Source organism: Myxocyprinus asiaticus, chromosome 6, assembly GCF_019703515.2.
Source record: "Myxocyprinus asiaticus isolate MX2 ecotype Aquarium Trade chromosome 6, UBuf_Myxa_2, whole genome shotgun sequence".
Taxonomy (NCBI): Eukaryota; Metazoa; Chordata; class Actinopteri; order Cypriniformes; family Catostomidae; genus Myxocyprinus; species Myxocyprinus asiaticus.
In genome coordinates this window covers 8515730-8659908 of record NC_059349.1, presented here as the reverse complement: position 1 = coordinate 8659908, position 144179 = coordinate 8515730, and the positions used below count along the sequence as shown (strand labels likewise).

At 38.4% G+C, this 144179-nt stretch overlaps 2 protein-coding genes and 1 long non-coding RNA gene across 17 annotated transcripts; 2 read left to right on the top strand and 1 right to left on the bottom strand.

Annotated features, from left to right (window-relative positions):
• The first annotated feature begins 27487 nt into the window (after positions 1 to 27487).
• LOC127442568 (uncharacterized) lies at positions 27488 to 30756 on the top strand. Its single transcript, XR_007897495.1, has 3 exons — positions 27488 to 28345; positions 30200 to 30310; positions 30586 to 30756. It is a non-coding gene; the product is annotated as an uncharacterized LOC127442568 (long non-coding RNA).
• Positions 30757 to 73927: 43171 nt separating this feature from the next.
• On the top strand, positions 73928 to 109480 carry LOC127442986 (cAMP-dependent protein kinase catalytic subunit beta-like). The gene is made up of 10 exons (XM_051701460.1): positions 73928 to 74258; positions 81077 to 81138; positions 83481 to 83609; positions 83949 to 84047; positions 84152 to 84234; positions 92429 to 92555; positions 96006 to 96101; positions 96370 to 96492; positions 96593 to 96757; positions 107947 to 109480. Exons 1-10 carry the CDS (start codon positions 74213 to 74215, stop codon positions 108070 to 108072), a joined length of 1056 nt encoding a protein of 351 aa, XP_051557420.1. The 5' UTR covers positions 73928 to 74212; the 3' UTR covers positions 108073 to 109480.
• A 144-nt stretch (positions 109481 to 109624) lies between these two features.
• LOC127442859 (NACHT, LRR and PYD domains-containing protein 3-like) lies at positions 109625 to 135627 on the bottom strand. 15 transcript variants are annotated; one of them, XM_051701120.1, is made up of 13 exons: positions 135475 to 135625; positions 135207 to 135296; positions 134812 to 134916; positions 134539 to 134596; positions 133210 to 133414; positions 127523 to 129290; positions 126283 to 126456; positions 123042 to 123215; positions 120006 to 120179; positions 116977 to 117150; positions 113907 to 114080; positions 110829 to 111002; positions 109625 to 110670 (listed from the first exon to the last, which is right to left on the bottom strand). In XM_051701120.1, the coding sequence occupies exons 1-13, from the start codon at positions 135501 to 135503 to the stop codon at positions 110661 to 110663; spliced, it is 3309 nt and encodes a 1102-aa protein (XP_051557080.1). In that variant the 5' UTR covers positions 135504 to 135625; the 3' UTR covers positions 109625 to 110660. The 15 variants fall into 15 exon arrangements, with proteins under 15 accessions (XP_051557080.1, XP_051557085.1, XP_051557083.1 ...); XM_051701125.1 differs by lacking the exon at positions 113907 to 114080 and having other exon boundaries at positions 135475 to 135627; XM_051701123.1 differs by lacking the exon at positions 120006 to 120179.
• Between the last annotated feature and the right edge of the window lie 8552 nt (positions 135628 to 144179).

Below are 144179 nucleotides of genomic sequence, written 5' to 3'. Positions count from 1 at the left end.
ACATTGTGGGTTATGGCGGGAACCCCATGCCTCCACGTCTCCTTGCTCCACGCCTTCCACGGTCAACGAGCCAGTGCCCACGCCTTCCACGGTCAACGAGCCAGTGCCCACGCCTGCCGCGGTCAACAATCCAGAGCCTATGCCTATAGCCTCAACCGTCCCAGTGCCTGTAGCCTCGACCGTCTTCTGTCCCAGAGCCTGCTCTCAGAGTTTATTGATCTTGATTCCATTCCCACCCGTATGCCCACCTAGTGTACTCTTCCTCAGCTGGCTCTGCCCAACATCATGGACACCCTAGTTCCGTCCTGTACCCTGGTCCTTCCTCCTCTGCTGGCTCCACTCGGGACACTTCCTCCTCCTCCTCCTCTTCCTCCTGGTCAGCCGGCTCCTTCCATGTCACTGGCTTGACCTTCGCTCCCTATGAAACCATGGTCAGGGGGAACCTCAAACCCCCCGACTCCGCCTAGACCCTCCGAGCCCTGGACTCCACCTTGGCCTTTCGTTCCCTCTGTCCCACCTTGGCTCTATGTCCCTTTGGCTCCACCGTGGTCCTTCAGCCAATCGGTTTCTCTGGGTTCCCTCGTCCCTCCAGCTCCACCTTGGTCAGTTGGTCACCTGGCTCTGCCTCGGCTCTCCGATCCTCCAGCTACGCTTAGTCACTGTGAGCCTCCGGCTTCACCAGGGACCTCCTTCCCTATGGCTCCTCCTCAGTCCCACCGGCTCTGCCTCTGTCCTCAGATTCCCCCAGCTCCACCTTGGTCCTCCGAGCCTTCTGCGCTACCTCGGTCCTCCGAACCTTCGGCTCCACCCTGGCCCTTCGAGCCGTCAGCTACTCTCCGGGCACCAAGTTCCCCTCCACGGCTCTGTCTGCTTCCCCAGAGTCTCCTCCTCCAGTGGTTCGGCCTTCTGACCCAATCCCTGCCCTGTGGCCACCTCCCAGGCCTCCTGACCCAGTCCCTGCCCTGTGGCCACCTCCCAGGCCTCCGGCTCCATTCCCAGCCCCGAAGCCACCCCCCCAGGCCTCCTGATCATCCTCCTTGGATCCTTCCTCTCCTTCTGCATCACCCTACCCTCCTAATCCGCCTTTGGGCACCAGGAGTTGCCCTTTGAAGGGGGGTAATATCACAGTCAGTCTCCCTCTTGTTTTTCAAGGACTCTTATTTTGAAGTTTTCCCCTGGACTACATCTCCCAGAATCCACTGCCCTCATCACTTCCATCTGTTTCCAATCCTCCTCACCTGTCCTCCATTGTTTGTATAAATACCTTCCTGTTTTGTTCATTCCTTTGTCAGTCGTTGAAGTGTTACATTGAGTTATGTTATGATGTCTAGCTTTATTGTTTGTTCCACTCCAGCGTTTGTTATTTAAAGTATTTATTCCTGTGTCTCCTCTCTTCCACTCAAAGAACCCAGCGTTACACAACATTATTTAATTTTATTACATTTTATTTTAACCAAATACATTTCTAGGTTACAAGGTTTGATCAAGTGAATATTAATAATTTGAACAAAAATAGTATAATTGAACGTATACAAAAAGTCACTTTATATTTTATTGAAGTTTATCATGGTCACATGGTTTATTGAGTGAATATTAATAATTGCAACTAAAATAATTGAACATAAAAAGGAGTCACATTTTATTTTAAGGTTTGATCAAGTGAATATACTGAATAAAAAGTCAGTTAATTTTTATTTTATTAAGTAATAAAGTTGTATCGTGGTCACATGGTTTTATTAAGCAATTAAGAAATGTTACATTTCATTCCAGTGTAATTCACATTGACTTCAGTCGTGTTAAAGGCGCTGCACATCTCTGGGGGTCTTTGTGTTGGGAAGAACACCACTTAGTGAACAGATGCCACTTAAAGGCATACAGGCGCCTCATAGAGTCTATACTGAGAGGTGCCTCGGTCAGGGCGTACCAGAGTGGGCAGTGGGAGGATTCTTGGGAGGCAAACAGGTCTACCTGTGCCTGCCCGAATTGACTCCAAATCAGCTGGTCCACCTGAGGGTGGAGTTTCCACTCTCCCTTGCGGGTAACCTGCCGTGACAGCACGTCCACTGCAGTGTTGAGGTCGCCCGTGATGTGAGTGGCTCGCAGTGACTGGAGGAGCTGCTGACTCCAGAGGAGGAGACGGTGGGTGAGTTGTGACATACAACGGGAGCGCAGACCGCCTTGACAGTTGACATATGCTACCGTTGCCGTGTTGTCTGTTCAAACTAACACATGCTTGCCCTGGATCAATGGCCGAAAACTCCGCAGGGCAACTCAAGGTAGTTGATGTGCCAACGCAGCCACGGGCCTGTCCATGAGCCAGCTGCTGCATGCCCGTTGCATACAGCGCCCCAGCCCATTTTGGAGGCGTCTGTCGTAACCACGATGCGCCTGGAGACCTGCTCTAGGGGAACGCCTGCCCGTAGAAACGTGAGGTCGGTCCAAGGGCTGAAGAGGCGGTGACAGATCAGCGTGATGGCCACACGATGTGTCCCGTGGCGCCATGTCCATCTCAGGACTCAAGTCTGAAGCCAGTGCTGAAGTGGTCTCATATGCATCAACCCAAATGGAGTGGCCACCGCTGAGGATGCCATATGCCCCAGGAGTCTCTGAAACAGTTTCAGTGGAACTGCTGTCTTCTGTCTGAACGCCTTCAAACAGGTCAGCATCGACTGTGCGCGCTCATTCGTGAGGCGCGCCATCAGCAAGACTGAGTCCAACTCCAAGCCGAGAAAAGAGATGCTCTGAACCGGGAGGAGCTTGCTCTTTTCCTAGTTGACCCGAAGCCCTAGTCGGCTGAGGTGCGAGAGCACCAGATCCCTGTGTGCACACAACACATCCCAATAGTGAGCTAGGATTAGCCAATCATCGAGATAGTTGAGGATGCGAATGCCCACTTCCCTTAGCGGGGCAAGGGCTGCCTCTGTGACCTTCGTGAAGACACGAGGGGACAAGGACAGGTCGAAAGGGAGGACCTTGTACTGATACGCCCGACCCTCGAATGCAAACCGCAGGAAGGGTCTGTGTCGAGGTAGAATCGAGAAGTGGAAGTACGTGTCCTTCAGGTCTACCGCTGCGAACCAATCTTGATGCCGGATGCTCGCTAGAATGCATTTTTGCGTCAGCATCTTGAACAGGAGTCTGTGTACAGCCTGGTTCAGTACTCGCAGGTCCAAGATTGGCCGCAACCCACCACCTTTTTTCGGTACAATGAAGTAGGGGCTGTAAAACCCCTTCTTCATCTCGGCCGGAGGGACAGGCTCTATCGCATCCTTCCGTAGGAGGGTAGCGATCTCCGCACGCAAGGTAGCAGCGTTCTTGCCCTTCACCGAGGTGAAGTGGATACCACTGAACCTGGGCGGACGCCTGGCGAACTGAATCGCGTAGCCAAGTCGGATGGTCCGGATCAGCCATCGCGACGGGTTGGAAAGTGCAAGCCACTCGTCCAAGCTCCGGGCGAGGGGGACCAAGGGGACAATCTCGTCGGACGTACCGGCGGGTGGGGCCTCGCTGCGGGGCGGAGCCTGAGGTGCCACGCCGTGTTATGACCGTGCTGAGTTCAGGGACATCGAAGCACTTACCAGGCTCCTTGTGACCACCCCTGGAACAGCCTGGGACAGGGGAGGAAGAGGCCTGTCCTCATGACCCGTGGAGACTGTCACATTGGGGGCGGATCTGTGCCACAGCTGGGTGCACAGGGGTGGGGAGACCGCCGCTGGAGCGCCAAACCTGCCAAAATGGAATGGTGGACGGTGGTCGTGATGACGGCCATGCACAACGGATATGTGACCCAGGGAACAAGGAAACTGCTCTTTTGCTGAACTCTTGGGTACCGCAGCCACTTGAGCATGCGTGAAATTAAATGAAAAGGCAACAAAAGATTCTCCTCCCGGCCCTCCACCGGGGGATGGAGTGGTCTGTTACCAGCTCCAAAGCAGTGGGTTTCGTCGTCCCTGGGTCGCCCGTCTAAGGGGCACTTCGAAGCCTTTTGCGGGTTCTTGGCAGACAGCCGTGAGACGGGTGGTGTCTGCTTCCTGCGGTGGGCTCCACACCGGGGCTGGGCCGAAGGGGCGGGCTGCGGCAGAGCCGGTGCAGTCACCGCAGGGGGACGCCCTTGGCGACTAGCAGGCGGGGTGCGGGATCTTGAGCCATGCTGGGGCAGGATGTGCTGGATAGCCTCCGTCTGCTGCTTCACCGTCGAGAACTGCTGGGCAAAGTCCTCGACGGTGTCGCCGAATAGGCCAACCTGGCAAATGGAGGCAGCAAGAAACCGTGCCTTGTCGGCCTCTCCCATCTTGACCAGGTTGAGCCAAAGGTGGCACTCCTGGACCACCAAGGTGGACATCGTCCGCCCGAGAGACCGTGCCATGACCTTCGTCACCCGGAGAGCGAGGTCGGTTGCCGAGCGCAGCTCCTGCATCAGCCCCGGGGCAGAACTACCCTTGTACATTTCCTTTAGTGCCTTGGCTTGGTGGACTTGCAGGAGAGCCATGGTGTGCAGGGCGGAGACGGCTTGTCCAGCGGCACTGTAGGTTTTGGCCGTCAAGGACGACGTAAACCTATAGGCCTTGGATGGGAGCTTTGGGCGCCCATGCCAGGTGGTGGCGCTCTGCGGGCATAGGTGCACCACAAGCGCCTTATCCACTGGGGGAATCGCCGAATAGCCCCTGGCCGCCCCACCATCGAGGGTAGTGAGGGCGGGGGAGCTGAAAGATCGGGACTGGGCAGTAAAAGGTGCCTCCCACGACCTTGTCAGCTCCTCGTGCACTTCTGGGAAGAAAGAAACTGGAGCGGGGTGTGGCTGTGAGCGGTGCCGCGAGCCCAGGAACCAATCATCGAGCCGCGAGGCTTCAGGGGAGAGCGGAGGGTTCCACTCTAGCCCGACGCTTGCGGCTGCCCAGAAAAGCATGTCCGTCATTTCTTACGAAAGCAAGCTGCGACCGCAACGTTGCCATGGTCATGTTCTCGCAGTGAGTACATGATCCATCCACGAACGCTGTCTCCGCGTGGGTCGCGCCCAGACACGAAAGACAGCGATCGTGACCATCAGAAGTTGAGAGGTAACGACCGTAACCAGGAATAACACACAAACTGAAAGGCATTTTTAAAAAGACGCGTCTTTAAAAAGACGTTCCGTGTGTGCCACTCTTTTAGAGAAATATACTCTTTTAGAGAAATATACTCTCTTATTTCTGCCAAAGCGCCCAGGGGCATTCTCTGCAGTGCACCAGTGCAGAGGAGGGAGAAGCCGCTGAAATGCGCTGTCAGATCCAGCAGAGGTGAACGAACAGTCAGCTTAGTAAACATCGACCGTTGGCTCTGAAAAGAAAATCTGAATGAGTTGTTGTATACCAGCTCCTTTTATTTTCATTGGCCTTTTATCAAAGACCAAAGGTGTCTCAGGCTCCCAAGAGTGAACCCTAGTGTCACTACATCGACACGACGTTGAATGAGTGACAGATAGGGAACTACAAATCTCCTGCCCAAATCCCCTTGGCCATGTTGTTGAACATACTTGATTGGTTCACATTCACCCTATACAATGTAATCTAGTAGAGTGCATACTTTAGAGAACTACATTAAACCTATGGTATATTGAAAAATGGTACCTCCCTTTGGTATTTGCGGTCATTTTTGACCAGAAAGGTCAGATGTGTAACCCTTTTTCTTTTTTGATGATGATGATAATGATACCATTTCTTCTTCCCTGAAGAACAATAAGATTATGCATTTCTTTTGGGATTGTATGCTATTTTATTAACACATAAATGTATAAACTTTACCATTAATTGGCATATACAAATAAGCAGTTTTTTTATTTTTTATTATTATTATTATTTAAAATTCAGAACCTACACTTCTATAAGTTGAAACATGAAAAAAATATGAGAATGTGACATAAATTGGAGGCAGATTGCTGTCATCTGCTGGAAAATAACAGATGACTTGTAATGTCAACAATGACCAAAAGATGGCTGTAGAGCTCCACTTATTGATGCCCTGGCTCTGCGTGTGTGTGTGGTGTGTGTGTGTGTGTGTGTGTGTGTGTGTGGGCAGGTTTAATTGGTTTACAAGGACTCTTTTTTAGGTTACAAACTGGTAATTACAAGGGTATTATGATATAAATGTGGTTTATGAGGACATTTCTAGTGTCCCCATAATTCAAATCGCTTTAAAAAACATACTAAATGATTTTTTATTGAAAATGTAAAAATGCAGAACGTTTTTTGTGAGGGTTAGGTTTAGGGGTAGGGTTAGGGTTAGAGGATAGAATCTATAGTTTGTACAGAATAAAAATCATTATGTCTATGGATAGTCCTCATAATGATAGCTGCACCAACGTGTGTGTGTGTGTGTGTGTGTGTGTGTGTGTTCTGCATTGTGAGTGTGTTATTGTCTCACCCCTTCATTTCTGAGAGTTTGATTAAGACTTATTTATTTATTTATGTATTTATGTATTTTATTTATTTTTTTTTTTTTTGCAAATGTAAAATAAAGCTCTTTCTTATAGTCTCACCAGTTAATTTTGTGTGTTTGTGTAAGTGTGTGTGTGTGAGAGTGGGTGTGTATGTTTTGCACTGAGGATGTTTTAGAATCTCACTCTGTAATTTCTGTCAGTTCTTTTCTGCATTGTGGCTGATTTATTGATTGTATTTGACAGATAAATAATAAAATTGCTCTGTTTTTTTTTGTTGTTGTTGTTGTTGTGTTTCCCATTCATTTTCAATGGTCGGTCAATTTTGACCACGAAAACCAAAGGTGTTGCTTTATTTGCAATCACTTAGACTTAGCGAATTTTATTCTTCTTTATTTATTTTTTCAGATGTTCAGATGGCAAATGCCGGAAAAGTCACCAAGTCTTGTACTGCTCAGATAAAGTAAACCATTTTTATTAAATGAATGAAAATGTATTAAGTAAAATTGACCAAATACCACAGGAGGGTTAATTGAAAGCAAAGAAAACAAGTTTAGAAGAGGACCACAATTTTGTTGTGTAGATCACAAATAATATGACTAAGTAAATCATACAGCCTGTGTTTTCCCATTTTTTCAGTGTAGATTTACTTGCACATTCGTAGTCTGTTATATTTAGAAAGTAGCCCTTAGCCAAAACTGCATTATTTCCTAACAATGTCAAACTTAAAATTAAAAATGTCCATATCTGAGTGCACATCGTGTAACTCCAGTCTGAAGATATCATAATTTGATCATCACATCTTTGATTAAATAAGCTGAAATAATCAGACTTAATTCAATTAATAGCTATGTATGGTTAGTCATTGGGTAACAGGCCAGTTGTGTTTTCTATATTGCTGCTAAATGTTTAGTAAATTAGCTTTAAATGATCTCATAACAGATGATTACAGCTTGATTAGAGAACACAAGGGACCTTTTCAGTATTAAATTGATCAAATGCACCACTCTTACCCTTTGTTTATACAGAACTGGCACATCTTATATGTAAGAACAAACTATCATCATTGTTTGTATCTCAAGAGCCCATTTAAATAATTAAAAATAGAAGATTTTTTCAAACATTCATTTATAGCTATCAAGTGCCCAATTGTCTTTAGTGACAACATAAAAAAAATATATATATAAAAAAAGCACACTGGAAATACATTTCAGAATATCTAGGCTTCTCTCAAAGGGCTTTAGTATATTGTACAAAACATCAGATAATTAAAATGCTTTTCTTTTATTCACAGACATATATCGGATTGGATTGGAATGGAATGCTGTGCGTTCTTTTTTCAGTATGTTAATTCAACCAGTTCAATCGGTTAATGTTCCCAAGAGAGAGAAAAAATAGCATTCAATATATAATTAGCGTCACTTCTCACAGCTGATGAATTCATATAATGATTCATAGATGGATTTCGCATTGGTAGAAATCCCTTTCATTTTCCTTTTGTTGAGCAGTGGTGTCCGTGTTAGCGTAAACAAATCCTCCAACAAGCACAACTGTATTATATATAAAGTGTTCTCGCTACGAAGGGCATTGTAGTATTAATTTACATACAGACATGAGGACTATTGGCGCAAAATCAAATTCTTTTTATATCTAATCTGTATTAAGCCCAGGCACCTCTTTACATATTCACATGGGAGATGTGATATTGTACAGTTCATCAGAACATCACTTTTTCCCCAGAGTCATGCACACATGAATTTCAGCCACATTTAAAAGCAGAGCAATTCATTCTAAGTGTGATGGTGAAATACTAATATCGCTTGCCACAATTTATTTCGGCATCATAATATTCCGAGAAATCACTGTCAGAGATCGCAACGAGAATTTGTGGTGTGTATCAATTTCAGGACGGTGATGTTCCTCATGCATTAAATTACAGGGCACATACACGCACATTTTTGTTGTAGATTATAGTTCTTCCTTTATGGAGACATAGTGGAATTGAAAAACAAAGAAATAAAAGGAAAACAAGTTTTGTTTATTATAGTCATAAAATTAACAAAATAAAACTGTCTGCTTGACAGAATGTTGCAGAGTAGTTTCACTTTCTCTCTTTCTCCCTGTAAAAGGTCACACAGAGGACAGGAAAACATCCAATGGAAAAATTATTTCAATGAATTATCATATAGTGTTATTGTATTGTGACTGAAAGAATTATATTACATGTATTCAATCAACAAGCGCTCTGTGGTTGTAGTGATGATCCATATGGTGGAGGCAGGAATTTCATATATATCTCATTGCTTAAATGTATAATCTATATTTGGTGTTATTTATATTTGCTATACTTGTAACAATAAGCAATTAGATGTGAGAAGCTGTACTATATTGTGAACATAGTCACGGTGAAGCATGATGTACAGCGTCAACCTAGTCTCAGTGAACGTTACTATAACTACATTTTTGCATTGCTATAACAGATTTTTAGGTGCCATGTTCCTGGTGAAATTACCACTAGAGGTGCTACAACATCTGTGAGTTTTATTCTTTCTCAAAAATCATGAGTACAACAGCAGATTATGACTTCAGAAATACGATTATGACACCATTTCACTTGCTTTTGGCGCCCCCTCTGGACATTTCACTGGGAAACTGCAGGAAATGTGTAATGAAGCATGTAATTTTGTTTCGAACTAGCTTTTGTACGGTAACAATGGATTCGGATGGCACTATTCAAACAGAGTCTGACAAATCGTCCTCCGACAATCTTACGTTTTTTTGTATTTTTTATGGAGAGTGTTCCGATTTGTTTTTTCTTTGGATTGCAATGAAACATTTTTATTTTTCCAGAGTCGCTGTATCTGCTGAATTCAGCGTGATGGTGCCGCTAATCAACTGCCAAACACCGGCACTGGACATGCAGCTGATACACACCCCTGAAAATGATATACTTAAAAATAAATAGTTGCAGTTCATGAACCTTTGGTACTGCAAACATAAACCCAGTCTGTTTTTGAAGGTCTACTTATGGTGTTTTGTGTTAATGTACATATGTATATTACTGTACCTGATATATTCTCATGGCATTAAAAATAGCAGCGATGTGCAGCAATTTGTTTGCACTAAGGTTGTAGTAAAATCCCATAAAAAGATTTGTTGCATGCAATGTTTTAGACAAACAAATTGCATAATATAACATATATAAATTGTGTTATATTATCCAGGCATTATAAACAGAGAAGTTGGGTTCTGGAGTCTGTTTGGAAGATACTCATAGATAAATACATGTGCAAATATAAATGGGTCATATATTTATGCAACTGCGCTCTTTACTCATCTCTCTCACATTAAAAAACAGATTATATACTCCTCAAAATGCATCAACACCATGGAAAGAACATAATGAAATAGTTATGGCGATAAATAAATACTTTAACAGCATTCATTATATTAATCCCTAACAGCTGAAGGTGCGGGCAGGAAACTGGTATACAGGTTTAGCACAGGAGTGAAATAGTTTTTAATTTCATGTTTTACAGACTCTGTGTGAATAGACCTTCTGTCAGACGTTCATCTCGCAAAATCGTCACGAATTTGGTGTGAACAGGCCTTTACTCACACACTGCTATGTTATGATTTCGAAACACTTTTACTCTAATGCATCATTTGAAAAAATATACATTTTAACTAGTGCCGTCAGTCGATTAATTTTTTTAATCGCGATTAATCGCATCATTTTTTTTATTTTTTATTAATCACATATTTTGAAAGTTCTGACATTTGACACTATACAGCATATACTTATTTTCTTGTCGAAAAGCATTTATTTCTATCTTAGGAAAGAAAAGAAAACAATATGTAACAATATAATGCTTTATTAACATTTTCCAAACAAAGCCTTCAGCAGTGTAAAGTATGAAGAAATGCAATCAAATAGCACCAGTTCAAGTAACATTAAATGTTTCCCAAAATCTAAGTGGGAGTTTGACTAATTGAAATAACTAGTTTCCCCATTGGTTGCATATTCATTGCAATGGGCATTAAATCTCTTAAACTAACATCCTCCACAATATTAATCTGTCGGTAGACTGTAGCTATACATTTTCCTACAGCAATCGTGAAGCTGCATTCATGATTCACGTCAGAGCACTTGCAGACAAAAGCGCTTGCAGACAAAAACATATCATTCAGCATTTTGGTGATAGTTATGATTTGGTGTGCTTCTGTGATAATTAAAATGCACCTTACATTGGCTGAACAATACATGATTTCTATCAGAAGTCCAGTCTGGGCTTGTTTTGTAGCCTACATCAAATAGCGCTAAGAGCTCCTTTCTCCATCATTTTATCACTGACAGAGCCATGCTGTCAGAGATTCTTTTATCTACTGAGATAACCTCCATGGCTTTATCATAGGAGAGTGTTACAACAGTGGACCGCCACATTATGCCATATAATGCTTAACTTGTAGGCTGGTAGAAGGGCTCTGGTAGAAACAAAGACAATTGTTTGTTGCGTGTGCATCAGTGTAATGACTCCAAGCGGTCACATTACAAAGGTTCCGCCCTTCACACCAGTGTTTTTGCTGTATGAAAGGTAAATGCGGTAATCGCGATTAAGAAAAATGTACGTGTTAAACTTTTTTAATTGTATGCGTTAACACGTTAATTCTGACAGCTCTCATTTTAACGCTTGTATTACAGACTCACCTACATATACACAAGTTGTCAAAAGTGATTAGCTTATATGGTAGCTCACCTGATAGAGTGTTGGACTGTAGACTCAGAGGACTCAGGCTCTAGCCCTGCCAAACACGCAAGCCTACACGTGAGACGAAAGTGTCATAGAAGCTACACGAAATTACATAGTTACTTCAGAAAATGTGCTTTTCATGTCGCATTTGCTTTTACGACACTAACGGTTAGGTTTAGACTTTGGTTTAGGGTAAGGAAGTCTGGGTTTTTTTACCTCTCATTTGCTTTATGGACACAGTTGGATAGGTTTAGGTTAGAGTTTGAGGTAAAGGAGTTATGTTTTACTCATTAAGACCTCCATTTAACATTCACCTTAAAAACCTTGTCTAATTATGACACCATTTCACGCTTTCGCTTTTGGAGCTCCCTGCTGGACATTTCACTTGGAAACTGCAGTGAAACATTTAATGAAGCACATAATTTCGTTTTGCAAAAATGTTGTCATGGTCACGTAATTTTCATGAGATGAGGCTGTACAGTATAGTGCAACCTGTCTCATGATAATAATTTGTTTGTACCACAGATAAAATAAATATTGGAATTTGGAACAAGATGACAGAAGTGTATATGATTGGTTGGTTTAAAAGTACAAACTAAGTCATACAATATCTTCGTAATGAAAATATTAAGAACACACATGGTCATTCAACTGTATACTGTATTAACTAAGCAAATTAAGTTGCATCCTTCCACTAGAACAGTGGTTCTCAACCAGGGGGTCGGGATCCACTAGGGGGCCTCAGCACACTTCCAAGGGGCCCTCAAGTTGACTTAAAATTGATTTAAAGAAATATAAAAATAATTAAACTTAATAAAAATGCTAAAAAATACTTTAAGATGTATGCCTACAATTATAAATAGACTCTTTCTGAAACTTCTAGAATCAATAATTATCCATGATTAATTATTTAAACAGACACGTCTAGTTTCAGGCGAGGGGGCCTTCAAATATTGTCTTGGACAGTGGGGGCCTTGGAGTCAAAAAGGTTGAGAACCATTGCACTAGAAGATATAATCACTGACACATAGGCCTCTATGGATACTGTGCAGTGGAATACACAGTAGCTAGTAAACAAGTGTTTTATAGCTGTTTCTATATTGCCTGTTTTAGCACAGCTGGAGCATTGTATTTATCAATCAGCATTCAAGACCGCAACTTTTTGAAAGAACCTGTAAAGTCTGCCCTATCTATGCAGCCAAAGAACCTCATAGAAATGTTCAATAACCAGAAAATGTGAAAAATGCAAATATTGTTTATGCCTCCTCTTCTCAAACTTTATACGTTCAAAAAGTGTTTCAGTGTATTTTAACCTAAAGTGATAAAAGTGGTGTCATCTATATAAATTCAGCTTGATAAAAACATGTGGGTAATTGCATTACAGTAGCTGATATTGCATTAACATCCAAAGCTCTCTGACTACCCTTGAACTCTCTTTTACCAATGTTAAATTCAGTAGAGCAATGCTTTTCACGAAAGTCTACCATTCACAGTCCTTTCAAAGATTCTGACCTTTTTAATGGATGTGCTTTATATTCATTCTGCATAAACGTTTTTACAGTGCTTGCAAGGCAGCACTGTATTGATTTTTCTTAAACATTCTGGTTTGGGTTTGTTTTAAACCCCAAACCCAATGTACTGAACTGCAAATAATACAGTCCGTAATGCTTAAATGTGCTATGAGCGACATATAAGCGATACCATACATTAAATGTTCATATGTCCTGTCAGATACCACTTATATAGGAATTGTGAGAAATCTCTGTGGAAGCTAGCTAGCTTGTGTGTTTTGCATTGCTGTATTGTATGTCATTTGTGGTGCTCCCTTACGACACAACCCTGCTTTTAGCGATAAAAACTGCCGACATCTATAAATGATTTCAGCATAATCAAAAAGCTTAGTAGTTGACATTACATTAACATCCAATATGCTCAGACTTCCCTTGAACTCTCTTTTGCCAATGAAACATTACAATATTTACATTAGAACTGCTTCTGCTGCCTTGCAAGCACTGGTATTTCTGTCAGGAAATGGAAATCTAGTTATATTCTTAATGTGTATCTAAAGTGCATTTCATATAGCAACATATCACTGAGAGCATGTGTGCATGCTGCTTCCTCCCCATCATGTCTGTATTTCATATGATTCTTCAGCTCTAAAGAGGCCAGCAATGATGAACAGCTGATTTTTTTTTTAACTGCTGAATTCAGAAGATGCCAACAATTTATATAAACACATGAATAATTCTGGCCTGAGAGATGTTTCCCAGAGAGTCACAGCTGTGGCCTTTAAAGCACACTATACTGTATGTGCTTATTTATGTGAAGAGACCCCGCATCCACTACCACATATGAAACATCCAAAGTGCAAGAATGTTATTTTGGACTGTCACTAAATGCTGATGAATAAATTCAAATGATGTCAGTTTATCTGAGCAAGGAAACGTGTTTTGGAATTGGATATGACAGTAATTCTCAACTGGTTTTGCTTCAGGACCTAGATTTTACATTGGACTTCAAGTGGAGACCCAACACAGAACTTAAATTGTTTATTGTATAAAAAAGTCGACCATTTAAATGAATTAAAATTATAATTTTTTAGGAATAGGCCGTGTCATGCAACCTGTCCATGTTGGCATGTGGGTAGTAGATATAAAACATTTTCAGGAAGTTATGGTAAGAAATTCTATACTCCATCTAAAACTATTTAACCCCTTATACTGTGGTGCATTTTTGGGCTGCCGCATACAATTTTTTAGACTAAAATTTAAAAGTTCGCCATTTTCACATACTGTGGACTAATTGCAGAAAATGTTTTTCTCTATTACATTCCATCACAATATACAGATCTGAAATGTAGGTGGCGCTCTAATGCATTTTAGCCCTCAAAGATGATCTTGTCCATAGACATTCAGTCTAATTTTCAGTTCAAGCACCACCCTTGTTGTCTCGGCCTCTGAGTGGACTACAAGCTCAATCTAGATGTCATTAGAAAGCAGAGATCCTCCCCTTTGCGATGATATATACATATTTCATCATCAATAGTCAAAAACATATTTTTCTGATGATTTGTTTTGCATGCATCTCCTTCTGGATGGCAGATTTTGTTCTGGATATCTAAGATATAACATTGGATTATTCAGCCAAGCAAGCTCACGACAAGTAAAAAACATTTTTTTTTTTTTTTTTAGAAAACTCCCTAAGGTAAAATCACATATAAAGGTTTTGGCTCCTTGGGGCTTACAGCAGAATTTATCGGAGCATAAATGAGATGTTTGTATTTGATGACTTACTGAAATAATATTTCACTTTGTGAAATTTTGAAAAAAAATTCAAACTGTGGTATTAGGGCAACAAAATTAACTCTACAGTCACATTCCTGAGAATGAGAGCTTACATTTTATATATGATTTGCCCATTTAGGTGCTATGTAAAGGACTTTTATTTTCATATAAATATTTCTACCCCATTACCTCTAGGAGGCGCTAATTTTGAACATGAATGTTTTGAGGCCTTATTTTGTGCAGAAGTGATGGTTATCTCTGCAAATTTCAGATTTGAAGCTTTCAAATGATACCTCATATGCCTCACTTATGTATACGGAGACTTTAACGTTTTAAGCGTAAACTTTTTTTCGTGATATAGTGCCCCCTTTTGAACCCGCTGGAGGGTATTTCGCAAATTATTTTATAATTACTATGCATGCAGTTTTATGACCTCATATTAATTTAGAGGAATAGGAATATTTGTACTTTTTTAAATTAATTTGCAGTGATGGGTCAGTGAAATTCACTACTAATTACTAATTAATTATCTAAAATTGTAATCAGATTACTTGACTAATTACTTTAAGAACAAGTAATCACATTACCAGTTGCTTTACATTTAAGTTACATTCTAAAACACTTTTCACAGAACAATCTGTTTTTCCACTCGACGATTTCAAGACAATGTTTCTATGTAATGCAAACAGACGAACATATGAACATAATTCATATTTTGAATGTATTCTACATAAATAATAGTATTTTATAAATATATGTAACCCAAGTAATGTACATAAAAATAATTAACTAAATTGAGTCAGTAACTGTAATCTGATAAATTTTAACTGTAATGTGTTACACTACAAATGTAATCAGATTACACCTAACACTGTTCATTTGATATGTTGGAGGACCATTTAAAATGAATTAATAAAGACAACAAGGTGTTTAAAATGGTGAAAAACTGTTATGCATTAACCATATCTTAGCTTCATACAAGTGACAGATACATTTGCACCCAAACACTGTAGTTTTATTGGATGCACATCAACAATAAAAGATAAGCCTATGTATTGTGCTATCCTAACTATGCAAGATTATATGGCATTATTATATGCATTTAGAAAATAATGCAAATAGATTCACTTGTGTGTGTGTGTGTGTGTGTGTGTGTGTGTGTGTGTGTGTGTGTGTGTGTGTGTGTGTGTGTGTGTTTGTTTAAATATTTGAATTAAGGCATAAATGGCTTGAAATGCTATATTCAGCTGACACTGCCGTTTGAGATGTAAAACCTTTTAAATTGGAATAGAATGGAAAAAACAACAACCTCGCAATATGATTAAATCATCATACACTGACCAGCATACATGATAATTCATTTAAAATGCATGCTATACATATTTTGCTAAATATTACAGGCAGGCTCCAGTTTTAGTCTATCTTTAAATCCATGAATGTAGCTACACAGTATGTTTGCATGGGTACATGTGTGTCAGACTGAGGAATAAATACATGGTTTTCTCTTGTATGTGGGCTGTAAGTGGTTTTGATGTATATGCTGTACATTTATGCAAGAGTAAGTTGATGTATTTGTAATTCAGTATGGCTCCATCAGTATCATGGCCTCTGTGGGAGCTATTATCACCATTCACTGTAATGAGCAGAAGCCGATAGGCCACAGAAAGCGTCCAGGACATGATGTCAGCAGTCAAAGACTAACACTTCCCCCAACTGGCTCAAACTAAAACTACAGCACATATTTCCCTTTTAGAGGTTTCAAGCCTTTTTCCCATTCTTTTTTTTTATTTATTTTTTTATTTTTTATTTTTTCAGAAGAGAAAACTGTACGTGAAAGCATGCATGAAGTACAAAATAATTTGTTCATTTTGGAATGTAACCGCTTTTGGATATTAATTTACTTGTTTATTGTTTTCTTTCCTTATCTCACTGCTCAGCAGTGCTTGAGTTGGATGAGTTTTGAGTTGAAGTTTCTGCTGTTTTAGGGAAGTATGAAAAATTAGGATGTCAGTACTAACAAAAAGTTAAAAGATAAAAAAAATATAAAACTGCCTATTCTGTTTTGAGACTTTTATGGTATGAATTAGTACAGAAAAAAAAAAAAAAACATTTATGAATAATACAATATGTAGGAAATGAAAAACATGTGGACAACAAAATAAAAATAAATAGTGCTGCAAATGATAGCTTAAACACTTAGCTGTGTTGTAATATGTTAAAAAACAATAAAGAATTAATACGGCTAAAAAAGAGAGAAATACAAAAATACAAAAACAAATAACTATTTTGTGTTTTCAAGTGTTTTAAAGCAGAGCTTAACTTCCTAATTAACCCTCCCTGTGAGGTTTAGGTCATTTTGACCCATATAGGAGTTGTTAAAAAGCTAATCTTAAAACAGTGGAATACTAATATTTTTTTATTTGTATTTGATGAGACAGTACATACAGGTATCTCAAGGAAAGAAACAATGAATATCAGTTCATCAAATGGCAGTACAATATATTTGTGTCACACACACAAAAAAAGATTGATTATTGAATATTGAATTGAATATTTACTCTGAAATGTCTCTCCATTTTATGTTGTTTTTATAAACTGGCCAACAATTCACTACTGTTATCAGCTGTTGTGTTTATCTTTTTTTACAAAGCCAAACATATCAAATGAATTAAATTACAAAATACTGGTGTGTTTTATGAAAATTGTCCACAAAATGATCCTCAAGATATGTCTGGGCCATGATAAGCCATGTCTATTTGTCAGACATAACCTGACAATCAGCCACTGATGTCTGTGTGTAATGCTGCAATTCAGACAGCACTTTAAAAAAGCTGTTTTAAAGAGAAAAATGGTTCTTCTACTGTAGTAATAAATATTGTGCAAAATAAGAGTCCTTTATTGCCTGATAATGTTTTAGTGTCTTTCTCAAAAAGGCTTTATGAAACTAGATGTTACAGCTGACCCTGTAAAGTTATAACTGACACTGCAATTTGAATAAATTTTAAAATGTCACTTGCTTGACTTTATCTAGAATGTCTTCAAATATTTGCATGGTAGAATTTTTTGGTCAGTATGAGTACTTAACAGACAAATGTACCTCTTTGTGATAGACATTTGGTGCTGTAGCTTGTTTTGTTCCTGAAATTTACCCCAAAATGTTACAAAAAATTAACAACTGACCCCAGTCTTCCTTAAATAAATAATAATAATCTATGCTATTTATTTATATTTATTCGATGTCACGGTGTTTTGGATTGTTACTGATGTTGCTAGGGTCTTGCTGCGTGATTACTATGGCATTTTTAAAGAACCTATGAAATCAGCATTAAAGTTTTGCTGCTTTTATTCCATATCTATTAGCTTTAAGGCTATATATATATATATATATATATATATATATATATATATATATATATATATATATATATGCTTGTATACTTCTAAATGTTGACAAATTTGTTTTACAGAGGAATAAGCATTTAAAATCTGCAGTTGCTCTCTTCCGGCTAAAAAGACTCAGGAACAACCATGACGTCACATTGAGGTTGAGAAACCTTGTCCAATCAAATGCTTTCTAGATGAGAACGCACCCTCCCTCTGCAACTGGTCAGCGCATTTGGCTGTGTTCAAACTGGCGCTGATCACGCCTTCGCAGGGCACTTCGAGGGGGGCACAATCGATGCTATAGGGTCGTTCCAAACAGAATTTCCAAAACAAATCACTTAAAAAGTACATTCTGACTGACCGTTATCACCTATCAGTCTTCTGAAGCTCTCGCAATAAAGGTAATTGTCTTCAAAGGGAATAGGGCATAGGGATGATCACTTCTGATTGGCATGTGCCAACGTGGGAGCTGGACGTGAGGAAAATTGCTGAAGTTTATTAATAATTTTTGTGCAGGTTTTTTGGGATCGAGTAAGTGTTCTTTATTCTTTATGCTTAGTGTAGTGATTCAAAACATGGATGTACGCTTGTTTCTTATTCATCTGTATTGGACTTGTACAGTGGTTCCAGTCTTGTCGTAAACAAAGTCAGAGATGTGCTGTGTGTGTTTGCGGGCTGGTTATGAATTAATGTTGTCAGTAAGATTGTTTGGTTCTTGTATTTAGAAAAGCTGGCCAGTACTGAGATCAGTTCTCAGGTTTCCCCAGTAAGCGGCTCTAACATGAGCAGCATGGTGGAAATGTGTATGTGTGTGTGTGTGGCTGTAAGCCTATAGGCTATTTTTTAAATGAGTAATTCGACATGTCCTGCCCCCACTTCCTGTTTCAGTAGGAAATACGTCAAAACACCAAATCGAACAGCGCTCGTCAAGGTACTTCACGAAGACTTTAATGGTGAATTACTAGATGAAGTAAAAAGAGACCATCCTAGTGAAAATCTTGTATTCTGATCCATAAATATGTGTGGGGACCTTTTCAATAGAAGTCAATGGGTTTTTTGCCCATTTTATTTCTGCAGGGCGGACATTTATATTCTAAAATATAAATCTTTTCAGATGTAAACTATGATTTGTTTCAAACAGACAAAATGTGCTCCAATTATCAGTTTTTCACTCAAAGAGAAGGGTTTATTGTATATCTACTGTAAAAGAATAGTACCACCACTGGCATACAGGTGTGCAGTAATGTACTCTACTGCATTTTTTTACCCAAATGGAACAGCTGTCTGGAATATTCTGCAAAACACAAAGTGAGTTCAAAAGTTTAGAATTATAAAGATGAAACTGTGATGAGGAGGAGGGCGTGCGCCTGGTGCTGAGTTGGCCAGTCAGTGGAAGAGGGATAAAGGGGAGCCAGAGACCCCAGTTCAAGAGAGAGAGAGAGAGAGAGAGAGAGAGAGAAGCATGAGGAGTTGTGTGTGTGCGTCAGTGTTTTATGTTGTGTTTCAGTTGGAAGTGTCTGTGGTGTAATTAAAGTTCATTGAATCGCCTCCTTTTACAGTAACATAACAAAATCATGTCTTTCACATATGGTATTTTCAGAAGGTTAGTATTTGCTGATCATTAGTAACGTATTGGAAAATATATGAGATATTAATTTAAATAAGTTGTAGGGAATTTATTGTTATAGTATTACAAAAATCTATTCTAAATGCATAAAAAGCTAGTTTTTCTGCATCAGCCCGGGACAAAATGGAATCTGTTTAGTCTGTAAACATTTATGCACTAAATTTATTAGTGAATATAGGCCTACTGGTTATGAACATGTCAACAAAAAGCTGCAATGCCTTAAAATTATCTAATAAGTAAACAAGCAACAAAGCAATTTTATCTTCAAGTATCACATCATTCAGAGTAAGATATTCATTGAAATTTACTGTGAAACAATATGTCATGGTCTTTTGATTGAAGGAATAACTTGGTTTCAAGCATCTCTTTAAACACTAAATTTAACTGATAGATTCAATTACTGACAATTATTTGTATTGTTTTTCATTGTAGTGTTAAAAATGGAAAATTTGTCAGAAATGTTCTGTAAACACTTTACGTTTATAAAGGGGTTTATTAATGACTAATAGGTCATTTATAAATGCATTATAAATCATAGATATGCGGTTATAAAAACATGAATAAAAAGGGTGACTTTCATGCAATACTTGCCAAATACTGAGCAGTTTAACTTAATTGTTATAAATGCTTAATAAACACATTTATTCATACTTATATTAATCAAAAACAAAAAATGTCCTAATTCATTATTTCTGTCACAGTGCAGCAAGAATAGACTGTTATAATGAGATTAAAAGGAAGGATTATTCATTTTGTGTTTATATTCATTACTATAATGTCTTAACTCACTTGTGTTGTCACTTTCCTTTTCACATGAATTGATTAAAGTCCACAGCAAAAGTCCTCTTCATGCTAATTCCAAGCATATATCATAATAAAGCCTGATGACCATTAAACCATACTAAACTTTCTGTACATAGTACATAAATGCTTAAATAATTCATATGTGTTCACTTTACATTAAGGTACATTTTCATACATTACTAATGTCAGATATTTGTTAGGAAGCATTTTCAGTATAACGTGAGGTAAAATGGCTCACTATTTGGCAAGTATTGCATGACAGTCTCCCTTGTTATTTGTATAGTTATAACCATATATTAATAATGCATAATGCATTTGTTAATGATTTATTGAACATTAATGAACCCCTTTATAAACCCTTAACAAAAAGTACATGGTAACAAGTGTTACCAATATTCTAATTTAAAGTTATTCAACATGAACTATTCCAAATCCTCTGAAAATGACATACATAATTCTTTAGAGATCTTGAGGTCTTCTCTCCCAAATTTAACCATGACTCTAAAAGAAAAAAGAGTGAACATATTACAGATTGCAAAATGTTATCCCTGTCACTGAGGTAATATATTAAAATCATTTGATTGAAAATGCACTTTTTTATGATTAAAAATCACAGCATTTAAAGGACACTGATGTTAGCAGGTCTGCAACTCTGAATCATTCAAAAGCAGCCCTTCAGTTTGACATCTGTTAAAAACATCCACTTGAGTAAGAGTTGACTGAAGCAACGAAATCCCTGTGGGAATGTTCACATCGGTCTTTTCCTTTCTTTCCTTCCTTTGAGTCTAGACTGGTTTTATATCCACCTGTCATTCTTTCAGTACTCTTCTACGATCATTTCAGGGTGACTGTTTCACTGTATACAGAAGAATACCTTTAACTGATGATTTTGGGAAGAAGGAATGGTTTAGTTGTTGAGAATTGTAAAGTCCTGTATTTGACATTTTTCAAAATCCAGTTACATCAATGAATCTTAAAGTCAACATGAAATCAACGTTGACGCTACTTATTTTGTTAAAGGTGCACTCAAAAATATCTATGTTTATGTTGCGCTGACACCAAGTGGCATAGATGCAGCATCATGCATAAAAAGAAGTTCTCAATTACCTATGTCATTATAAAGAGGCTTACTTTGCCTATGCAAGTTACACTAGGACAGGACAGAAGAAAGTATTTTATACATTTTAATATAATTATGATCCAAAGTCAGAAAGCAGTTGAATTTGATGTATCTGAAGTTTTCTGAAAACTGGTAATGAACATGTCAATACAGCACTGCCTCTTAGGGGCCATCACTCTGTAATAGCAAGCTTACAGCATATAGAAATAAGACAGATGAAGTGTGTAAGACATCAGAGTTGTGTCTGGACCAGACGGCCTCTGATCTCAGTCTACAAAAATGTGTGGTTAATTAGAATGAGTCTGTGGACCACAAACCCCCCGAGTAGATACATTCAGTCACAAAAGCCAGAGAACAATGAGAGAGGACAAAACAAACTGAAAAAATGGTCCCAAAAGTCTGAGAACATTGAAAATCTGGTAAATAAAGACATTTTAAGGATTTTTAAACATTTAAAATGAAGTTATGTCATTAAATGAAAAATACATATTTAATACTGTGCACTATTTCTAGGTTGCTAATCAAATTTGTGACATTGAACATGTCAGGTTTCCTTTCTTCCATTGAAACACACAATATGCTCTTTGGAACATTCAAAGAATGTTCAATGCTAGATAACTCGGTCATCGGGTTTTGCACAAATGTGTGGAGTTCATACCAGCTCAAGTGCATGTTGTAATTTAACTTTTCATACAAATTATGCTAATATAATTTGTAATGGAAAAAATAAATATGTTTCCTAAAAATAAAAAAGAAGCATTTAATTAGTGGTCTGAGACTTTTGGCCAACACTGTAGATTGTACATTGGACCTCATTCAGAATTGTACAGATGTGATAATTGTTTCTCAGCATTGTTATTCCAAAACACCAGTAAATTCACCTATTCATGACATGGCATTACATTGCACATGTCAGTTCTCATTCTCACTAAATGACAGTGAGTCTATACACTATTTCATGTTGTGCTTTCCCTCCCATAAAAATTCATTATAATGCATGTTTGCTTAAAACAGTACTAAGACTTGGACAGTGGCCCTCGAAGGCCAAAATAATGTTTATTTTTAATTTAATTTTTTTTTTATACTATTTTTAACATTAAAGTCATATACTGTCTACAGTCTGCATGATCACAGTTTTAAATGGAAAGTCGGTTCGTTGAGCATTAAAAATGGAAAAGGCTTAAGCTTAGTTATAGGGAAGAAAACACTTGAAAAACATATTTTCTTCTCCATTGATTGCAGCTTTGTTCTTATGGCAAAAGTAGTGTTTATTAAAAGTGAAGACTGATAGAAATTTGGTTATTCCTGTTTGCTGTATTGAAGTGGTTTTTATTTTAAGCGTATTAGGGGCTATTCACACCAAACACATTTTTGCATCTGTCCACACTCTTTTTCAATTGTTTTTCTCTGTAAAAAATCTCTAGGTGGACCGCTGAAGAAAATGTCCCGTATTCAGAGATGGAATGTTTGTATTTTGCTGTTAGAAAGTTGGAAACCACATACATACGATTTTTAACATCCCCATACAACGATAACCTTTTGCAATGACTGCATTAGAGGTCTGCACGGGCCTTAAAATGAAACCCCGTCCCGACCCGTACCCACAGATCTTGTGGCCCGAACCTACACGGCCCGAACGATACTGTCAAATTATAAGCCCGAACCCGACCCGAAATCGCTTACTATCTTTATCATTTACTCTCCTACCAAGTACTGTTGCAATAGCCTATAATTTATGTAAGCATATAGGCAACATTCGTAACAGAATTAAAACAGTAAACATATAGTTTTAACAAGGCATGGCAGCCCCTCAGTACATGAGAGCACAAGGGAAAAAAATTGACTTACCGTTTATGCGCTGAAACTTTGCTTGGTGCAGAACAATCTGGAATAATATGAAACAATGCAACAGTCCCCTCTTTACAGCCTGAACTTGTTCAGAATGTTGAATCTTTGAGACACCTGCGCTAAAGACAATTTAGACACAGCACAAAGAATGAAATAGAGCGCAGGTGTCTCGACAAGCGTTTTTGAAATTTTTAAGTCGTTTTTATTTTGACACAGTGTTTAAACAGTGCCGGTCCTGTGTGAGATGCTGATGAAAATGTGAGACATGGTGCAACAGTCAAAGACATTCATCCATCATGTGTTTACATAGGAAAACAATGGGAAAACAGAACAGACATGTGCAAAAACATGTTTGGTGTGAACGGCTCCTAACTTTCTAACGTTCACGCATGGCTATGAGTGAGAGCACGTGCATGAAACAAGTTCGGTAAGCCTGTTTATTTTTTCAATAATTACAAACCTGACCCAAACCCGAAGTACTACTTGAAAAACTGACCCGAACCTGGCCCGAAACTGCGTCGGGTTCTCGGATCTCGTCTGGCCCAGGTCAGGTTGCAGACCTCTAGACTGCATTACATGGTGACAGACTAAACAGATCAGACTAAACTTATCAGGGATCTTGTTACTGTCTTGTCCTGAGGGTACCTTAGCTGTTTAGAGACAGCACCACCTATAGTTCCAAAACAATATATTGCCTTGTTTAGCATGCTACCCACATGTATTGATAGCTTAGCATGCAAATCGTTTTCTATTTTTAAGGCTAATTGGTAAACATGCTATCCATTGGCAACATTAGCTTAGCATGCCAACCAATGTTTTCTGTGCTGACTCTAAGCTTGTCATGTCTCTTTGCCAATGTTAAGACATGTTACTGGAGTGGCGCAGTGTTTAAATCTCTGGACTAGCACCCCAAAGGATGGGTGATTGAATCCCATGAAGTATGGTTTTAAAAATTGTACTTGTTGACTTTTGAATTTTCACATTGGTCTTACTACAATTTAAGCCATACTTCACTGCACTTATTCAATTCAAAACCACTTAGCTGTAACGACAACATTTCTCAGCAATCATTTTGTACTCTCAACATGGTATGTCTCTTCGGCATATTTTAGACTTGTTGATTGTGTGATATATTGGATAAGGCTCTTGACTACATCACCAAAGGTTGGGTGATTGAACCCTGCCTCGGCTACTCTTACAGTTCTCCCTCTGTTTTGGAGCTCTTTTCATTGTGCTTAGTGAATGCCAGCAGGGCTTGGCCCTTATTATTGCTGCCTTTAGCTACGTATATGATGCTAATGTTTCCGGTTTCTGAAGGTCAGAAATTCTATTATTTTAGAATTGTCCAAACTTTTCTAGTTTCAGTAGATGGACTGAGGAGGAAGTTTTGAGTTCTGAAAGTTAAAGTATGTTTTCATAGTACATTGAAGCTTTTTATTTCAAGGAAAATTAGATTTCTCATGAAATGACCCTTTCAAGAAACACCCGGCAACCTCTGGTTTACTTCACATCACACCCGCAAACTCAATGCTTTGTTCTGTGGGCAGTATTTATGATCTACATGTACACTCTTTCAAGACTTTCTTCAGTGATACTAGACAATAGCAGGGAAACTCCATTTTATGACTTGTCACAGATGACTATAATTTACTTTGGTGCTGTCCTATAAGGTTTTGCTGACCTGCTGCCAGTGAACAATTTCTAGTGTGCTTAAGATTTTTCGAAAACAAAACCCGATCATATTGTTCCAGACATGGATACCACTGGAGCCATAATATAAAACAGCTGATTTTAAATGGATAAAATTGAATTTTGGAACATAGATCAAAAATAATTTTTTCCACACGGAAGTGGGAAAGTAGATGTTTATCCTTAAATGTACAGATACATCTGCTCTTGCAAGCCACCAGAGGCAGAGAAATATTGTTGAGTGGAAAACCTCCATTAAAGCCAACAAAACTTACTCCAATATCAGATTCCAGCCTTAGGTCACACAGGAATTAATGCATAGCACAATATTATTTAATATTCTTCTACCAAATGACTTCCTGCATTTGTACCTATTTGTACCATCATACCATTGATGTCATCAATTACCATGAGAACAGCTTATGCAATTGCAAAATGGTTTAAAAAAGTGACAAATGTTTCATTTTAAAAATGTATTAGAATGTGTTCAAATTAACATTAACCAAGATTAATATGTGCTGTAAAAGCATTGTTTATTTTTAGTTCATGTTAACAAATACAACCTTGTTATAAAGGTTACCGAGAAGTTAGTTCTGAGAAATGCCACTTAGTTTGATATTTTGTTCTCTAATGCAATGATATTCATGCATTTTTTAAGTGTGATTTAAGTGTCAAAAATTGTCCAAACACTTTTTGGGCCCATTGCACATTTAAACTCTGTGGCTAACCTCTCAATTCTTTCAGCTGAATGTAGTTTCTGTGGCCAAAAAAGCACAATGTACTATGTATATATAACCTATAACTTCTAACAACTTCTAACACATCTTCCCATGCGAGTTCAGGAGAAGCGTGTGAAATATTGTTTGAGAATTTGAATGTCATGCTCAGCATGTAATTGAAGCACTGCTGTAGAGTTCATTACATGTGTTTGGCAGTGAAGTGATGTTGTGTAATGATCTCTGTAATTGCAGATGCTCGGTGGCCAAAAAAGTGAATTTGCTGCAAGCCAAGCAAAACTGTATGGAGGGCCAGATTTCAAAAGTCTTGATGAAATATATGATCATCAAAGACTAGGTCTCCCCGGAGAACACTTCTCCTTTCTTGCAGCTTTACCACAACACCAGCCTCAGCTTTTCCAACAAGATTTGTCTCTAATATTAGAAGTTTAGCAGGTGTTTCAGAAAGCTTTAAAGGGATGGTTCACCTAAAAATAAAAATTAATGTCATTCCAAACCATTTGATTTTCTTAAATCTCATTCATTCTTGCATGTTGTCAAACTAAGCTCGGTTCTATACAGTAACAGTTCATGGTGACCGCATCTGTCAAGCTTAAAAAAGGACAAGAAAAAAAACATAAAAGGAGTTTCTATGAGACATATGCTATATCTAAGTCTTCAGAAATAAAATAATAGTTTTATGTGTGGAACAGACTGACATTTCAGTTGCTTTTCTGATAATCTTCCCCTAGGATGGCAAAATAAATCAGCTTACCAACTTTTAAAAGGGAGGACAAAGCGTTAAAGATATATTTTGTTGTTGATATAAAGGTTGTGCATCCAATCAAACTCTGCAGTATTTTGGTGCAAATTCAACTGTCATTTGTTAAAGCTAGTTAAAAAACATGGACAGGTTGCCTGATTAGCCCTCATCCTTGAAAAAAAAAAACTACCCGAACTATACTAAATAAAGGTTCCCCTGCAGCTAGGATAAACATGGTTTGTGCCGACCACAGTTTGTTTTGTTCTGTTCATTATTGACTATAATAAAATAATTCAAATTCAAGAGACATTTAGAGAACAAAATTGAAAATAATTTTCCCCACCAATTTCATGTAAATTATTTTGTATATCGTTGGGTCTATCCAGTTAATGGTATTTTATTTTGAGCACATGTCTGTTTACTTTTGTATGTTAAACAATTTTGGTACTATGTTAGTTCATTTGATGGGTCATTCCATGAAATCGTTGCCTTTTGTGCCAAGAAAGATTCATTTAATAAAATAACTACAATGACAGATATACCTTTCATTTAAAAAATATGATTATACTGTGACTTTTCCCTTCAATATAAAACCAATTTTAATCGAGTAAGTATTATTTTATACTTTTACAAAGAAGAGGGTGAGCAATATGGCATGTCCCTCATTCTGATCTTTCAAGTTCAGTAGAACTTTTCTTTTGAAAAATACAGACTAATGTATGTTGTTGTTGTTTGTTTGTTTTTGTTGTTGTTGTTTTTTTACACTTGTATAGTGTTTAATGTGTCATCTTATTGATAAAATGGTGTATTATTAAATTAATACATCATTTGTTGGGGGGAAAAAAAATTATAATTATAATTTTTCTATGTCCCCTAATTTCATGTCAACCCAGTTACCTTCACTAAAATCATTTATAAAATGATAGAAAATTCCAGAATTGATATCATTCACAGGAAGTTGCATAATTTCTCTGTCAGCAGTTGAAGGATAGGTAAGTTTCTCATATTCCTAAGGTGTAATATTTGGCATTTTATAATATTTGACTGAGTGGGGCAAACATAAGATGTCAACACTTTTATAATATTTGAACATATAAATCTTCATGCTAGCTGATTTTTTAAACTATGATCAATATCTATAAACAATAACCTTTCAAATGCATGCCATGTTTTTTATTTATTTTTTATTTTTTTACTTTTGCTAGCTAGATGCAAATTAGCATTAAGCAGTCAACCATGTTACTGTCAGCACTGTTACTATCAATCCTGTTACTTGTTGAGAGTGGAATGTTTGTTGGAGTATTTTTGCGATTATTAGCCAGTATTAATTGTTAAAATGATTATGTTTGTTTTATATACGTGTAAAGGTTAGTGAAAAGTAGAATGCCATTAAGTGCAGCAGAGAAACAAAGGCGATATCCAGCCCGTCGAAACGCGGATCCCAAGAGAAGGACGAAGTATCTGGAGACAGATAGGAAAAAATGGAAGAGAGACAGGAAGATTAGGAAAATAAAAACTACAAATATGCTCAGTGAGAGAGAGCAGAGGTCAAAGAGAAGAAAGTGGAGACAAAGTGTAGGGTTATGAAAATGGCAGCATCAGTTGCACTGAACAGTCTGACAACTCTCAGCTTTATTTGTGTAAAATTAGTAATCTACTAATAATGGGAGGGATAGAGTATATATGGAGTATGCAATAATAGCTACTGTAAAAGAGTGAAATATATATAGTATATTATTTTATAGTCAGAGGTAAACATTGTCAGTCATTTGGTATTTTTGGTTTGAATTTCAGGCAATGTGAAGCAGGGCAAAAACGTTCAAAAATGCATAGAAAAGTGTTGAATGAGGCACTATGGAATCTGGAAAGAAAACTGCAAAAGGAAGGTGTAACAACTTCACAGCAGAAGGGAAGGAGAACACCGGGAAGCGGGTTTTCCAGGCTCAGGTAAGACTTTTAATCGGCCACTTCAGTGCTTTACAACTTCACAAACTCATCAGCTTCACAGGCACGTAGTTACTTAAACACATCAGCTTCACAAATACAACAGAACGAACATAACAGCTTCAGGAGCACCATGGCCTTCCTTGTGCCAAACTCTCTCTCTCCTCTGCTGGTGGCGTGGCTGCTTATATGCCGCTCTCCCCATGCTCACTGGAATTAGAGACAGGTGTTACACATAATCTAGCTCAGGTGCAAACGCCCTTACCACTTTCTCTCTCCGGACGGATGCTTGACCACGCCCCAGTTGGAGAAATTAAAAATATATATATAAATATATATCAGCGGCTGTTAAAGAAAGGTCTGTGCCCTTGCCCCAAGGTCAAAAACCTGCTGTGGAACTTCCCTCCATTTGCATTGTTCATTGCATGCATCATGAAAACAACATTAACCATGTTAGTAATGTCTAAAAAATTAATACAGCAATAAAACAGCAATAATAATTTAAAAATACAAAAGGGATCTTTAATACCACAACAATGCAAAATAATTGTCCTCTCAACCCTGTTACTCTGGTCAGTCATGTTACCATGATGTCAACCCTGTTACATACATCAATTTGATAAAAAAATATGAGAAATAATATATCTAATGCCCATTTACCCATTAGTTGTGTAAAGAGTACAATTTATCTGATGGGCATAGAAAAGCTGAGTACCTTACTCCTTCAAATGTTGATTTGGCCTTATCTGTATTATCATTATTTGAAAAAAAATAAATAAAAATGGCCCTGGTGTATTTAATTTAAAACTATACTATTTAAAACAAAATAATAATGATCTGAAAATGAAGTCAGTGAAGAGAGGGACTAAAGTACTTTTCAAATAGGTACAATTTACTAGTTTTTATTTTTATTTTTTATGTGTGTTAATTCATTGATTAATGCACATGTCTGTAACATGGTTGACAACATTTCTAAAACATTGAAAATAAAATTACTGATAAAATGTTTAAATTATACAGCCTGAGATGACACGGTATCAGTTTCTGTCACTTCAAGTTGTCTTTTTTGAAAGCTGTAAAATTTTGATGATAAAAATGTTTACATTTTAACTTTTCACTATTGAAAAGGCACCCATTTCGTGGAATGACCCTGATGTCCAGAAAGGCGTGTTGCTAATAAATGTCTTCATGAGATTTTTAATATCCAAGTGATTTATGTTAAACACAAACAAACACCAGAAGTTGAAGATTTTGCTCAGCTGAGGTTTTAGCGCCTTCCGCGTGGCGACGGATCACGAGAAAACTAACCCACCAATAACCAGACGTCATATGGACATTGTTTTTTGGGCTAAATCTGGTTGGCCCATCATGGCCTTAAGTTAGCCCAGAAATAGTCATTGAAAACTGCGCTTTGTTTAGTCCGTCTGATTTGGTCCAAATTTATCCCAAGATGGACATCTGTTTCAGACCACATATAGCCCTAATACAGCCATCAAAACAAGATCACATTGCAGCAAGTGGGTAATTATACCTCGATGAAATCGTGTTTTGTGTTGTGTACACTAAACACAAATTAGACTTTTTGAACATTTTTTAACATAATTACTCAAAAATGTAAATATATTTATATATATATATGTTTAAAACATGCCATATAAATAACTTGACGTTACTGCTCTTTAATATAAAATGTATTATGAAATGTGGAGCGTCATTATGAAATATAAAATGTGACACAGGCACGCACGCACACACACAAACACACACAAAGGATATGAATTTCGGGTGACAGCAGTACAGAATGCCAGAGTGGCTTGTTTTGACTGATTGGTCACTCAAAATTCAAAATACTTGCAGGTGGGCATGGAGGAGAAGGGCTGGGGTAGTGAAAAAAGGCAGACAAGATTCTCTAATGTACGTTGTGAAACCAAGAGTGATGGAGACGGAGACACAGACACATTGAACTGGGTAAGTTTTAAGTAATTATAATTTATTTGAATAATACAGAAATGAGTGATTGACTGAAGTTTATTCAAGCTAATCAGTTGCAAGGTAAGCTGAAGAAGCCAGGTTTCCATTAGCACTTATAGTGCCATGTTAGCCTAGCTAGCATATTGTAGTTAAACTGGATTTTGAGGCAGCTGGGTTTGTAGTGTGAAGCTGGTCCGTTTGAATGGAACACTTTATTCTTAGTTCAGTACATAATCAATCTAAGCATTTTCCTGTATCCCTTGGTGTTACAGGGCAGTCCAGCTCTATAAGGGAGTGCTCCAACACTTCCAGTCACTATCACGCCATGGAAGTGATTCAATTGCCGTTGGGTTCATCTCCTGGCTGTTACTACTCAAGACATGCTCAGAGAATATTTTGAAGTGTTTTTTGTTGTACATACAATAACATGCCCCTGAACAGTCTGGCGGATTTATCTGACATGTGTCAATAAATGTTTTATTGGTACTTTTTTGTCAGTTGTCTGATTTTGAGAATATTTATGAATATAATATGATGATATAATAATATAATGAATATAATAAACAGTACTGTGCAAAAGTCTTAGGCACATAAGATGTTTCACAAAAGCATTTGTCTTAAGATGGTTATTTATATCTTCAGCTTTAGTGTGTCAATAGGAAATATAAATGTTAGACTCCCAAACATTACTTTTGCAAATAGAAAAGATTAGAATTGAAGAACAGGGAGCCCTGCAACAGATGTCATGGCCCCCACAAAGCCCCCCACTGAACATCGTGTCAGTCTGAGATTACATAAAGAGACAGAAGCTATTGAGACAGCATAACTAGATAGAAGAACTGTCGTGAATTCTCCAAGAAGCTTGGAACATCCAATCTGCCAACAACCAAGAAAAACTGTGTCCAGTTGGGGCTGTTTTAAATGTGGTCACACCGAATATTGATTTAGCTTTTTTATGTTTACTGGACTTTGTATGACATTAAGTTATAAATGAAAACAATTTATGTCATTATTTTTGAAGACTATGCAACATTTTTCACAAGTGCCTAAAACTTTTGCACAGTACTGTATAATTATGAATTCATGGTTGAAATTAAATTGAATTCAAGTCGTTGAAACAGCCTGATAAAGACGTCTTTTCAACTTTAACATGGCAACCAAACTTAGATGTAGAGGGACGTCGGTTTTTCACCTTTCTCTTTTCAACCAAATATCAACGTTGTTGAGACGTCAGGCAAAGTTGTCTTTTCAGGGTCTTTTCAATGAGTTTTTGCTGGGTGGGAAAGCTCTAACATGTACTGTTTTTGTTTTGTTTTTTGTGTGTAAATTATTACTATTTCAAAGGATGTGCTTGCATATGAGTAAAGCACAATATTCTTCTGAAGAAAAAAACGTAATATTGAGGATTGATTCATTTGTTTTTATTCATAAAATGTAATATTACACTACAATATTTATTATTAAACAACAGTAATGATACAATAACGCAAATTAATTATAATTTATTGTCAAATTACTGTTTCATTTTTAACGATCACTTTTTTTGCTTTTGTGCAAAAAAGGGAGAATAAAAAGTTCACCATCACAAGGGATCTCTTTAGTTCGGCAGAGCCCTGTCCACAAGCATGACAAATCTCTCTGAAATGGGACACCATTTCTATTAACATAAATCATATACTGAAAGCAAAAATTGCATTATATATACTGCATAAATACAATGAAATATATTAAATTTAATTGATACTGTTTTCCAGTCTTGCTCAATAGGGGGTGCTTCAGCACCCTCAGCACCCCCCTTCCTACACCTTTGGATGTCCAATGTAAAATCCGTTCCCCTAAGCAAAGCTAGTTGAGAACCACAGATCTAGCGAACAATGGCTGTAGATAGAACTGAATGGTCTGGAGTGGATTTGCATGGATATCTGGTCTAGAAATGTTGTTTTGGTTCCTCAATCTCTTCTCTTATTTATCAACTATTCCATAGAGATGAGAAAGTTTGGGGAGAAAGTTTAAGATGTTATAGAGAAGTTCTTCTTGGCAGATGTTGTGGTGTGCCTCTCCTGCTTTCATGCTCTCTGTGGACCTTAGATTGCCAAAGCTTGAATCAGACTGTCTGCCTGAGTCAGACAACAATATCATGCTAAATTATCTTCCTTTTTTCTGTGCCGCAGCAATTTCAGAGATTTAGATTTAGAACATTTACAACACTCACACAGGCAGCAACTTCATGTGCAACACAAATAATTCTCTGCACTGGAGTGGAGTTGCATCTGATTTTAAAAGATTTTGACCTTAGCATTTTGCTAAGCTAACAGCAAGATACTCAGATTAACATATTTCTATGATCTTACCCCATTCTATATATAGATGTCATATAAAAATGCAGTAATACAATGTGTTTTTCCTAATTTAAAGCAGAAAGAGCAGTACATCAAATACTACTACAATGTAAGCATATATATCTGGACGCACATCCCAGATTTTCTCGACACACACACAGTCCTTGTCTGTTTGCATCTTCGGTGCACGTGCCTGCCGTTAATTGTACTAAAAGAGCATCACAAAGCAGTCGTAGTGCACATGCGAATGCGTTCGTATTCACTCGCGGTCAAAAGAAAATACTTTGAAAGGCTGAGTGCACGACTGTGTGCAAGGCGGTCCGGAACGTGATAAAACAATTTGTTTTTTCACGTTCCGGATTGCCTCGCCCCGAGCCATGCTCATGACCCTTCTTTAAATCTCTTGTAAGTCTATTAGATTTTTTTTTTTTTTTACCTTATTATCGTCCACATAGGAAAAATCTGAAGGCTAATCACTTAGGAAAGTAATAGCACACCTCTCAAGAAGCCATTTGATTTGAGATAGGCTATCATTCATGTCAGTAGCACAAATGTTTTGGGATAAATTACGTTCTAAAGTTTAACACTTAGAGGTAAGAGGTTTATTAAAATCCCTAACACTGAGTATAAGCAATAATATCAGATATACTGTACTTACTTATGCAAACACCAAAAATAAGATCCACAGCTGAGAATGTGTTTTATTTTTATTATTTTTTTTATTTTTTTTGGGCAGTTTGAAGATGCACCACATTTAAGTTCCCACTTTACACCAACCCAACCCAAACACAATACCTTACACAACCCCTTACAGCTCCCACATATTTCAGGTCAGCGTCAATGAGTTCGTCAGCAGTGGGAGACTAGGAATGACGGGCTAGTAAGTTTATACCCCAAGAGGGGATTTACAGCTATTTTGGTCTCATGTAAAGTACTTAACCTCCTTTGCCTCTGTAAAATATCCAGCTGAGACTGAAAATGTATGGATGTGACTTCAGAGTGTCTGTAGAATGAGTAATGGCTTGTGAGCACTGGGAAAAGTACACAGAGATTTAAGTGTAAACCTCAGCATGGAAAGTTATCTAGAAAGAACACTTTCTTGATTTGCTGCTGATACTATACGTTTTAAAATTAATTACACCTTTGGGTGTGAATACAATGTGTGTGTGTGGGAGGGGGCAGGTTTAAGTGGTTTAATCCTCCGGAGGGTAATCCTCCGCTTTGCGTTGGGCGTAAAAAAAAATTAAATTACACCAAGCCGGGGATTACTCCACTTATACACTGCTCACTTGCCAGCACTGAAAAGTTAAAGCTGTCATTAATTTTTGTAGCGCAAATTTCGATTGGAAGAATAAAACTAAATGTAACTTTATCTTTAACTCTTTCTTTTTTCTTTTAGCAATGTTCATAGTGCCGGGCAAATAGCACAGAGTTTCGTGAATACAGCACAATCTATTATGATCCTAATTTACATAGAAAAGAGGCGTGTTTGCACGGAGTGACAGTGACTTTATTTAAATACTCAAGATGCAGCGCTACCACCCAAATTGCAGATGGATAGTGAATAAGATGCAGGTTTTTGTGTTGAAGTAATGTGCAAAAAGGGCACAACTGTTAAGGTGAATTTACCCAAAAATTAACTGTGAGTTGGTTTTTAGTGAGCATTAAAACTGCACCTCCATGCCTGGGACGTTCATGAACTCTGCAGTATTTACAGAGGATTTGTTGAATAATGATGTGAAAGGTTTACTATATTAAACAATGATGAACAACAGCTAGTAGAAGCAAATAAAAGATACACAAAATATGCTCAGGGCTGGTCAACCAATAAGGTGACATAGGCGGCCAATTACAGCTGGTGTCAAACCTGTATCGAAAACAAAATACGACCCATGTGCTCCGATATCGATAACATGTAGTGACACCCTTCTTGGAACATGAGCCTAGTGCCGGTCCTCTCTATAGGCAAACTAAGAAAGTTGCTTAGGGACTTTCAAAGACATTATAAGTAGTGTTACGAACATACTGACGGGGGCCCCCATACAAAATGTTTCTTAGGGCCCCAAAAAGTCTAGGACCGGCACCGAATCATAACTAGTGTTGCTCGATGCATTAACGAATCACTCTTTTGAGTCATGGACAGTTCACATGCGGGCTAAATTGTTTAAAGTTGTTTCTTGGATATTTACCTACAATCTATTGCTACAAAACCTGCAAATGCATCCTATTGTGTCCAGTGATGAAGAAGGTCATGTGCATGTGCAGCCTGATGTAAATGACTCTGTACTGCAGGGAAAAACATTTTCCAACCAAAAGTGTATCAAAATACTAACATTACACGAAAGCACATTAAAGTACCAAAGATATACCACGATTACTATGTTTATTGGACATGTACCTTGGAGTACCATGGTTTTACAATATTTTACCATCACTGTACCATAGTACTGCCACAGCAGGCTTTTGAGAGGTAATTTTGATCAACTTCATGTGCTGTGTAATGTGAAAAAGTGTTAAGATGTTTTAGTCCATAGGTACATTAATGCCACACAATATAGGTACACTACACAATAATGACGCTACAAAAATCACCAGAATTTAATGCTTTGGTGCTGTTTTGCCAAAACAAATTCTCCCGGTGGAGCATATGGGTGGCACTGGAGGGTCTTGCCTAGGGTTCCAAATGGAGCAGGACTAGCACTGAATATGCTTGTTACTGTATTATTGAATTGAACCAGTGTAAGAGGTTTAAAAATGTTTAAACTTTATGAGGCTTTTATATTAAGAAATGTAATAAAGACTTGGTTTAGAACTTTTTTTTTTTTTTTTTTACCAGAGGTCCACCACACATCTCTGTCTATTTAGTTACAATCCTTAACTAGGGCATTTTGATTATGACCAAGACTGAACAAATTATCCAGCAGCAGGCAATAAAGATCCTCCAATTTTCATTTTAACCAGAAAACCAAATGTGTCTGTGAGTGTCAGCACTTCACAGCGAGACCCAGCAGCTGCTGAGAGCCTTCAAGGCCACTGCTGTATACATGTCTCTCTGTACACTACCTCAAAAGTTTCCTTGTGCTCATCTGGAAGCCATCAGGAACAGCATTCATGGGTGAGGGGCAGCTTTGATATAAAGCAGAGGAAATGTGTGATGTCCTGCATCCACTTCCAACATCATAATCCAATGCGTTGATTGATTATGAAGCCATTGCCAGATCATCTCTCAGATCACACTGTGTCTTTGATGACATCTTTCCTGTCACACATACACAAACAAATGTGTGTTGATGCATGTGTATTAAAGTTCACATTGTGTTTTGGGCATGTACTGTGTGGAGCAGATGGTGCACTATTTTGTTATGTGAGTGTTTATTTGATCTGTTTTTGATACAGAGCTCAGTACTGATCAACAGATCAATGCATCATCCGTCTATGGTCATTTTCAACACCCACTGTACAATGACTTTCCATGGGAGAAAAAGTAAAAGCAAACTGTATAAATAAACACACTGTAAGGTCAGCTGGTTGTGGATAGACACAAAACAACAAAACACAAATGAAAGAAATGCTTAATTACACAAAATTGGAAATTGACATGAAATTTCAGTCATTTTCAGCACGCCAGTTCTTATATAGTTATTATACATGCAGTGTTTAAAATTATTACGCATACCTGGTTTTTAATTATTATACGTATGTTATGTTTATGACCTCTAATTACATGGCTCTCTGGACTACTCAATTCTGATTGGTCAATTGCACCACCTAGTGGTCATAGTAACAACTCATAATAATAAGCTAGCCTCTAATCCAACACTTTATTTAAGGAAGGAAACGTAAGAGAACAAATTTTGTTACTCATTACATATGTATTTATGCAATTCAATCACTAATGTATTTTAATAACCTGTAAAATGTTTCCCTGGTCTCGTTCTGAACCCTGATATTATTCTTTTTCTATTAAATCAATGGTTAGGTTTAGGGCTTGTGTAAGGGGTTCGACTTTATGGTTTAGGTTTGGATCAAGGGTTAAACTTTGTTCCCTTTCATAGTTCACTTCAACACTGCATCAGTAGCTGACGCAATGGGAGCACCACCAGGTGGTCACGATGGTCTAAAGCCCAATAGAATCATGGCAATTTATTGGCTGATGGCACTTAAGTAACTTCTAATAAGGAGCTATGTCATCAGATTGCCCGCATTGCAAGGTGATGAATGTACTGACACTCCACAAGAGGCTCTTCTCCTTCACGTGGGATTTGAGTAGACTACATATTCCCCGGTTTTCCGGCCGCATGTCTGCCAGTGCAGAGGCCAAGGAGATGGAGAGTGAGCAGCAGGCTGACCTTCGGTTCTCTTTCTCACTCTCTCCTGACACGGCACAGCGTTCACCCATCAAATTTGCATGCAGGAGTTTTTACCCCAGCCCCGAGGCTCACACTGTTGTCTCCTTCAGACTGGTGGATGAAGATGCTTATCTACTGTGGCTTGAGACTCAGAGGAGTTCGCCGGCAGCCAGGCTGAGGCCTTGCCTCTGAGAGGACTGGATTACAGGCCCTTTGTGACTTAAAAAAGAGCCAATTGAGGTTGTCACACATACAGTGAAGAAACTGCACCTGAATGGTCAGATGAGACACAGTTGGAAGAGTGGTCCATCCTTGATGACTGTTTTTTAGTGGGCCAATGCCCAGCGGCACCTCGTAGGCCACTCCCCTTTTCTCTGGACCTCCATCAGGAGATTTTGAGGTTCTGGGATCAACCATACTCTGCCTCAATCCTTCGGCCTCGGGCTTCCCTAATGTGTGTCCAGCGGCAGAGCATATATACACTTCAGTCCCTGCGATGGAGATGCTGGCGGCCCACATTTCTCCATCTTTGGGGGCCACGTGAAAGTTGGCCTACCCTCCCTTCAGAGCCTTGCAGGATGATTTCAGCCTTGGACATTCTCTTGTCTCTCGATTCATGCACAGAGTCCGCAGGCTGAGATATTTTTCCCCCTTCCGTATCCCTTCATGGGATTTATTCATTAATGATTTAAACAAAGGAACTGGACTGGATGCAGAAGCCATCAGAAAATTATGCAGAGCCACCGGTTTGGCGCTAAGATCTACCAAACATAACGCTCGGTTTTTCGAATGAAACATGGTGGGCCTTGTGGTGGTGAAGCATCAATTCGGTGGTTGAAAAGTTTCACACTGCAAAGCAACATACAGCTGCATCCCAGCAGATTCTTCCCCGGAGCAATAGAGAGCCTGCTGCAGTGGCAGTGCACTCAGTGTCACTGCAGCACTCTGGATGAGGCACAAAGGGTGATGGTTACAAGTTCTGTGCCTCTTCCTAAGGATTGGGGCCCAAGAACTTTCCCTCCAGCATGTTTAGAGACTAGACCTGTGCAGTTCAAATGGCCTCCCAGCCAGCCGAAGTGCACCTGATGAGCTCACCATGAGGCAGAGGCAGAGCCCCCATTTAGCGGATTAAATTGGCCCTCCAAACAACATCAAGACAAGTTCGCTGTTCATTATGCTTTAAACGCTTGACAGTCAGCATCAAAATTTCACTTGAGTGAGACTACGCATTGCCCCTTGTGGTTCTCCCTCTGGCCCCCAACCCCTCTAGGCATCGAAGCGTTTGCACACCAGTGGTCGATTGGGTGCCTATATGCGTTTCCTTCAATCAGTCTACTTAGTTATCTACTGCATAGATGGTTCGGGAGGTTTGATTTCAGCTCCTGTTAGTGGCACCATATAGGCCTTCTCACACTTGGAACTTAACGATGGTCTATCTCCTGGATGAGGTTCCTTGGGAGATTCTGGTCAGAACAGATCTGTTGTCTTAAGCATGGTACAGCATATGGTACCCCAGGCCAGACTTATGGAAGTTATGGGTTTGGGCCCTCAATGGATTGCTCTCTTAAACAATGATTTATCCCCTGCTGTGGTTTATACCATTCTGAATGCTAGAGCCCCACCTACAAGAAGGCTGTATGCACTTAAGTGGTGCATTTTCATGTCATGATATTTGGCATGTGGTGAGGACCCATTTCACTGCCCTATCAGCTCAGTGCTGCCTTTTTTACAAGAGCATTTTGGGTAAGGAGTTGACCCAGCAATGCTTAAAATGTATGTCACGCTATAGTGGCCGAGCATGCGACATGTGAATAGGGTGTTGATCTGTGGACATTCTTTTGTTTCTCACTTTATGCACAGAGTCCGCAGGCTGAGACCTTTTTGTCCTGTCCGTATCCCTTCATGGGATTTGTCTGTTGTGTTAGAGGTGCTCTCGGGTTCCCCTATTGAGCCCTTGTTATCAATTTCAGATAAGTTTCTGATTCCTAAGACTGCCCTGCTTTTGGCATTGGCATCTTTTAAGAGGGTTGGTGATTTGCTTGTTTGTATTTTGCTCCAGGCTTGTCAAAGGTGGTATTGAGACCTTTTTTGTGTTATTTAACCTAAGGACTTTTCTACCCTGTTTCACTTGCAGGTTATTACTTTGCAGTTCTTCTCTCCTCCCCCATTTGAATCAGATGAGAGTGAAAGGTTGCATATTCTGTGCACTGTTAGAGCTTTGTGAGTCTGTGTTGACCGCACTAGCCAGTGGCGTAATTAAGAGCAGCTGTTTGCTTGTTTTGGTGGGTGCGACAGAGGTTTTCGGTCAGTAAGCAGAGGCTATCCCACTGGCTTGTGGACACAATATCAAGTGCTTAAGAGGTGCACAATTTGCCTTCGCCTATTAGAATTCAGGCGCACTCTACAAGGAGCATGGCATCCTCGTGGCTTTAGCTAGAGGTGCATCCTTGAAGGACATTTGTATGGCGGCAGGTTAGGACTCTCCCCATACTTTTTGTCAGAGGACTAGGGATTAACTCTTGCTTCCCATGTTCTGTCTGCTGGAACAAGGTTGATCTCATAATTCTGGTGTAAAGTCTGCTTGTGAGCCATTATATGCTTAACACACAGACTGGGACAGTTTGAGGCTACTGGTAGTATGGCATTATGGTATACTGTTCCCATTGCTCAGATAATGACAAAAGAATCTAAGTGAACTATAAAAGGGAATGTCTCGGTTACGTATGCAACCCTATTTCCCTGAGAAGGGAATGAGGTGTTGTATGGCTTGCCATACTCCCTGGTTGCTGCACAGTCTCATGCCTCTTGCAGAAATTCTGAGGAGATGGCACCAAGCGAACGCTTAGAAGAGGCCCATGACGTTGCTCCTTATTGGACATCGCTTAAGCGCACTCAGCCAATAATTTGTGTGATTCTATTGGGCTTCAGACCATCGCTACTGTCGCTACCAGTGTCTCGTTCCCTACTCAGGGAACCAGGGTTACATATGTAACCGAGACATATTTTTCTCAATAGGAGTAAAAGTTATAAATGTTTGTATGAGCAATTATGAATTATTTATTATGACTTCGCCATCTCATACTTATTATAATGACTTGACTTCTCTCACATTGCTCATGAAGATTTTCACTGAAAAAATACATACATTTAGGGTTGTTTCTCATGACTTTGAAAAAATTGTTATGTAATGCAAAAGCCACATGGACTACTTTTTAATCTTATTTCAACTGTAATTGTATTGAAAAGACTAGGGCTGTGATATTAATTAAAACATCTTCTTTGTGTTGCATAAGATAGAAAGCCATTTGGCAGAGTAAATTTTTGGATGAACTATTCTTCTAACAATTTTATTAATTCTACCACTCAGCCCATTTATTATCAATTATGAGGTGCATGTCGGTTAGAAACTGCCATAGAAGGCAGCTGCCTATGTAGGCAGGAGGCAGCAGGCAGCTAACTATGTTTTGGAACAGACACTTGGATTGATACTGAGTCAACTGAATTGAAATCCAAAGAAAAGTATCCCAACCATAGATTCAGCTTGGTTGTAGTCCATGTGGCTTTTGCAGCTCTAGAGAAATTATTATTTATTTTTATTTTTTTTTTGTGAAGTAATACTGTTAACAGTGCAATTAAATCTCTGACCAACTCTGTGTTTAGATACATATGTCACAGAACAGTGCACATATGCTTCACAATTTGATGTCATGTCAGTCACTGGTGTGCTGTAGATGAATTTGTGCAGAAATACAGATGCGAGCGAATCAAAACAACATACAGCAACTGACAGTTTTTGTGCCTGGGACAGAAAGCCAACTGGCTTGCAGGCATACCGGCCCCATCATTCATTCTGCTCTATCAATCAGTGGCTTTGAAGCAGGCCTGCCTCACACTGTGTAAAGCATATGAAAGCTAATATGAGAGGCAGCTGGACAAGCAGGGTGGATACACTGTTTATTGGTGGAAGGATAAGCAGGCGGATTTTACTCTATTAAATTCCTGCCCATTGTGTATCTTATGGAGTATATCTTGGAGCTGGCAGTAGTTTAAGAGTATATATATATATATATATATATATATATATATATATATATATATATATATATATATACATACTGTATAACTTTTGGCATAGCCATCAAACTATTGTGAAAATGTAAACATTGCCTCATTGAGGTAAAATCTAGTGTGCTTTAATTTACATCTCATCATGAAGCTGCCATCCAGCCTGAAAGTTACCCAGCTGATCAACTCAGTCTCTGTGTGCTGTGCATCGCAAGTGCAACGCTCTATTAGTTAAGCTACTTCGAAATTTGAATACATGTGAACATGCTTGTAAATGTAGTTGGTTATGAAAATCAGACATTAAAATGTATCGCCTTACTAGACGTGCGCTATAGTTAAAGTGTTTAGTTGTCATAAGATAGCAATTTTGCGAGGAACAGGGTGAAAAGTGTTTATTAATTGATAATCTGTCATTTTACTCATGATTTGTGTGAAAGGGAATTACAGTCGTTGTTTTAGCGCCTCTAGTGTTTATAAACCTCACTTCAGCGAGATGTACAGTGATCACTTTGGACCTGAAGCCATATCTAGGGAGCAGAATATCATATACACTCGGGCCAATAAGCAACCACCCAGAACACCTTAGCAACCACATAGCAACATGCTGGATAGGGCTGCAACTAGCGATTATTTTTCATAATACACTAATCTAACGATTATTAGAACGATTGTTTGTCTATTCGGGCGATTATTGCAACGATTAATCATTAGCTCTTTACCGACAATTCAGCTTGTGCCTGAAGTTAAGAGGTTGTACTAAATGTGTGCTTACTTAAAATTTAAAAAAGAGAACAAAAGCATCTTTTTAAAACACCTCTTAATGACCTTTACTGTTATCCAGTGTTTTTCTTGTGTTCCATTTAAAAATATAAAAAAATCCTTAAAACAAGATACATTTACCTGAGAAGCAACATATAAGATATTTATGGGCAGATTCACTTGGAATGATTTGCGCCTGCTAAATTATATGCATGTGCTAAATGCGCTCGTTTAGCACCCGATTCACTAAAGGAATTATGCAGATCAGGCAACAGCAAAAACGCGGCCACAAAATCGCTGCTGAACGCAATTTGCATGTGCAATTCTAATCTTGCAGTCCGATTCTGAGCGCAATATAGCCGAAGATGCCGCAGACCACCGTATTTGACCCACCCTGCTGGGACTGAACACAATCACTTTGATCCAGACACCTGGATCATCTCTTAAACACGCAGAACGTGCACTTGACAACACCGTGCATCTGGACATATGCTAGGTTATAACGCTCTTCAACATCATTTGATGATTATTTGATTAATTACTGCTGAAATGATCGGTTGAAAATGTTCACAAACATGTCTTTTAAATAAAATGTATTTTACTTTCATTTGGCGGTAATAGCGCAATGTAAATTGTGCAGGGAAAATTTAGTTTTGTGAATGAAGCGCAATCTTTAATGAGCCTAATTTACATAGAAAGTTGGCGTGTTTGCGCAGAAAGGAATGACAATGACTTAATTTAAATATTGAAGACGCAGCGCAATTTCAGTTCTGATTACACCTGCTAATAGTGATTGCGGGTGGTTAGTGAATAAGACTGAAATACCATGCGCAAAAGTGGCGCAACTGTTTAGTGAATCTGCCCCTCAGACTTTCTTTCAGAGAATATATCTTCAATATAAGTGTATTTTGTATATAATATATTTTATCATGTGTTTATATTTCTGTCAGTGCAGTAAAGAAAAAATACACTTCTATTCAAGATTATATGCAGCATTCTCCAAAAGCCACTTTTAATACCTTTTGCAGTATTCCCCCTATTCAGCCCCTTTTCTCCTTTCAAAATGTTCAAGATGGCTGCACGCCAAGTAAATATGCCTTGTTTTAAAGGAGTTTTAGATATTTAAAGCCTACAGGAAAACAAGCCAAATACAAAGTTATGTATGTTGTGTGTAGACAGAAGGCATCATAAATCAAAGTACAATAATATTGCTGACTCTATCTAGTTTAGTTTGTAATACCATTCCCATGACTTTAAGTGACAGTTCAGCTCTGTAGTTCTGTGAACTCCACCTTGCCCAGACTGGGTGGCCCATATCAATGCAATACCCACACTTTTGAAAAATGCCTCAAATGAGTCATTGGATCATTTTTAACTTATTCATGGATCCAAACAGTTTGAAAGACTTAATTTTCTAAAATCAACTGCACTTCCCAATACTTAAGAAGACTTTTAAACAAAGATGCATAAAAGCCCTCAAGCTGACCTATAAAAACCAAATAAAATGTCAGTCTGTTCTGCTTTGGTACCATGATTATATTTCAGAACAGAGGGTTTCAGTCATCAAACTTGAATGTAAAAGCATCCAAATGCCACAAGCAAGAAGACTTGATAAAGAACAATCACTACCACATTTCTGTTCACATTTTTTGTATGATTCAGTGTTTTTATTTTCCAACAATCAACACGATATTAAAATATGAACAGAGAAATAAACAATTGGGTGCATGGGTGCATCGCATGTTCTCTCATCTAAATAGTTTAAGAATTTTTTTGACATGCTGCTTATCCCTAGTTCCACATGTTGGTTGCTCAAACTTGATGTCTGTTCATCTATGTTTACAATCACATTTTCTTTAAATATGTTTGTGTCATGTTATGTTTTGCTGAATAAACAGTATCTGAGCTGCAGTAATTAAGCTAATGTTAACAAATACATTGCTATGCTATGAAAGCCAAACCGCTGCATTTTTTTAAATTACATTTACTCTATTACACATTGACTCCCCAGGACCAACGAGATCACCCATGATGAAAGCGCTCTTGTAGATGGGAGCGGTAAAAACGAAGTCGCTGCACAAGTCCTCAATACAGGAGAGCGCCACGCAAGTCGGCAATTTCAATCCCCCCGCCTCCCGTCAATGACAGCGAGAATAGAATTTAATAGAATTTAATTTAGCAACATTGCCAAAGAACCCTTTAAACATCAACATAATGTGTTTTTACTGCAAAAAACAAAACCGAACCAACTGTAACTTTTGTGGGAAGCTATGTTTAGGTTTTAAAATAATGTAATCAGAAGGGTTGGGAATTTTTTTTTTATTATTATTAAAACAATTATTGAAGTTTTTAAAAATGTTTTACTTCCTGAATCTTCACTAGTATTTTCTCCCAATTCCTGTGGCTAAAATTGGCATATATAAATTCCAGGAGGTACATGCTTGACTCGACTGCACAGAAATACAGCACAGAATCTAACTATGTGGAGCAGGGCACGCTTATTACATGAGAAAGTGGTGAGCCAGGTGGGGGAGAGACAAGCAAGCTGCCATATCTCTTTGCATCACCTGAAAACGATCACTCACTGTCATCTGAACCAGTGTCAAAAACGAAACAGCATAAGAGAGACCCAGCGGGCGAAATATAGACTGTACAGCAGCCAGAGAAAATAATAGTTTTGAGAATTAAAACTTCAGCAAATTAAACTTCAGCATTCAATTTAGTTTGTGTCTGTATGTACAGTGTCTAATAATGCATTGGAAATGTACAGTTAAGTTTATCCTGCCAATAAAAGCTTGATATGAACTGAATCTGCCCATTTGATCCCTTTATTTAAAAAAAGTCCACTGGAAAACGCTAGCAGATTTTGGCATGTATACATACACGGATCAGCCACAACATTAAAACCTATTCTTCTCACCACAATTGTACAGAGCGGTTTTCTGAGATACTGTAGACTTTGTCAGTTCGAACCAGTTTGGCCATTCTCTGTTGACATCTCTCATCAACAAGCATTTCTGTCCACAGAACTGCCGCTCACTGGATGTTTTTTGTTTTTGGCACATTCTGAGTAAATTCTAGAGACTGTTGTGCGTGAAAATCACAGGAGTCACAGAAATACTCAAACCAGCCTATCTGGCACCAACAATCATGCCACAGTCCAAATCACTGAGATCATATTTTCAATATGAAAATCAGAACCAAGTATTCCAGACAGCTGTGTAATGGAGCACAACAATCTTGTTACAGAAGTAAAAATCCTAAAAAATTCCATAGCAGAACTGATTTTTTTTTTTTTTTTTTTTTTTTTAATAAAAATTTTTTATTGATTCAAAGAAAATACACAACAAAGAAAAACACAACACACACACCGAATCAACATTTAACTTTTAACTAGTGCCTGACCGATATATTGGTCGGCCGGTATCGGTGTATATTTTACCAATATGCGCCGATATGAAAACTTTTTTTCAGAACATATAATGCACAAAACAATGCTTTAGAATTGGTGTCATTGCGTAGTTCGTCCAGCGGAGCACGCTCCGACTCCATTGTTTATGATTGTTTACAGAGCTGACTCTGAGCTGACGATGGCTCTGCAGACAGGGTGGAGTTAAACGGTGCGGATTTGAGCGGTCTCTTCTCATTGAATTGCTAACTAGTTTGTGAAATACATACTGGAAAGTTAATAAAAAATGACCCCATCATTTTATATAACTAATATAATGTTAACCCTGTCCCTGACAACCATGTCACTCATGTTTATCACATTTGTTTGCTGTTAGCCAGCTATATTTTGTCATGTAGTAAGTAATGTAGCAGATTGAAAGGGAAGCATCAGAGCATCTTTTTGCAGCTCAGCAGACAACGGTGCGGTGGTGGATTGTGTGTGGTGAGTGTTGATTTCACACTTCGCTGTTACCTAGTTGGTGAGACACAATGCTGGAAAGTAAATAAAGTCCATCTTTTACTGTCCATGGCAACGAGCTTACAGCTAACTAGCTAACCACATAGCTACTTTCATTGCTTGTCAGCCGAGTGAAAGTTAATGTGTAAACATGTATTCATCAAACTGTTTTGTTCAGGATTCACAGGTTCTCCAGACATTAAAATAGGATATGTAATAAAAGTAGATTTAATAAATAGTATATTTTCCCTGTATAAATAATAATATATAGGAACTGTATCTAAAATAAATAAGGGGTGATAAATAAATACTAATACAACAGGCTGGAAAAATAGACATTTATTCATTTTAATATCCTATATATATATTTTGAATGTGGTGAAACTTGACACCAGGCGACGCACCCTAAAAAAGGCACCGTTAGATCGGTTTCATACTGAAAAGCCGCTTAAAAGTACGTTTTTTTTTCTCTCTCCTAAATGTAAATCATCATATATGTTGAAAGGACTGAAGCCTGTCAACCAAAACATGAGCTCATTGATGTCATTAAATGAGTCTGCTTTTTTAATCCATCAGTTATTCCTGTTCGGAGGCTTCCGTAAATATTTAGTTTATATGTAAGGTTACACTCTACCTAAGTTTAATGGTGCAATGGTCAAATAGTTAGTAGTGTGTAAATTGTGACTTAGTGCCCATTTATGCCACAACTAGGCTAAGTTGTAACGTACTTATAGCTGGTGCAACCGGCCCCTGATGTTTATTTAGCTATTTTTTTGTTTTTTATTATTATTTATTCTTTATTTAAATGGTCAGCATTTGACTGATACTAAACAGTACTGATGTTTATTTAGATATTTATTTTATTTGAAATTATTCTTTATTTAAATGGTCAGCATTTGACTGATACTGAACAGTACTGATGTTTATTTGGCTATTTATTGTATTTTTATTTATTCTTTATTTAAATGGTCAGCATTTGACTGATACTAAACAGTACTGATATTTATTTAGCTATTTATTTTATTTGAATTTATTCTTTATTAAATTGCCAGCATTTGACTGATACTAAACATACAGTACTGGTGTTTATTTAGCTATTTATTGTATTTTTATTTATTCCTTTTATAAATGGTCAACAATTGACTTATACTAAACATACAGTACTAATGTTATTTAAGCTATTTATTTTATTTTTATTTATTCTTTCTTTTAATGGTGGGCAATTGACATACTAAACATACAGTACTGATTTTTATTTTATTTTATTTATTCTTTATTTAAGAGGTCAGCAATTGAATTTATAATAACAATACTGATGTTTATTAAGCTATTTATTGTATTTTTATTTATTCTTTATTTTCTCAGTGTTAATTTCTAGAATTTGTTGACAATGTATAATAATAATATCAATTGTTCTTTGATAAAAATATTTGTTTAAGAAAGCAGCCTTCTGAGTACCTTTGCATAGTCATATCAGTGCAAAATCGGTGCACAATCCACATAGAAATGATCTGTTTTCATTCCAGCTCATAAATTAGTTATATTGGTCACCATATCGGTAATCTGTGAATTTTCCCTCTCTAAAATCGGTATCGGTCTCAAAAATCCCATATCGGTCGGGCTCTACTTTTAACCCTCACTAATATCCCTCCCCAAACACCAAGCCCACCTAACCCCAAAGAACACCCCTGTGGTCACATAAAATAATACACACACACACACACACACACACACACACACACACACACAAAAAAAATGCCCAAAATACAAAGTCTGGGGCAAAGTAAAACTTGAGTGCCCAAAATATCACACAAATAATTCTGAACCTGATCTTAACACACCCCCAAAAGACATGGGTTGTGTTTCCAACTTCTGACTGGCATTGCCAGCAGGTGGGTGTGTCTTTAAGACCAAGCCTATATAATCTAGAGGGGGTCCAATAAACTCTACAGTATGTAAAATCTTAAATTGCATAAGGCGAACCCTTGCATCTCTAGATGCAGACTTGACATTTTTTAGAATCCTAGTCCACACTCCTTCCTCCAAAAACAAATTCAAATCTTTCTCCCATAATCTCTTGATAGAAGTTAAAGCTCCATCCCCCAGACTCTGAATTATCAGGGAGCAATACACTGATGCCTCATGACCTTTTCCAAAAGCAGAAATCACCTCTCCCAAAGTATCTGCCACTTGAGGGGGGGTGTGTGCTACTCCCAAAAACAGTACAGAGCATGTGGCGCAACTGTAAATATCTATAAAAGATGACCCAATTTCTCAAAAGATCTCAACGCTCCACTCTCATACAGGTCGCCGAGTGTATTAACCCCCCTCACAATCCACTTCGACCAACAGAACGGGGACTTGTTGATACATAATTTAGGGTTCAGCCATATGCTTGAGGCAACATTTAAATAAATGTCCGAATTAAATACTCCGGCCAAACTTGTCCAAATCACATGCAAATGTGAGATAACGGGGTGTGACTTAACTTCTCTGGTTAGTTTGATAGTAAGGCTTTGCAATGGAGAAATAGGGGCAAGGACTTCTTGTTCAATACGAAACAAAGGAGGAGCTCTTTCAGGTGGAAGTGACCAATGAGCCAAATGTCTGAGACCGAATGCATAATAATAAAAGAAAATCTTGGGTAGGCCTAGCCCACCTTTGTCAACCAGCCTATGTTTCTTGTTGAAATGTAATCTGGTACATTTACCGTTCCAAATAAAGGACTTCACTATGCTATCAAATTGCTTGAAATAAGAGAGGGGGACATCTACAGGGAGAGATTGTAATAGGTAGTTGAATTTTGGAATACAATTCATTTTAATAACATTAACCTTCCCAATCATAGATAAATGTAATGAAGCCCACCTACTAACATCACTTGAAAACGTCATGGTTACTTGTGTAACCTCCGTTCCCTGATGGAGGGAACAAGACGATGTGTCGATGTAGTGACACTAGGGGTCACTCTTGGGAGCCCGAGACACCTCTGGTCTATGATAAAAGGCCAATGAAAATTGGTGAGTGGTATTTGCATGCCACTCCCCCAGACATATGGGTATAAAAGGAGCTGGTATGCAACCACTCATTCATGTTTTATGCTGAAGAGCCGATATAAGGTCCGGCCATTTCAGCGGGTAGTTCAGCATTGTGGCAGGAGGGACACAATGTCTCGTTCCCTCCATCAGGGAACGGAGGTTACACAAGTAACCATGACGTTCCCTATCTGTCACTCACTCGACGTTGTGTCGATGTGACAAGTCGACTACCCAAAAGATAGAGACAGGCTTAACCCAGTCGTGGCCTCTTTTCATGGCCTCTTTTCCCCTTCTTTTTTCCACTCCCTAAAAAAGAAGGGGGATTATCTGACTGGGCCGCCAGGTCGCGAGGAGACAGGGACAGGCCGAAAGGGAGGACTTTGTACTGATCCGCCTGACCCTCGAACGCGAACCGCAGGAAGGGTCTGTGTCGAGGAAGGATCAAGATGTGGAAGAACGCATCCTTCAGGTCTACCGCCGCGAACCAATCTTGATGCCGGATGCTCGCCAGAATGCGTTTTTGCGTCAGCATCTTGAACGGGAGTCTGATACGATGAAGTAGAGGCTGTAAAACCCTTTCTTCATCTCGGCTGGAGGGACAGGTTCTATCGCGTCCTTACGTAGGAGGGATCTCCGTGCGCACGGTGGCAGCGTTTTCGCCCTTGACCAAGGTGAAGTGAATACTGCTGAACTTGGGCGGGCGCCTGGTGAACTGAATCGCGTAGCCATCAGCCATCGCGACAGATTGGAAAGCGCGAGCCACGCATCCAAGTTCCGAGCGAGGGGGACCAAGGGGACAATGTCGTCAGATGTACCGGCAGGTGGGGCCTCGTGGCGGGGCGGAGCATGATGTGCCACACCAAGTCGTGGCCGTGCTGAGTCTAGGGACATCGAAGCACTTACCTGGCTCCTTGTGACCACCCCCGGAACAGCCTGGGATGGGGGAGGAAGAGGTCTGTCCTCATAACCCGTGGAGACTGCCATATTGGGGGCAGCTGTGTGCCACAGCAGGGCGCTCAGGGGCGGAAAGGCCACCGCTGGAACACCAATCCTGCAAGAAAAAGCCTGTGGACGGTTGTCGTGGTGACGACCGTACACACCGGGTATGTGACCCAGGGAGGAAGGAAGCCACTCTTTTGCTGAAATGTTGGGTACCGCAGCCACTTGGGCATGCGGCGAAATCAAACAAAAAGGCAACAAAAGATTTTCCACCCGGCCCTCCACCGGGGGATGGAGTGGTCTTCTTACCAGCTCCACGTGAGTGGGTTCCCTCGTCCCTGGGTCGCCCGTCTCAGGGGCGCTTCGAGGACCTCCGTGGGTTCTTCGGCGCCGGCTGTGAGACTGGTGGCGTCGGCTTCCTGTGGTGGGCTCCATGCCGGGGCCGGGCCAAAGGGGCGGGCTGCGGCAGAGCCGGTGCAGTCACCGCAGGGGGACGCCCTTGGTGACGAGCAGACGGGGTGCGGGATCTTGAGCTGCACCGGGGCAAGATGTGCCGGATTGCCTCCGTCTGCTGCTTCACCACCGAGAACTGCTGGGCAAAGTCCTCAACGGTGTCGCCGAATAGGCCCGCCTGGGAAATGGGGGCAGCAAGGAACCGTGTCTTGTCGGCCTCGCCCATCTCGACCAGGTTGAGCCAAATGTGGTGCTCCTGGACCACTAGTGTGGCCATCGTCCGCCCGAGAGACCGGGCTGTGACCTTCGTCGCCCGGAGAGCAAGGTCAGTTGCTGAGCGCAGTTCCTGCATCAAATCTGGGGTGGAACTACCCTCGTGCAGTTCTTTCAGCGCCTTGGCTTGGTTGACCTGCAGGAGAGCCATGGCATGCAGGGCAGAGGTGGCTTGTCCAGCAGCACTGTAGGCTTTAGCCGTCAGGGAGGATGTGAGCCTACAGGGCTTGGACGGGAGCTTAGGGCGTCCGCGCCAGGTGGCGGCGCTCTGTGGGCATAGGTGCACCGCGAGCGCCTTATCCACTGGGGGAATCGCCGTATAGCCCTTGGCCACCCTGCCATCGAGGGTAGTGAGAGGCGGGGGAACTGCGGAGTCGGGGCCGGGCAGTAAAAGGTGCCTCCCACGACTTCGTCAGCTCCTCATGCACTTCCGGGAAGAATGGCATTGGAGCAGGGTGTGGCTGCTTTGAGCGGTGCCACGAGCCCAGAAACCAATCATCAAGCCACGAGGGTTCAGGGGAGAGCGGAGGGTTCCACTCTAACCCAACGCTTGCGGCCGCCCGGGAAAGCATGTCCCTCATTTTGGCATCGGCCTTTGACTGGGCAATCGTCCCCGAGGGGGGAAGCCCAGCTGAGGCTTCTGTGTCCGACTGGACAAGCCCGCTCTCCGATGCTGCGCTCGAGAGCTCATCATCTTCGCAGGCTCCGAACAAGAAGCCAGACTCACTGTGAGACGAGCCGGCGAACTCATCCGGAAGCCCGATTGGGGCAGACGAGCGTGCTGGGGAATGAGAGGTCCGCGGGGGGATACCCGGCAGAGACGATCCCATTGGGGTCCCCAAATCGCCCCCAGTGCTAGCCATGCTGGCCTCATACCCATAGGTAGAAGGACCGAGGCGGGGAGCCGCTGGGGTGACTTGCTTTCTTATGAAAGCAAGCCGCGACGCAACGTTGCCATGGTCATGTTCTCGCAGTGAGAACATGAACCATTCACAAATGCTGCCTCCATGTGGGTCACGCCCAGACACGAAAGACAGCGATCGTGACCATCCAAAGTTGAGAGATAACGACCACAACTAGGAATAACACACAATCGGAAAGGCATCTTTAAAAAGACGTGTCTTTAAAAAGATGTTCCGTGTGTGTGCTCTTTTAGAGAAATATATACTCTTTTAGAGGGGAAAAGCTCTTTCAGAAAATATACTCTCTGTTTTTTTCTGCCGAAGCGCCCAGGGGTGTTCTCTGCAGTGCACCAGTGCAGAGGAGGGAGAAGCCGCTGAAATGCACCGTCAGATCCAGCAGAGGTGAATGAACAGTAGTATTCAGCTCAATGAGCATGACCGTTTGGCTCCGAAGAGAAAATCTGAATGTGTGGTTACATACCAGCTCCTTTTATACCCGTATGTCCGGGGGAGTGGCATGCAAATGCTACTCACCAATTTTCATTGGCCTTTTATCAAAGACCAGAGGTGTCTCGGGCTCCCAAGAGTGACCTCTAGTGTCACTACATCGACACAACGTCGAGTGAGTGACAGATAGGGAAACTTTTTATTAAAGGGTTGAAATTAACTCTAACTAAATCACACAAATTAGCTGGGAATAAAATGCCCAAATACTTAATGCCTTGTTTGGGCCACTGGAAGGCGCCCAGCTGAAAATCCATTACTGGGCAGTACGCTGTCAGAGCTAAAGCTTCGGATTTAGACCAATTTACTCTGTATCCTGAGAATTTTGAAAAGGAATGAATAATTCTGTGGAGGCAAGGCATAGATATAGTGGGATCGGAGACGAATAATAAAATATAATCTGCGTAAAGCAGAAGCTTATGCACCAGACCACCCGCCATCACTACTGGAAAATCATCCTCCTTTCTTATCGCGGCTGCTAATGGTTCCAGGGCAAGACAGAACAATAATGGGGAAAGAGGGCAACTCTGCTGGGTGCCACTATCCAGAGTAAAATAATCTGAAATTAATCCATTTGTTTGTACCGCCGCTACCGGATGTCTATAAAGTAACTTAATCCATTTAATAAAAGTATTCCTGAACCCATAAATTTCCAAAATCTTAAAAAGATAATCCCATTTTACCATATCAAATGCCTTTTCGGCATCAAGTGAGATGGCAGCAACTGGAGTCTGTTCATTCGCCACTGATCACATGATATTAATTAGACACCTGATGTTATCAGAAGAGCTATGGACCTGAATAAACCCCACTTGATATATGTATAAGAGATGTCATAACATTACTTAAACAGTTAGCCAAAATGTTTGAAAAAATTGTAATGTCTAGCTGGATCAGGGAAATTGGACGGTAACTCTTACACTCACTTGGATCTTTGTCTTTTTTAAGAATCAGACTGATCTGCGCTTGTGTCACGGTTAGTGGAAGTTTCCCATTCTTTAATGATTCCGTATAAACTTCTAACAAAAGTGGAGCCAGTTCTGTAGCATAAGATCTAAAAAATTCAGCGGCAAAGCCATCTGGCCCCAGAACCTTGCTTGTAGGCAGGGCCTTAATTACCTCGTCAAGCTCCTCCAAGGTTATCTCAAAATCAAGAGAATTTTTTTGCTCAGCCGTCAGTTTAGGAAGATCTAATGGTTCCACAAAGTTTCTAATATCTTCATTAGTAGACGAAGACATTGAACTATAAAGATCAAGACAGAATTCTTTAAAAGCATTATTAATATCAATGGCTGAGGTAAAATTTTCACCACCAGCAAAGGGAATGGTAGAAAAAGACTCTCTCTGCTTTATATATCTAGCCAAAAGCTTCCCTGCTTTGTCCCCTGTCTCAAAGTATGACTGTCTTGCCCTGAATAGCCAAAACTCCACCTTCCGTGACAAAATAGTATATCTGTATTTCAATCAGGTCAAATCTCTGAGGCCATCAGACGACATACGGCACTTCAGCTCTGTCTCGGTACTTTTAATATTCTTCTACAAATCCATGAGTTCTCGTGCTTTGGATTTTTTTTATGAATGAGGCACACTGTATGATCCAACCCCTAAGAACCGCCTTAAGTGCCTCCCAAGCTACGCCCACAGAGGATGCTGAGGACCAGTTAGACTCCATATAAACACTGATTTCAGCCTTTAACATTTGTTGGAAATCAGGATTTTGCAAAAGGGATACATTAAAGCGGCAACTATATTATTTCTTTTTCTCCGTATGTGGCAACATCTCTAAACTCACCAGGGCGTGATCTGAGACTAAAATGTTTCCAATTGAGCAATTAACAACAGATGAAATGAGGGACTTAGATATATATATATATATATATATATAAAAATCTATTCTAGAATAAATCTTATGGACTGATGAAAAAAATGTATAGTCCCTACCAGATGGGTTCAAAAGTCTCCAAATATCTGTAAGACCAAGATTTTTACACATCCTGTGAAGCATCAGTGCTGCTTTAGGGGGCTTACACACTTTTGCTTCACTGTGATCAAGGACTGAGTACATCAATAGAATAAAGTCTCCTCCCAATATTATATCATGAGTGGTGCCAGCGGCTTGCAACATCCCTTCAAGATCTATAAAAAACCTCCGATCATCAATGTAAGGTGCGTAAATATTAGCCAAAATCAACCTTTGCCCCTGAATTTCAGCTAAAACAATAATGACTCTTCCTAATGTATCTTTAATCTGTTTGAGACATTTGAACTGTAGATGTTTACTTATCAATGTAATGACTCCCCTGCTTTTACTTGAGCCAACACTAAAGAAAACATGTCCACCCCATATCTTCCCCAATTTTTCAGCTTCCTGCAGGGAAAGATGCATTTCTTGAAGAAACACAATATCATATTTCTTACATTTAAGAAAAGAAATAACCTTACTTCTTTTTATGGGGTGCCCCAACCCATTCACATTCCATGTGGAGAGAGACAATCCACTCATATTAACCTTTGACATTATGACATATTAGAAAAAATTGATTGTGTGTCAAAAATAAAATTATACAAACCACATTCCCCATTAGTGCAACAATCAACCCTTGAACTTTTCCCCTGAACCAAACAAACAGAAAAAAGAAAATAACCCCATGCTCCATCCCTCCAAACTCAAAGAGTCCATGTACACCTGCGAGAGTCCCCACGACAACTTTGCCATCAGATTGTTCAAGTCCGGTGATTCTATACAAATTTTGTGAAACAGAATTACACAACAAAATATAATCTATAAAACAAATGCCAGCAATAGGTGTAGATTCATACACAAAACTGTCTCGAAGGTGCGATCCTTCACAAAACAAACTCCAGCCTGTAGCGGAACCAGCACAAATAAATAAATAAATAAATAATATATTTTAAAAATTTAAAATAAAATAATAATAAAGCCGTTCAGTTTCCTCGGACATTCAAACAAGTGTTCAGTAAGCAGGTTCATAAGTGCAGCAAATGACATAATCACTCCAATGTCCTGCAAAAAAAAAAAAAAAAAAAATCCACGAAACACACTCCATCCAATAGGAGGCATTAGCACAATGAACGAGCAGACTCATCCACAACTGTCCCAAAGGAGTGTTCTTCCATAAAACAAACTCCAGCCACTAGGCGGAACCATCACAAAAAGAAACAAAAAAGGCATCCAGCTTCCTCGGACGGCCAAAGGCAGGTTCGTTGAGTCAGTCCATCTGGAGGCACCTGAAAAACATACCATGACTTACTCAGTCCATTGGTTTATGAAAAACAATGCTTGTTGTGGGCATGTAAATATTTTGCAGCCATCCTTAGTATCTATTCTCAATTTGGTAAAAGCTTCCCTTCATCGATGCAAAAGGATTCTTGAAGGAGTGTTATTCCACAAAACATACTCCAGCCGCTAGACAGGACCAACAAAAGAAACAAAAATGGCACCCAGCTTCCTCAGACAGTCAATAGTAAGTATTGCGTGTTAACCCACTCTGGGAACACCAAATAAAATAATAATAATAATTACTCACCCATTGTCTTTATGAAAGACAATGCTTGTTGTGGGCATGTAAATACTTTGCAGCCATCCCTAGTATCTATTCTCAATTTGTCTGGAATCATCAATGCAAAAGCGAACTTCCATTGATGTAAGAGTTTCTTACATTCCTTGAATTGATCACGTTTCTCTCTTGTCGAATTCACAAAATCTGGGAACAAGAAAATGCTATGGTTTTTCCAAGAAAGCTTTCCCTTGCTCCTCGCCTAGCGCAACACAAGATCTTTATCAGATGATCTCAGGAATTTGGCCAGAATTGATTGGGGCTTGTCTCCCTCAGCGGATCTCCGAGCCGGGATTCTGTGAGCTCGCTCGATTTCCAGTTTATGGCCTGTTATGTTGAGCAGACTCGGGAAGAACTCATCTAGGAATTTCACCATATCTCTGCCTTCTTCATGCTCAGGAATTTCAATAATTTGGATGTTATTCCAGCGGCTCCTATTCTCAAATTCTTCCAGTTTTTCAAAAACGAGCTCCAAATCAACTTTGGCCGCCAGCGGTTTAACAGGTCATTCCTTCTCCGATGACTCCAAATAATCCATCCGTCTCTCGACATCTGACACTCTTGTAACCAACTCAGAGAATTTCCTTTCCATCACCATAATTGATCGACATATTACAGTGAGATCCTCCAAGTCAGCAACAATTTTCGTCAGCATCACAAACATGTTGGACAGTTGACGCTGGATTTCTCCTGCCGCACCGTCCAAACCGAGTCCTTGTTCCGCAGGCCCATCAGAGGTTTCAGCTTGAGGACGTAAGTGTCTTTTAATATCTCCAGAGCCCAAGGATTTTGACTTCTTTGCCATGTTGATTTCAATGAACAGATATGTAGCAGGGTGTATCGAATCTCACCAGATTACAACATAAAAATAATTAAAAACTAGCAAAGTGCGCAGAGCTCATCGTTCACGCGTCCACTCCTCGCATGGTGTCACGTGACTCGGTTGATGTGAACATTAACTAAAGCTCCTGACTTCTGTCTGCATGATTTTATGCACTGCTGCCAAATGATTGGCTGATTAGATAAATGCATGGATGTTTGTTTGTGCCAGATGGGCACCCATCTTGTCCAGTGTGATTTGCGGTGGAGGTCCCATGGCTGGTGTCACTGCTGGAGTACCCCGTGGCAGCAGGCTCTGGAACACCCACCGGTCCTCCGCCTGGGCTTGCAGGAGCGCCTTGAAACATGGATGCCAGCGAGGGTCTTGATGACTTCCACCAACAGCAAGGACTCCATGACGATGTTTCTCCCTCACTCCCAGGTTTTGGCTTCGGTTTCGGCTTTCGAGGTCAAAGGAATGAGGAAATGGGAGATGGCGATTCCACTCAGGAATGTCACTTTTATTTAACAAAAAACACAAAACGGGGGGCTTGGGTAGCTCAGCGAGTATTGACACTGACTACCACCCTTGGAGTCATAACTTCGAATCCAGGTCGTGCTGAGTGACTCCAGCCAGGTCTCCTAAGCCAGGTCTCACATGGGATAACCTCCTCGTGGTTGCGATTAGTGTTTCTCGCTCTCAATGGGGTGCGGGGTAAGTTGTGCATGGATCATGGAGAGTAGTATGAGCCTCCACATACAGAGTCTCCACGGTGTCATGCACGATGAGCCACGTGATAAGATGCACGGATTGACTGTCTCAGAAGCGGAGGCAACTGAGTCATGTACTTCACCACCTGGATTGAGGTGAGTAACCGTGCCACCATGAGGACCTACTAAGTAGTGGGAATTGGGCATTGCAAATTGGGAGAAACGGGGATAAAAAACAACAACACAAAACTCATTCACTTAAGAGCACAATGGTGCAGCTTTAATAACTCTTCCACATGGCTGAGTTTAATAACTCAGGTAATATCACACCCTTCTGATTTTCAGTCAGAAAATCACAGCAAACAAAGCAAACAAAGCACACAAATTTTTTGTGATTTTTGTAACACAAATAACAGAGGTATTTTTAGTCATGTGATAGCAAGAGGTCTCAAGGAGGAATTATTATATTCCCAACTTCTGAAGCAATCCGAGCCCCTTTGTTTAGAGCAACATTTTTCAAAGGGGCAATGTGGTTCAACATTCTGTATGGGAGCATGTCACAGCCGATGACTTTATTGACTTGGATATAGCTCACATACTGAAAGGATACAAGCGCAATTCACAGTACTACCTCTTCCTCTACTCAAGTTCTCTGTTTCTCAAGGCAGCTTTTGAGTGTGTGATTAATGTGTTCAACAGACCCACAGAACGGTGGTCTAAAGGCAATATAGAAGTGCTACTTAACACCAAGGGACTTCATCACATTCGTCATTACTCTACCAGTAATGTGGGTTTCCTGGTCTGAGTCCCGCTGTAAGGGCAAATGCCACCTTGTAAATACTACAGAACTACTGCATTTCTCAACTAATTTTGAACACCTCAACAATCAATAAATGCAATAAATATCTTGAACTATATATTTCAATGAGTGATAATTTTTTTTTTTTTTTTTTTTTTTTTACATTGAGAATGTAAACACAGTTATGTTTAGATGAACATCAAGATAAAGGCATGCTTGATCCGAATGTAAACACAGTTATGTTTAGATGAACATCAAGATAAAGGCATGCTTGATTCTGGAAATTGCTATAAATGGCTTGATTTTATTGTTAACCTGGATGATTAGGCGTTTTTCCACACAATTGTGGAACTAATACCTGAACTAAAATGAGTTTGTTGCGGAACTATACCCCTTCCGATTAAATTCCAAGTGTTGTTTTTTCACCAGGGACACGAAAGCAGGAATTTTGTTTAAATAAACTTTGACCTAAGCATGTGACGCTGTTGTGACAGCGACGGCAGAACTTGATGCAACAACAGCTGTGCCGACTCACTTCAAAACATAAACAGTGGATGACTCAGTGAAAGATTTCATGTTGATTTTTATCGTCCTGTTTTGTTGTGGAAAACTTCACTCAGACAAGATGCTCTCGAATTTGTAAGAGCTGGAAAACAGAGTAAGAGCAGAGAAGAGATTGCTTGCTACCTTCATCTGTAGACAACTGCATTTTGTTTGTTGCCTTTTCATACCTTTGCATGATCATATGTGTGTTTCCAATAAACAATGCTACTTGAAACTATTGTGTATGGAGCTTTCTAACACTGATTTCAACTAGCAATATATTCAACACTGTAATTTTTGGGTTAGTACTATGTACACATGACAAATGTAAAAAAAGTTAACTTACAGCTGTGAGGTAAAATAAAAACATCAAACATACAAACAGAGAAAACCTTAAAAGGTGTATCCAACTGCAAATGAGGTAAGCAGTGAAAAAAGGCAAGCAAAACATTTAGAGCACTAGAACGAGCAAACTATATACAGTACATAATTCAATGTACAAACTATAAACATGATAATCATGAAACGTAAATTATTTTATGATCCTTTATTCTCTTGTAGTAATTTACTTTATTCTCAATATACATACTGTAGTTTAATTTCATTAAAGCCTAACTTAATGAGGCAACCAGATAATTTGTACACCTTGCTTCTGGTTGACATTTCAAACTCACGCTGCATTTTGTTTCTTCTTCATAAATACTCAGCAGCAGGGGCGGATTTAGTCATTTTGGGGCCTAAGGCAAACACAGGCATGGGGCCCTCCACATCCCTTGTTCTCCCCCTTTTTCAATTCTTATTTATCTAAGAAAGACCTACTTGTAACTTCTCTTCACAAGTCACAGTTCACACAGCAATGATGTCTATACATCTGGAAATGCATATGTTAAAAAAAAAAACACACAACAAAACATTCAGTTTAACAAATGCACCCACTGTAAAATCGTATTTTCATAAAACAAATATTATCTCTGTGCAATAAGCTTTATTGTCCATTTACATGGAAGATCTGTCATTGGTTGTCATCATTTACCTTGGTTTTCCAGCAGATTCTCTGATAGAATCTCCTTACTGGACCTACTTGCTGCCACCCAAATTGGAGAAGTTGTTTATGGTCTTCTGTCTTCTATCTTGTGTTACTAAAGTGAGAAAATAACACACAAGACAATAAGAGGTCAAGTATGGAGACACAAAAATAATAAACATGATATTCTGTTAAAAAAGTTTACCTTTTCTCTTTGTCTCTGTCTCTGTCTTTCTCTTCCTTTCCCCCCTTGAATGTATTTTTTTTATTATTATTATTATTTATATTGGTTGAGTTTCTCTTGCTTTCCCTAATCAACTCAGCTTTAGAACATATGAAGGGAATCTTGGTCTGTTGCTGTATTGTTGCATCAAGAGTAATCAGAACAATGATGGATCTCTTTCATGGATTCTCAGAAGTTGTGGTACATCATATGCCATGGGGCAATATTGTGTACGGCTGGGAGGCACAGTTTAGATGGCCATACTCAAATTCGACCTTGTGACCCTTTGCCTCAGCAAATCTTGCTATCACTAATTCCATATCCAGTGACTTCCTGACTTCATGCTCGATGGAGAGAACAGCAAGTGCAGACAACCTGTCCTGTCACATAGTTGACTGAGGTATGATTTAATGAGTTTCAGTGATGAGAAACTTCTCTCACCTGAAGCTACTGTCACAGGGAGAGTGAGAAGTAGTCTGAGAACTATACTCAAATTTGGATATATGTCAAGGTTATACTCCTTATATATATAATCAAGCATCTCAGATGGTGATGAGATATGTGTGGGGAAGGATCTAACTGTACCCTTTACTTCAAGCTTCAGGTCCTCTGCATCAATATAATCCATTTTCTGCTCCAATCTGTGGAAGCATTCATCCAGCTTCCCTCCCTTATCAGTGCTTCTCATTATGTCAATGGAGAAGAGAAATGCATACAGCTCATTGAAGGTTTCCATGTGTGAAAATCTGTCCTCATGTGGCAAGGGCCGTATCTATAAGAGGCAGGAAAAACTCTCTTTTGAAGAGCTCTTCTACAGTTGACTGAGTGTGCTCTGTTCCTTCATACTCAAACCGTCTAGTTGTTCTTCTCTGATGCACCTCTGACCAGCTCATCTCCACCTCAAGCCTCTCTGCTATCTCCCTGGCATCTGTTTTGCAAATTTGAAATTCCTGAAGGAATTCTGTCACTGCCCTGATTTCTTCTCTCATTGTCTCGACAGAAACTTTGGGGCTCTGCAGGATCTTACTCATTTTATTTGTCTAGAACAACACATTGTACCACACAATGGTATTTACCACAAAAGGCCATCTCTGCATCTCCTGGCAAATGCTTCCAGCTGTTGAGACAACATCTGCATCACGTTTCTCTGTGGCATAGTCCTTTAGTGCAGTCAATGTCTTCACGATTTCAGGCAGCTGGTTGCGAACAGTTTTAACAGCTTCAACCCTACACTCCCACCTGGTTGTTGACAATGCCTTCAGGGTAAAGTTCTTGACATGTTCTGTGAGAATGGTCCAGCGGTGAACTGAGGAGCTGAACAGAGTTTAAACAGACCAAAGAAGCTGATAGATGTCACAGGTGACTTGGCTGTGTCACCAACAACAAGGTTCAGTGTATGACTTCCACAAGGAACACATAACACTTTGCTATTTAATTCCAGCACTCTCTTTTGGACCCCCTGCTTTTTACCCTGCATGTTACTCCCATTATCATAAGACTGGCCTCGACAGTTAGAAAGATCCAAACTTAGTGTTTCTAGATGCCCTAAAAATGACTCACACAAGTCTTTTCCTGTTGTGTCAAGTGCCTGAAGAAAACCAACAAAGTGGTCATGAATGGAGACACCTTCTGAGGTCTCACAATTAACAATTCGTAGCACCACTGATAGCTGCTCATTGTGACTGATGTCTGGAGTGCAGTCCATGATTACTGCATAATATTTGGCTTTCTTTACTCTCTCTGTAATTGTATCAGTTGTACATTTTGCCACAAGGGAAATTAGTTATAGTTAGTTAGTAATATGCTTGCTTATATAAGTGTCACTTAGCTCTTTTGCCTGAATTTTCCTCAAATGCTCTTGCATGACTGGGTCAAACTGAGCAATTAGTTCTACTTGCCCAAGGAAATTTCCATTGCCAGACTCAAACAACCTGTCTGAGTGGCCATGAAATGTAAGATTACGCTCTGCCAGATGGTTCACAATTGCAATAAGTCTTCTTAAAATCTCTTTCCAGCGGTTTACTTCAAGAGCAAGTAGATCTTGGTTCACCTGATCTATAGCCGTGTTTGTTTGTAGTTTCTGTGATAGATTGCACCAGGTATCCATGTTTGTGATCTGTTCAGCAGACTTCTCATGCTGTCTCAAGTGGGATGAAAGATATTTCCAGTTATTGAACCCATCCCCACTTAGCTGAGTGCTCTTTTCTCAGTTTCCAAACAGGAAGCAACAAAAGCACATAACAGTCCATTTTTTTCACTGTACATGAGCAAGGACCTGCTTATCTTTTCTCCATTCTTCATTTGCATGTAATAGTTGCTGCTTGTAAATTTGCGCCCCTCTTGATTTTTTGGAAAAATTCTGTCCTTGATCTGAACTGGTCCTCTCTACACTGTTGAACAGTGCACTTTGTCTGACAGCTGTTTTGGCCAGAGTGCGGGGTCATCTTCAAGTGTTACACATTGGTTAGGGTGACTGCTACTCACTAGTTGTTGATTATTATCTGAATCGCCATCTTTGTCATAGCCATAGTTATCATGGTGAGTGGACGCTGCAGTTCCGTTACCATCTCTCGTTGAATGATCCTGTAAAGTTTTAAATTTGACAAAATTTTGTTAACTTTAGACTTAAAACAAGAAAATTTTGAATTAAGTTTATTTTTCTTAAAATAAAACAGTTTTTTCTTGTTTTAAGCATAAATCTCACTAAATTTTATTAGATTTCTCTCAAAACAAGACTTAAAATCTTATGTCAGTTTGCTTGTCAAGTAAATAAATCACGTTTTAAGAATGTTTTGGTATTTTTACTGGAAAACAAGACATAAATACTTGTCTTGAAAATATTTTTTTGCAGTGTACTGATAAAATGTATATCTTCAATGCACTGTAAGTCACTTACTGTAAGTGTTTTATGTTGTATTAATAATAATAAAATCTAATCAATAATACTTATTTCAGGAAACTATAAAAAAGTTGTACATTTTATAGAAAAACTGCTCAAAATTAGATTTCGCATCTAATTTCAAGATGTTTGTTGTTTTTAAATGTGTAAATCTAAGTATTAGTTTAATAAAATCTTAAGTATTATTGTCTTGTTTAATAGGCAGATTTTGTTCACTTGTTCTAAGCATAAACCTCACTAATTGTATCATTTAAAAAAACAAACAACTTTTTTATTATTATTATTTCGGAAACACTTAATAAGGTTCCATTCATTAACATAAATTAATTCATTAGGTTTCATGAACAAACAATGAACAATATATTTTTCTACAGCATTTATTAATCTTTGTAAATGTTAGTGTTAATAAAAATAAAATCATTTATTGATAGTTCATGATAGTTCATAGTGACAAATGTTAACAAACAACTTTTGTTTTAAATATGTATTACTATATGTTGAAATTAACATTAACCAAGATTAATAAATGCTGTAAAAGTATGGTTCATTAACTAATGTTAACAAATGGAACCTTATTGTAAAGTGTTACCCTTATTTATTAACAGCCTTTTATGCAGTGTAGAGAGTCAATCTGCAATTGCGTTCAAGCTTGTGGGGCCTGGGAAAATGTCCATGGGCAATCTTAAGCTCTGATGATGAATAAAGGTTTCACATACAATAAGTACACTAGATATTTGGCTATGCCACTTGTTTTTTATTGTATTTATTTATTTATTTATTATCTTTGCATAGTTTTTACAGGACCTGCACTGGAGAGAGAAGCAACAGAATCAAAGGTGCCCTCATGTGCAGCAAGGTCAACTAAACCATTCCAATGTGAATCAAAAGTTGTCTGGTGACTGTGACAGAAGAAAGGATCACATCAACCCACTCATCTGTTTTTGATGTGAAATTAGTAATCTCAACAGTGGTGAAAAATCCCCATTTACAAACAAATCCATAACAACAACCCCATAAGCATATTTACAGTTTATATACACACTGACATCACATTTAATTAAATGCATACAAGCATCATAGTCCCTTCCTCGGGCAACAGTGATGGAGGGTTGACATCAGTGTCTGTTTAACTTACACTCTCAACAGTCAAACTCCGAAGGGTGTTTTCCCATTGGCACACCTCTGATTTGAGATCGAGCCAAGGCGTTTGTTAGTGAACAGTTTGAAAATCTTTGAATGAAGAATCACCCTATTCAACACAGACACAGATCAACAAGCATAGATGTTACCCTGTCATAACAGGGGGGATAAGGTGGAGTAATAGACTACAGTTTCATATGACAACCTCTCTGGAACTTTCTACCCCAGTTGAGTCTGATTTATTAGCCCCACATGTCCACAGATGAAAGGGTTTGTCAACATCGGTATGTCTCCCACATTTAGGACAGCTCTCAAAACATCTAAACGGTGTCTAAACATTCATGCTTTGTTGGGCCAGCAATCAAAATATCATCCTCATATTGCAAAACAAGCACTCCCTGTTTCTCAATAGAAGCACGAAGAGGGTCTATAACATTAGCCAGAGCTGGATTAAACTATGTTGCAAAATCCATATGACAAACAAATTCATGTACACTGCTGCCCTCTACAGGTGAATGCAAACTTTCTGTCATTATTTTCATTACTTACTATGTCCTTCCAGAGTCATGTGCTGCTATTTTTTCTTTGGGGCACAAAGGGAAAGGTTTTGAAGAATCTTTACGCAGCTCTTTCCCATTCAACAACAGTAATCATGTATGCAAAAAGGACTATAGAAGTAGTCCTTGTGCACTCAACAAGTCGGCATGTTGTTTCCGACAAATTATGCCGATTTACTGACTTAAGTGCCATATTCCATCAGACATTTTTGCACTGGAGACTAAAGTTTGTGTCCCGCATTGAAACCTGGAAGAAATTGCATTAGCATAATCAGTGACTAGCGCAATTTGGAGTTTGCATTTCCTCCCCAACATTACATTTGTTCTCCGCTGGTGGTTAGGTTTAGGTTTGGGCTTTGGATTGGGGGTACATTTTATAAAATATGCATTTCTCTTCACTGTATTACAGCCTGTAGAGCTGAAAACAACTCACTTTACAACTCGTGTTTGGCACCCCTCTGTGAACATTTCTCCTGGAAAATGGAGCTCACATTTGCCCATACACCCAACAACACTTAATGCTTTGGCCACTGCAGGCGGTGTTTCCAATTTCTGTAAGCACAGACCAATTTTAGCTAAATAAAAGTCAACCTACTGTTTCAGATTTCACTGTAAGATCAGCCTGGTGCACTTTTTTCCAAGTCTTCTTAGGCCAAACAATAACTTTGTGTAGGAAACATAAATTTGGTTGGAAATTTGGTTAATTATCCACTGAAAATGTTCCCCTCTCCATTTCGCAAATTCAAACTGCACATTCAGTTTACGACAAGTGAGAACCAGTGCCGTTTACCACCAATAACACAAAATTGACGATTAAACATGCCATTTTTTTTTTTTTTTTTTCTGAATGCAAAAGCAAATGAGATTTCTGAGCTACGGTGAAGAGCACGATCACCAGTTAATAATAGTGCTGTCAGTTGTTAAAAATTTTAATCGCAATTAATTGCTTAATTGTTTGTAGTTAAAAGTGATTGAGCGCAGATTTTGAAAGTGCTGAAATTTGACACTATATATACTTCTTTTCCTGTCAAAATGCATTTATTTCCATCTTAGGAAAGAAAACAAAACAATATGTAACAATATAATGCTTTACTAACATTTTCCAAACAAAGCTTTCCACAAGAAATGCACTAAAATAGCACCAATTAAAGTAACATTAAACGTTTCCCAAAGTCTTCGAGGGAGTTTGACTATTTGAAAGATTTAATCTCCCCATACATTGCATTTTCATCGCAATGGGCAATAAATCTCTTAAACACTCATCCTTCACAATATTAATCTGCCGGCGGACTGTGTCTATCCACTTTGCTACAGCAATAATGAAGCCGCGTTCATGATTCAAGTTGGGTGTCAACATCAGCGTTAAATGCCACTTTGAACTCCACATGAAAACATTGTCTACATGTGTCATTCTGCATTTTGGTAATAGTTAAGACTTGGTGTGCTTCTGTGGTAATTAAAATGTGCCTTATTTAGACCATCACAAGTCCCATCTGGGCTTGTTATATGCATAAAATAGCTTTAAGAGGTCCTTTCTCCATCATTTTATCATGGAAGCCCTGTTGTGTGTGTGTGCGTGTGTGTGTGTGTGTGTGAAGTGTGCGTCAGTGTAATGACTATGGATGGTCACATTACAATGGTTCCGCCCTTCACACCAGTGTTTATGCTGTATTAACGGTAAATGCGTTAATTGCAATTAAGAAAAATGTACTCGTTCAACTGTCTTTGTGAGTTTCTCACACAAAGCTATTGTGCCAAAGTAGTGCACTAGTTGTAAAGACTTCTTCTATGGTCCTTTTTTAAGTTTGACAGACCTGATCACTATGCACTGTTGTTGTTTGTAGAGAAGCTTCAATGCGTTCTCCTTTTTATTCCACAGACAAAAATAACAGCATACAGGTTTGAAACGACACGAGGGTGAGTAAATAACGACAGATTTTTATTTTATTTTTTTATTTTTTAGTTAGCTGTTCCTTAAAGCTGATTCTAATGATCTGTTGGGCATGTCTAAAATATATTATAAATTCACAAAGCAGTGAAATAGTAATATTTTTTAATCAAAATGGTACACACCACAAGGAGTGCATGGGAAAGTTAGTGTGGGAAGACTATGGAACAATAATCTCCCATTTATCCAGTTCTTTCACAACTTACTCTTTTTTGTATTGGCTTTGTTGTTCATAGACACAAATAAACAAACCAGTAATAGAGCTTAAATTTAGTTTTTCGACCCAGAAATGTCAGGGGTTTGATTCATGGGAACACATGTACTCATAAAAAGTAGACAGTACATTGAAGGCACTATAAGTCACTTTGAAATAAAGTATCAGCCAAACGCAGATATGTTATTTGGCACAGCAAAGGGCCTAAGTATAAGTTTCTGTATCATTTGTGTTAAAAAACTGATTAGATATGTGCACAGTGGATGCTGCGAGTATCATGTTTGATACATGATTTTCTAAAGTTTTTACATTATCAACATGATGAATACTTTGCTGAAAAAACTCTTGTATGCAATGTACTAGATGTCTACCTGCCTACTGGTGAAAGTTTCTGTGCTCTTCTGGAAGTAGAAGACTGCATCCGAAAACATAGGCAGCTGACTTGCTGCCTTGCTGCCTAATCAGTTAATGGATTAACCGACAGTGTTTTTGAATGAATGGAACTCTTAAGGAAACTGGTCTCTGAACAGTTTGAAAGGCACCTTATTTTCATCCCGCCTCCTTAAACAACTTCCGAAGTCACCATTTCCCAGTTTTTGGATGCAGCCAATTTAATATAGGCTGCGTCTGAAACCAGGAAAATGCTGCTTCCGGAGGCTGTATATGGAGGCAGGAGGGCAACAAGCATGTCCGAATCCAATGTTCATGTCACACCTGTCTACTGAGATCAGGGTTGCAAATTTCCAGGAATTTTCAAAGTTGGAAACTTTCCATGGGAATTAACGGGAATATATGGGAATTAATGGTAATAAACTGGAAATTTGCAAAATTGCAGGTTAGCCTATAACGGGGAACTTAAATGTAGTTGGAAAAAAAAAAAACATCTTGCAGCATAATCTTGGTTAAAACAACCAGATTTAATGCAAATTCAGTTTAATTTCTACACTGCACATTCCTCAGTCACATGCACACAGCACACTACCTACTACTGGCTACTTACTACAGCAGGACTATTGAAGCCACACTACTGCATTTGAGCCCAAGGACTACATACATTCAAGTAAGTTTTGATGATATTTCTAGGGTAAATATATTTGATCTATGGTATTAAAGTTTAACTAGTAAATACTAAATCAAAATTTGTTTATACAGTAGCTAGCTAGCCAGTAAATCAGATATGCTAAATGTAAGCTAGCTAACACCATTTCATTGACAATTTAAGAGGCTAGCTATCATGGTGCTAGCTAGCTCAACTGTGATGCTGTTTCTTCTGCCTTCTGCTAGCCAGTTTTCGGTTATCATACAAGAACGTAGGTTATAGTTTGATTTAGCATGCTGATTGAGGAGTGTTCATCTATTCATCTAGCCTATTTTTATTCATTTGTCCAGCATCAATTGTAAAATATTTTTACCATTCCAGAATATTCCAATTGTTTAGCAAACTATTTATATATCTGTGCATGGCATTGCATTATTGTTTTTTACAAGCTTTGTTCTAATCTTATTCTACAGAACAATGCCACGTGCGCCATATGATGTGTGGATACATTTCATCTCAGCCAATGCAGAAGGAAAGGCTGTGTACATTTGCAAATACTGGGCAAAGACCTATGTTAAGAATCCCACAAAGATGCAGCAGCATATAGCCAAGTGCCCAAAGTTTCCCCAGGGCTCAAAACAAGCAACCCCAGGCAAGAGTTCCTCTGGTTCCATTAGAAGTGAAAATTATTCAGATTCAGACACCCTCTCGTTAGCTCCTGGTCACTCTGGAATCAGAGGATTTTTTAGTCAATGGATGAACGTAGCCAGAGAAATGCTGATGAATGTTTTGCTCGAGCAGTGTATGCAACTGGCTCACCTCTGATGCTCACAGCCAATGTCTATTGGAAGAGATTTCTGAATGTTCTTCACCCCGCATACACACCTCCCACCAGACACGCTTTATCTACTAATTTGCTGGATGGAGAGTTCAACGGTGTACAAGCAAATGTCAAGCAAACCATTGACAAAGCAGACTGCATTTCAGTCATCTCTGATGGGTGGTCGAATGTCCGGGGACAAGGAATTATCAACTACATTGTCACCACCCCTCGACCAGTATTCTATAAGAGCACAGACACATAGGACAACAGACACACAGGCCCCTACATTGCTGATGAGCTGAAAGCAGTCATCAATGACCTTGGATCGGAGAAGGTTTTCGTACTTGTAACTGACAGTGCTGCAAACATGAGGGTTGCTTGGGCACATGTGGAGGAGACCTACCCTCACATAACAATGACTGATTGCGCTGCCCATATTCTTAATCTTCTCCTTAAGGACATCATGGCACTGAAGACAATGGACACACTGTACAAGAGAGCGAAACAAGTAGTGAAATATGTGAAGGGCAAACAGGTAGCTACAGCAATCTACTTCTCAAAGGAAAAATAAAAAAACAAGAGCACCACACTGAAGCTCCCCAGCATCACTCGATGAGGTGGGGTTGTCATCATGTACAACAGTCTATTGGAGGGGAAGGAGTCTTTGCAAGAGATGGCCATATACCAGACTGCAGCCATTGAAAGTGCCATCAAGAGAATCCTGCTGGATGATGTGTTCTGGGAAGAGTGACTAGTAGCCTGACAATCCTCAAACCAATAGCAGCAGCTATTGCCAAGATAGAAGGTGATGATGCCATCTTGTCAGATGTTCAATGTCTGTTTACTGAGCTCAAAGAAGAAATCCAAACTGTCCTGCCCACTTCCCCTGCTGCTCCAAGCAGAGGAAACCGCAGTGGTCAAATTGATGGAGAAGTGCCAAGAGTTCTGCATGAAGCCAGTACACGCAGCAGCATACATGCATGCTGGACCCAAAGTATGAGAAAAGCATACTCTCTGGTGAAGAGATCAAGACTTACACTGTTATTACTGCCATGTCTCACCACCTGGGTCTTGATGAAGGCAAAGTTCTCGGCAGTCTGGCAAAGTACTGTACCAAGCAAGGCCTTTGAGAAGGGGATGGAATATGGCAATCATGCCAGCACATATCTGCATCTACCTCGTGGAAGGGACTTTGTGGATATTGCACCTGTAGCCTCCATCATCCTCCAAATCCCACCAACATCAGCTGCCTCTGAGCGCAACTGTTCACTGTTTGGGAACACGCACACAAAGGTTCGCAACAGGCTCACAAATGCAAGGGTTGAAAAACTGGTGGCCATCCGGGCAAACCTAAGGCTCTTTGTGCCTGACACAGAGCCATCCTCAGCAAGGCTGGACAGTGACACCGAAGATGAAGACGAGTCAGATGTCGAGGAAGCGGACATGGAGGATGTTGATGAGGTCCAGGAAGAAGCCATTGAGACCTGAAAGGATTGAGAGGAAAAATGCAGAAACCAGAGGCTTGAGAAGCTTGAGAGAAAATGCTTTAATTTTACATTTTTAATGGGAATTTTTCTGGGGGGGGGGGGGTTGGGGAATGCTTTCATTTTACATTTTGAATGAGACTTTTTTTTGGTGGGGGGGGGTCATAGGGAATATGTTTATTTTATTCAACATTCATGCTTTTTTGTTGTTCAATGAAAGAATCGATTAAAATTCTACTCACAAATAAATCAAAGTCAAAAATGTCATTTTTTTTTATTTGTATTTGTTTGCATGCATGTCTGCTTATGACCAAACAAAATATATTTATGTTTGTATATGATACAGTTTGTATAATTTACCCCAAATTTCCAGTTAATTAATTCCCTTTAATTCCCGTAAATTCCCGTTAAGTTTCCAACTTGGAATATTTCCAAAATTCCTCAGCTTAACTTCCCATGGAAAGTTTCTGGAAAGTTTCCAGAAATTTACCGGACATTTTCCACCCCTTTGCAACCCAAACTGAGATACCTTCATCTGATCGGTTTTTGAAGGCAGCATAGATGTATCGTTTGCTGCCTATGAAACCCCACTCTCCTGCGCGCGGATCCATGGCAGTTGAGCCGGTTGATGGTGGCCGAAGAGGCAGTTGGTTGCCAATTTGTGGATAAATCTAAGTTTTTATTCAGTTTTCCAACTTTTGATTCCATTTCTAGTGAGAAAGTAGTATTGTAGTTATTAAATATAAACTTGGTTATTGCCAAAACTCTCTTGATTTTGTTCTAAATTACACCAGATGGTGATAATCAGTTGCTGGTATGCTAGCAACGATGTGATGTTATGCTGCCTCAGTAGCCTGTCTAAAACCAGTTTCGGGAGGTTCCTTTGTACGCAAATACTGTCTGTTGTGTCACTGACTGATTGGGAAGCATGGCTACAAGACAGCTACCTTTGGTTTCGGATGCAGCCATAAGTTCCAAAATGTCCGCCTTCATATTGTGATGCACATGTCTTTTTGCTGTGAAATCTTTGCTGATTTTGATAAAGTAAAAGTAACAATAGCATTAACAATAACAGATATTTCAAAATAAGTATTTGCTGAATTGAAGCAACACTTGCTTTAAGAACATTGTTTTATAGAAAAATCATGTTGAGAAACCGGCTTTTAAGGTATAGCCTATCTCTCAGTCATCTTTTCATTGCATTAATGCACACAGCAAAATAAGAATACAACTCCAGGAGTTGGGCACGCTAGCAAGAATGGCCTCTAGACTCGTCGCTAGTGCGTCTCTTAAAGCCAGGAGAGTGAGGTTTATACACTGTAAACGACCACGTCTGACAGGTAGGGTCCCCCTTTGTTGTTTTGCTCAAGGAAACAAGGAAACTATAGGGTGGCAATGACCAACCCCCCCCCCCAACACGGTACTTTAGTCCAGCAAACTTCTAGAAACCCCTTGTATTTATTGAGGGTCCTTGAAAGAATGAGCACAATTATTCACACCAGCCAACAAGAACTCATTTTATTAGCCTTTAAATTTATGAAGCAAATTATTTCATAAAGACGAAAGCAGTTCTTCTCAATTAGTAAAATGTCAGGCTGTGTTAAATGACCTATTTTGCAATGCACATATAATTCTGAAAGCCTTGCTTACTACTGTCAGATAAATTATTGTTATATTGTAAATTATTAAATTATAATCACTTTTATTATTAAATTATTACCGCTGCTACTTCGACCGGGTACTCTCGTAAGAAGTGAACAGCTATATGGCTGTGACAGACTTTCTTTATTACATCCATTTATAAAGCTGCTATCTAATTTATCTAATCACTGTTTATCTAATCTTGTTCATGTCAAACAAACCTGCTCCCGAGTCCGACAACCAAAAAAACAAGAAAAACAAGATTAAGATACACATTTAAAATATGATTTTGAACAGTGAGTTTCAATAAGGCATACAGGTCGACAGCAGATCCTCAAGTTTTACTGCCTGCATTAAAGCTTCTTTATTTCAGATGTTAACAGGACCTTAGAGTGACTAGAGTGTACCCTTATGAGGTGAGTATACTGTACCTTAAGCAATATGTGACTGAATTACAGCCCGAGGACAAGACCTACTTCGGTTTTACAACAATCCTCTGCTTTAAGTCTAAGCAAAGTCCTTTTATGACAAGCATAAATGCAGGCATGGTTAACGTTTTTTTCACGATTTCCAAGTTTTTCAGGGTCACTTTTAGTTTAGTTTCTTTCTGTATTTTTCTGTACAGACACATAGGCCTACCTTAAAGTTTTGGCCAAAACAATATTTCCATCGTTCTCATCATTGGGTGAGAAACAAATCAATATTTAAGTCCTTTTTTACTATAATTCTCCACTTTCACTTTCTTCTACTTTTGTTTTTGGCAATTTGCATTCTTCGAGCATATCGCCACTTACTTGGCAGAGAGGAGAATTTATAATAAAAAAGGACTTAAAGGTGCTGTAAGCGATGTTTTTCACAGAAAGGTATGCACTAAATGTTCCTACTCCCTGAAAGATATTAATGAAATAAGTCTCATGAAATATCTCACCGGTTTCTGTGTCAGCTCTAGACTCTGTAAACAGCAAACAAAAATATGTCTGCAGACAATGACGCTTTTCACCTGTCAATCATTTTGCGTGTTCTACTTCCATGAGACTGAGCCACTGGATTAGCCACGCCCCCTGTTTCCAAAACCCTGTACTCCAAAGTGAGCTTTATTGAGAACAGAAACAGTTGTTAAAAACAACAGCAGCAAAATAGCACCCTCAACTGACAACTGTTATGAACAACATAAAATGCATTATGAATCCATCGTTTACAGCACCTTTAAATATTGATCTGTTTTTCACCCACACCTATTATATCACTTCTGAAGACATGGATTTAACCAATGGAATTTTATGGATTACTTTAATGCTGCCTTTACATGCTTTATGAACCTTCAAATTTTTGGTCACCATCCACTTGCATTGTATGGACCTACAGAGCTGAAACTTCTTCTAAGAATCTTCATTTGTGTTCAGCAGAAGAAAGAAAGTCATACACATCTTGGATGGCATGAGAGTGAGTAAATGATGAGAGAATTTTCATCTTTGGGTGAACTATTTTTGACTCAAAATGTTTTAGATATAGACCAGCTGTCTTCTGACAACTTTCCCATGTGACTACGGTATCCCCATATCCCTGTATGATACGCATAATGTTCTAATGATGGAACTATTTTTTCCCATTTGATTTCCTGACATGAAATAGCTCTAATAACAAAAATACAAAGACATTTTAGAAACAATTTGTAGTTTATTTTTTAAAGATTTGGGAGGCATTGCATATAGCAATAACACAATGGAAAATGGTTAATAAAAACTATAACATTTTTACTTGAATTAATGAATATTTTTAAAAAAAAGTAATTTATGTAATTATACACCTGTAACTCCTAAAATTGAGTCAATCATTAGCATGCCTTTTTCAATATTGTCAGTTATTTTCACTGACACGAAAGCCTCGCTCATCCTCATTGTTGTCATTTGGAAGAACTCATTGTGCACTCTTCTTGCCCTTTCCATAAAACATTGCAGTGTAAAATAATTCAATACAACCAGGGGCGCAAAAATGGGGTTTGCAACATATGCAATGCATTGATGTTGCATACCCCTCAACAAATGTGTAGTTGCGCCCCTGAATACAACTTACTAATTACTTCTTTAAAATTGTAATCAGATTACTGACGTTACTTTTGTAATGTACTGCATTACTAATTACTTTTACTTGTAAAGTGTTACTTTCTAAACTACGCAAAAGCGTCAGTTTTTCAAAGAATTCAAAATAATGTTTATATTTTCTCCTTGTTCATTGACTTGTTAGGGGGCCACTGAAATGCAAACAGATGAACAAATCAATGTAATTCATGTTTTTATTGTATTCTACATATACAGTAGCTATAATACGAAGAAATATGTGTAGCCCAAGTAAACGATGTTTTAAAAGAAATAAGTCCGTTACTGTAATCTGATTACAAGAATTCGAAATGTAAAACCTTATGCCACTTTTTTGTATTACAAGTAGTTGGATTACAGTAATGAATTACTTTGTAATTAGATTACACCCAACACCGATTATTGTTTACTTTAAAGACTGCCCTTTTATTTCCTTTTATCTTTATTTCCATTTTCCAAATGTATCTTCTACATAATATATGATCTATTCTGTCTCATTCTCGTTTTGAGCTGCTGTCATTTCTAAATGAATGAAGTCTCTCCTCAAGTCCAGCAGATGGAGGCATGAGCGCTCTTCCAGGTTGCAATCTTCATGTCTCCTGTAGAAGAAGATTGTCCGGCTCAGGGAGTGAAGAACGCGGCAAGAAAGTCAAGCGACTCCGCGATCAATGTGGCGGAGAGCAGCGGGGGACTGTCCTGCAACACGCTTCTCTGTCTGTAGACCCTCGTTTGTGTAAAGTGTTGATCCGTAAGACACGGGCCGAGGTGTCGAGTGCAGGGAACCTTCTTCCTCCAAGGACTTACTGCCGAGAAGCGCCCGTGTCTCCCGCAGGATGGGCAACGCAGCGACCGCCAAGAAAGGCAGTGAACTGGAGAGCGGTAAGAGCAGGCGAACTAGCCACTGTGTAGTGATATGAAGTGATGCATTACTTGACAAAGTACGTGCTGTTCTTTATAATGTTACTACCACAGGATTAATGTTAGTTGAGTGAGTTTGTATTATGCAAATGTGAGGTAGATCTGGAGAGGTTGGCGCTTTCAAACCACAATAGCACGAAAATGAGTGTTTTTGTGGTGTTAATCACAACCAGCACAGGGGTTTTGTGTGTAGATAACATTACAGTCATCTAGAAACCCCTGAATGAGTCAAACTAGCTTCACTATAGGCCTAAGACAGACCGTGTCAAATAAGGGAAGATATTGAGTGTTTTTGTTTATTCAGATAAACTAGGGTCGTTCAAAAGCCTTTTGTTTTTATAACTACTGCTCGAGGTATGTGATAAAGCCCGAAGAGGCTAATAAGCTATCTGCTAATGTAAGGGAGGCCCAGACAGACAGACGTGCTGACGCGATCTCTTATCGTTCACATACACTTCATTTACTTTGTCGTTAGGTAGCGCGAATGAAACGAACAGTTGATTTTGTTGTCTTTAACTATAGGTTAAGGGGTGATGAATGTATATAATGAGCATACACGGTCAGATTGGGCCTGATGACATCTGTCTGTGTCTAGTAAACAAGCTACTCAAGTTAATTAAACTCCTGTTTTAGCCGGTGGGCTTATTATTTTAAACGCTCCAACAACTAACTATTCAAACGGCTTCGCTGAATGTTTAAATTCATTTTAAGATTACAAGAGTAGATTTGTTATCCTAAAGTTTGTTTTTACACTGAAATGCAGAGTTAGCAATTTCATCACCACTTGTGTACTGAGTATTCAAACCTTTTATGCAGCATCTCATGCTTATAGCTATGTTAAGTTTGTCAAAAACTAATTAAAGTGATAAATTGCACGTTTTTAGCTATCTCTTAGTTTTAATGGTTATATTAGTGCTTTTTTTAAAAAAAATCTTTTTTTTATCCCCTTTTCTCCCCAATTTGGAATGCCCAATTCCCACTATTTAGTAGGTCTTCGTGGTGGCGTGGTTGCTCGCCTCAATCCGGGTGGCGGAGGATAAGTCTCAGTTGCCTCCGCTTCCGAGACCGTCAATCCGCGCATCTTATCATGTGGCTCACTGTGCATGACACCGCGGAGACTCACAGCATGTGGAGGCTTCATGATACTCTTCGCGATCCACACACAACTCACCACACGCCCCACTGAGAGCGAGAACCGCTAATCGCGACCACGAGGAGGTTACCCCATGTGACTCTACCCTCCCTAGCAACCGGGCCGATTTGTTTGCTATGGAGACCTGGCTGGAGTCACTCAGCACACACTGGATTCGAACTCGCGACTCCAGGGGTGGTTGTCAGCGTCAATACTCGCTGAGCTACCCAGGCCCCCTGATATTACTGTTTTTTTTAAAACAAAAGTTCACCCAAAAATGATAATTCTTTCATCATTTATTCGGCCTTATGTCGTCACAAACTCGTAAGACTTTCTTCTGCTGAACACAATTGAAGGTATTTTAAAAGGAGATATAATGTCTGTTTTTCCCTACAATGCAAGTGAACTTTGAAGCTCCAAAAAGGAGATAAAGTCTGCATAAAAGTAATCCGTACGACTCAAGTGTTTTAATCCATGTCTTTTGAAGTGATCCAGTTGGTTTTGGGTAAAAACAGACCAAACTGTAACTCCTTTTACATTACTCCTAATTCAAATCGATTGGGTTACTTCAGAAGACATGTGTTAAACCACTGGAGTCTTAAGGCCAAAGCATACTCTACACAAGTATGTGAACGCAGAATCGAGCACTTGACCGCCACATTGCCAATGCACGGTCCTGTTGAACTTGCTTAATGTGCGTTCTTGCGTTACCGTGGCGGGAACAAACTTCAGTACTCAAGGTGGCGATAGAGTTACCTTTATACCTCTGTGCCATTAAACTTGGAATTAGTAACATATCGCTGGGCGTTGCTCTATTGAGCAAAAAATGTATTTGTTGAAACACGAAAAACATAAGACATTTCTAAATTCAAATTGCACTTTAAACTAAACAAAAAAGTAATTAAATAACGAAGTGATAAAAAAATCTTATTTAACCACCTCTCCAAATCCAAACATTTACCGTTTCCAACAGCTCCATTTGCCATCACGCAAGCATCTGTCAATGACAACAGGTGGAAAATTACTAATAGCTACAGATTAAGAACTAAAGACAATTATAAATGTAAAGACAATAATAATCAAAATAGATAAGCCTAATAAATTCCCTTGTGTTTCCAAAATAATGCTGCCAAATGTGTGTGTTTATCGCATTTGTGTTTGTATTGCTTTTTGGTAATACAGTTAATGCTGCCTAAAGAAAATAAAATAAAACTACATTTTAGGTTCAAGGTGAATGTGTCTTGTATTACTTTATGATTAAATTACTTTTGTATTTGTTTCTTTAATACAAAGACATATATTACTGAACCTGCAGAGTTACATTCACAATGCATGACAACCGTGAGGAAATAAAGCGCATTAAACTCACAGCACCTCCCGATATGATCTGAGATAATTTGCTGCATTCTCATAGATGACATTATCCTTGCAAGCAGTTTTCAGATGAATGAAACAGAGAAAAATGAGTGAAAACACTTTACATGCATGTGTTCCACATGACACACTGCATGCAGAGGTTGCAGGTAACATGCAGTAAATGATATGCAGTCATATATTCAGACCTCTCCTCAAAATCTGAACAAAATTGGTCAAAAGAGACGCATGGTGATGACGGCTGTTAATACGCATATTAATACCAGGCAATAAACAGGGCACACACACACACACAGTGGTAGTGTGTGTGAGAGAGACAGTGAAGTCAAAACTGATGCACTAGGTGAAAATGTTTTCTTAATTTATATCTGTCAAAATGATGAACAGCATTTGAAATTTTCCATCAATCTTTCAAAAAAAAAAAAAAAACGTTAAATGACAGAAGTTTTGGTTAACGTAACCCCTGGCTGCACGCCTCTGAACAAACAGCGAATCATAAACAAGCATTGACGGCTTTTCTTTTGCCTGTTCTTAAAGATATAATAAAGTGTGGTTCTTCAAGAGCGTGTCTTTGTGACTAACAGCATTTCTTGTCATGTGTCACTCCGAGACATCATACAGGTTGCCCGCCTGTTGCGGATAAAGAGCAAAATTACCTGCGCATGAAATACGAGGAGCTTGCGAACTGGATTCAGCCTCGTTGCATTTTGCGGGTGGCGGGTGCTAGTTTCACACCCTGGCCACTGTCGATCATTGTCTGTTCGCAATCGGCATCGGGATCTTTGTAAGACATTGTCGATATCCGATTACGCCCTACTTGGAATCGTTATAAAATAGGGATGTAAGATTTACTTTACCCCCTTAGCCGGCGGGTCCAAAGGGGCACGCTATATTGCGAAAAAGTTTACTCTTAAAATGTTAAAGTCTCTGTATACGTAAAGTCAGGTATGTGAGGTATCAATTGAAAGCTTACAATCTGAACTTTTCTGAGATAACCATCACTTCTGCATTTATGTTACTTAAAATAACAAAATAAGGCCACAAAACATTTGAGTTGAGGGTTACCCAGATGTAATGGGGTAGAAATATTTATGTAAATATAAAAGTCTTTCACATAGCACATAAATGGACAAGTCATAAACGATGTCAAATGAAAGCTCTCACTCTCAGGAATGTGACTGTACAGTTAATTTGTTGCCCTAATACCACAGTTCAAAAGATTTTCAAAAGAAGATCAAAGTGAAATATGATTTCTGTAAGTCATAAAATACAAATGTCACTTTTATGCTCCGATAACTTCTGCTGTAAGCCGCAAATAGCTAAAAACTTCTGCTTTTTTGTATCTGCTTTTACCATAGGTAGTTCTCTAAAAAATGAGCAATTTTTTACTTGTCTGTGAGCTTGCTTGGCTGAATAATCCAACGTTATATCTTAGATGTCCAGAACAAAATATGCCATCCAGAAGGAAAAGCATGCAAACAAATAATCAGAAAGTTTAATGATAAAATGATAACATTTTATATCATTGCAAAGGAGAGGATCTCAGCTTTCTAATGAGACCTAGATTGAGCTTTTAGTCCACTCAGAGGCCGAGATATTCAATGAAGCAACAAGGATGGTGCTTGAACTGAAAATTAGACTGAATGTCTATGGACGAGCTCATCTTTTAGGGCTAAAATGTGTTAGAGCGCCATCTACATTTTAGGTCTGTATATTGTGATGGAATGTGATAGAGCGAAAAAAAATTCGATTGCTTTCTGCTACCTAGTGGAATTAGATTTTTTTAAGTGAGGTAAAGTGAACAGAAACAGAATTACATGTTTACACATTTTATTTATTTATTTTTTCCCCAAAAACTTCTGTTTATCAAAAGATTATAAACACATACAATATTATTGATGAATAATTGGAGTCTTTTATTTTATTTGGGTGGTTCTCTGAAAAATGAGACCAATTTTTGCAATTAGTCCACAGTATGTGTAAATGGTGAGCTTTTAAATTTGAGTGTGAAAAATTGAGTTTAAGGTTAAGGCCTTAACAATTTGATGTCATGAAAAATAATATTTTAAACATTAAAATATTTCCAAATACTTAAAATATGTCTCTCTTTTTGGTAAACTTTTGCCTGACATAATTATGTAGTTGCATATCATGTTTACATGATACAAGTTTTTCTTTTGATCATCAAAGGATCTGGAATAGGGAAATCAAACTAAATGTAATTAAACTAGTTATAATATTCAGACTTTACATACGTTAGTCTTGTGGTCTGCACCACGATATTAAAGCTAAGTCGAGCGAGTTATCCGTTCTGCGCTATCCTGTTTCTGGAGCATGCATAGAAAGCCTGGATGATGCACATACACCTGAGTGCTACAGGGATATAGATCATTGGCAGGAGTGATTCTTGCGCGACGTTCACGTGAAACCAGGTGCAACGCAAATGCTCGTATCAAATAAGAACCATATTTAGCACTTAAGACCGAAGTAAATTTCGGTTGTCCGCATTGCTGATCACTCCAGGCACAGTAGTGTGATGCAGATTTCATTTTCAGCACAGTCTGCGCGGATTGTTCACGTCCAGCCCAGATTTTCTCGACACGCGTGCATCAGCCATTGACTACTAAAAGAGGATGACAAAGCAGTTGTAGTGCACATGCGTCAAACACGTTTGTATTTGCTTGCGGTCAAAAGAGTATACTTTGAAAGGCAACGCGGTTTACCGGGCAAACTATGTTGATGAAATGCTGAACGTGAAATTAATGTTATTGAATTTGCTTGAAACATTTTCAATGCAGGAAAAACCCTGTGCAGTGCAGTAACATCGCAATATAAAATGCAAAAGCGCAGCAGTAATGGCATTTCTGCATTCCCTTATTTAAAAAGGAAAATGTGATTGGAATTTAAAGTGCACAGTAATCACAGTTATCTCATATAATCGTGGTTTGATCAAATAATTGGTCTCAATCACCATTCGCATTTATGACATCCTTTAAGTAAATGGTTACTGAGATGACTAATATCTTTTGTCTTCTACATTAAAAAGAAAGTCATACTGGTTTGAAACCATATGGATGAGTAAATGATGACAGAAGTCTGGTTTTCTGTACTAAAAGATTAAACCACTTTTTGCACTTAATATTTAAATAAATTCATTTTAAAGCCTGAACACTTCCAGCCTTCGCCTATAACCAGTTATACTGTACAAAATGGCCCATTCCATGCCTGCACATACTTGTGGAAGGAGAACATACCATAAAAGGATGTGACAGTGAGAAGGATCCTCCTGCAGACATCTGCTGTTGTAAAAAATCTTCAGTCCAGTTAGAGCAACAGAAACTAGCCGTTAGAAATTAAACATAGTAATCTACATTGCAATACAATGGCCAAAATAGTTTTTTGCAAGCAATACGATACATTTTATGTTGTTTTGTCATGTACAGATGACTCTGTTGTGGCTAAAATATTCATAAATATCTGTTTTGTCTCTAGTTATCATGCAAAAGCTTCTAAAGCATCTCTAAAAATCGTCTTAGTGTGATGTTTTATTTGACATAACACGTCAACTCTTTCTATCTGTGTTTGCTATGTCTAGCTGCTGTTTTTCTGTCATTGTTGATTTTTTTTAGACGATTACTTTCGTCATGTCTTGCACAAGCTTTACTGATGTGTCTGTTTGACAGAACTTCTCTCTCTCTCTCTCTCTTTCTCTGTCTGTCTCTCCATCATCTCATCCATGTGGGTGAATGTTCCTGAAAATCCTTGATGATCTATAGAGACTTTTGGTATGATCATAATTACTTTAGGTGACCACAGTGGCGGAAAACAGTCTCGCCACTGCAAGAAATGATGCAGTAAATTCTTAATGATTAGCTGTCTTTTTCCTCATTGTTTTTCCATCACTGCGGTCAACTGAAGTCTGCTGTGGTATTTTTTTAATTTTTTTATTTTATGTAGGATTGTCTTGTTGTTTTATACTGCAAATGTCGTGCTACAATGTTTATTAATTACTGAAGAGATGCATGCATCACAAGAACACCTTTTCACAACTGATGTTCATGTCAACCCTTGCTTGATTTTGATGACTAGAAAATAGTAATAGCTAGACATATGTTCCTTCATTTAATTCAGTCTTATTTGTTATGTTGACTGGATACATGCAGTCTTTTGATGTTTGATAGCACTCCCATGCATTAAAAGACCTGAAATTTTAGTGCATTTGATTAAACCATCTGTTTTTATACTTACAACTGTTTCCTCTATTTTCTTGCAGTCAGAGAGTTTCTAGCCAAAGCCAAAGAAGATTTCTTGAGAAAATGGGAATCTCCACCACAGGTGAGCGCAACATGAAATGGATTTCATAACCTATTTTAGTGCTATAAAAGTGCAACGGGATAGTCAACGAGTTAAAATGTTGCACTGGACTTCATTGTATCCAGCAGGAATTGATTGGATGGTGGTCGACTAGTCAAGGAAAGTCAGTCCACTCAGCGGCCATCTTGGGAATGCTCCCGGGCAGCTTCCTGTAGCTCAACTGGTAGAGCATGGTGCTCGCAATGCCAAGATTATGGGTTTGATTCCCAGGGAACACACAAACTGATAAAATGTATACCCTGAATGGACTGTAAGTCGCTTTGGATAAAAGCGTCTGCTAAATGCATAAAATGTAAAAAAAAAAAAAAAAAATGGATACAAGCAACAGATACCCTGTTTCCATTTGGTATTATGATGTGTTTCGGGTGATCCGATCACATGCATGTGTTCAGCCCTAAATACAGGTCTAAACGGGGTCAAAAACGTTTTGTGATCGGATCACAAAAACCACATACGAATGTGGTCAAAAAGGCATGTGTCCACATCACATTTGAGGTGGAAACACTTATCCGTCCTGTTTGCATCTTGGCAGCAGTGAAGCACCACCCCTCACCTGTTAATCAACCGCTGCGAGTGGCTTTAAAAGGAAATAATTGTCCAATCAGAACATTTTAAAAAGTGGAGACATACACAATCAGGAGAGCTTCACAGATCTTCTTTGGCGTGTCTGATATCAACACAGATGACAAGCACGAACACCTGAAGCGCCTTTAATACAGGTAATCTGCTAAAATAACAGATAATTCTGCTTGACATGTTGCTTTTGTGCTTTGATTAAATTTCAGCCGCATCTGGGAGAAACAGTGCGCCATTTTTTTGCGATTTCTGTGTCTTTTCTGATTTTGCTGCACTTTATTATCATGCAGTAACACACTGACATTATAAATGATGTCATCATGAAACAGAGACCCTCCCATTTAAACGACCAGGTATAAACAGCCATGTCTCACCTGACCACATGTGATCAAATCACCCGAGACACATCGTAATACCAGGTGGAAATGGGGTCATACAAGTACAGCTATTATCTACTTGAATGGCAAAAGACTAAAATCTCCAAAACGTTTGGTCAATATTACAATAAAATAACATATTTCAAATCAGCAGTAAAAATCTGACAACAATGGTGTCATAAATTGTGCTCCTTTGTGCTGCTAGCTAATGTGCGTGCACGCTCTCGAGCTAACTGACAGGGCTTGTATGTATTTAAAAGGTGACTGGCTCTTTTACCTATAAGGCGGGACTTCTTTTTCTACACCCGCCATATTGGGTGTTCTTATTTCTCTCATTCATTTTTATACAAGTGCTCCGTCTCTTGTTAAACAGTATCTGCTACTATGTTTGTACATTAGCTGTTGGACAGTTAGACAGACACTGTAAAACATTCTCGGAACAGTTGCCTCATTAAAATTCATCCCTTTTAAAGCCACCTCAGCCATTACACATTCACTCAGACTTGTATATCATGCTGTTTTTGTGAGTGGCTCGGCCACAAGCAATTTAGAAGTTTAAAAAACACAACATCTGCATTTTGTTCCATTCTGTTGTTCACTCTATTTAGCTGTTGTTGAAAACAAGACTGTCTTTATGTACATAAACATCTCGTATGAAATGAGCTGGATCGCAGTGAGGTGAACCGGAAACCAGCCAAATTATTTTAGGCTTCCATAAGTCTGACAAGTCGGCCAACCCACCAACTAGACAATTTTGAAAATATGTAGTATGCTCATCCGTAGTGCAAAGTGAGTGTTACATACTCCAGAATGGAGCCAGGTGGTGGGAGGGGTTAAAGAGAAAGAGAAATGTGTGAAATTAGTCAAAAAGTAAAGTAATTTCAGAGGTAGACTATTTTGATTTCATGTAGATTTTCACAGCTTCACGGAAAGTTGCGGTAAAAGGTCTAACTAGGACTGGGTAAAAATATAAAATTTCTGATGCATCGCGATCTTCATTTGAACAATCACAATATCAGTTCTCAAATCCCAAGATCGAATAAAATGTGAACAAAATGATGAAAAACGAATAAAATATCATTAGTAAAAAATCTTTCGTAGTGTACCTAGTTAGAAGGTCCTCTGAATAATTGACAGCATTGGCTTGGAGATCATTTCTTTCATTTGTAAGCAAAATGGACATTATAACTGAAATACATCCATATGAATTGATATGGAATCAAATCTAGAGCTTGTGAATTGGAATTGAATAGGGAAATCTGTATCAATACCCAACCCTAAGTCTAACCACTCTAATATCCTTAAAATGAAGCAAATGAAAGGTTCTTTAATGTTTGTTGTATCCTATAGAGCACAACTGGCTTAGATGACTTTGACAGATTGAAGACGCTGGGCACGGGATCGTTCGGGAGAGTCATGTTGGTAAAACACAAGGCTACAGATCAGTTCTATGCCATGAAAATTCTGGACAAACAAAAGGTTGGTGGAGTAGTGTAGCTGGAACCTTCTGTGTCTGAAATTTACACCACAAAAAAAAAAAAAAAATAAATAAATAAATATATATATATATATAAAAAAAACTATTTAAAGAAATTGTTTGATTTCTGCGCTACTAGCGATTTTGGCTTTTTTAAATAAACAAGGGATGAGACTTAACATTTTGTGGTAATCAACATTGTCACAAATGCTTTTAATTGAGCTTAACTTGTTAATTTTAACCCAGAGCATTCCTTTATGGCAAAATTGGCATTGCCATTGTTTGTTTCCCCCTCTAATGGTAAGTATGTCAGTTCAACAATTGTATTTCTTTTTTTAAAGGTGGTGAAGTTGAAACAAGTGGAACACACGCTAAATGAGAAGAGAATATTGCAAGCAGTATCCTTCCCATTCCTCGTCAGATTGGAATATGCCTTCAAGGTATCCTACAGTCATTACCTCTGTGTGTCTCTGAATGTTAATTCTAATTAACATATGTTGATACATATACTTAACATAATTTCATATATAATTTATTTTCATAGGATAACTCCAATTTATATATGGTGATGGAGTATGTACCAGGAGGAGAGATGTTTTCACATCTTAGAAGAATTGGAAGGTTCAGGTGAGTGTGAAGATGTGTTCAAGCTATCAGAGTGATTCATTCAATTCTCCTGATTGTTAGTGTGAAACTGCATCAACATCGGCTCATGGGATGGATGCTTACTTCCGATAGATTACTCATTTTTAGGGAAACTGTGTTTTCATAATCGACTAGTCAGTGGTTGGTATGGGATCAAAATCCCGTCAAAAGTATTGCGGTCACGGATCCAAAAATAATAAGCGTGAATCAAAATAATAATAAGCGCAAAAATAAATAAAAAGCGCAGATCAAAATAATAAGCACAGATCAAAAAATAACTAGTATGAATCAAAAATATATAAACAATAGAAAATTTAAAGCAAAGTCATCAGAATTGCAAACAAAATCATGTTGTGCAATTCTTTTTGCAGCATATTTTAAATGTTTATATATATTTTTGATTCATGCTTGTTATTTTTTGATCTGCGCTAATTATTTTGATCTGCGCTTTTTATTTATTTTTGCGCTAATTATTTTTTTGATTCACGCTTATTTTTTTTGGGATCCGTGACCGCAATACTTTTGACGGGATTTTGATCCCATAGGTTGGCTTAACGACTAATTGAGTCGTTGTAGTTGTCATATCATCTCTTTATATTAGTTATGCTGGTTCAGGGTCATGCCCACCAGATGCAGATCAGATGCATTTCTTAAGGGGTGTTTACATTTGTGTTCAAAAACAGCTGTATGGACTGCAATGAAATGGAACTGAACTAAAATTAAAGCTGTTTAATGTGTGTTATTTTTACGATGTTAAAACAATTTGTCCTATCCCACCCTAATATGTAGTGACAATTATAAGTAAACCATTCTTAGGCTGATTTTCCCAAAACCTTTAAACATTGTCACTCTGTGGCACTTTCAAAGATTGATCTGTTTGTTTTGAGTTGCCTGGTCAGCCCGACACAGTAACATTGACTCAACTAATAGCATGAGTTTTGGGCAGGACTGTGTGTTTGTTTGACCAATGGCTGATATTAGATGTCGACCAATAGTGGACTTTGCTGATACAGATAACTTATGTGGTGGAAAATGCAGAAAAAAAATGAATCGGCTGATAGTTAAAAAAAAAAAAAAAAAAGATTTATAGAATGATCAACTAATTATTTGTTTTCTCTTACTATGACGGATGCAGATACTGAGGCTACAAGAGTCCAGAATTAATCAAATCCCAAAAGCAGTTTATTGTGCAACCAAAATTCCAATAATAACCAGAAAATTAAGATTTGGTTTATAACGTTGGAATTTCATCTTTAAACAAGCCTGAAATACACCAGGGACATTTATTTAAAAAATGACAGAGACTTGGCTCCATTGCAATGCTCTTTATGTATGTATTAACACATATAGCCTATAATTTCACCATAAGGTTTATTTATAAAGGAATAAAAACTATCAACATAGATTTTTGCCATTAACCGATAGTTATAAAAAGCAACTAGCGGGGGCCTGGGTAGCTCAGTGAGTACTGACACTGACTACCACCCCTGGAGTCGCGAGTTTTAATCCAGGGCGTGCTGAGTGACTCCAGCCAGGTCTCCTAAGCAACCAAATTGGCCCGGTTGCAAGGGAGGGTAGAGTCACATGGGGTAACCTCCTTGTGTTCGCTATAATGTGGTTCTCGCTCTCGGTGGGGCATGTGATGAGTTGTGCGTTGATGCCGTGGAGAATAGCATGAAGCCTCCACACACGCTACGTCTCTGCAGTAACGTGCTCAACAAGCCACGTGATAAGATGCGCAGATTGACGTTCTCAGATGGGGAGGCAACTGAGATTCATCCTCCGCCACCACGGGGACTTAGAGTGCATTGGGAATTGGGCATTCCAAATTGGGGAGAAAATAAAAATGAAATAAATAAAAATAAAAAGCAACTATCTGCACAGATTAATCTGTAAATCAATATATCGATCTACCTATAATATATATATATATATATATATATATATATACAGTCGTGTGGCAGCAGTGCATAAAATCATTCAGATACGGGTCAGGAGCTTCAGATAATGTTCACATCAACCATCAGAAAAAAGTGATCTCATTGATTTGGACCGTGGCATGATTGTTGGTGCCAGATGGGCTGGTTTGAGTATTTCTGTAACTGCTGATCTCCTGGGATTTTCACGCACAATAGTCTCTGGAGTTTACTCAGAATGGTGCCTAAAACAAAAAATATCCAGTGAACGGCAGTTATGTGGACAGAAACGCCTTGATGAGAGAGGTCAGCAGACAATGGCCAGACTGGTTTGAACTGACAGAGTCTACGGTAACTCAGATATCTGCTCTGTAAAATTGTGGTGAGAAGAATAGCATCGCACAAGGAGGACCTACACAATATTAGGCGGGTGGTTTTAATGTTGTGTGTGTGTATGTATGTGTGTGTATATATATATATATAAAATGTTAAATCACCCGGGCTGCGAGAAACACCCCTGTGCATCAAAATAATTGTCTGTTGGCTGATGGAAATTTGCTTGTGTTCATTTTTTGCCATAAATTAATAGTTGCCTTGCATCCTTGCTCATTTATTGACATTGAGCCCGTTTACATGCACACCAGTATGATAAGTCCCAAAAATCAGCTTATTTAAAAAAGAATTGTAAAGAACACTGTGTTTACATGAGATTTGAAATAATCTAGTTATTCTCTGCTTTAGACATTAAACCGGGAAGAGGCATACGAACAAAATATGCTTATGGTGGATAAGCCGGTAAGAACGCCGGTAAAGGTGTTTACATGTAACATGATATTGGAAGAATATGTCGCTCGGTTTATTCTTAAGTGGTTCATAACTGTACACCGAAAAAGCTGTTTAATGCATTTACATGAACACACACGTTGTTGGCTTAAGCATAATTGGTGTAAAAAACGGCCATGTAAACCCGCTATGTGTGCAAAGGTAGAATGTAACATTTCCACTTTTGCTGTACTAAGGTTGTTCGCCAAACAAAGAACTACCAGATGCAAACAAGTCTTTATTACTTGCATTCTTAAGTCTTTACATCTTTAGCTAGAGCAACTATTACCCAGACCTTTTATCCAATGAAAGTAGACAATTTGTATGATCTCTTTCAGATGGTGAGCTCACACTGTTTTTTTTTATAGATGATCTTCATCCTGTTTTGGATGACAATGTAATGTTAATTTATAGAGGTCGACCGATAGTGGATTTTACCTATACCCATAACTAAGTTGGGCAGTATCTGCCAATAACCGAATAAACAACCGATAGTTTTTAAAATTGTGTAAATTAAATTAAGTAAAATAGTGCTGAACTTTATTACAAAAATAAATGGTACTGACTGAACCATGAAAATGTATTGTACTTTTTTAAATGATATAAATATTAATATATATTAACTAATTTTCTAATTTTAAAGTCAGCTGATTTTTACATTTATGTTGTTTCCTTAGTCCACAAGAGGGCACAATAAAAACATAAGCCATTCAGCACCATTACATTATTGCATAGAACATTCCTAACCTGGCTGTTAAAAAAAGAGCATTTCATTTCCAACTAATGTGCATAAAATAAATAAAGTTTTAGTTGGTCCATATTCTCAAATGTTAAGTCAAAAGTAAAATGAGGGGGGAAAACACTTCAACAGACAGTTCACATGGTGTTACACTTGCAGTGATTCCTATTAGTCCAGACTCCAGCTTCATAATAACAGCGATTTAATGTTTTTTTTATTCAGTACAGCTGTATGTAGGGTTGCAATATTCACAGATAGCAGTGGTATTCAGCTGAACTTGGTGGTGAAGCGGTTCAGACTGTGAGCTCAGGCCAGGGGCTGTTCAAACAGACGAAACACAACAGACTGGAACCGAACGTGAGAATCTTGAGACACACATTTCCAAGTTGAACATCTTTCCTGACAAAGAATAAAAAAAAACATCTTGAGACACCTGCTTTCTGTTAAACTGTATTTGTTGTGCTGTGTCTTGCCTTTTTTAGCGAAAGAATGTGAAGTCGAGCTGAAGTCATCTTATTACAGTGAGGATAAAAAAACTGAATTGAAATCAGATGCGTTTCTGATTTGTTTATAAGTTTCTCTCGGCTGCATGAAGATATTAATTTGCTTTCTCATGTCACTAGCTTTAAATATGCAACTTAGCTGGCTAACGAATGCATAAAGGTGACCAGCTGGATATAAACTAATGCAAATAGATGGTAATAGATTGTAACAATTGTGACATTTAAACATGTGGGAAGGACTTGCGTGTATTTTTGTCACATTGTTCAAACCGCTTGAGGTTAGCTTTAATGTTAGCATCCTCTCAGCCTTGTCGGCAAACATACTGCTGTTCTCTACTAATGCAGCATCTAGTCAACAAATTAATTTATAATGATATGGCAATGTGTTCTGTAGTGTACTGTATGCATACCTTTTAGTTGTTGATGTTTTAAATCCGTGCAGCTCCATGCAGTGTGTAGTCTCACGTGTCAAACACCACAAGGCATCAGTGAAGTGATAGTTTTTATTTTGCCTCTAGAGGCCGCTCTCATACTGTATAACGACAGCGGACCCTTCCCAGCCGCTCCAGCACCAGACGCAATGGAGAAAACTATCGGTGTGGATTTTTGCCAATTACCAATAGTTCCAGAAATCTATTATCGGTACCGATTAATCGGCAAAACCGATTATCGGTCGACCTCTGTTAATTTAATTGAAATATACTTGTGTTAAGTGTGTAAAAGCTTAAGACAACCAACAGGCAGGTACAGAAATAAGGGTTCAATTACACTAAATTTATTCCACATTTGAAACATGGTGGTTCACTTTAGTCAACTTTAACAAGAATAAAGTTTGCTAATAAAGCTGCACTACGGAAGATTTTTTTGTTGTAAAAAGTTCACAAAATTCCATAATTGAGCAAGTACATAAAACGTTTTGTTCAAAACCCTGTCCTACCCTGATTCACTACGGTAAGCCTGCAATAATGATTTTTATTTTGAGATTTCGGATTTGGCGCAAAATTGCAGGCTTACGTCATTCGTCCTTGCATGTTTACATCATGCCCGTAAGCTCAGAAAAAATGAACAAAACTATGCAACATAAAAGGAAATGCGACCCAGGATACATTAAATACAGGTTATGCTTTTACTATGGTGGGTCGCCACTTGATTTCCAACATAAAATCTGGGTCCTGAAGCAAAACCAGTTGAGAACCACTGAGTTAAAGGTACAGACCGGAGCAACCTACAGTATATGTTAATTGTTAATAATCATAGGACATTACTTTAAAAGCTCACACAGCTTATATTATTTTTCATTTATTAGTTAATTTAACATGCTATGCTAACATGTAAACTAACATGCTTTAGTTATATAACATGTTATAGTTACATGCTATTTTTACCATGTTTATAATTCGGTTTATTATTATAATTTTGTTAGCTTTCTTATTTATTCGATTTATTTTATTTTCAAAAGAGAGACTTTTTTTTTTTTTTTTTACACATACTTCCATTTAAAAATAAATAAATGTTTCAAGTTTCAATTATAATACAAATGCTTTATTACAATTGAACAAAAAAAAAAAAACCTGTTTTCACTCCTTTAAGGGTCATTGTAACTGATAATAATAATTGTGTAATACCATATACAGTGATATTTTTACAGTATGAGACTGTTATCGTACCGTGAAAATCTCATACCGTTGCAACCCTAATCAGGGGATATTGTGTTTACCGATCATGATGTCTTTAGGCTACATTTTCCATTGAAGTTACCGAAACATGTTTAGTAGTATGCATGACTTACAGTACGAGTATGTTATGACATTGATACAGTTTCGAGGTTTACCAAGTGTGTGTGCCGCTGTTTTCTCATTTCTTTTACCCCAGTCGCAGAAATGCAAAAGTTGTTATCACTTTCCGTTGCCCATTTATAGTCTGTTTAAACAGAGTGGACAATATATACACTATATATACAAGGTACTACAAGGTAGGACTAGTTTCCCATGAATGTATGCTCATCTCATGTTTATGTACTGATTTCACTACATTGTAATGCACATATTTGTTTAGCATGTAACCATCTCTCTTTTATAACCTTGCTGCCAAAGAAACGATTAAGTTGATGATTGTAATTGCTTTGTTGCATATCTCTGCATATTATTTTCATGTTTCATAAATTCTATTTCATCCCCATCATTATTGAATCCTCTTTGTGTTTTCAGTTTACAGTTTTATTGTGTGCAGTGCATAGAACTACTGTTGTAGTATTTTGGTTTACTTGCATTGTTCACTTAAGCTGTAGAGGCTTGAAATATACAAATAAAAAAGTGTCTTCCACTGAACTCGTATCACAAGTTTCACCTCTTAAATTTGGGATATTTTGCGTGTAGTACAAAACAAACATTATAATTATATTAAAATATGTAAATATGAATGTTGTTTCTTCCTTAAAGCAAGTAATATTTTTGTTATTAAAGGTGCTCTCAGTAATTTCTTTGTGCATATCGTCTTGGACACTGACACCTAGGATAAATTCCAATCTAAAGTGATCATCCCTATATCCTACTCACTACGAAAGACAAAGTTCTTGATGTGGGCACTCTGAAGGGAACATAGCATTACAGTTACATGTAGCTTTCACTAAAAGTTTTCTGAAAGGGCCCTTTATGAAAAAACTTCTTTTGTTTAGAATGACCTTTCGAGTGGCATGCCCTTCAAGTATCCAAAAATGCCATTTAGGGAACACCCCTAGTGGTGTGTGTGCAGCATTATTCAAACACAATAGATTTCAGTTATCGATGCCATTGTAGAAATTCACTATTTACAGACAGCCATGATTCATTTTATCCATGAAAGAAAGTGTCCAATAATAGAGTGGTTACTGAGATCAAGCAAGTAGTATTTGGCTGTTCATGTGATCCTAACATGGCGGCCCCCTTTAGAGGACCCTCTCCATGTATAATAAAACCACTTTCATACAGTTGCAGATATAACTGAAGCGTTCATCTCATGTGAGTGGTCAATTGCAATTCATTTCTTTATGAATAAAACTTTTTTTCTTCTTTCGGCTGCTCCCATTGGGGTCGCCACAGCAGACCATCCATGATCCGCATATTTGTCTTGGCACAGGTTTTACGCAGGATGCCCTTCTTGACGCAACCCCCAGTGGCTGGGGGACTCTAGGAATAAAACTTAAAATGAGGGAAAAATTACTCTGTGCACCTTTAATGTTTAAACGAATAACATATCAACATGAAAATAGCACATCATGACACCGGATTGACAGGTATATATCTCAGAGTGATGATCACAGGGCAATATCCAGGTATCCTCAAACCATAAATTCCGCACATAAGATCATTGATGAAAACTGACGTAAAATGTTCCTCCGCAAGTTGCTTAAAATTTTAGCTTTCCAGCACAGATGTCGCTAGAGAGCCCCAAGTCCCGTAGTGCAGCATTAATAAAAAATAGTATTTTTTTGCCCAAGCCCTGACAAAACGTAGCAAAACGTTTATTTAAAAGGAAACAGTGGTGCGTTGAACACCCTGTTGTGTTACGCAAGCATTGCAACCATGGCAGCTGAGAAAGCCATTCTTTGCGTTCTTTTCGAAGAATCTTCGGAGCCTGATGAAATCGGTTTAAATACGTGTTTAATACTACAAAATACACTCGATGTTACAGTCACTGCCCTTGCCGTCCAGAATAGCAGAGAACATCCCAATCGAGTGAGGGGATATGTGGAATCTGTGGTTCCTAATTATGGTGATCCAACATTTGCCTCGCATTTCAGGATGACAAGGCAAACATTTCTTCTAATGTCTTCAATTGTTGCATACACCAAGCTGCAGTGGACACATTTGTAAAGGACTTTAATCGGATCCATTGTGCGCACTGCCTTTTTAATAGGGCGAGGTTTATATATACGTTGCTGCTGATTGAGTAACACCTCTGACACACCCACCAGACGAGAGAAAACGTACTTCAAAGCCCATTGCACACCATTTCAAGGAAACATGTCGTTCAACCCGGAAACCGTAGCAAAACGGTGCACACCATTTTGAGACTGAATGTACCCTGGTTAATTTCTAAAATGATTTAGAATTTATGTAGTATGGTAAACACATTTGTGGGTTGTGTGTCTTGTTTCATCTAACTGTCTCTTGTGATTTTTTTTTTTTTTTTTTTTTTTTTTTTTTTTTGGCCCACAGTGAACCGCATGCACGGTTTTATGCAGCACAGATTGTCCTGACCTTTGAGTACCTCCACTCACTAGACCTCATCTACAGAGACCTGAAGCCAGAGAACCTGCTTATTGATCAGCATGGGTATATACAGGTAACCTGAAGGAATACAGGAGCAGAAAATATTATAATAATAGTGAAGCATCTCAGTGCTGTCATACTAAATATCAGCAATTTTGAATTGCTGCTTTTGTGATCAGATTAGAGGACTCCTCTAGACATCTAAGAAAAATCCATTCTTGATGCTTTATATAACTCAGAATTAGCCTGATACTACCTAGCATTATTATATGTGTTTCAGCTGAATGTAATAGGAACAACTGCAGTCCAATGGGTCGTTCTCAGAAAAAAAAAACTTTGACTTGTGAATCCTGTCTTTTTTTTTATTATGTTTATTTATTATTGTTATTAAAAGTTTTATTGATTCCATTTAACATATAAAAAAAATATATATATATATATATAAAAATTACAGAAAATTTGGAATCATATTATTTACAACCCTTCCTCCCGAACATTAACCACCCCACCCCACCACCCAACACAAACAGATACCCCAGTGGTCAAATACAATTGACAAAGACACACAAACAAACAATAAAATAGAAGAAAATATTTAGAAATACATTTCAAAAAAGTATATGTGCAAAAACAAAATGGCTACAACATACACATTTAAAACAACACGTCTCCCTCCACTGTCCCTCCCCGAGAGCCCTCCAAAAAGGCCAAATAGCTGCCCCACCTCCTTATGAACATATCCATGTTGCCTAGCCTTCTATATGACAACTCTTCCCAAGCTGCCACCCTGCCCATCTCCTCACACCACTCACGAAACGAGGGGGCTCCAGCTGACTTCCATCCTCTAAGGATAACCTGTCTGCCCACCATAACACCGGCCAGGATCCAATTCTTCATGTACTTATCTCCTACATCAATGACCGCCCCGTCACCCAAAATACAGAGCCTGGGGCAAAAGGAGATCCGAGTATCCAATACGTCGGCCATAAAATTCTGGACCCTCAACCAGAACTCCTGTATCTTACGACACCCCCAAAAAACATGGGCGGTGTCTCCATCTTCTAAATGGCATCGCCAGCAGGTGGGTGTGTCCTTAAGACCAAGTCTATACAATTTAGAAGGGGTCCAATAAAATCTATGTAGAATCTTAAATTGCATAAGGCGCACCCTTGCATCTCTAGATGCAGACTTGATGTTTTTAAGAATCCTAGCCCACACTCCCTCCTCCAAAAGCAAATTTAAATCTTCCTCCCATAATCTTTTGAGGGAATTTAAAGCTCCGTCCCCCAGACTCTGAATTAGCAGGGAGTAATACACTGATGCCTCATGACATTTTCCAAAAGCTGTAATCACCACTCCCAGAGTATCTGCCGCACTAGGAGGGTGCGTGCCACTCCCAAAAACAGTGCAGAGTAGGTGCCGCATCTGTAAATACTTATAAAATTGAGATCTGGGAATCCCAAAATTTTGCACCAAATTTTCAAAAGGTCTCAATACTCCACTCTCATTTAGGTCACCGAGTGTATTAACCCCCCTCACAATCCACTCTAACCAACAGAAAGGGGACTTATTAATGCATAGTTTAGGGTTCTGCCATATGCTCGAGGCTACGTTTAAATAAATATCTGAATTAAACACTCTGGACACTTTTGTCCATATCGAGTGTAAATGCAAAATAACGGGGTGTGACTTCTCCGATTAATTTGATCGAAAGGCTATGCAGAGGCAAGAGGGGCAAGAGCTACCTTTTCGATACAAAACCAGGGTGGGGCTCTCTCAGGCAGAAGCGACCAATGAGCCAAATGTCTGAGACCGAATGCATAATAATAAAACAAAATCTTGGGTAGGCCTAGCCCACCTTTGTCAATCAGCCTATGTAACTTATTAAAATGCAATCTAGGATGCTTACCATTCCAAATGAAGGACTTCGCTATGCTATCAAATTGCTTGAAATAAGAGAGGGGGACATCTACTGGGAGAGATTATAACAGGTAGTTGAATTTTGGAATACAATTCATTTTAGTTACATTAACCTTCCCAATCATCGATAAGTGTAATGAAGCCCACCTGTCCACATCATTCGAAAACCTTTTTATTAAGGGATCAAAATTAACTCTGACTAAATCAGAAAAATTTGCTGGGAATAAAATTCCCAAATACTTCATGCCCTGTTTGGGCCACTGGAAGGCCCCGGCTGGAAGGCCGTTACTGGACAGTACGCTGTCAAAGCCAAAGCTTCGGATTTAGACCAGTTGACTTTGTATCCTGAGAACTTGGAAAAGTAATTAATAATTCTGTGGAGGCAAGGCATAGATCCATTGGGGTTGGAGACGAATAATAAAATGCGCCACACCTCCCGCCACCACCCCTGGAAAATCCTCCTCCTTTCTTATCGCGGCTGCTAATGGTTCCAGGGTAAGACAGAACAATAATGGGGAAAGAGGGCAACCCTGCCGAGTGCCCCTATCCAGAGTAAAATAATCTGAAATTAATCCATTTGTTTGTACCGCTGCTATGGGGTGTTTATAAAGTAACTTAATCCAACCAATAAATGTACTCCCGAACTCCAAAATCTTAAAAAGATAATCCCATTCTACCATATCAAATGCCTTTTCGGCGTCAAGTGAGATGGCAGCGACCGGAGACTTATCATTCGCTACTGACCAGATGATATTGATGAGACGCCTGATGTTATCAGAAGAGCTACGACCTCGAATAAACCCCACCTGATCTATACGTATAAGAGATGTTATTATTATTATTATTTATGTTTTGTTAGACCTTGCATAAATGCTTAACCTGGGAAAACAAAAGAAGTCAAATGAATTAATAAATTAAATGCAGTGGTGGTAGTGGGCTAAAGCACAGAACTGGTAAACAGAAGGTTGCCGGTTCGATCCCCACAGCCACCATTATTGTGTCCTTGAGCAAGACACTTAACTCCAGGTTGCTCTGGCGGGATTGTCCCTGTAATAAGTGCATTGTCTGTCATTTTGGATAAAAGCGTCTACCAAATACATAAATGCAAATGTCTAGAAGTGTTATACCTGATGAAAGAGGCAAGGGATTCTGCAGGCACATTGTAAATTCAAATGATGATTGTTAAAAATGTGCAAAACAATATTCAGTCAGTCTATTTAGTTGCATTTAATAATGTTAGGTTATTGAATGATTTCTTCTTATGAGGTTTCTTGAATATTTCAAACTTTTCCATGACTGAAAAATCGAGACATGTTTGTAACCATACTTTGTATATCTGTTACACTCAGAGGCCACTTCTTTGTACCCACTAAGGGGTGGAAGCACTTTTGTATCCAGAAAAGCCTGAATTGTTTCATTCATGAACTAGTTGTTGAAAACAGTAACTTGCTGTAAGAGTGCCATAGATTAAAATAATAATTAAAAAATGTAATTCTGTGCTTGGTGTATTGGCCAATTATTTATATTATATGTTTGTCTCAACCTTTGTATTTGTTTGTGAAAGGTAAAATGCACTTGAACTAAATGGTCTTTTCTCTCACAGGTAACAGACTTTGGGTTTGCAAAAAGAGTAAAAGGCAGAACCTGGACATTATGTGGAACTCCAGAGTATCTGGCCCCAGAGATCATCCTCAGCAAGGTCAGAACGATGCACTTTAATGTTACATTAACACTATTGGCCAATGTGACCAAATCTGATTCGATCACATGATCTCATATCTGATTTATTTCCAGATACAGTATGAAAGTCACCCGACTAGAATTTAAAATATCAGATTCAATGTGATTTTTGCTGTTCACACTGTCATCCATAAAATAGACCTGTGAAGTGAAAAAGAATTTGGGCCACATTCGGCTGCAGCTAATTTACTATTGGTGCATATTACATATTTATTGTCTCAATTCAGGGATACAACAAGGCTGTGGATTGGTGGGCTCTTGGTGTCCTCGTATATGAAATGGCTGCTGGATACCCTCCGTTTTTTGCAGACCAGCCCATTCAGATTTATGAGAAAATAGTGTCTGGAAAGGTATGGGCGACTTACATTGTCTACTTATACAATCAAACAATTCGATTCATTTGCACACAATAAACACCCAATCAAAATGTCACTTGACCATGTTTTCTAGGTACGATTCCCATCACACTTCAGCTCGGATCTGAAAGACCTACTGAGGAATCTGCTTCAGGTGGACCTGACCAAGCGGTATGGCAACCTCAGGAACGGTGTCAATGATATCAAAAACCACAAATGGTTTGCCACGACGGATTGGATAGCCATCTATGAGAGAAAGGTATGGGATTCTTTTCAGTTAGAGCTTATCAGTTTGATCCCATGGTGTTTTATTTTTGTAGTCAAAAGTTCTGTTCCAAGACCAAGTGAGCTGTCTATATAAACAGCATTTTAGGTGCACTCCCAACGTGAAGGCTGTTCCAAAAAGGAGACTGCAAAATTATGAACGACAAGCTTAGCAAAAAAAATTGGGGGGCCTACAATGGGCACACGGGCATCGGAACTGGACCTTGGAGCAGTGGAAGATGGTTGCCTGGTCCGATGACTTCCGTTTTCTTTTACATCATGTGGAAGGCTGTGTACGTGTGTGCCATTTACCTGGGGAATTGATGGCACCAGGATGCACTGTGGGAAAGATGACAAGCCGGTGGAGGGAGTGTGATGTTCTGCTGGGAAACCCTGGATCCAGCCATTTATGTGGACGTCAATTTGACATGTGCCACCTACCTAAACATCGTTGTAGACCAGGTTCATCCCTTCATGGCAATGGCATTCCCTGATGGCAGTGGCCTCTTTCAGCAGGATGATGCGCCCTGCCACACTGCACGGGAATGGTTTGAGGAAAATGATGAAGAGTTTAAGGTGTTGCCCCGGCCTTCAAATTCCCCTGATCTCAATCCGATTGAGCATATGTGGCATGCGCTGGACCAACAAGTTCGATCCACGGCGGGTCCACCTCGCAACTTACAGGACTTGAAGGATCTGCTGCTAATGTTTTGCTGCCAGATACCACAGGACACCTTCAGGGTGTACAGTCCACGGGTCAGCGCTGTTTTGGTGGCACGTGGAGGACCAATGACATATTAGGCAGGTGGTCATAATGTTTTGGCTCATCTGTGCATCAAAATAATTATTGGGTGGCTGATGGAAATTTGCTAGTTGCATACATTTTTGCCATGAATTAATAGACATAATAGTCAATGTTTTGGCTCATCGGTGTATATATTTGTATTGCATTCAATTAGTAATGTTGATTAATTGTCGAATTATGAAACTAATCGACAAATGTATTGATTTGTTGAATATATTTTTGTATGCACCCAAGGTAATCAGATGCATAGATCATTAGATAATTGACATGAAGCACAATGTGCACACAACAACTTGCTGAAAACACACAGAAAAATACTGCTTTCCTGGATCAGATGATGTCATCGAAAATTATGTAGCATCATGGAACACTAAACCAATCAGACTGGGTTCAGAAAGTCAAAAAGTCATCCATATTTGGGCAGAGAGGCATGTGATTGTTAGAGATGCTCTAATCGATCAGCCACCGATCGGTATCGGCCGATATTCACGTCATATGACTCTATCGGTAATTTGGCCGATCATGTAAACCGATCGCTCATATTGCAAAAGACGCACAGCTCCATTAAGAATTCAGCAGCACTTTCATGCAGCACAGAGTGTGAGACAACACTATGCCAGTGTTCAAGACAACAAACTTGATGCAGCAGTTAAGAACGATGCAGTAGGACAGGTATGGTGAATATGAAAAGTTTGTGTAATGTACAGTTAATGTGGCGTCTCACACGAGACGAGCTATGGGGAAACAGCGCAGACCTTATTATCGTTCATGGCGGCAGCTTCGCAGTCTCTGCCGGCATAGGCATCTTAGTAATAAAGCAAGTTACACATTGTGCTGTAATTCAAACATCTTTATTAAATATCTCCCTATTAAACAGCATTAACAATAGTAGTACCCGAGGAGTCCAGAAACATGCGCTCTTTCTCTGCTTTCCTTTCATCTCTTGCCCTCATGAGAGAGCGCTTGTTTCCCTCATTAAAGTTCAAGCAGTAACAAGTGACAAATTAACTATTAATACAACCATCCAACTAAATGAAAATACAGGCAAGGAATTTATACATTTGATAATTCTTCATACAATATTAAGGTACCATAATATAATGCAAATATAAAAAAGAAATACAATAAGGAATAATAATAATTACTGTATATGAAATGACAACGAATCAATAACAAAAAATGTCACATTAGTTTAATTGCACCTATAGGTTATCAGTTTGACACTAAGCTTCATTTTTATAGGGCTATCTATCTTAATATAGAGAATACTTTTTCAGCCTATAATTGTTTTAAAGTTTTATTAAAAATTGTTTTATTATTAAGTCTTTTAAACTTTTTTTTTTTTGGTCAGCAAAAACTAGGCAGAGTGATATTACTGGGATATTCAATTAATAGTGACAGTGTGCAGAAAGCTTACATGTACCCAGTTATGACAGAGATCCTGATAAAAGGTGAAATGATCGGATCTGGATTGGCCAATCAGGGGACAAGAAAATCAGCGATCGTATCGGCTGTAAAAATCCTGATTGGATCATCTGTAGTGATTAGCGACTGTTACAGGAGATGCTGCCAATTGCATGACAGACTCAATGACGACTCAGATGGCACAGAATGAAACTCATTCTGTGAAATCTCATTAATAAAATCATGTCTGCATGCTATGCAAACCTTTATTCATTGTTGTGTTTGGATGTGTAATTAGTTTTTATGTACACTTATGTTTTATTTGTTTGGAGATGTTTTTGGACATTAGGAAAAATTATATTTGTAATTCTATAACTTCTGATTGCTTTGTTGTATCAACACCAAATTTACCAAGTTTACATGATTGGGAACAAAAAAAGGACATTTTTGGAGCTTTTAAAATTAGAAAAATAATGGTAAAAACTATATATTTGGTTTTTTGTGATTTCAGCAGTTTCTCAGGCTGAGACTCTCAGAATTTATCCTAATCTATATCGTTAAATTTTTAAAAAAGTTTTCTTTACAATTATACCAAACATTTGACACTCATTTTTATGTATTTATTTTTAGTATTATTATTATTTTGAGTTATAAGCCTTTCATTTTGGGTATGCCACTGAAACAGGAAATCTTTAAAAACACCCTCAGAGCTTAAAGGGTTAAAAATATATTTATTTAAATAAAGAAAAACAAAACCACAATCTAAGTGTTAACTGGTAAGAGGTAGAATGTTGTAATGTCTTGATTCTATAAATATGAGACTCTCTGTAAAGTGATGTTCATGTTGTACATATACGACTAATCAACAAAGAAATTTGCTATTTCGTTGATTACTTGTTTAATTTTCGAAATTTTTTGATTTACATTATTTTATTGATTAGTTGATTATTAGAATAAAAGGAAATAAAAGCCTTTTTTACTTGGCCTTTTTCGATTGTGATGAAATAACTGACCAATCGTTTGTTTTATAATTTGTAGTTGCAGCACTACATTTAATACTGAAAAGTATTGATAGAAAACTTTAGAAAAATTGTAAATAGTAGACTGATCAAAAGGTTTTGGAACAGAGCCAAAGTATTATATATAATAGGGCTGTTGATTTAACACTTTAATTTGGTGCAATTAATTACATTAAAAAAACAAAATTAATGCAATTAATCATGCCTCCTGACCCGTATGTAAGTTCCACAATATAAATACATATTTTCCTACCATAAGAGCATATACACTGGTGGCCAAAAGTTTGGAATAATGTACAGATTTTGCTGTTTTGGAAGGAAATTGATACTTTAATTCAACAAAGCGGCATTCAACTGATCACAAAGTATAGTCAGGACATTACTGATGTAAAAAAACAGCACCATCAATATTTGAAAAAAAGTCATCTTTGATCAAATCTAGACAGGCCCCATTTCCAGCAGCCATCACTCCAACACCTTATCCTTGAGTAATCATGATAAATTGCTAATTTGGATTTTTTGATGAGAACTCTTTGTTGTAGTTTAAGAAGTTCTGAAAAAAAATAAAAATAATAATCAAATTGTAATATTAATTTTTCACATTATAAATGTACTGTGATCAGTTGAATGCCACTTTGGTGAATAAAAATACCAATTTATTTCCATAAGAGCAAAATCTGTACATTATTCCAAACTTTTGTCCACCAGTGTGTGTGTGTGTGCGCGTATATATATATATATATATATATATATATATATATTTGAAGTCAGAAGTTTATATACACTTAGGTTTAAGTCATTGAAACTCATTTTTTAACCGCTCTACAGATTTCATATTAGCAAGCTATAGTTTAGGACATCTACTTTGTGCATGATGCGAGTAATTTTTCCAACAATTGTTTACAGATTGTTTCACTATTAATTGACTATATTACAATTTCAGTGGGTCAGAAGTTTACATACTCCAAGTTAACTGTGCCTTTAAAGCAGCTTGGAAAATTCCAGAAAATGATGTTAAGCCTCTGATGATAAGAGGTTTACTGAATGGAAGGTGTACCTGTGGATGTATTTTAAGGCCTTCCTTAAACTCCGTGCCTTTTTGCTTGACATCACGGGAAAATCAAAAGAAATCAGACCTCAGAAAAAAAAAAATTGTGGACCTCCACAAGTCTGGTTCATCCTTGGGAGCAATTTCCAAACACCTGAAGGTACCACGTTCATCTGTACAAACAATAATACGCAAGTATAAACACCATGGGACCATGCAGCCATCATCACATCTCCTAGAGATGAATGTAGTTTGGTGTGAAAAGTGCAAATCAATCCCAGAACAACAGCAAAGGACCTTGGTAGGGTTGCACCAGCTGTGCGTAAGGCCTCATGTAAGTTGGGATGAAAAGTTCACACTAAGGGCTTAGTAACTAATAGTCTGACTGCTTGATTAACACTGGAGCACCCCCTGGCGATCAGGTTAAAAATGACAAGTATATTCACAAAAGAGGCCACTGGGTTTCATGGACAGTGAAACTGTTACACACCCCTCCCCTTAAAAAAAAAAAAAAAGTCAGTTAAATTGTTCCGAAAAACCTCTTTAACTTTTCTACATGGTAAGTATCTATTTGATCTGGGTTGTCAAGAGTTACTACTTGGTAATTTACATTATTAACCCTTTTCGAGACTTTGGCCGGTCCTTGCCATTTGGGTGCTAGTTTGGCCATAAAAGAGTCTGCAGCACGAGACAGAGGGTGAGTAGTTGTAGTACGTGCCTTGTCTCTCTCAAGCTTGGCTAGTCTGTTGCTTCACCTGCTCGATGAGATCTTTCTGTCTCAACAGTGCAGTAGGCTATATGGTCCGGGTTTGGTGTTTTGTGAATCAGCCGTTCTAGTGGACCTTTTAGCTTGCATCCAAGTGCAATCTCAGCAGGAGTAAGGCCAGTACTTTCCTGCCATGCCGTGTTAATGGCATACTGGAATTCTGGAATCCATTTGTCCCAAAGGCGGTGATTGTCGTGGACGTATGAAGATATTAAGAGTGCGATTGATTCTTTGTTAGGTTGGTTTGTGGATGGTAAGCTGTAGTGAGTTTCTGGATGACTCCCCATTGTTTACAGGTGTCATTCAGGAGTTGTGCGGTGAATTGGGGGCCACGGTCGGATACCAGTTATGCAGGCGTTCCCCACTGTGTGAATATCTCCTTTGTGAGAATGTTAGCAATGAGGTAAGTTTTAGCAGATTGCATTGCAAATAATTCCACCCACTTGCTGCAGTAATCCATGGTTACCATCAGATATTCGTTGGATCTGGAGCTTTTTGGGAATGTACCCATCAGATCGACACAGAGCATGTGTCCTGGTTCCACTACGGGTGTTGACTGAAGCAAACCAGATAGCGTCGAGATTCGAGGTTTGATGGCCTGACACGTCTTATATTAATTACAGAAACTCCAAACATCATAACGAATTTCGGGCCAATAGAAATTGTCGAGGAAGGTTTTCATCCTTCCCAAATGACACTCAACGGGTTGGAATATGCAAACTGTAAAAACTGTTCCCTCAATGAAACGGGTATGATTAGCTGTAATGTGTGTCCCTCTTGTTTGTCTGGTACACTGCGGAACAAGTAATCATTCTGTATGATATAGGATATGTGTTAGCTGATTCCCATAGAGACTGTAGAGATGGGTCTTGCTTCTGGGTTTCACCAATTTCATCCCAGCTGACTGGTAAATTTGAGTCTGGTTCCAAGGTTTGACAGATGGCAATGTGTCCGACCTCCGGCAGGGCTACTCCCCGTGATAAGGTGTCTGGAACTACATTACACTGACCCTTACGATACTTCACTGTAAAGTTAAAACCTTGGAGACGTAGAGCCCACATTGTCAGGTGAGAGGATGGTTTGGGGTGATTGAATACCCAAGTTAGGGCGGCATGGTCCGTGAGTACTTCAAAGTTCCTTCCCTCCAAGTACTCTCCACTTTTCTACTGCCCACACCACCACTGAGCATTCCTTCTCTGCAATAGAGTACAATTCTCTGCCCCATGTAGAAGTCGAGAAGCATAAGCTATGACATGCTCTGCTCCATCAAAGTCCTGTGTAAGCACAGCTCCTAGTCTGACATCACTGGCATCAGTTTGTACTTAAAAATCCTTACTGAAGTCAGGTGGCATTAAAACTGGTGCTCTTTGAAGTGCATCTTTAAGATCGTTAAAAGCATGTTGGCATTCTGATGTCCAATCCCAAGCTGCATTCTTTCCCTTTAGTGTATGTAAAGGTGTTGCTCGCTCTGAGAAGTGAGGAATGAATCTGTGATACCAGCCTGCGTGACCTATAAAACTTTGTACCTCTTTGAGATTCGTTGGCATTGGGAAATTTTGGACTGCTTCGACTTGAGGCTTCGGTGCGGACGCCCTCTTCGGATAACGTCCCAAGTACGTGATGGTCTGTTGAAGTATGTTACACTTTTTAAGGTTGAGTGTTAAACCTGAGGCTTCCAGTTTCGCACAGAGCTGTTTGAGGTGTACAAAGAGATCTGAGATGTTTTTGGAATAAATTACTATGTCGTCAGATTTTCCCAATGAATTCTCTTAGAATGGTGTTCATGTGTCTTTGAAATGTTGCTGCAGAGTTTGAGTCCAAATGGTAGACATACAAATTCGAATTGGGCATTTTGGTCATGAATGCAGTCTTTTGTATGCTATCCTCATCCTTGCAAACCTGCCAGTAGCCACTTTTGAGGTCCAGTGTGCTGAAGATGGTTGCTCCATACAGAGATTCAAGGATATCCCGAATCTGCGGCATAGGGAATCCATCGAGAGGGGTCTTGGCATTCAGAGCTCAATAGTCAACACAGAAGCGGGTACACCCGTCCTTCTTGGGTACGAGGACTACTGGCACTGCCCAAGGTGAAACCAAAGGTCTTATGATGCCTTTGTAGAGCATGTTAGTTACCTCCTCTTCGATGAACTGTTGTTTGCTGACCGAGACAGGATACACTCTTTTACGTACTTGGATCTCATCGGTGGTGACGAATTATGATGAATTATGGCAGTTTGTCCTAAAGCGTTAGTGCACACAGTTGGCTAATCCATCATTAGTCCTTCCAGTTGCCGTTTCTGGGCTCTGGAGGCATCAATATGACTCACTAGCTCCTTTAAGGTAGATAGTGTGGTGAAAGACATTTGCATTAGGGGTAATGCAAGGTGCAGACTGACAGTGGGTGAGGAAGAAGATAAAATGAATGGGTGATAGACATCACTTTCTTCAGGAATTGCATACATGGTGGTTTTAAAATCAACGTTGAATCCTGATGACGTCATAAATTCAAGTCCCAATAAAATGGAAAATGTTAAATCACAGTCTCTCATTACAAAGGCTCGCAGAGGATAGTTATGTCCATGGATCGTGCACTGCCAAGTTACTTTTCCCAAGGCGGACTGTACATATCCATTTGCGAGGGAAAATGACTGTCCTCTGCTAGATTGCAAACTTCATGACGTGACTTCAGCTGGTGCCAGAATGATTCTTGCATTAATGAGTAAGTACTTCCTGTATCCAGTATGGCTTGACATACATGATTTTTAATGGTTATGGGTAGTGTTAATGGTGTTAGTGGCTTTTCGATGTTCTCAGAAAAGACAACTATATGGTGATTTAGTTTTCACCCTTTTGCTGGTTTTATTGCATCAGTTGACTTTGAGGTTGGTTCTGTTTGTCTTTGTTTCCAGAAAGTTCTCTCCTCTCTGATATCCCTTTCTATGAGTGTACCCACCTGCACCAACTCGTCTACGGCAGTTACAGTCCCTCTTAAAATGCTGGCTACTCGTGGATTACAATTCCTGAGTGTGGCTTGGAGGATTTCGTGTTCTGTCATGGAAGTTTTCAGTCCCAGACATAGTGCTCTGTATTGGTAGGCGAATGTTCTGATGTTCTCATCTACTCTGTTTTCTTTCTCTGATCCTTCTCTCCACTTCTACTTCATGGTCGTCAGGTAAGAAAGATTGAAGAAAAGCTGTCTTGAATTGTGACCATGTTCTTACTTTCTTTTTCTCTGCCACCCACCAGTCTTTGGTGGTGTGTTTTAAAACAGGGTAGTATGGATAAGATTTCTTTGTCATTCAGTGGCTGCAAGGCAAGATATTCATCACATTTCTCCACATAAGCAATGGGATCTTCTCCTAAACTCCTGAATCTTGGAAACTCTTAATTTGATTGGGGCTGTGTAGTGTACAGGTCGAGAACGGCCACCAGTTGCCATGGTGTGACTTTAGTTTGGTGTAGAGTTGACTCCACAAGATGACTGAATTAATGCTCTCAGTTGGCTGTCTCTACGTTTCAGACAGTCCATGATAGCTTGTCCCAACTCCTTTATTTGGGTTTCCAAAGTGTCTTTTACTTGGTGACATTCGGATTTGGGTTTAGTGGATAGTGAAACTTCCAGGTGCTGTATCCTTCTGTGATGGTCTTTATGTTGGTTGGAGAGGAGCTGCATTTGGTTTTCAGTGGTGGTCATTTTGTGGCTTTGTAAATCTAACTGGTGCTGCACATCATTAAAACGAGATTTTGCTACTTTGCAAAATGTAGCGCTTAGCTATAAAAAGCTCAGTCTTTGGAGTGGTGAATGAGCTAAAATAGTACTTAAGTTTGGAATTGTTGAATCCTTTCCAATCCAAGAGTAATCCATGATGTCATCAATGTTTAGTAGCAATGATTGTAGATAGGAGATGGATGATTGAAGATTGTTGAATGATGATGACAGATTAAAGATAACTGATCCTTTTAGTCCTGGTCTTTGTAATGGTTGTGCTGGTTTCTCATACGTATATAAAAGCCCTCTGCGTGTAATAGAACAAACAGGTCATAAACATGTGCTCTGTGTTAATAAACCATATGTACAAACCAAAAAAATATATACACAGAAAGAGTACTCAGGATAGTACTTACATTTGAGTATAAGAACAAACAAATTCCTCAAAACAGGGCATTGGTATGAGACAGCAAAGGTGAGAAAGTTTCTCCACGTGCATAGAATCTGACTTCCTACCTAACACTTCTTCTCTTACCCTTAGATAGTCTGACTGTCTGCTTGATTAACACTGGAGTGCCCCCTGGCGATCAAGTTAAAAATGACAGGTATATTCACAAAAGTGTAAGTGAAGCTGTTACAACTGTATCTAAAATAAATACTAATACAACAGGCTGGAAAAATAGATATTTATTCATTTTAATATCCTAAATATATTTTGAATGTGTTGAAACTTGACACCGGGCGACACACCCTGAAAACTGCACCGTTTGAACGGTTTCATGCTGAAGAGCCCCTTAAAAGTAAGTTTGATATTTTCTCTCTCGTAAATGTAAACGTGTAAATGTCAACATCATACTGTATGTCGAAATTATTGATGTCTGTCACGCAAAACATAAGCTCATTGATGTCATTAAATATCACTCTGCTTTTTTATTCCAACTGTTACTCCTGGTCAGAGTCTTCCATAAATATTTAGTTTATACATAGGGTTACGTTCTACCTAAGTTTAATGGTGCAACACTCAAATATTTAGTGTGCATTTAGTTGTGACTTAGTGCCCATTTACGCCACAACTAGGCTATGTTTTAACTTACGTATAGCTGGTGCAACCGGCCCCTTGTGAAAATGCTGGAGGAAACGGGTAGACAAGTAATTATATCCATAGTAAAACGAGTCCTATATCGACATAACCTGAAAGGCTGCTCAGCCAGGAAGAAGCCAATGCTCCAAAACCGCCATAAAAAAGCCAGACTATAGTTTGCAAGTGCACATGGGGACAAGGATCGTACTTTCTGGAGAAATGTCCTCTGGTCTAATGAAACAAAAATTGAACTGTTTGGCCATAATGACCATCGTTATGTTTGGAGGAAAAAGGGTGAAGCTTGCAAGCCGAAGAACACCATCCCAACCGTGAAGCATGGGGGTGGCAGCATCATGTTGTGGGCATGCTTTGCTGCAGGAGGGACTGGTGCACCTCACAAAATAGATGGCATCATGAGGAAGGAAATTTGTGGATATATTGAAGCAACATCTCAAGACACCAGCCAGGAAGTTAAAGCTTGGTCGCAAATGGGTCTTCCAAATGGACAATGACCCCAAGCATACCTTCAAAGTTGTGGCAAAATGGCTTAAGGACAACAAAGTCAAGGTACTGGAGTGGCCATCACAAAGCCCTGACCTCAATCCGAGGTCAGAACTGAAAAAGCGTGTGTGAGCAAGGAGGGCTACAAACCTGACTCAGATACACCAGTTCTGTCTGGAGGAATGAGGCAACATTTCAGCAACTTATTGTGAGAAGCTTGTGGAAGGCTACCCAAAACATTTGACCCAAAATAAAAAATTTAAAGGCAATGCTACCAAATACTAACAAAGTGGATGTAAACTTCTGACGCACTGGGAATGTGATGAAAGAAATAAAAGTTGAAATAAATCATTCTCTCTACTATTATCCTGACATTTCACATTCTTAAAATAAAGTAGTGATCCTAACTGACCTAAGATGATGTTGCAATGTTTTCTAAGATTAAATGTCAGGAATTGTGAGAAACTGAGTTTAAATGTATTTGGCTAAGGTGTATGCAAACATCTGACTTCAACTGTGTGTAATATATGTGTGTATATTTATATATGTGTGTGTGTGTGTGTGTGTGTATGTATGTATATATATATATATATATATAATGTTTTATTTCTAATTACATGAATAATAATGTATTTATATTGAATGATCATTATTTGGGGGCCTTTCAAATTAATCTGCATTTCATGTAATTAATTCAATTAGAAAAATTATCGATTGACTGCCCTAATATATAAACAGATATTTAGTTCTTATATTTGGACCTGAATTACATATTTAATTGGTTTGAGTGAATAATTATTGAAAATCTGGATAGACTTGCTGTAACACCATTCTCTTCTGTCACTCATCAGGTGGAGGCGCCATTCATACCAAAGTGCCGAGGCCCCGGGGATACAAGCAACTTTGATGATTATGAAGAGGAGGACATTCGTGTGTCTGTTACAGAAAAATGTGCAAAAGATTTCTCAGAGTTTTAGTTTTTCAGAGTTATGGACACTAGAGCTAGACATATGCATATATACGTATATTTAATTATCTATATATGTGTGTGTGTATCACACAACACATCAAATAAGGGTATCTTTGCACTCTAAAGACATGGGATGAGCAGAGAGCACATCACCCTTCAAATTTCTTGTGTACTTCCTTCATTCCATTCGGCTTTAGAGGTCACCAGGATTCTCATGCTCCAGTACACCAACACATAACCATCACACACTGGATCATCACTTATTCAGTTCACACTCTTTTTATCAGTTTTTTTTTCCATCAAACAACATCAGAAAAAAGTTCTTGATGTGGTGTTCCCCATTTAAAAAGTGAATTTTGTGAAAGGTTTTAGTGTGGCATTTTAAGTACAGACTTGAAATTACAGCAAAGGTCAGTTTAGCATTGTTACATGTTATCATAGTGTGACTATTTAATTTCTTGGCAGCATCACACAGTGTTGTGACCACTGTCAGAGAGCTGTCACCACTTTTGTGTGTTACGTGTTCACGTTTGTTTTGTTTTTACCTCATACCCAAACACTGACAACTTTTTCAGGCTACATTTGTTTGGAAGTATTTGTTACTTGTACATATCTTTTGATTTCAAAGGATCAAAACCAGCATGTTGCTGATGGCAGAGGAGGTCTTAAATCTTCAGATTTATTTTAGAAAACCGATTAAGAGCCCAGAGAATGACTGAGTTGTGTTACCGTGATCTTTTTATGTTACAGAGAAGGTCCAGTCTCATGCATTTACTGACAAATGCTCATGTTACAATGAACTATACATCTCCACTTTTTTAACATTTTTGTGGATTTTTATTCATTATTCAAAAGGTTTTATCCTGAAATCTAAGAGACAACTATAAAAGGATAATTCACCCAGAAATGAAAATTCTGATGTCATTTACTCGCCCTTATATGAGGAAATGACAGAATTTCCTTGAGTAATTTTTGAGTGAACTACCCCTTTAAAGACTGTTCTAACTGAACTCAGAAATATTGGCCAGAATTGCTGTAGGATGAATTAGATCATTATCACTTATCAGTTACATGTAACACTCACTTTTTTGGACACTGATTTTAATTTGTTTAATGTTGATGCTGTTTTGCAAAGTTCTCTTAAATTAAAATTTCATGTTCTCTCTATTGTTGCTGTTGAACATCTGTCATCGTTTCTTTTCTTCTTATGGCTGAATGTAGTTTAAACTTCTAGGTATCATATTGTTTGAAGTTTGAGGGACTTTCTCACAGACGTATACTAAGAAACTGAATATGTTAAAATGAGGTTAGTGCGCCTCTGCTCCTTTATATCACATATAATCCAGTTATGCATTATTTCTTATGTTTTTATTTATACACAAATTACAGAGATGCTAATAAATTGTATTTTTAAATTTGTTGTCCTTTTGAATTTTTTACAAACTTCATTTCAAACAGGGATTTCTTTATAAATGATCTGAATATATTCTGCCATCAATATATTTGATCTACTAGAGATCCAAAAATGATTTTTGTGTTGTCTAGTGTCAGTCTATAAAGTCGGTGTTGTTGACTTTTAATGTACATTTCAGTTCGATTTCAAACATTATATCAGACTAGTAATGTCTTAATAAACAAGTATATCATCTCAAGATAAGTATATTTGACACTTTTAAAGGAATATTCTGGGTTGAATACAAGTTAATCTGAATCGACAACAGTCGTGACAATGTTGATTCCCACAAATAATCATTTTGAATTGTCGCTCCTCAAAACAGTGAACGGGACAGATTATTTGAAGGTTTTAAGGCAAAAATGTGAAGTAAATAAAAGCTCTTAAATGAATGCTTCTGTTAAAACTTGTGTATTATTGTGAGCTGTAAAGTTTATGGTTGTTAAAGGGTTTACGTTGTTACATCATATATATATACAGGTGCATCTCAATAAATTAGAATGTCTAATTTTTTGAGATAGTGAATTGGTGGGTTTTTGTTAAATGTGAGCCAAAATCATCACAATTAAAAGAACCAAAGACTTAAACTACTTCAGTCTGTGTGCATTGAATTTATTTAATACACGAGTTTTACAATTTGAGTTGAATTACTGAAATAAATGAACTTTTCCACGGCATTCTAATTTATTGAGATGCACCTGTATATAGGAGGGAAAAGTCGAAATTAATTTTTGTGATTATCAACAGCATTGATCAGATACATACAGAAACATACAGTCCAACAGCAACCACACAACAGAAATATAACACATTTGGATTACCTGCTGATCCTTTCACAATGAAATTACAAGATATAAACATATTTAGTAGAGAGATCAGCTGTGCACCAATCAGCTCCACTAACATCATATGACTGTCTGAGTAAATGACAAACTCAAAACATTCAACTCCATTTCACTTTTCTGCTTCATCAATACACATATTTATAAACATGTCTGTGTGTTTATAACTAACAGATGTCCCTCATGTTGAGCTCTGCTGGGTCAATGCTGCTGTTTGTCAAGTAGGGGCCAATAAACAGTTCATGACTGAAGACAGTTGTCGGGTTTGTCATTTGTTGCTTTTGTAGGTGATTGTTCCAGTCAATTAATACTGTAAAACATTCAGACATTAATATACAGTCATCACAGTCATTATCAATATCAGAATTATTATTTTATAGATGTTTACAGTGACATTCAGTTAAAACAACAGTCAATTAAATATATGATAAAAAAAATTACGATTCACACAATAAATCAAAAACTCACTGTAATGTCTCCAGTTTACAGTGTGAATCCTCCAGTAGATCAGAGATCAGCTTCACTCCTGAATCCTGCAGTTTATTGTTCCTCAGGTCCAGTTCTCTCAGACTTGAGGAGTTTGAACTGAGAACTGAGGCCAGTGCTGAACAACTTTCCTCTGTCAGATTACACCAACACAGACTGAGAGAGAAATGAGAAGATAACAGTGTGTTAAACTATAAGTTTTAGTGAAGACGTCTCAGTACAGCTGTCAGCATCACTCTGAAACTCACACCCCTCAGATAGAAACAAAACAAGAACAAATGGATGTGTACAAACTGTGTTCAATCTTCTACATGAACAATAATGTCACTTCTGTAAATGAGTTCATCAAGAAACATAAAACACTTTCAACTAAACTGATGCAGGGTTTCTGCAGGTTTTATGAAGCTAAATTTAAGACTTTTTTAAGAGCAACTACAGAAAATGTAAAGAATCCATTGAACACAATATGTCAATATGTTCTGTAAATGTAAATGTCTAGAGAACACACGAAGAGTCATATTTATAGCAACACTTCAAAGTTTAAAAATGCAACTTTCAGTAGATCTCCATTACTTTTCAACTCATTTTACAAAAAGTATCTTAAGGCTTGAATACCTCTGCTCCCAACCAGCAGAATGTGAAATAACTTTTCCCTTCAGATCAGACTCATTGTATGAGCTATATTCCTCTACAACACTGATGTGTCACTTACTGACAGATGAAGCAGCACATACCAGCACCTACTCTATACTGTTCAATTTCTCCATCTAATGTAAGCCGTGTGCCGCACAAATTACCACTAGTCTTCACTCCAAAATAACTTCAACAGGGTGACCAGATTTTTAAAGTCTGAAAATGGGTGGGACACTTGTGTGTGTCTGTGTGTGTGTGTATGTGTATGTGTGTGTGTCTGTGTGTGTGTGTGTGTGTGTGTGTGTGTCTGTGTGTGTCTGTGTGTGTGTGTACAGGTTTAATCTACATTGTGTGGACCAAATGTCCCTACAAGGATAGTAAAACCTGAGATCACCTATGTTGTGAGGACCAGCCAGCGGTCCCCACAAGGGAAATGGAATATTAAATGATGTATTTTTGAAAATGTAAAAATGCAAAAAGGTTTCTGTGAGTGTTAGGTTTAGGGGATAGAATCTATAGTTCATACAGTATAAAAATAATTATGTCTATGGAGAGTCCACATAAGGATAGCTAAACCAACATGAGTGTGTTTGTGTGTGAGTGTGTGTGTTTGTGTCTGTGTGTGTGTGTGGGGTGGGGGGGGGAATCATAAAAATTGCATTTTGTTTTTATTTAGTACTGTCATGAAGAAGCTATTTGACATAACAGATCCTCACATATATTCCACAAGACAAAATAGTAACTGAATTTACACACATGATCCTGTTCAGAAGTTGACATTCTCTTGGTTTTTAATATGGTGTGTTTCTTTCTCGATGATCAATGACTGTTTGTGTAATAATTGTTCATGAGTCTCTGCTTTGTCCTGAGCAGTGAAGATGTCCACTTTTCTTAAGAAAACCCCCAACTACTGTACAATTATTTGATTTCTCAGCATCTTCTGCACATTTGAGTTCTTCAGTGGCTATATGATGAGATCCAGCTTTTGACACTTGGGACAATTGAGGGACTCATACACAACTTTTACAAAAGATACAAACAATTACTGATGCTCAAGAAGGAACACAAGAAGATCCAAGGGGTGCAAACTTTTGAACAGGATGATTTGTGTAAATAAGAGTACATTTTGTGTTATGTAGCTTTTGAAGGGCAGAACTACATAAAAAATATCATCTTTTATATCTTATAGGCTATTTGTATACATTCTGAAAGGGGTGTGCAAACTTCTGCACTTAACTGTATAGGCTATATAGTTTGTGAAAATGTAGATTTTATTTTAGATTTAATTTTTTCACGATTTAACCACATTTTTAGCTTTTTTTAATGTACAGATTTCATGTAGTCTATTCTCTCCATATAATGTCATATTGCATGTGTCATTATAAAATGACTTGTCATGTCTCGTACACATTTTAACACAAAATTCAAAATACAACCCCCACATCTCAACATTTAAGTGCTTGTACTATGTAAAAAGTGCAGTGTATCTGTCTGAATGTGACATTGTGTGATTTATCTCAGTGCTCATGGGGAAATGAACATTAACAGTGACAGAAAAATACTCGCTTACATATTCACATTTTGTACGAAGAAAGACTAGAATGAAAGTGTCGTCAAATCAACGTGTGACACATCAAAATTTCTTCTCTTCTCTGCAAACGATCCCAAAGACAACAGCGAGAAGAACAATGAGGATATTTAATAAGAAGAAAAAAATCAGTGAATCTACCAGCTGTAACCGGGACAGAATTACATTGTCGGGACACACCTCTTATAAACGGGACGTCTGGTCACCCTACTTAAACGCAACGAGAAAACAATCCCTCATAACATTTAATGCCATGACCTCATGAATTTAAGACTTGTTGCTCCAATTTAAGACTCGCGGAAACCCTGTATTGTCACAAAGAACAATGACTCATTATCAATCTGTATAATATTGAATCACTATATTATTTATATTCACAATTTTATATATAATAAGATATTATTTTATACGTCTTTTAAAAATCAATTAATGTCTAATAAAAACAATAAAAGTCTAGTTGCAGCATAAATAAAGATTGCAGGAATAAAGAAAGCTACAGACACTTTTTTGTGTTTGTTTGGAAATGGACAGTCCTCTCTGTATCGGATTATGTGCAATATCGCATCGAAAAGTGTACATTGATTATACACTATAAATCAGAGTGTGTTATGGGTAAAACAAAGCAGCACAAACTTCATCTGTAAATAATACTACAGTGTTCAAGACTGCACAGAAGAGAAAGTTCAACTAGATCAATTCATTTCAATTCTAAAATAAAAACTTCTTACTGTTACACTATGACAGACAGGATTGGAGAAGATGCTTCTCCTGAAATTCTCAAGTTCAATTTACATGATACAAACACACATCAAACTGTATTGATTTAAGTATTTTCTTACTTTAGTTTCTCCAGTTTACAGTTTGTATTCTTCAGTCCAGCAGAGAGCAGCTTCACTCCTGAATCCTGCAGTTTATTGTTCCTCAGGTTCAGTTCTCTCAGACTTGAGGAGTTTGAACTGAGAACTGAGGCCAGTGCTGAACAACTTTCCTCTGTCAGTTTACAGCCACACAGACTGAGAGAGAAATGAGAAGATAACAGTGTGTTAAACTATAAGTTTTAGTGGAGACGTCTCAGTAAAGCTGTCAGCATCACTCTGAAACTCACACCCCTCAGATAGAAACAAAACAAGAACAAATGGATGTGTACAAACTGTGTTCAATCTTCTACATGAACAATAATGTCACTTCTGTAAATGAGTTCATCAAGAAACATAAAACACTTTCAACTAAACTGATGCAGGGTTTCTGCAGGTTTTATGAAGCTAAATTTAAGACTTTTTTAAGAGCAACTACAGAAAATGTAAAGAATCCATTGAACACAATATGTCAATATGTTCTGTAAATTTAAATGTCTAGAGAACACACGAAGAGTCATATTTATAGCAACACTTCAAAGTTTAAAAATGCAACTTTCAGTAGATCTCCATTACTTTTCAACTCATTTGACAAAAAGTATCTTAAGGCTTGAATACCTCTGCTCTCAACCAGCAGAATGTGAAATAACTTTTCCCTTCAGATCAGACTCATTGTATGAGCTATATTCCTCTACAACACTGATGTGTCACTTACTGACAGATGAAGCAGCACATACCAGCACCTACTCTATACTGTTCAATTTCTCCATCTAATGTAAGCCGTGTGCCGCACAAATTACCACTAGTCTTCACTCCATAACAACTTCAACAGGGTGACCAGATTTTTAAAGTCTCAAAACAGGCGGGACACTTGTGTGTGTGTGTGTATATGTGTGTGTGTGTGTGTGTGTGTGTGTGTGTGTGTGTGTGTGTGTGTGTGTGTGTGTCTGTGTGTGTGTGTACAGGTTTAATCTACATTGTGTGGACCAAATGTCCCTACAAGGATAGTAAAACCTGAGATCACCTATGTTGTGAGGACCAGCCAGCGGTCCCCACAAGGGAAATGGAATATTAAATTATGTATTTTTGAAAATGTAAAAATGCAAAAAGGTTTCTGTGAGTGTTAGGTTTAGGGGATAGAATCTATAGTTCATACAGTATAAAAATAATTATGTCTATGGAGAGTCCACATAAGGATAGCTAAACCAACATGAGTGTGTTTGTGTGTGAGTGTGTGTGTTTGTGTCTGTGTGTGTGTGTGGGGTGGGGGGGGAATCATAAAAATTGCATTTTGTTTTTATTTAGTACTGTCATGAAGAAGCTATTTGACATAACAGATCCTCACATATATTCCACAAGACAAAATAGTAACTGAATTTACACACATGATCCTGTTCAGAAGTTGACATTCTCTTGGTTTTTAATATGGTGTGTTTCTTTCTCGATGATCAATGACTGTTTGTGTAATAATTGTTCATGAGTCTCTGCTTTGTCCTGAGCAGTGAAGATGTCCACTTTTCTTAAGAAAACCCCCAACTACTGTACAATTATTTGATTTCTCAGCATCTTCTGCACATTTGAGATCTTCAGTGGCTATATGATGAGATCCAGCTTTTGACACTTGGGACAATTGAGGGACTCATACACAACTATTACAAAAGATACAAACAATTACTGATGCTCAAGAAGGAACACAAGAAGATCCAAGGGGTGCAAACTTTTGAACAGGATGATTTGTGTAAATAAGTACATTTTGTGTTATGTAGCTTTTGAAGGGCAGAACTACATAAAAAAATATCATCTTTTATATCTTATAGGCTATTTGTATACATTCTGAAAGGGGTGTGCAAACTTCTGCACTTAACTGTATAGGCTATATAGTTTGTGAAAATGTAGATTTTATTTTAGATTTAGTTTTTTCACGATTTAACCACATTTTTAGCTTTTTTTAATGTACAGATTTCATGTAGTCTATTCTCTCCATATAATGTCATATTGCATGTGTCATTATAAAATGACTTGTCATGTCTCGTACACATTTTAACACAAAATTCAAAATACAACCCCCACATCTCAACATTTAAGTGCTTGTACTATGTAAAAAGTGCAGTGTATCTGTCTGAATGTGACATTGTGTGATTTATCTCAGTGCTCATGGGGAAATGAACATTAACAATGACAGAAAAATACTCGCTTACATATTCACATTTTGTACGAAGAAAGACTAGAATGAAAGTGTCGTCAAATCAACGTGTGACACATCAAAATTTCTTCTCTTCTCTGCAAACGATCCCAAAGACAACAGCGAGAAGAACAATGAGGATATTTAATAAGAAGAAAAAAATCAGTGAATCTACCAGCTGTAACCGGGACAGAATTACATTGTCGGGACACACCTCTTATAAACGGGACGTCTGGTCACCCTACTTAAACGCAACGAGAAAACAATCCCTCATAACATTTAATGCCATGACCTCATGAATTTAAGACTTGTTGCTCCAATTTAAGACCCACGGAAATCCTGTGATGTCACAGAAAACAATGACTCATTATCAATCTGTATAATATTGAATCACTATATTATTTATATTCATAATTTTATATATAATAAGATATTATTTTATACGTCTTTTAAAAATCAATTAATGTCTAATAAAAACAATAAAAGTCTAGTTGCAGCATAAATAAAGATTGCAGGAATAAAGAAAGCTACAGACACTTTTTTGTGTTTGTTTGGAAATGGACAGTCCTCTCTGTATTGGATTATGTGCAATATCACATCGAAAAGTGTACATTGATTATACACTATAAATCAGAGTGTGTTATGGGTAAAACAAAGCAGCACAAACTTCATCTGTAAATAATACTACAGTGTTCAAGACTGCACAGAAGAGAAAGTTCAACTAGATCAATTCATTTCAATTCTAAAATAAAAACTTCTTACTGTTACACTATGACAGACAGGATTGGAGAAGATGCTTCTCCTGAAATTCTCAAGTTCAATTTACATGATACAAACACACATCAAACTGTATTGATTTAAGTATTTTCTTACTCTAGTTTCTCCAGTTTACAGTTTGTATTCTTCAGTCCAGCAGAGAGCAGCTTCACTCCTGAATCCAGCAGTTTATTGCGACTCAGGTCCAGTTCTCTCAGACTTGAAGAGTTTGAACTGAGAACTGAGGCCAGTGCTGAACAACTTTCCTCTGTCAGATTACACCAACACAGACTGAGAGAGAAATGAGAAGATAACAGTGTGTTAAACTATAAGTTTTAGTGAAGACGTCTCAGTACAGCTGTCAGCATCACTCTGAAACTCACACCCCTCAGATAGAAACAAAACAAGAACAAATGGATGTGTACAAACTGTGTTCAATCTTCTACATGAACAATAATGTCACTTCTGTAAATTAGTTCATCAAGAAACATAAAACACTTTCAACTAAACTGATGCAGGGTTTCTGCAGGTTTTATGAAGCTAAATTTAAGACTTTTTTAAGAGCAACTACAGAAAATGTAAAGAATCAACTGAACACAATACGTCAATATGTTCTGTAAATGTAAATGTCTAGAGAACACACGAAGAGTCATATTTATAGCAACACTTCAAAGTTTAAAAATGCAACTTTCAGTAGATCTCCATTACTTTTCAACTCATTTTACAAAAAGTATCTTAAGGCTTGAATACCTCTGCTCCCAACCAGCAGAATGTGAAATAACTTTTCCCTTCAGATCAGACTCATTGTATGAGCTATATTCCTCTACAACACTGATGTGTCACTTACTGACAGATGAAGCAGCACATACCAGCACCTACTCTATACTGTTCAATTTCTCCATCTAATGTAAGCCGTGTGCTGCACAAATTACCACTAGTCTTCACTCCAAAATAACTTCAACAGGGTGACCAGATTTTTTAAGTCTCAAAACAGGCGGGACAATTGAGTGTGTGTGTGTGTGTATGTGTGTGTTTGTGTGTGTGTGTGTGTACAGGTTTAATCTACATTGTGTGGACCAAATGTCCCTACAAGGATAGTAAAACCTGAGATCACCTATGTTGTGAGGACCAGCCAGCGGTCCCCACAAGGGAAATGGAATATTAAATGATGTATTTTTGAAAATGTAAAAATGCAAAAAGGTTTCTGTGAGTGTTAGGTTTAGGGGATAGAATCTATAGTTCATACAGTATAAAAATAATTATGTCTATGGAGAGTCCTCATAAGGATAGCTAAACCAACATGAGTGTGTTTGTGTGTGTGTGTGTTTGTGTCTGTGTGTGTGTGTGTGGGGGGGGGGGGGGGGAGATCATAAAAATTGCATTTTGTTTTTATTTAGTACTGTCATGAACAAGTTATTTGACATAACAGATCCTCACATATATTCCACAAGACAAAATAGTAACTGAATTTACACACATGATCCTGTTCAGAAGTTGACATTCTCTTGGTTTTTAATATGGTGTGTTTCTTTCTCGATGATCAATGACTGTTTGTGTAATAATTGTTCATGAGTCTCTGCTTTGTCCTGAGCAGTGAAGATGTCCACTTTTCTTAAGAAAACCCCCAACTACTGTACAATTATTTGATTTCTCAGCATCTTCTGCACATTTGAGATCTTCAGTGGCTATATGATGAGATCCAGCTTTTGACACTTGGGACAATTGAGGGACTCATACACAACTATTACAAAAGATACAAACAATTACTGATGCTCAAGAAGGAACACAAGAAGATCCAAGGGGTGCAAACTTTTGAACAGGATGATTTGTGTAAATAAGTACATTTTGTGTTATGTAGCTTTTGAAGGGCAGAACTACATAAAAAATATCATCTTTTATATCTTATAGGCTATTTGTATACATTCTGAAAGGGGTGTGCAAACTTCTGCACTTAACTGTATAGGCTATATAGTTTGTGAAAATGTAGATTTTATTTTAGATTTAGTTTTTTCACGATTTAACCACATTTTTAGCTTTTTTTAATGTACAGATTTCATGTAGTCTATTCTCTCCATATAATGTCATATTGCATGTGTCATTATAAAATGACTTGTCATGTCTCGTACACATTTTAACACAAAATTCAAAATACAACCCCCACATCTCAACATTTAAGTGCTTGTACTATGTAAAAAGTGCAGTGTATCTGTCTGAATGTGACATTGTGTGATTTATCTCAGTGCTCATGGGGAAATGAACATTAACAATGACAGAAAAATACTCGCTTACATATTCACATTTTGTACGAAGAAAGACTAGAATGAAAGTGTCGTCAAATCAACGTGTGACACATCAAAATTTCTTCTCTTCTCTGCAAACGATCCCAAAGACAACAGCGAGAAGAACAATGAGGATATTTAATAAGAAGAAAAAAATCAGTGAATCTACCAGCTGTAACCGGGACAGAATTACATTGTCGGGACACACCTCTTATAAACGGGACGTCTGGTCACCCTACTTAAACGCAACGAGAAAACAATCCCTCATAACATTTAATGCCATGACCTCATGAATTTAAGACTTGTTGCTCCAATTTAAGACCCACGGAAATCCTGTGATGTCACAGAAAACAATGACTCATTATCAATCTGTATAATATTGAATCACTATATTATTTATATTCATAATTTTATATATAATAAGATATTATTTTATACGTCTTTTAAAAATCAATTAATGTCTAATAAAAACAATAAAAGTCTAGTTGCAGCATAAATAAAGATTGCAGGAATAAAGAAAGCTACAGACACTTTTTTGTGTTTGTTTGGAAATGGACAGTCCTCTCTGTATTGGATTATGTGCAATATCACATCGAAAAGTGTACATTGATTATACACTATAAATCAGAGTGTGTTATGGGTAAAACAAAGCAGCACAAACTTCATCTGTAAATAATACTACAGTGTTCAAGACTGCACAGAAGAGAAAGTTCAACTAGATCAATTCATTTCAATTCTAAAATAAAAACTTCTTACTGTTACACTATGACAGACAGGATTGGAGAAGATGCTTCTCCTGAAATTCTCAAGTTCAATTTACATGATACAAACACACATCAAACTGTATTGATTTAAGTATTTTCTTACTCTAGTTTCTCCAGTTTACAGTTTGTATTCTTCAGTCCAGCAGAGAGCAGCTTCACTCCTGAATCCAGCAGTTTATTGTTCCTCAGGTCCAGTTCTCTCAGACTTGAGGAGTTTGATCTGAGAACTGAGGCCAGTGCTGAACAACTTTCCTCTGTCAGATTACACCAACACAGACTGAGAGAGAAATGAGAAGATAACAGTGTGTTAAACTATAAGTTTTAGTGAAGACGTCTCAGTACAGCTGTCAGCATCACTCTGAAACTCACACCCCTCAGATAGAAACAAAACAAGAACAAATGGATGTGTACAAACTGTGTTCAATCTTCTACATGAACAATAATGTCACTTCTGTAAATTAGTTCATCAAGAAACATAAAACACTTTCAACTAAACTGATGCAGGGTTTCTGCAGGTTTTATGAAGCTAAATTTAAGACTTTTTTAAGAGCAACTACAGAAAATGTAAAGAATCAACTGAACACAATACGTCAATATGTTCTGTAAATGTAAATGTCTAGAGAACACACGAAGAGTCATATTTATAGCAACACTTCAAAGTTTAAAAATGCAACTTTCAGTAGATCTCCATTACTTTTCAACTCATTTTACAAAAAGTATCTTAAGGCTTGAATACCTCTGCTCCCAACCAGCAGAATGTGAAATAACTTTTCCCTTCAGATCAGACTCATTGTATGAGCTATATTCCTCTACAACACTGATGTGTCACTTACTGACAGATGAAGCAGCACATACCAGCACCTACTCTATACTGTTCAATTTCTCCATCTAATGTAAGCCGTGTGCTGCACAAATTACCACTAGTCTTCACTCCAAAATAACTTCAACAGGGTGACCAGATTTTTTAAGTCTCAAAACAGGCGGGACAATTGAGTGTGTGTGTGTGTGTGTATGTGTGTGTTTGTGTGTGTGTGTGTGTACAGGTTTAATCTACATTGTGTGGACCAAATGTCCCTACAAGGATAGTAAAACCTGAGATCACCTATGTTGTGAGGACCAGCCAGCGGTCCCCACAAGGGAAATGGAATATTAAATGATGTATTTTTGAAAATGTAAAAATGCAAAAAGGTTTCTGTGAGTGTTAGGTTTAGGGGATAGAATCTATAGTTCATACAGTATAAAAATAATTATGTCTATGGAGAGTCCTCATAAGGATAGCTAAACCAACATGACTGTGTTTGTGTGTGTGTGTGTTTGTGTCTGTGTGTGTGTGTGTGTGTGGGGGGGGGGGGGGGAGATCATAAAAATTGCATTTTGTTTTTATTTAGTACTGTCATGAACAAGTTATTTGACATAACAGATCCTCACATATATTCCACAAGACAAAATAGTAACTGAATTTACACACATGATCCTGTTCAGAAGTTGACATTCTCTTGGTTTTTAATATGGTGTGTTTCTTTCTCGATGATCAATGACTGTTTGTGTAATAATTGTTCATGAGTCTCTGCTTTGTCCTGAGCAGTGAAGATGTCCACTTTTCTTAAGAAAACCCCCAACTACTGTACAATTATTTGGTTTCTCAGCATCTTCTGCACATTTGAGATCTTCAGTGGCTATATGATGAGATCCAGCTTTTGACACTTGGGACAATTGAGGGACTCATACACAACTATTACAAAAGATACAAACAATTACTGATGCTCTAGAAGGAACACAAGAAGATCCAAGGGGTGCAAACTTTTGAACAGGATGATTTGTGTAAATAAGAGTACATTTTGTGTTATGTAGCTTTTGAAGGGCAGAACTACATAAAAAATATCATCTATTATATCTTATAGGCTATTTGTATACATTCTGAAAGGGGTGTGGAAACTTCTGCACTTAACTGTATAGGCTATATAGTTTGTGAAAATGTAGATTTTATTTTAGATTTAGTTTTTTCACGATTTAACCACATTTTTAGCTTTTTTTAATGTACAGATTTCATGTAGTCTATTCTCTCCATATAATGTCATATTGCATGTGTCATTATAAAATGACTTGTCATGTCTCGTACACATTTTAACACAAAATTCAAAATACAACCCCCACATCTCAACATTTAAGTGCTTGTACTATGTAAAAAGTGCAGTGTATCTGTCTGAATGTGACATTGTGTGATTTATCTCAGTGCTCATGGGGAAATGAACATTAACAATGACAGAAAAATACTCGCTTACATATTCACATTTTGTACGAAGAAAGACTAGAATGAAAGTGTCGTCAAATCAACGTGTGACACATCAAAATTTCTTCTCTTCTCTGCAAACGATCCCAAAGACAACAGCGAGAAGAACAATGAGGATATTTAATAAGAAGAAAAAAATCAGTGAATCTACCAGCTGTAACCGGGACAGAATTACATTGTCGGGACACACCTCTTATAAACGGGACGTCTGGTCACCCTACTTAAACGCAACGAGAAAACAATCCCTCATAACATTTAATGCCATGACCTCATGAATTTAAGACTTGTTGCTCCAATTTAAGACCCGCGGAAATCCTGTGATGTCACAGAAAACAATGACTCATTATCAATCTGTATAATATTGAATCACTATATTATTTATATTCATAATTTTATATATAATAAGATATTATTTTATACGTCTTTTAAAAATCAATTAATGTCTAATAAAAACAATAAAAGTCTAGTTGCAGCATAAATAAAGATTGCAGGAATAAAGAAAGCTACAGACACTTTTTTGTGTTTGTTTGGAAATGGACAGTCCTCTCTGTATTGGATTATGTGCAATATCGCATCGAAAAGTGTACATTGATTATACACTATAAATCAGAGTGTGTTATGGGTAAAACAAAGCAGCACAAACTTCATCTGTAAATAATACTACAGTGTTCAAGACTGCACAGAAGAGAAAGTTCAACTAGATCAATTCATTTCAATTCTAAAATAAAAACTTCTTACTGTTACACTATGACAGACAGGATTGGAGAAGATGCTTCTCCTGAAATTCTCAAGTTCAATTTACATGATACAAACACACATCAAACTGTATTGATTTAAGTATTTTCTTACTTTAGTTTCTTCAGTTTACAGTTTGTATTCTTCAGTCCAGCAGAGAGCAGCTTCACTCCTGAATCCTGCAGTTTATTGTTCCTCAGGTCCAGTTCTCTCAGACTTGAGGAGTTTGATCTGAGAACTGAGGCCAGTGCTGAACAACTTTCCTCTGTCAGTTTACAGCCACACAGACTGAGAGAGAAATGAGAAGATAACAGTGTGTTAAACTATAAGTTTTAGTGAAGACGTCTCAGTACAGCTGTCAGCATCACTCTGAAACTCACACCCCTCAGATAGAAACAAAACAAGAACAAATGGATGTGTACAAACTGTGTTCAATCTTCTACATGAACAATAATGTCACTTCTGTAAATGAGTTCATCAAGAAACATAAAACACTTTCAACTAAACTGATGCAGGGTTTCTGCAGGTTTTATGAAGCTAAATTTAAGACTTTTTTAAGAGCAACTACAGAAAATGTAAAGAATCAATTGAACACAATACGTCAATATGTTCTGTAAATGTAAATGTCTAGAGAACACACGAAGAGTCATATTTATAGCAACACTTCAAAGTTTAAAAATGCAACTTTCAGTAGATCTCCATTACTTTTCAACTCATTTGACAAAAAGTATCTTAAGGCTTGAATACCTCTGCTCTCAACCAGCAGAATGTGAAATAACTTTTCCCTTCAGATCAGACTCATTGTATGAGCTATATTCCTCTACAACACTGATGTGTCACTTACTGACAGATGAAGCAGCACATACCAGCACCTACTCTATACTGTTCAATTTCTCCATCTAATGTAAGCCGTGTGCCGCACAAATTACCACTAGTCTTCACTCCAAAATAACTTCAACAGGGTGACCAGATTTTTAAAGTCTCAAAACAGGCGGGACACTTGTGTGTGTGTGTGTGTGTGTGTATGTGTGTGTGTGTGTGTGTGTGTGTGTGTATGTGTGTGTGTGTGTGTGTGTGTGTGTGTACAGGTTTAATCTACATTGTGTGGACCAAATGTCCCTACAAGGATAGTAAAACCTGAGATCACCTATGTTGTGAGGACCAGCCAGCGGTCCCCACAAGGGAAATGGAATATTAAATGATGTATTTTTGAAAATGTAAAAATGCAAAAAGGTTTCTGTGAGTGTTAGGTTTAGGGGATAGAATCTATAGTTCATACAGTATAAAAATAATTATGTCTATGGAGAGTCCTCATAAGGATAGCTAAACCAACATGAGTGTGTTTGTGTGTGTGTGTGTTTGTGTATTTATGTGTTTGTGTGTGTGTGTGTGTGTGTGTGTGTTTGTGTGTGTGTGTGTGGGGGGGGGGGGAATCATAAAAATTGCATTTTGTTTTTATTTAGTACTGTCATGAAGAAGCTATTTGACATAACAGATCCTCACATATATTCCACAAGACAAAATAGTAACTGAATTTACACACATGATCCTGTTCAGAAGTTGACATTCTCTTGGTTTTTAATATGGTGTGTTTCTTTCTCGATGATCAATGACTGTTTGTGTAATAATTGTTCATGAGTCTCTGCTTTGTCCTGAGCAGTGAAGATGTCCACTTTTCTTAAGAAAACCCCCAACTACTGTACAATTATTTGATTTCTCAGCATCTTCTGCACATTTGAGTTCTTCAGTGGCTATATGATGAGATCCAGCTTTTGACACTTGGGACAATTGAGGGACTCATACACAACTTTTACAAAAGATACAAACAATTACTGATGCTCAAGAAGGAACACAAGAAGATCCAAGGGGTGCAAACTTTTGAACAGGATGATTTGTGTAAATAAGAGTACATTTTGTGTTATGTAGCTTTTGAAGGGCAGAACTACATAAAAAATATCATCTTTTATATCTTATAGGCTATTTGTATACATTCTGAAAGGGGTGTGCAAACTTCTGCACTTAACTGTATAGGCTATATAGTTTGTGAAAATGTAGATTTTATTTTAGATTTAATTTTTTCACGATTTAACCACATTTTTAGCTTTTTTTAATGTACAGATTTCATGTAGTCTATTCTCTCCATATAATGTCATATTGCATGTGTCATTATAAAATGACTTGTCATGTCTCGTACACATTTTAACACAAAATTCAAAATACAACCCCCACATCTCAACATTTAAGTGCTTGTACTATGTAAAAAGTGCAGTGTGTCTGTCTGAATGTGACATTGTGTGATTTATCTCAGTGCTCGTGGGGAAATGAACATTAACAATGACAGAAAAATACTCGCTTACATATTCACATTTTGTACGAAGAAATGGATCGGCTTCTTTCAGCTCGTTGTTGAAAACTCATTTTTATTGGTGCATTTCTACTTGCACTGACTGACAGGATGACAAAGAGCGCATGATGTCATTGCCATAGTAACCAGGTACATTTCAGTGGATTTGCTGAAAGACTAGAATGAAAGTTTCGTCAAATCAACGTGTGACACATCAAAATTTCTTCTCTTCTCTGCAAACGAGCCCAAAGACAACAGCGAGAAGAACAATGAGGATATTTAATTAGAAAAAAATCAGTGAATCTACCAGCTGTAACCGGGACAGAATTACATTGTCGGGACACACCTCTTATAAACGGGACGTCTGGTCACCCTACTTAAACACAACGAGAAAACAATCCCTCATAACATTTAATGTCATGACCTCATGAATTTAAGACTTGTTGCTCCAATTTAAGACCCGCGGAAACCCTGTATTGTCACAAAAAACAATGACTCATTATCAATCTGTATAATATTGAATCACTATATTATTTATATTCATAATTTTATATATAATAAGATATTATTTTATACGTCTTTTAAAAATCAATTAATGTCTAATAAAAACAATAAAAGTCTAGTTGCAGCATAAATAAAGATTGCAGGAATAAAGAAAGCTACAGACACTTTTTTGTGTTTGTTTGGAAATGGACAGTCCTCTCTGTATTGGATTATGTGCAATATCGCATCGAAAAGTGTACATTGATTATACACTATAAATCAGAGTGTGTTATGGGTAAAACAAAGCAGCACAAACTTCATCTGTAAATAATACTACAGTGTTCAAGACTGCACAGAAGAGAAAGTTCAACTAGATCAATTCATTTCAATTCTAAAATAAAAACTTCTTACTGTTACACTATGACAGACAGGATTGGAGAAGATGCTTCTCCTGAAATTCTCAAGTTGAATTTACATGATACAAACACAAACACACATCAAACTGTATTGATTTAAGTATTTTCTTACTTTAGTTTCTCCAGTTTACAGTTTGTATTCTTCAGTCCAGCAGAGAGCAGCTTCACTCCTGAATCCAGCAGTTTATTTTCATTCAGGTCCAGTTCTCTCAGACTTGAGGAGTTTGTTCTAAGAACTGAGGCCAGTGCTGAACAACTTTCCTCTGTCAGATTACAGTTCCACAGACTGAGAGAGAAATGAGAAGATAACAGTGTGTTAAACTATAAGTTTTAGTGAAGACGTCTCAGTACAGCTGTCAGCATCACTCTGAAACTCACACCCCTCAGATAGAAACAAAACAAGAACAAATGGATGTGTACAAACTGTGTTCAATCTTCTACATGAACAATAATGTCACTTCTGTAAATTAGTTCATCAAGAAACATAAAACACTTTAAAAAAACAATGACTCATTATCAATCTATATAATATTGGCTCTGTCACAAAGGCAGCATGAAAGTAACGGTTTGTGAATTTAGAGAGTTCCTGATTCAGCGGTGTCTTTGTCGTGTTTATTAAGAACAGTGTGCGTCCATTTGAGAAAAGTGAGTTTAATCTTGTTCTCTGTTTGTTTAAACTCAGTTTGACATGTTTATATCCAAGAATAGTTGAGAATTATGTTCATAAACCTTATTGGGAAATATGCTGAGTCATACACATTCATTATTCAGAAGTGATTGAGGATATCACAAATTATTATTGAATGTAATCTGTTATATCTAAATGATGTTCTTTGTATGATTAATCATGAATACGGCGATTTATTGTGTATAAAAATCTGTTTGTATTGTCATATTGAGTTTGGCATTATGTTAAACTTTATTCATGCTGTGTTTACTTACATGTAACATTATTATTGTTCTATGTTTATTTGCAGCTACACAACACTGAGCCTTTACCACCTTTAACACTGATTAATAACATATTGAATCTGCGTCTCTCTTTGCTTCCTACACACACTTACATCAAAATAACAAAAGGGACAGTTTGTAGTCTAACTAACATAAAACACAGTAAAAAGTGGAAACCAGAAATTGTTCCCTTACCCTTCAAAATTGCACTTATGACCCAATGTTATCAGGCTGATGCAATCACATTAAATATTATTTTTGCCTTGAATAAAAAAAGTTTATTCATATTACCACATGAAGTACATTTTAGGTGACCTGACAAAACATTTTTATAGAGTGTGTTTCTAAATTAATCCCTGCTGTTTTATTTAGTTACATTAAAATAAAACTAAATTACTCACTCAGCTTTCCTGGATGCTTTGATCACTGGCAGCAGCCTCAAAAGACATTCATCTGATCGATCATATTCCCTCAGATTAAACTCATCCAGCTTCTCTTCTGAGTTCAGCAACACAAACACCAGAGCTGACCACTGAGCAGGAGAGAGACCGACTCCAGAGAGAGGACTGGAATATTGTCTTCTAAATAATCTGCTATGAGTTTTGCGGTCAATTCTGTTCAGGTATGTTTGTACTTCCTGCACTAGAGAATGATCATTCAGTTCATTCAGACAGTGAAACAGATTGATGGATTTCTCTGGAGAGGGATTCTCCCTGATCTTCTTCTTAATGTACTCAACTATTTCCTGTCTGCTGTCAGAGTTGCTTCCTGTCTGTGTTAGTAGGTCTCGTAAGATTGTCTGATTGGACTCCAGTGAGAGACCCAGAAGGAATCGGAGGAAAAGGTCCAGGTGTCCGTTCTCACTCTGTAAGGCCTTGTCCACTTCACTCTTCAGGAAATCACTCATTCTTGAATTGTTGTTCAGAAATTTGAATAAAGCAGCAAGAAACTCCTGAATGCTCAGATGCACAAAGCTGAACACCTTCCCCAGGTACAGTCCAACCTCTTCTCTGAAGATTTGGGTACAAACTCCTGAGTACACTGATGCTTCTCTGACATCAATGCCACACTCTCTCAGGTTCTCCTCATAGAAGATCAGGTTCCCTTTTTCCAGCTGTTGAAAAGCCAGCTTTCCCAGTGACAAAATACTCTTTCTAGCATGCTGTAGATCCACCTCACATTTCCCATCATACTTGTGTGTCTTCAGTTTGGTCTGAAAGATCAGGAAGTGTGTGAACATTTGAGTGAGAGTTTTGGGGATCTCTGGACTATCTGCTTCACCCAACATTCTCTTAAGAACAGTGGCTGAAATCCAGCAGAAGACTGGTATGTGACACATGATGTACAGGCTTCTTGATGATTTCATGTGTGTGATGATTCTATTGGCCAGACTTTCATCATTTATTCTCTTCCTGAAATAATCATCCTTCTGATGGTCATTGAACCCTCGTACATCTGTGAGCTGGTCAACACACTCAGGAGGAATCTGATTGGCTGCTGCTGGTCGAGAGGTGATCCAGATCAGAGTAGAAGGAAGCAGATTCCCCTTGATGATGTTGGTCAGCAGCACATCCACTGAGGCTGATTCTGTTACATCAGAGAGAATATCATTGTTCTGGAAATCTAGAGGAAGTCGACATTCATCCAGTCCATCAAAGATAAACACAACTTTGTATTTATTAAAGCCTGTTGATTTCAGTTCTTTTGTATTTGTGAAAAACTGATTAAGAAGTTCCATCAGACTGACATTTTTCTGCTTCATCAAATTGAGCTCTCTGAAAGGAAGTGGAAATATGAAGTGAACATCCTGATTTGCTTTTCCTTCAGCCCAGTCCAGAATGAACTTCTGCACAGAGACTGTTTTTCCAATTCCTGCAACTCCTTTAGTCAGCACAGTTCTGATGGGTTTGTCTTGTCCAGGTAAGGCTTTAAAGATGTCATTGCATTTGATTGGTGTTTCATGTGTCTCTGGTCTCCTGGATGATGTCTCAATCTGTCTCACTTCATGTTCATTATTGACCTCTCCACTCCCTCCCTCTGTGATGTACAGCTCTGTGTAGATCTCATTCAGAAGTGTTGACCTTCCTTGATTTGACATTCCTTCATTAATTCTCTGGAATTTCTCCTTTAGTCTGGATTTGTGTTTTTTCACACCCAAAGGAGAAACTTCTAAAGAGAACAGAAATAGAAATGGGAATAAAATGTACGTAATTTATGTCACAAATAATAACTGATCCTCATGAAAAATCCTTAATTCCATACAAGTATCCAACCGGGGACTCGATTTGGGAAGCACGTCGGTAGATGAAATTCAGCGTCAACTGTCTAACATCTCGGTAATGCTGACGAAGGTTTTTGCTGACTTGGAGGATCTCGCTGTATCGATTATGGCGATGGAAACAAAATTCTCTGAATTGGTTACAAGAGTCCAAAACAGATTTGGAATTCATTTTGGAAAAACTGGAATATTTTGAAAATATGAGCTGAAGGAATAACATACGAATTGTTGGAATTCCTGAGCATGAAGAGGGCAGAGATATGGTGAAATTCCTGGAGGAGCTTTTCCCGAGTCTGCTCGACATAACAGGGCATAAACTGGAGATCGGTTCAAGGAATGTAAGAAACTCTTATACCAACAGAAGATCACTTTTGCACTGATGTTCCCGGCCAAACTGAGAATAGAAACGAAGGATGGTCGCAAAATATTTACTTATCCAAAACAGGCACTCTCCTTTATAAATACATTGGAGTGAGTAAGCCGTTTGATGTATCTTATATTAGTGGACTGACTCACGGTATATATATATCAGCTGGAGTTTGTTTTGCGGAGGATCACACCTTCGAGACAGTTCTGTGAATGAGTCTACAAGTTTTTTCTGTTATTCTGCCTGTTGGCTGGGGTCTGTTTTACAAAGTATTTTCTGTTATGTAATTTTGCCTCACCAAATTTGTATAGAAGCACCAGACTTGAGCAATCCGATGGCAAATTTGTCGCGGGGGCTCTCGTAGGTGTACATGGACTCTTTGAGTTTTGAGGGATTGACGCCGGTTGGCGCTGTCATGCGTGGGGTTAATGCACACTTTTTTATTTTTTCTGTATGTTTTGTTTGGGGGGGGGGGGGGGGAGTTCAGGGTTTGATTGTTGCATTAATGGGGAATATGGTCTGTGTAATCTTGTTTTTGATTAGCTTCTGCTTTACGCAGATGATATTTTATTATTCGTCTAGATCAATGCCTTGCCTCCACAGAATTATTCATTCCTTTTCCAAGTTCTCTGGATACAAAGTCAACTGGTCTAAATCCGAAGCTTTAGCTCTGACTTCATACTGTCCCGTAACGGCCTTTCAGCTGGGCGCCTTCCAGTGGCCTAAACAGGGCATTAAGTATTTGGGCATTTTATTCCCAGCAAATTTGTCTGATTTAGTTAGAGTTAATTTTGACCCTTTAATTAAAACATTTTCGAGCGATGTGGACAGATGGGCTTCATTACATTTATCGATGATTGGGAAGATTAATGTTATTAAAATGAACTGTATTCCAAAATTCAACTACCTGCTACAGTCACTCCCTATAGATGTCCCCCTATCTTATTTTAAGCAATTTGATAGCATTGCGAAGTCCTTCATTTGGAATGGTAAACGTCCCAGACTACATTCCAACAAATTACATAGGCCGATTGACAAAGGTGGTGTGGCAGCGGGGGCATGGTCAAGCATCTCTCCGGAGAGAGAGAAAGCGGTAAGGGCGCTTACACCTGAGTTAAATTATGTGTCTAATTTCAGTGAGCACGGGGAGAGCGGCATAAATAGAGCCACACCGCAAGTAAACGAGAGAGAGAGCCTGGGCACCAGAGACCCGATTGTGAAGCCAAGAGTTTATCATTGCAAAGTTGAGAGTTTATTTTTGTGAAGTAGTTTGTGTATTTTTAGAGTGAGTTATTGAACAGTGTGAAAGCCCTGAAAGAGTGTATTTGTTGCAGTGAGGAGAATAAAATGTTTACCTGAACCAGGAAGTCTGCTTCTCGCCTCCTCCTTTCACTGAGAAGTGTTACACTGGTGCCGAAACCTGGGAGCGCAGATGGCTGTCGCCGACTTCCTTTCCAGGAATGGGGGGGGAGTGGTAGGCAGGCCGGATGCCGCCCCGGCCTGAGTCGGGCGGTGGGGATATGTGGCAGTGGGGGCGTGGTCAAGCATCTCTCCGGAGAGAGAGAAAGCGGTAAGGGTGCTTACACCTGAGTTAAATTATGTCTAACACCTATCTCTAATTTCAGTGAGCACGGGAAGAGCGGCATAAATAGAACCACACCGCAAGTAGACGAGAGAGAGAGCCTGGGCACCAGAGACCCGATTGTGAAGCCAAGAGTTAATCATTGCAAAGTTGAGAGTTTATTTTTGTGAAGTAGTTTGTGTATTTTTAGAGTGAGTTATTGAACGGTGTGAAAGCCCTGAAAGAGTGTATTTGCTGCAGTGAGGAGAATAAAATGCTTACCTGAACCAGGAAATCTGCTTCTTGCCTCCTCCTTTCACTGAGAAGTGTTACAGGTGGGTTAGGCTTACGCAAGATTTTGTTTTATTATTATTATGCATTCGGTCTCAGGCATTTGGCTCATTGGTCACTTCCACCTGAGAGAGCCCCTCCCTGGTTTTCTATTGAACAGGAAGTCCTTGCCCCTATTTCACCATTGCAAAGTCTTTCTATTAAACTAACCGGAGAAGTTAAGTCACACCCCTTATTTCACATTTGCACATGATTTGGACAAGAGTGGCCAGAGTATTTAATTCAGACATTTATTTAAATGTTGCCTCAAGCATATGGCTGAACCCAAAATTATGTATCAAAAAGTCCCCTTTCTGTTGGTCAGAGTGGATTGTGAGAGGGGTTGTTACACTCGGCCACCTGTATGAGAGTGGAGTGTTGAGATCTTTTGAGAATTTGGGTCATCATTTTGGGATTCCCAGATCTCAGTTTTATAGGTATTTACAGCTGCACCACATGCTCTGTACTATTTTTGGGAGTAGCACACACCCCCCTAAAGCGGCAGATGCTTTGGGAGAGGTGATTACTGCTTTTGGAAAAGATCATGAGGCATCAGTGTATTACTCCCTGCTGGTTCGGAGTCTGGGGGATGGAGCTTTAGCTTCTATCAGGAGATTATGGGAAAAAGATTTGAATTTGGTATTGGAGGAAGAAGTGTGGACTAGGATTATAAAAAATGTCAAATCTGCATCTAGAGATGCAAGGGTTCACCTTATGCAATTTAAGATTTTACATAGATTTTACTGGACCCCCTCTAGATTATATAGGCTTGGTTTTAAAGACACACCCAACTGCTGGCGTTGTCAATCAGAAGTTGGAGACACAACTCATGACTTTTGGGGGTGTGTTAAGATTCAAGATTTTTGGATGAAGGTGCAGAGCTATTTGTTCGACGTTTTGGGCACTCAAGTTTTGCTTTGCCCCAGACTTTGTATTTTAGGCGACAGAGCGGTCATAAATTTGGGGAACAAATTTATAAAAACTTGGGTTTTAACAAGTGTTATGATTGGCAGACAAGTCATTTTAAGGGGTTGGAAGTCCGACGGAGTGCCATCATTTTTCAGAGTGGTGTACAGAGATGGGGAGGGTGGCAGCATTTGAAGAAGGAGTATCTAGAGGATTGGGTAATTTGGACTTGTTTATGGGAAAGTGGGGCAAATATTTGGCATTTTTGGAGGGCTCTCGGGGAGGGACAGTGGAGAGAGAGATGTAGAGGTTATGTGTGTGATTTATTATATTTTATTAATTATTTTATTTTTTAATATTTGTTTTTGTGTATCTAAAATTATGTGGGACCACTGGGATGTTGTTTTGGGTAGGGTTGGGGATTTGGGGGTGGGTAGTAATAGAGGGTGTTAAGTATTGATTCTGTTTGTATATGTTCTTGCTTTTATGTGTTAATATAGGAATCAATAAAAATAAAAAATATATATATATATAAAAAAAAAAAAAGATGTCAAATGAGTTTTCACAAATAATGAGTAAATGCAGACACTGTGTGTTTCCTCTGGTGGTAAAGTGATGTAATAGCCACATGACTGCGGGCTCTTACTGGTCTGTAGAGTGTAAGCGAGGTCTGTCTGATTCATGTTCCTCAGGACGTCCAGTGTGATCTTCAGAAGCCCCTCTCTGACACTGCTCTGATCTTCATCCTCCTCCTCCGCTCTCTCAGAGCATGCTGGGGAATCTGGGCTCAGTAGTCTCTTGAAGTTCTTCAGCTCTGTCTTCATCAGAGAGATGATTTTGTGCTCAAGTTCCTGAAATCAGTGAAGATTCAAACAATGAAGCTCCATTCAGTAACAAAGAGACTGAACTGAAGGATCAGAGGACAAGAGTCACCACTGACTTTATTTCTTACAGAAGCCCGAAACCGCACTATGAAATAAAAAAATCACTAGGTGAAAATATTTTTTTAGGTGTCTTAGTGCCTTTCTGAGCCTATATCCTACAAGTATTTTTTTCTGTTTTCTCTCTCAAAAATATTCTCAGAAAAAAAAAAAAAAAATTGTCTAAAAATTTATTTTTTTCTCTCAAAAAAGTATTCTCTTTAACATGTGCTAGATAGATGTCTTTGACCATTGCAATGCGCTGTGTTTTCATTGTGGTGTTTAAAGGGATGACTCGTGTTAGCGTTGCCCAAATCAATGAACTCTTGGAGCGACGCCAGCTTCAACAGTCACATATCACCGTGTCAAGTTAAAGGAAGCTGCTTGAGGAAACGGTGTACACTTTGTGTTCAAACAACATCTGGATTTTAAGAAGCACAGCAATACCAAAGTGCAATAAAAATAATCCAGAAAAAATTAATGTAGTTACACTTGACAACGAATGCCATATGAAACATACTGTATGTAACCTGAGGTATATTCATTTAATTGTGGGATTTCATGTATTAGTAGACTCTCAAACAGTATATACGTTTCTTTCCTTGATTAAGATTTGCAAAACATTCTTGTTAGACTATAAATCAACAGATCAAGTACCACAGCTGTCATCTGTCACATTATACGCTTTTATAAGATTTCATACTTACTGATCGTGGCACCTGGTGGCCAAGGTTTGTACTGCATGCTAATTGTTAGCTAGCAAGCAACAATTAATTAGCTCATGTTGCCTCTTGAGGAGACAAAAAATAAAAAATAAAAAAATAATTTATTTTTTTATTTAAACAAAATAAATTAGAAAAACTTTTTAGCCAGAAAACAAATATTTGTAGGACATAAGCTCAGAAAGGCACAAAGACACCTAAAAACAAATAACCTAGTGAATTTTTTTTTTTTTTTTCACAGTGTGGTTCAGGGCTTCCGTAATTTCTGATTTAGTGCCTGAAAACTAATAAACATCACTGAATGACCACACACACACAAACACACACACTTACCTGGAAAACAGAATCAATGTGCTTCTGTTTGAAGGAATGTGATCCATCCGTTTTGTTACTGTGATTAATCAAACATTGAAATATCTTGTAAATACACATTTAAACACTAAACACACACGAGTAAACACATGTATAAATGTGTGTATTTGTCAGTAAAGTACAGCACACTGTGTACAGGTGAATATGAGCACATCAGCAGCACAGACTCCTCCAGATCAAAGAATACAGACTGATGAAGTGATTTACTCCACTAAACCATCAGACTGTCCTCACCTCACATCAGCACAACCTCCTGAACTGAAGTTAAGTGGAGGATCCATTGACCAGTCACTCTTCATGGACACACAGCTGGATTCAGGAGATTCTCCATGTCTCGACCTAAAACACAACAACAATTAAATACTCTTTGTCAATGTTATCCCTAAACTTCTGCAGTCGAGAAGTCTCTATATAGTTTACAGATAAACGTAATACATCCCATAATATCTAATACTATATTATGACTGTTCGTGTTAGTTATACTAACATTTTAAGTGAACCTCGAGGGAAATAATAAAGTAAAAATGCATGACATGACCCCTTTAACAGTGATTCAGACTGAATCAGAAAGCACACTGATGTCCATTTACTTCTGCTAAATATAAAACAAACTCTTAAAATTCTCTCACCTTTTCATTGTCTTTGTGTCACTTTCTCTCAAGAGCCTCTTCCTGGAGGCCATGACACATTTAAAATGTTGATTTATACCTGCAAAAGAACTGAACACACACATACTGTCTATTCAGATATAAGCAGTAAAAGTCTCAGTATTTGTTTTATTCACTGTATCTGATTGTTCTGTCTGGAGTTCATGTGTTCATCAAATCATTTCAGAGAATTAATGTTGTCTTGTGAGTGAAATTTGATCTCAGTGTTTTACAGCAGCTCAGTACTCACCTGTTGATGTTCACTTCACTACTGACCATCACCTACAATATACTTCACAATGCATTGATTTATTGTTTCAGACACTTCAGAGGAGTAGAAGTTGTGATATGTGTTGAATAGTTCTTTCTCCGTGTAATATCTGCAGTCGTCACAAAATGGATCCTGATTTAACTTTCACTTTCACTTGAGGAGAAAGTCTGAAAAGAGACAAACAACATTTAAAGATGCAGTAGCTGTTTCATGCTCTCTGAAAGTTTATTAAAGTGTTGTGATAATGTGCGGGATGTGAAAATAAAGTCTGTTTGTTTCAGTGAAGTCCATTTAAATTATTAATTTAATAAAATACAGAGTCCACTCTGAAATAAGAATGTCATTGTAAAAGTTTCAGACAGTTGCAAACTTCTTGTGACCTTACTGTGACCTTCATAAAACAAAAAGGACAAAAGGATGTTAGTTAAAATCAACAGTATAAACAGTTGGCTGAAGACACAGAAACGTCCTGGTTATTTTCGTAACCTCCGTTCCCTGATGGAGGGAACGAGACATTGTGTCGATGTAGTGACACTAGGGTTCACTCTTGTGAGCCCGAAACACCTCTGGTCTTTGATTAAAGGCCAATGAAAATTGGCGAGTGGTATTTGCATACCACTCTCCCGGACATACGGGTACAAAAGGAGCTGGTATGCAACCACTCATTCAGATTTTCTCTTCGGACCCAAACGGACATGCTCACTGAGCAGAATATGCCGGCGCATTTCAGCGGCTTCTCCCTCTGCACTGGTGCACTGCAGAGAATGCCCCTGAGTGCTTCGGCAGAAAAAAGAGAGTATATTTCTCTAAAAGAGTATATATATCTCAGTTTCACAAGTTTAACAGTTAGCCTTTACTTGTTCTTGAGAAATGTATGTGCAAGCCATTTCAATCAAAAAAATAAATAAAAAAATGTCTCATTTATTCAGATGGTTGAGGCACAAATGTGTACGGGATCTTGCGGGCTCCTCGGAGAGAAGCGCTGGTCATCAGTGCACCCTGTGGTCCTGTAACTGCAACAATCAGGTGGTCGGGCTCCTGTTGGGTCTTGCACATTATTTCAGGAATAAGATACTTTAAGAACTCTCAGTGAACATACTAAGATGTCAGTTTTAATTTATATTGCAATTAGTGCTGCAAAAACTAATCTACACTCATGACCACTTTATTAGGTACACCTGTGCACCTACTTATTCATGCAATTATCTAATCAGCCAATCGTGTGGCAGCAGTGTAATGTATAAAATAATGCAGATATGGGTCAGGAGTTTCAGTTAATGTTCACATCAACCATCTACAATCAAATTTGATCTCAGTGATTTGGACAATGGCATGATTATTGGTGCCAGACGGGCTGGTTTGAGAATTTCTGTAACTGCTGATCTCCTGGGATTTTCACACACAACAGTCTCTACAGTTTAGTCAAAATGGTACCAAAATCAAAAAAACATCCAGTGAGCGGCAGTTCTGCAGACGGAAAATCATGCTACGGTCTAAATCACTGAGATCACATTTTTTCCTATTCTGATGGTTGATGTGAACATTAACTGAAGCTCCTGACCTGTATCTGCGTGATTTTTGAGTTATAAAGTATGATGTGTTGGAGCTGTGGCCTAACGGTTAACACGCATGCTTTTGTGATGCTAATGTGGCCGACATGAGTTTCAGTCCAGCTCGTGTCTTTTCCATCTCCCTGTTGTTTCCTGTCCTATCAATGACTATACTTCTCTAATAAAATAAAAGATAGATGTTAATACATATTCACATTGCAAAATCTGATGAAAATCTTTTGAATTTGGGTAGCTGACAAATAACATGTTGATTTTTGGTTAAAATCTATAAGACAAAGTGTATATTTTAGGTCCACATAGTGTACAGTTCATGTCAACTACCCAGATTCAAAGCTTTTTGTTTTAGACTAGGCCTACTTGCAGCTTAAGTCTTGTCCTGGCCTATGCATACATTGGTGATCTCTCAGAAATCCTTGACTTTTACCAATTATATTTAATCTTTGTCCAGGAAACCAGCTATATAATATAGAGGTCAACCAATAGTGGATTTTGCTGATACCTATAACTAAGGTGATGGAAAAGTCTAATAACAGAATAATCGACTGATAGTTTTTAAAATCGGTTAATAGAATGTTAAAAAAAAAAGTTTCTTCGTCTTATCTTACTATGACGGACACAGACATAGAGGCTACAAGAGTCCAAATGAAAATCCAAGATGTAGTTTATTGTTTAACTAAAATTCAAAAAATAACTAGAAAAAAAGATTTGATGTATAACATGGGACTTTTAACTGTAAAAAAAAAAAAGGCAGAAACACATCAGGGACAATTATTTTTATGCACAAGATATGAAGTTGGAGACACGATGTATGTGCTGATGAGGGACGTTTTCAAATAGTCATATTTTTCTTTCCATGTCCTTGCTTCAATTTAAAAGACTTTAGTATCTAATTAAAATATCAAAATATGCAATGAAGTGAGGATTAAAAATATGGAAGAATATGGTCAATGATGCATAGATTGTTGCCAATAACCGATCATTAAAAAAAGCAACTACTGGCACAGATTAATCGGTAAAACCGATATATCGGTATTCCTCTAATACAATTTTATATGATCAACTTTGATCATTAAAGAAACATGTTGCATGTTAGCATTAAAGAATAGCTACATTTAAGACTCTTTATGCATGAGTTCTGACTTGTAGCCAGCACATTCATGATGTATGCTGAATTATCAGAATGTACTGCAATGAGATTTATCTTATTTCTGCTCCACTTCTTTGCCAAAGATTAGATTTATTGGGCCAAAGACATCATATTTTTAGTGAATGAACATGATCTGATTGGTATGCAGGCCTGGCTGGAGGCCTACCATCACATTAACATTACATTACATACATAACATTACAGATGTGTACAGACTGTAATTCACAATGTGAAAATGAAAACCTATTTTATTCCAGACCATGAAATCCCTTATTTCATATTTCCAATATGAATACATATTTGCATTAAATGGTCAATTAGATTGTCAATCAGATTTTTTAGTTGTCTTTGTATTCTAACGTTCATGCAGGAATGGAGTACTCACCCCTGCAGGGAAGGGCAAGGTCGTTTCAAGCTGCCCTCTCATTGGAGCTCAGCAGTGGACTTGATTTTAGAAGGGCTAAATGGTCAGCTGCCCAACCTGGTCCTGGCAAACATCATCTACGACTTTTGCCAGAAGTTAGGGGTTCTGTGCACCATTCAGGGAAAGGTAAGTCACTTTAGACAGAAGAGTCTACTAATGACTACTTACTTGCAAAACACTTCAGAAATGCTGTTTGTTGTCACTCAGCTCCAAAGGAATGACTGGGACAGTGCAGATGGCTACACCCATGTGGCTCAGATGCGTGAGCATCAGAATGGGACAATGGAGCAATGGAAGAAGGTGGCCTGGTCTGATGAATCACATTTTCTTTTAGATCATGTGGACGGCCGGGTGCGTGTGCATCGTTTACCTGGGGAAGAGATGGCAGCAGGATGCACTATGGGAAGAAAGCAGACCGGCGGAGGCAGTGTGATGCTCTGGGCAATGTTTTGCTGGGAAACCTTGGGTCCTGGCATTCATGTGGATGTTACTTTGACACGTTCCACCTACCTAAAGATTGTTGAATACCACATACACCCCTTCATTGCAATGGTCTTCTCTGATGTCAGTGGCCTCTTTCAGCAGGATAATACGCACTGCCACACTGCAAAAATTGTTCAGGAATGGTGTGAGGGACGTGACAAAAAGTTCAAGGTATTGACTTGGCCTGCAAATTCCCCAGATCTCAATCCGATTGAGCATCTATGAGATGTGCTGGACCAACAAGTCCGATCCATGGAGGCTCCACCTCGGAACTTACAGGACTTAAAGTAACTGCTGCTAACGTCTTGGTGCCAGATACCACAGGACACCTTCAGAGGTCTTGTGGATTCCATGCCTCAACGGGTCAGAGCATGATACAATACATGATATTAGGCAGGTGGTTTTAATGTTGTGGCTGATTGGTGTATATCCAATACAAGCCACAAAACTGCGCCAGTAACATCATTAGCATCTACTACTGCTGACAAATTCTGTTCCTTATTTGTATGTCACTTTGGATAAAATCGACTGTATAGTTTGATTTGTTAACCCTTTTTAGGTTATTTTCTTCTACCTGTTTAGGTTTTATTCCTCTTTATCTCTATAGTGATTCATTGATACAGAGAACTACCGTAAATACCCTTCATATGCTGAACTCTATGATTCGGTTTTATTACGGTAACCATTTCACCCTATGTTCTATTGAGGCAACTGCATTGATGCTTTGAAAATTTGGCTCTGATTCCAGTCATATTTAATTTCACCTCTAATAATAAACCTCTTCCTGTCTTTATGTCTCTCTGTCAGAGCTGTTAGTGCGCTGGCCATGGTGCTGCTCAGTCATGGCTTCACAATCCTTTACTGTGTTCTTTATCTACCAGGAGCTCATAGAAGCTCCAGTCACCATCAGCAAGGACTGGATATTGTACCTGTCGGCCATCTCGCAGGGTGTTCTCGATCACGCCCTCTACGGATCGCTTGTCTACCCACTTTTAGCCCTTTTTGTTTACCCATGCTGGCTAATGTTCTGGAATATTCTTTTCTGGAAGTAACCATATTCAAATATTTGACATAGCCAGGTGTTGTTGATCTTAATACCATTGTGTGCCAATCATAGAGATTTGTTGTCCAAAGGTTACAGATGAAACTTTAACAAAGAATTCTTTGGTCAAATTATTAAGTGGCATGACCAGTTGGGGAAGGGCCTTATTTCTTGCTTCTGTTGGCACATTTTGGTAATCAATTTGACAAAATATGACATTATGCATGAAGGCTTGGTATGTTTTAAGAGGACGGAAATATGGTAAGTAATGAATTGAATGCAGAAATGACATTCATTGGAAATGCACTGGAAAAGAAATTCAGTTTTGATTATTCTATGTATTTTTAAGTTTTAATGCCAAAACTTCTGGAATATGTTGTATATGAAAGTACTGGTGTATTGAAATGAGTGGGTACTTCCTCTTCAAAAGACTTAACATAGTCTGTCTTTATTAAAATGGACAGCTTTGGAGCTCAAAAACTTGAAAGGGAACTTGACAGATTAACAGTTACAAAGTTGGGTATATAATGAGTTTGAATGGATGCTCTCAGACATTGGTATCTCTGAATGTTTTATTTTTATTTATTTAAGTTTTGTAATGCAGAAGTCACATGATTGTGACAGAGGAGGTGCAACCGTAATTTGGTTTAAAGATAAATACATAGAACAATCTAATAGACATTTGGAGAATACAATATACATTCTCTGAAACAGGCTCAGGATACTGGTTGGAATATGATAATGAATTAAAATTTTTATTCAATAAAAACCTAATTTTTTTTGCTCCCCAAAATTCAAAAACATTTTGAAAATCCTCCAATGATCAGTGGTAATGGTAGCTTATCGGAACCTATTTCAAAATATACTGACTATTTTATTAAGTCCTTTTACCTTCATTGCCTGCATACATCCAAGACACTACAGATGTATTGAAAACAATTCAAGAATTGAACAACATTGGCATCTCTTCTTATCTAGTAACTATGGATGTAGAGCCTTTATATACTAACTTTGAACATGAAAATGGATTGTTAGCTTTGAAATATTTTCTGTATACTAGACCTGATACAGAGTTACCACCTTCATACTGAATCTTACTAAATGGACCCTTAAAAATAATTTCTTTGTTTTCCAAGAAAAGCTCTTTAAACAAGTAAAAGGATGTGCTATGGGCACTTGTTACAGTCCTTCCTATGCTGGTTTATTCTTAAGTAAATGGGAACATGATTATGTATTGAATCCTAGAACAAATCACTTTCTAGATAACACCATCTGGTGGGGACATTACATTGATGACGTTATCATATATTTTTTGGGGGGATTCAGAGGAAGATCTAATATCATTTCACCAATATCTTAATAGTACCAACTCAAATGTTAAACAATCCCTAGAGTACAATAAGGAAAAGATACATTTTCTGGACCTTGAAATCAGTAAAGATAAAGTTGTCTTTTTACATACTTCAATATTAAGGTAACCTACAGATCGAAATACAGTTCTTCATGCTAAGCGTTTCCATCCTCCTAAATTGATACAAAACATACCTTTTGGGGGAGTCACGTGACACCATGCGAGGAGCGGACGTGTAAACGGCGAGCTAGTTTTTAATTATTTTTTATGTCATAAACCGGTGAGATACACACTCTGCTGCTGTACTTTGAAGTCAACATAGCAAAGAATTCAAAATCCTCGGGCTCTGGAGATATTAAAAAACACTTACGTGCTCAAGCTGAAAACTCTAACATTGCCGCAGATCAGGGACTCGGTTTGGACGGTGCGGTGGGAGAAATCCAGCGGCAACTGTCCAGCATGTCTGTAATACTGGCGAAAGTTGTTGCTGACTTAGAGGATCTTGCTGTAATACGTCGATCGATTACTGCACTGGAAATGAAATTCTCTGAGTTGGTCACAAGAATCGGGGACATCGAGAGACGGATCGATTATCTGGAGTCATCGGAGAGGGAATTAGCTGGTAACCCGCTAGCGCCCAAGATAGACTTGCAAAGCGTTTGGGAAAAACTGGAGGATTTGGTGAATCGTAATCAGCGAAAGAACGTCTGAATTTTTAGAATTCCTGAGCATGAAGAAGGCAGAGATATGGTGAAATTTCTAGACGGGCTCTTCCCGAGTCTGCTCGACATAACATGCCATAAGCTGGAAATCGAGCGAGCTCACAGAGTCACGGAGATTCGCTGAGGGAGACAGGCCCCGATCAATTCTGGCCAAATTTCTGAGATCATCCGATAAAGATCTTGTGTTGCACGAGGTGAGGAGCAAAGGAAAGATTTCTTGGAAGAATCACAGCATTTTCTTGTTCCCAGACTTTGCGAACTCGACAAGAGAGAAACGTGTTCAATTCAAGGAATGCAAGAAACTCTTACATCAGTGGAAGATCGCTTTTGCACTGATGTTCCCGGCCAAACTGAGAATAGATACTAAGGATGGCCGCAAAATATTTACATGCCCACAGCAAGCATTGTCTTTCATAGAAACAATGGGGTGAGTAAACCATTTGGCCATTCATATGGCCCCCAAGTGAACTGAATCGCTGAGCATACACTCGACTGCCCGAGGAAGCTGGGCACCTTTTTGTTTCTTTTTGTATTGGTTCCACCTAGCGGCTGGAGTTTGTTTTGTGGAATAACACTCCTTCAAGAAACTTTTGCATTGACGAAGGGTAGCTTTTACACTGAAGTTCCCGGCCAAATTGAAAATAGCTACTAAGGATGGCCGCAAAATATTTACATGCCCACAAAAAGTGATGTCTTTCATAAAATCAATGGACTGACGAAGTCATCGTGTGTTTCTCACGTGCCTCCAAGTGAACTTGTCTCGCTGAATATAATCTTGACCGTCCGAGGAAGCTGGGCGCCATCTTTGTTTCATTTTGTGCTGGTTCCACCTAGCGGCTGGAGTTTGTTTTATGGAATAACACTCCTTCGGGACAGTTGTGGATGAAACTGCTCGTTCTTTGTGCTTATGCCTCCTATTGGCTGGAGTTTGTTTTGTGGACTATTTTTGGCAGGACATCGGAAGGATTAGGCTATCTGCTGCACTCATGAACAGCCGGCACACTGAACATTCGTTTACCTGTCTGAGGAAACTCAGTGGGTTTTTTTTGTGTGTGTGTGTGTGTGTGTGTGTGTGTGTGTGTGCTGGTTCCGCTAGTGGCTAGAGTTTGTTTTGTGGAGGAACACACCTTCGATTCAATTTTGTGAATGAATCTACATGTTCTTTGTGTTTATTCTGCCAATTGGTTCTGTTATGTAATTCTGTCTCACATAATTTGTATAGAAACACCGGACTTGAGCAATCTGACGGCAAAGTTGTCGTGGGGACTCTCATAGGCGTACATGGACTGTTTGAGTTTAGAGGGATGGACGCCGGTTGGCACTGTCGTGCACGGGGTTAATGCGCACATTTTTCTTTTTTCTGTTTGTTTGGTTCAGGGTTTAATTGTTGCACTTATGGGGAATGTGGTTTTTATAATTTTATTTTTGACACACAATCTATTTTTTCTAATATGTTAAAATGTCAAATGTTAATATGAGTGGATTATCTCTCTCCACGTGGAATGTGAATGGGTTGGGGCACCCCATAAAAAGAAGGAAGGTTATTTCTTTTCTTAAACGTAAGAAATATGATATAGTGTTTCTTCAAGAAACGCATCTTTCCCAGCAGGAAGCTGAAACATTTGGGAAGATATGGGCTGGGCATGTTTTCTTTAGTGCTGGCTCAAGTAAGAACAGGGGAGTCATTATATTGATAAGTAAACATCTACTATTCAAATGTCTCAAACAGATTAAAGATAAATTAGGAAGAGTCATTATTGTTTTAGCAGAAATTCAGGGGCAAAGTTTGATTTTGGCTAATATTTATGCACCTAACGCTGATGATCAGGGCTTTTTTATAGATCTTGAAGGGATGTTGCAAGCCGCTGGCACCTCTCATGATATAATATTGGGAGGAGACTTTAATCTTTTGATGGACTCAGTCCTTGATCTTAGTGAAGCAAA

Excerpts from the sequence above, each read along its gene's own strand:
- LOC127442986 (XM_051701460.1), top strand. The coding sequence starts at position 74,213 with ATGGGCAACGCAGCGACCGCCAAGAAAGGCAGTGAACTGGAGAGCG. Across the intron at positions 96,102-96,369 it reads CAGAGATCATCCTCAGCAAG|GGATACAACAAGGCTGTGGA; the intron begins GTCAGAACGATG and ends GTCTCAATTCAG. Across the intron at positions 96,758-107,946 it reads TAGCCATCTATGAGAGAAAG|GTGGAGGCGCCATTCATACC; the intron begins GTATGGGATTCT and ends GTCACTCATCAG.
- LOC127442859 (XM_051701120.1), bottom strand. The coding sequence starts at position 135,503 with ATGGTCAGTAGTGAAGTGAACATCAACAG. Across the intron at positions 129,291-133,209 it reads CGCTTACACTCTACAGACCA|AAGTTTCTCCTTTGGGTGTG; the intron begins GTAAGAGCCCGC and ends TGTTCTCTTTAG. Across the intron at positions 126,457-127,522 it reads AAAGCATCCAGGAAAGCTGA|TCTGTGGAACTGTAATCTGA; the intron begins GTGAGTAATTTA and ends TTTCTCTCTCAG.